Source organism: Polistes fuscatus, unplaced genomic scaffold, assembly GCF_010416935.1.
Source record: "Polistes fuscatus isolate 324 unplaced genomic scaffold, CU_Pfus_HIC Scaffold7, whole genome shotgun sequence".
Lineage (NCBI taxonomy): Eukaryota > Metazoa > Arthropoda > Insecta > Hymenoptera > Vespidae > Polistes > Polistes fuscatus.
Window position 1 is genome coordinate 1,361,590 of NW_025113151.1, and position 129,239 is coordinate 1,490,828.

The 129,239-nt window shown below is 29.2% G+C and overlaps 19 protein-coding genes, 1 long non-coding RNA gene and 2 other non-coding genes across 37 annotated transcripts in view; 11 read left to right on the forward strand and 11 right to left on the reverse strand.

Annotated features, from left to right (window-relative positions):
* Positions 1-3,237, reverse strand: part of LOC122524212 (probable cytochrome P450 301a1, mitochondrial) — a 3,838-nt gene extending 601 nt beyond the window's left edge. The window contains 8 exon segments of the mRNA XM_043646353.1: positions 95-264; positions 391-553; positions 663-864; positions 947-1,023; positions 1,138-1,228; positions 1,231-1,253; positions 2,194-2,546; positions 3,166-3,237. Of these exon segments, the coding sequence (XP_043502288.1) occupies positions 95-264; positions 391-553; positions 663-864; positions 947-1,023; positions 1,138-1,228; positions 1,231-1,253; positions 2,194-2,546; positions 3,166-3,237 (1,151 nt within the window).
* A 15,142-nt stretch (positions 3,238-18,379) lies between these two features.
* Positions 18,380-26,546, forward strand: LOC122524114 (serrate RNA effector molecule homolog). Its single transcript, XM_043646197.1, is given in 16 exon segments — positions 18,380-18,445; positions 18,924-19,072; positions 19,701-19,994; positions 20,249-20,443; positions 22,023-22,089; positions 22,187-22,446; positions 22,527-22,708; positions 22,789-22,923; positions 23,033-23,310; positions 23,391-23,531; positions 23,620-23,865; positions 23,951-24,121; positions 24,215-24,477; positions 24,610-24,885; positions 25,006-25,128; positions 26,346-26,546. Coding segments are annotated over 15 exon segments (2,832 nt in total). The 5' UTR covers positions 18,380-18,445; positions 18,924-18,950; the 3' UTR covers positions 26,425-26,546.
* A 680-nt stretch (positions 26,547-27,226) lies between these two features.
* On the reverse strand, positions 27,227-40,514 carry LOC122524007. Of its 3 annotated transcripts, XM_043646036.1 has the most exons (10): positions 39,984-40,513; positions 37,192-37,469; positions 33,194-34,243; positions 30,309-30,552; positions 29,384-29,828; positions 28,911-29,038; positions 28,483-28,602; positions 28,026-28,043; positions 27,638-27,785; positions 27,227-27,363 (listed from the first exon to the last, which is right to left on the reverse strand). In XM_043646036.1, the coding sequence occupies exons 3-10, from the start codon at positions 34,241-34,243 to the stop codon at positions 27,267-27,269; spliced, it is 2,250 nt and encodes a 749-aa protein (XP_043501971.1). In that variant the 5' UTR covers positions 37,192-37,469; positions 39,984-40,513; the 3' UTR covers positions 27,227-27,266. The 3 variants fall into 3 exon arrangements, with proteins under 3 accessions (XP_043501971.1, XP_043501970.1, XP_043501972.1); XM_043646035.1 differs by lacking the exon at positions 37,192-37,469; XM_043646037.1 differs by lacking the exons at positions 28,026-28,043; positions 37,192-37,469 and having other exon boundaries at positions 39,984-40,514.
* On the reverse strand, positions 32,360-32,521 carry LOC122524497. Its single transcript, XR_006305556.1, has one exon. It is a non-coding gene; the product is annotated as a U1 spliceosomal RNA (small nuclear RNA).
* On the reverse strand, positions 36,786-36,857 carry Trnaa-ugc. The gene has a single exon. It is a non-coding gene; the product is annotated as a tRNA-Ala (tRNA).
* A 421-nt stretch (positions 40,515-40,935) lies between the features above and the next one.
* LOC122524008 lies at positions 40,936-44,352 on the forward strand. Its single transcript, XM_043646038.1, has 6 exons — positions 40,936-41,034; positions 41,595-41,626; positions 41,714-41,830; positions 41,916-42,102; positions 42,187-42,563; positions 42,700-44,352. The coding sequence occupies exons 1-6, from the start codon at positions 40,945-40,947 to the stop codon at positions 43,130-43,132; spliced, it is 1,236 nt and encodes a 411-aa protein (XP_043501973.1). The 5' UTR covers positions 40,936-40,944; the 3' UTR covers positions 43,133-44,352.
* A 366-nt stretch (positions 44,353-44,718) lies between these two features.
* LOC122524029 (U6 snRNA-associated Sm-like protein LSm7) lies at positions 44,719-45,565 on the forward strand. Its single transcript, XM_043646066.1, has 3 exons — positions 44,719-44,850; positions 45,022-45,205; positions 45,313-45,565. The coding sequence occupies exons 1-3, from the start codon at positions 44,839-44,841 to the stop codon at positions 45,450-45,452; spliced, it is 336 nt and encodes a 111-aa protein (XP_043502001.1). The 5' UTR covers positions 44,719-44,838; the 3' UTR covers positions 45,453-45,565.
* A 13-nt stretch (positions 45,566-45,578) lies between these two features.
* LOC122524216 (chitin deacetylase 1) lies at positions 45,579-48,467 on the reverse strand. Its single transcript, XM_043646355.1, has 10 exons — positions 48,453-48,467; positions 48,147-48,366; positions 47,932-48,036; positions 47,524-47,667; positions 47,271-47,453; positions 47,059-47,197; positions 46,872-46,993; positions 46,557-46,786; positions 46,311-46,481; positions 45,579-46,226 (listed from the first exon to the last, which is right to left on the reverse strand). Exons 1-10 carry the CDS (start codon positions 48,465-48,467, stop codon positions 45,948-45,950), a joined length of 1,608 nt encoding a protein of 535 aa, XP_043502290.1. The 3' UTR covers positions 45,579-45,947.
* A 1,334-nt stretch (positions 48,468-49,801) lies between these two features.
* On the forward strand, positions 49,802-53,348 carry LOC122524027 (sarcoplasmic calcium-binding protein 1). Of its 2 annotated transcripts, none has more exons than XM_043646064.1 (5): positions 49,802-51,006; positions 52,134-52,300; positions 52,674-52,803; positions 52,910-53,013; positions 53,125-53,348. In XM_043646064.1, the coding sequence occupies exons 1-5, from the start codon at positions 50,955-50,957 to the stop codon at positions 53,251-53,253; spliced, it is 582 nt and encodes a 193-aa protein (XP_043501999.1). In that variant the 5' UTR covers positions 49,802-50,954; the 3' UTR covers positions 53,254-53,348. The 2 variants fall into 2 exon arrangements, with proteins under 2 accessions (XP_043501999.1, XP_043502000.1); XM_043646065.1 differs by having other exon boundaries at positions 49,804-50,894.
* A 3,105-nt stretch (positions 53,349-56,453) lies between these two features.
* Positions 56,454-67,376, reverse strand: LOC122524065 (NPC intracellular cholesterol transporter 1). 4 transcript variants are annotated; one of them, XM_043646129.1, is made up of 20 exons: positions 66,868-67,376; positions 64,985-65,339; positions 64,614-64,906; positions 64,323-64,515; positions 62,964-63,095; positions 62,162-62,281; positions 61,869-62,086; positions 61,451-61,752; positions 61,160-61,357; positions 60,886-61,084; positions 60,506-60,803; positions 60,293-60,420; positions 59,960-60,217; positions 59,706-59,869; positions 59,523-59,635; positions 58,845-59,434; positions 58,548-58,736; positions 58,372-58,459; positions 57,949-58,115; positions 56,616-56,724 (listed from the first exon to the last, which is right to left on the reverse strand). In XM_043646129.1, exons 1-19 carry the CDS (start codon positions 67,003-67,005, stop codon positions 57,949-57,951), a joined length of 4,143 nt encoding a protein of 1,380 aa, XP_043502064.1. In that variant the 5' UTR covers positions 67,006-67,376; the 3' UTR covers positions 56,616-56,724. The 4 variants fall into 4 exon arrangements, with proteins under 4 accessions (XP_043502063.1, XP_043502066.1, XP_043502064.1 ...); XM_043646130.1 differs by having other exon boundaries at positions 58,024-58,115; positions 66,868-67,375; XM_043646128.1 differs by lacking the exon at positions 57,949-58,115 and having other exon boundaries at positions 56,454-56,724; positions 66,868-67,360.
* A 1,196-nt stretch (positions 67,377-68,572) lies between these two features.
* On the forward strand, positions 68,573-69,887 carry LOC122524234 (nucleoside diphosphate-linked moiety X motif 8). Its single transcript, XM_043646373.1, has 2 exons — positions 68,573-68,790; positions 69,145-69,887. Exons 1-2 carry the CDS (start codon positions 68,737-68,739, stop codon positions 69,847-69,849), a joined length of 759 nt encoding a protein of 252 aa, XP_043502308.1. The 5' UTR covers positions 68,573-68,736; the 3' UTR covers positions 69,850-69,887.
* An 87-nt stretch (positions 69,888-69,974) lies between these two features.
* LOC122524235 lies at positions 69,975-72,638 on the forward strand. 4 transcript variants are annotated; one of them, XM_043646374.1, is made up of 5 exons: positions 69,975-70,485; positions 70,551-70,768; positions 71,245-71,420; positions 72,201-72,356; positions 72,443-72,638. In XM_043646374.1, the coding sequence occupies exons 1-5, from the start codon at positions 70,483-70,485 to the stop codon at positions 72,610-72,612; spliced, it is 723 nt and encodes a 240-aa protein (XP_043502309.1). In that variant the 5' UTR covers positions 69,975-70,482; the 3' UTR covers positions 72,613-72,638. The 4 variants fall into 4 exon arrangements, with proteins under 4 accessions (XP_043502309.1, XP_043502311.1, XP_043502313.1 ...); XM_043646376.1 differs by having other exon boundaries at positions 70,562-70,768; XM_043646378.1 differs by having other exon boundaries at positions 70,614-70,768.
* Positions 72,639-72,859: 221 nt separating this feature from the next.
* Positions 72,860-74,129, reverse strand: LOC122524236 (golgin subfamily A member 6-like protein 7). Its single transcript, XM_043646379.1, has 5 exons — positions 73,922-74,129; positions 73,583-73,838; positions 73,328-73,473; positions 73,096-73,202; positions 72,860-73,017 (listed from the first exon to the last, which is right to left on the reverse strand). Exons 1-5 carry the CDS (start codon positions 73,991-73,993, stop codon positions 72,870-72,872), a joined length of 729 nt encoding a protein of 242 aa, XP_043502314.1. The 5' UTR covers positions 73,994-74,129; the 3' UTR covers positions 72,860-72,869.
* A 63-nt stretch (positions 74,130-74,192) lies between these two features.
* LOC122524217 lies at positions 74,193-75,187 on the forward strand. The gene is made up of 3 exons (XM_043646356.1): positions 74,193-74,456; positions 74,544-74,708; positions 74,850-75,187. The coding sequence occupies exons 1-3, from the start codon at positions 74,369-74,371 to the stop codon at positions 75,185-75,187; spliced, it is 591 nt and encodes a 196-aa protein (XP_043502291.1). The 5' UTR covers positions 74,193-74,368.
* A 3,747-nt stretch (positions 75,188-78,934) lies between these two features.
* Positions 78,935-86,028, reverse strand: LOC122524115 (tumor protein p53-inducible nuclear protein 2). Of its 2 annotated transcripts, none has more exons than XM_043646198.1 (4): positions 85,840-86,028; positions 80,727-80,926; positions 79,603-79,994; positions 78,935-79,176 (listed from the first exon to the last, which is right to left on the reverse strand). In XM_043646198.1, exons 2-4 carry the CDS (start codon positions 80,887-80,889, stop codon positions 79,021-79,023), a joined length of 711 nt encoding a protein of 236 aa, XP_043502133.1. In that variant the 5' UTR covers positions 80,890-80,926; positions 85,840-86,028; the 3' UTR covers positions 78,935-79,020. The 2 variants fall into 2 exon arrangements, with proteins under 2 accessions (XP_043502133.1, XP_043502134.1); XM_043646199.1 differs by lacking the exon at positions 85,840-86,028 and adding an exon at positions 81,478-81,782.
* A 1,255-nt stretch (positions 86,029-87,283) lies between these two features.
* Positions 87,284-89,190, forward strand: LOC122523932. Of its 2 annotated transcripts, none has more exons than XR_006305412.1 (3): positions 87,284-87,977; positions 88,521-88,927; positions 89,014-89,190. It is a non-coding gene; the product is annotated as an uncharacterized LOC122523932 (long non-coding RNA). The 2 variants fall into 2 exon arrangements; XR_006305413.1 differs by having other exon boundaries at positions 87,285-87,977; positions 89,026-89,190.
* LOC122523931 (uncharacterized protein F13E9.13, mitochondrial) lies at positions 88,062-89,469 on the reverse strand. The gene is made up of 6 exons (XM_043645919.1): positions 89,386-89,469; positions 89,212-89,294; positions 89,000-89,140; positions 88,721-88,920; positions 88,505-88,632; positions 88,062-88,301 (listed from the first exon to the last, which is right to left on the reverse strand). Exons 1-6 carry the CDS (start codon positions 89,459-89,461, stop codon positions 88,093-88,095), a joined length of 837 nt encoding a protein of 278 aa, XP_043501854.1. The 5' UTR covers positions 89,462-89,469; the 3' UTR covers positions 88,062-88,092.
* A 182-nt stretch (positions 89,470-89,651) lies between these two features.
* LOC122523929 (uncharacterized aarF domain-containing protein kinase 5) lies at positions 89,652-92,329 on the forward strand. 4 transcript variants are annotated; one of them, XM_043645915.1, is made up of 12 exons: positions 89,652-89,738; positions 89,871-89,965; positions 90,031-90,045; positions 90,148-90,335; positions 90,418-90,543; positions 90,609-90,767; positions 90,845-90,976; positions 91,075-91,240; positions 91,335-91,505; positions 91,576-91,750; positions 91,829-91,996; positions 92,152-92,329. In XM_043645915.1, exons 2-12 carry the CDS (start codon positions 89,884-89,886, stop codon positions 92,264-92,266), a joined length of 1,497 nt encoding a protein of 498 aa, XP_043501850.1. In that variant the 5' UTR covers positions 89,652-89,738; positions 89,871-89,883; the 3' UTR covers positions 92,267-92,329. The 4 variants fall into 4 exon arrangements, with proteins under 4 accessions (XP_043501850.1, XP_043501846.1, XP_043501851.1 ...); XM_043645911.1 differs by having other exon boundaries at positions 90,031-90,335; XM_043645916.1 differs by lacking the exons at positions 89,871-89,965; positions 90,031-90,045 and having other exon boundaries at positions 89,654-89,738.
* A 664-nt stretch (positions 92,330-92,993) lies between these two features.
* LOC122523930 (eukaryotic translation initiation factor 2 subunit 2) lies at positions 92,994-95,989 on the reverse strand. Of its 2 annotated transcripts, XM_043645917.1 has the most exons (7): positions 95,799-95,989; positions 94,991-95,248; positions 94,737-94,893; positions 94,632-94,664; positions 94,237-94,427; positions 93,860-94,144; positions 92,994-93,750 (listed from the first exon to the last, which is right to left on the reverse strand). In XM_043645917.1, the coding sequence occupies exons 1-7, from the start codon at positions 95,814-95,816 to the stop codon at positions 93,706-93,708; spliced, it is 987 nt and encodes a 328-aa protein (XP_043501852.1). In that variant the 5' UTR covers positions 95,817-95,989; the 3' UTR covers positions 92,994-93,705. The 2 variants fall into 2 exon arrangements, with proteins under 2 accessions (XP_043501852.1, XP_043501853.1); XM_043645918.1 differs by lacking the exon at positions 94,632-94,664.
* A 425-nt stretch (positions 95,990-96,414) lies between these two features.
* On the forward strand, positions 96,415-106,003 carry LOC122523938 (phosphatidylinositol 4,5-bisphosphate 3-kinase catalytic subunit delta isoform). The gene is made up of 10 exons (XM_043645924.1): positions 96,415-97,176; positions 97,320-97,778; positions 100,473-100,907; positions 100,984-101,414; positions 101,533-101,826; positions 101,912-102,190; positions 102,265-102,534; positions 102,620-102,934; positions 103,008-103,470; positions 103,565-106,003. Exons 1-10 carry the CDS (start codon positions 97,033-97,035, stop codon positions 103,694-103,696), a joined length of 3,222 nt encoding a protein of 1,073 aa, XP_043501859.1. The 5' UTR covers positions 96,415-97,032; the 3' UTR covers positions 103,697-106,003.
* LOC122523939 (protein Spindly) lies at positions 97,897-100,215 on the reverse strand. The gene is made up of 6 exons (XM_043645925.1): positions 99,837-100,215; positions 99,421-99,715; positions 99,172-99,292; positions 98,794-99,085; positions 98,565-98,721; positions 97,897-98,492 (listed from the first exon to the last, which is right to left on the reverse strand). Exons 1-6 carry the CDS (start codon positions 100,103-100,105, stop codon positions 97,920-97,922), a joined length of 1,707 nt encoding a protein of 568 aa, XP_043501860.1. The 5' UTR covers positions 100,106-100,215; the 3' UTR covers positions 97,897-97,919.
* Positions 106,004-106,605: 602 nt separating the features above from the next.
* On the forward strand, positions 106,606-117,822 carry LOC122524218 (ABC transporter G family member 30-like). Its single transcript, XM_043646357.1, is given in 24 exon segments — positions 106,606-106,952; positions 108,779-109,013; positions 109,287-109,597; positions 109,731-109,929; positions 110,004-110,142; positions 110,216-110,549; positions 110,644-110,775; positions 111,014-111,242; positions 111,641-111,746; positions 111,960-112,131; positions 112,448-112,548; positions 114,410-114,507; positions 114,602-114,650; positions 114,919-114,968; positions 115,065-115,204; positions 115,346-115,516; positions 115,641-115,879; positions 115,956-116,126; positions 116,293-116,461; positions 116,533-116,760; positions 116,833-116,968; positions 117,047-117,152; positions 117,241-117,341; positions 117,445-117,822. Coding segments are annotated over 24 exon segments (3,897 nt in total). The 5' UTR covers positions 106,606-106,847; the 3' UTR covers positions 117,621-117,822.
* Positions 117,823-129,239: the final 11,417 nt, after the last annotated feature.

Here is a 129,239-nt window from a genome sequence, read left to right on the forward strand (position 1 = left end):
TAACTACGAATTGTCGGAAGATTATCGAATGTTTAATTAATATTCTGCATTAAATTTTATAACTTTTTCTTCATTGAATGGGTTGAAAAGTTACCTAAAAACTTCACGAATGAAAGCTTTAGTGTAAATAGCTTGATCGAGATGCGACACAGTAAGAGGAGTATTCGGATCGGGAAGAATTTGAAGTAATTCTTGATAAACTTTTTCTTGTTCTTCTTGTCTTGTCGCCAGTTGATATAATATCGAGCATACCGCCATTGATATCTAAAACAATGATTATCGTTTAAAGGTATTATTGTATTTATTCAATACAAATGATACCTTGTCATTTTTTTTTCTTTTTCTTTTGTCTACGCAATTGAATAAATATATTCCGTATTTATTTTTTACCGTATCAATGCCGACTAAAATTAAATCCAACGCAAGAATGTAAGCTAATTTAGGATTAGCATTTGTCGCTAAAATTCTTTCCACCACTGAAAGATCTTCCTCCTTCGTAGATTTTTTTTCCTTTAATCTCTCCATAGCAGCATCGATGTATTTCATGCATACTCTACAAATTAATTATTTTATTTCATAAAAAAAAATAAAAAAACAGACAATAAAAATGAATCTTGATACAATTTTGAATTTGAATTTATTGAAATTGAAATAAAACTTACTCGATAAAATAATTCATGTTACGAACATATCGTGTCCAAAGAGGAGTTGGTATGTATCTCCAGAAAGGAGCTTTTAATTCAAGAACTGCTACGTTTCTCAAAGCAAATTTGGCAGCATCGATAATTTTTTGTGGTTCTGAATCTGGTTCAAGCGATTCACCTAAACATCCTAATCGTACGTCCAAAGCCACTAATCCAATACCTTCATATATCAAAACAATTGTAATATATAATCAATCTCTCTGTTAATCTAATTAATTATAATAATAATAATACAATTTTACATTCAAGAGCCCATTTGTGTATTTCGTTATCAAAATCTCCCGGCAATTCTCCGTTTTCTTTTTGAATTTCTTCCATCCTGCGAAACGGAGAGAATTTTATTGAAATTATTTATTAAACTAGATTATCATATTATGTTTTCTTCGATGGGGGAACTTTTAATTTCTGATTTATTTAATTTAATCACAATTACCTTTTAATGAAATCACTCGTGACAGTTTCAATCGGTGTTATGTACTTCCTTACAATTTGTGGTTGTAAAACTGGTTTCTGTATACGCGTGCGAATTTTCTCCATGGTTCACCGTGTCTAGTTAAATATTGATTTATTATAACTAGCCACTTAAAGTGGCACTCAATGATGTTTAATGTTTCGATAATTTATCGGAGAGTTTGTTGATTTATTAAATAATCTTCCGTATTTTTTTCTTCTTCATTTTACTGTTTGAATTGCGTATAAAAATGCAGAGCAAAATATGCGAATAAATGTAATGCATAGACTAAATAAAAAAAAAAAAAAAAAAGACACGAAAAAAAAATGAAAATAATTTTAAAATAGCCTAAAAGGGAAAGTTTAAGGTTCGTCGCCAAAATTGAGATAAAATTTATAATAGACGAAGGTTTAATAATTTTACAAAATTTCAAGTAACTATTCGAAAAGGAACGTGAGTCATTAGAAAGTTCTAATCTCTGAAATATTTTGTCGACAATTTTTTGAATAAAAATTTCTTGAATCTCAACAATACTTTGAATAAAAGATTGAGAATAAAATATATAGATGATTTGTTTGATAAGATAAAAAATTCTTTTATTCTAACGAAAAAAAGTTTCTTTACGATTTAAACACCAATATTGAACAATGATCTAAGATCCTAATGACTTTAACGGACTACCCGAGGTAAACAAATCTAAAGAAATGATTTTTTTCGGATGAAAAGAGTCGCTAGATCTATTGTACGTGCTACCTTATTGTAAACGTTTTCTAAATAGCTTCAAATGATTCTGTCTAGACATTAGCAAACAGTAGAAGAAGATACAAATTTCGATAAAGAAAAAAATCAAATTTTATATTTTTTTCTTCGCTTTGTTTTTTTTTATTGCTTTTTCCGGGAGCACTGTTTTTACCACGGGTAGTTAGCTTCACCTTTGAACCCTCCTCCTTTGTCTAGGCTTGACGCCAACTAGGTATTTACTAGACGAACTCTTGAATATAATATATAAATTAATATAAAAGAGAAATTTTCACCTACACTCCGACAACACCGCCTATGTCTTCGAAGAAATCCTTACGAATAATACTTTTATAATGAACCAAACATGGCATCGATGGTCTGAAAGGAGTCGGCCCTTCCTGACGATAAACCTTTTCTATTTCGTCGGCGTCATAAACGAAAAGTAAATCAGGTCGACCAATTAAACCACTCAAACGAACGATTTTTCCATATTCCTCGTAAAACAATTGACTTATTTTAGCGGTGTCAGATATTTCATACTGGCCGATCAATGGCAACATTCTCCATGTGTTTCCTAATATCGGAATTGGTTTTGGTCCTGGGATTTCGTTATAAGGTTTTACATTAAATTCCACGTCTACGTTGGTGCACTAAAAAAAAAAGGAAATAATTCTTTCTTTTTTTTTTTACGCGCTTCTCCATACATTTCGTGCTGTTGTTGTTACTATGATGATTAATTATTATTCGAAAGACCGTACCGTTGTTTGGGTGTACATTTTTCGTGAAAGTATTTCTCGTATGCATCTCTCGTGCATCGAAATGCACGACCGCAAAAGCCGGCTGATTCTATCAACATAATTGTAAATTGCATTCATGTAAAAGGTTGATATGACCTCGTTTTTGTTATTAGAAAAACAATAAATAATTTTATAATTTGTGTTGGCTTATCAAATGATAGATAATTTTGTTGTTCAATGCATTTGATTGCTGTTTTCATGTTATATTACGTTATCGGAAATAATAATTTACGTTGAACACACTTGAAACTTTTTTTCAAACGTTTTATTATTTTTATAATATACTACGAAGAGTTAGAATGTTATTTGATCGGATAAAGTTGTTCGATGAAATTAGAATGATCTTTCTTTCTGTTACAATCGAGAATCTGTTAGATTCCGATCGGGGAAACTAAACTTTCTCTTCAAACCAATTTGAAACGTATGTATGTTCAACGATGTCGCTTCCTAACGATAAAATAAGGTTACTTACATGAGATACTCCAGTTAAAAGACTCGAAATATAATTACGACATATATTATCAATCAAATTAACAAAATCCATTACTTATGTTAAAAATAATATTTTAATCAATTTTATTGCAATGAAATATTCGAAAGAAGATAACAAAAAATAGACGTTAAATGAAGAAGGTGAGAATTTAGACTATTACGACGTCCTACTTTCAAGATTGGAATCATATTTGCTTTGCTGAACGTTCCATTCTTATTCCTACAGAACAAGCATAAACAATTAATGGCTGAGAACCTTTAGATACAAAAGATTCTTTTCCGTTATAAGAAAAACCTTGTAAGAATATCTCAAAAAATATTTTCGATTTTAAATTTTGGATTTCTATTTTGAATTTTTGAATCCTATACAAACTATGAATCACAAAAGCTATAAAAATGTGAGAGATACCTTCCGTATAAATGGATCTTCATAATGACCACGTTACTTTGCCTTTTCGGATACAAATGTTTACCTTTTTTTTTGTTCTGAAATAGAAAGTATAGCTCTTTTCTTTTTTTTTTTTGAAAATCGAATAACAGTTAAAATATTTTTCCTCTCGAAATAAAATTTGTCGATACGTTTATGTATGCATATACGTGTAGAAAGACACAGACAGACAGACAGACACACACGCGTACACGTGCAATAATTTTGTTCGAGTATTAATTTGGATGATACAAAATTCGAATGTTATTAATAATAATAATAATAATAATAATAATAATATATATTACAACAAACGACTGCACCATAAAATTTTAGTTTTATTTGTGCATTAATAAGACGGACTCACATATACACACATAAACACACGTAGAATAATGTAATAAAAAAATATTTGTAAGAAATAAAATAATAAAATATATTTCGAAGATGTACCGACACTAACTCGAGCGTAAATAATGTTTAAAACAATTGGATTGACTGAACACTGATAGAATGTCCACGCGAAATGAAGACCAGAATGCATACAACGGATATACCTCCCACTTTTAAATCTAATATCTCTTTCGTTTCTTCCCCCTCTACCTTTCTCTTTCCATAATTTGGATGTTGAAAACACGCAAGGTGAGTATATGAAAGCTAAATAAAATACCGATCTTCCTCGACTTCGTCACAATACCTTTTTTTACGATTCTATTTTTTAATCACTCGTTTTTATATTTTTTCTCTATTAAAAATTATTTCAACGATTTAACGCGAAATATGAAGATTACGAAATACGTGTTTAAATCGTTTAGAAAAAAAGAAAAATAATAAAAAGAATAATCGATTAAATTTTTTTTCATTCTTTCTCGTTTTTATAATTATTATATTTATAATTATTATATAATTTTATAATTATTATTATTATCATTTTGATAAATGAAAAAATACATTGAACGTTCAACCGTACGGTTTTAATTTTAAACGAATATACGGATGTTAAAAAAAAAACGCGGAATTTGTTCAAACTGGTTTGTTGTGTTTAATAGTATTTGTAATAAGTACAAATAGAGAAATTTTGAATTGTCTGGAATTTTATGATCCTTAATGACATCTTGGCGACAGGATAACCGGGCCGACAGTTCGTCGCGACAGTGCGTTGGCACATTGTTACAGTTTTGTTGACTTTTCTTTTTCTTTATATTGTATTCTTCGAAAGTTTTTTTTAATCTTCTATCTTTTTTTTCAATGTTACATATTTATTTGAATAGACAAACACTTTCTTTTTCTGAGAAATACGGAAGCAATATGAATAGTATTCTTTTGTATTCTTTTTCTCTTTTCTTATATTTTTCCCGCGTGAATCATTCTTTTTTTTTTTTGAAAAACACAAGTTTCTCGTTTCTTTTATCCCGATTCAAAATGCTATAGAAATTTCTCAAAAAATTAGATTCTATATAAAAACCCGTTGCAATAGCTAATATTTTATGTTATATTTTAAAAATACTTGTCAAACATTCTAAAAAATAGTTATAACAATTTATGAATGTAAACAATGAAGAAAATTATTTGTACGAATGTTGAAATTGTTTAAAATAGTTTGACACTAGTAAAACATTTTTTTCGACCGATTCTACGTATCGCAGAATGAAGCTACGTTTTTTGTTATATTTTAAAAATACTTGTCAAACATTCTAAAAAATAGTTATAACAATTTATGAATGTTAACAATGAAGAAAATTATCCATACGAATGTTGAAATTGTTTAAAATAGTTTGACACTAGTAAAACATTTTTTTGACCGATTCTACGTATCGCAGAATGAAGCTACGTTTTTGTTATATTTTAAAAATATTTGTCAAACATTCAAAAAAATAGTTATAAGAATTTATGAATGTTAACAATGATGAAAATTATTCGTACGAGTGTCGAAATTGTTTAAAATAGTTTTACACTAGTAAAACATTTTTTTTTACCGATTCTACGTATCGTAGAATGAAGCTACGTTTTTTGTTATATTTTAAAAATACTTGTGAAACATTTTAAAAAATGGTTGTAACAATTTACGAATGTTAACAATGAAGAAAATTATTTGTACGAGTGTCGAAATTGTTTAAAATAGATTGACACTAGTAAAATATTTTTTTCGACAGATTCTACGTATCGCAGAATAAAGCTACGTTTTTTGTTATATTTTAAAAATACTTGTGTAACATTCTAAAAAATGGTTGTAACAATTTACGAATGTTAACAATGAAGAAAATTATTTGTACGAGTGTCGAAATTGTTTAAAATAGTTTGACACTAGTAAAACATTTTTTTCGACAGATTCTACGTATCGTAGAATGAAGCTACGTTTTTTGTTATATTTTAAAAATACTTGTGTAACATTCTAAAAAATAGTTATAACAATTTATGAATGTTAACAATGAAGAAAATTATTTGTACGAATGTCGAAATTGTTTAAAATAGTTTGACACTAGTAAAACATTTTTTTCGACCGATTCTACGTATCACAGAATGAAGCTACGTTTTTTGTTACATTTTTAAAATACTTGTAAAACATTCTAAAAAATGGTTATAACAATTTATGAATGTTAACAATGAAGAAAATTATTTGTACGAGTGTCGGAATTGTTTAAAATAGTTTGACACTAGTAAAACATTTTTTTGACCGATTCTACGTATCGCAGAATGAAGCTACGTTTTTTGTTATATTTTAAAAATACTTGTGAAACATTCTAAAAAATGGTTATAACAATTTATGAATGTTAACAATGAAGAAAATTATTTGTACGAATGTTGAAATTGTTTAAAATAGTTTGACACTAGTAAAACATTTTTTCGACAGATTCTACGTATCGCAGAATGAAGCTACGTTTTTTGTTATATTTTAAAAATGCTTGTGAAACATTCTAAAAAATAGTTATAACAATTTATGAATGTTAACAATGAAGAAAATTATTCGTACGAGTGTCGAAATTGTTTAAAATAGTTTTACACTAGTAAAACATTTTTTGACCGATTCTACGTATCGCAGAATGAAGCTACGTTTTTTGTTATATTTTAAAAATACTTGTGAAACATTCTAAAAAATGGTTGTAACAATTTACGAATGTTAACAATGAAGAAAATTATTTGTACGAGTGTCGAAATTGTTTAAAATAGTTTGACACTAGTAAAATATTTTTCTCGACAGATTCTACGTATCGTAGAATGAAGCTACGTTTTTTGTTATATTTTAAAAATACTTGTGAAACATTCTAAAAAATGGTTGTAACAATTACGAATGTTAACAATGAAGAAAATTATTTGTACGAGTGTCGAAATTGTTTAAAATAGTTTGACACTAGTAAAACGTTTTTTTCGACCGATTCTACGTATCGCAGAATGAAGCTACGTTTTTTGTTATATTTTAAAAATACTTGTGAAACATTCTAAAAAATGGTTGTAACAATTTACGAATGTTAACAATGAAGAAAATTATTTGTACGAGTGTCGAAATTGTTTAAAATAGTTTGACACTAGTAAAATATTTTTTTCGACAGATTCTACGTATCGTAGAATGAAGCTACGTTTTTTGTTATATTTTAAAAATACTTGTGAAACATTCTAAAAAATGGTTGTAACAATTTACGAATGTTAACAATGAAGAAAATTATTTGTACGAATGTCAAAATTGTTTAAAATAGTTTGACACTAGTAAAACATTTTTTTGACCGATTCTACGTATCGCAGAATGAAGCTACGTTTTTTGTTATATTTTAAAAATACTTGTGAAACATTCTAAAAAATGGTTGTAACAATTTACGAATGTTAACAATGAAGAAAATTATTTGTACGAGTGTCGAAATTGTTTAAAATAGTTTGACACTAGTAAAAAATTTTTTTCGACAGATTCTACGTATCGCAGAATGAAGCTACGTTTTTTGTTATATTTTAAAAATACTTGTGAAACATTCTAAAAAATGGTTGTAACAATTTACGAATGTTAACAATGAAGAAAATTATTTGTACGAATGTCAAAATTGTTTATAATAGTTTGACACTAGTAAAACATTTTTTTCGACAGATTCTACGTATCGCAGAATAAAGTTACGAAAATTGTATGAATTAAAAATATACAAAAAGAATTGACAAATTTAAACAAAATCAACATATATATATGCACTTTATATATGTAAAGAAAATGAATATAAATGTGCCCATAATTATGAAAGTGGTCTAAGTCATATATTTCTTATTTTGAGATATTTAATAGATTACATTTGAACATTACATGAATTCTATATAATATTGAAATAAAAAACACTATATAACGGTTCATTTTTGACAATATCGTGAAAATAACATTGAATTAATTTAGTTTAAAATAATGTGATGTGAAATAACTAATAAACTTATTTTTTTTTAATTTTAATTTAGACCACTTTAATATAATTATGGGCGCACATATATTTATATATTATATATTATTATATTATTATATATATTATATTATATATTATATTTTTATATATATATATAAATAATGATTATTTTAATAAATTTTATATTATAGATGAGATGATGTCTGCGGTGGTAAGTGGTAAGGAAGGGATGGTATTGTTCGGAAGACACCCAATGAAAAACCTCAACCCATACAGTTTCATCCCTTCCCCATAAAGTTTTACGCCCACTGTATGTGGAAGGGATAAAACTACGGTATAAAAGCTGATGGAAAATGACGAGTTTATCCAAATCCAAAAAGTTTTTCAACAAGCATAGTTGAAGTATTCTCTAAGTATCTTTGCCGAAGTTTATTTTTCTGAGGTTTGTGAAGGTGTAAAATAGGATTCCTATAAAAGCAAAGGATCAACAAGGTTTTGATTTCTTGAAAGAAAAACCCTCGTAGGGTGTGAAAGTGACTTCTACCTAAGTGTCGTGAATAGCCGCGAATAAATATTTTATAAAACTTAAACCATGAAGTCTTACAAGAAGTGGTTCCAGAGGTCTGTTATGAAGAAGATACCGAAATCGGTGAGTGTCTATTTCTTTTTAATATCATGTTTTTTTTAATAATAATTCTATTAAGAACAACTGTTAAAGATATGTTATTCTTGTTTTTTTTTTTGTAATACAGTGCGATAACAGGATAAGCGAAGAAGATAAAACCGGGAACGAACCATTAAAAAGGAAACTGTCGTCTTTTTGGCCTTTTAATAGAAATTCATCGTCGAAGGACAACAAATTCGTAGAAGATATAAGGTCCATGAATAATCAAAATCTTCTGCGAAGTGAATATTCTCTCCTTGAAATTGATATTAGTAAGTTACTGGATTATTCTCTTATTTCCTAATCTCAATCTATTTCTAATTTTTTTTTCTAAACTAATATGAAGAAAATGATCTTTCCTTTATTCGCATATTTGATTTATATTTAATACGTATCAAAAGATCTAACAATTATTTTTTTTCTAATTTTTTCAGGAGCTGGTGTGTATACTAAATTTTGTGGTATACCAGAAGCAGATCTAGATTTAAGCGTTTTACCGAGACAGATTGGGGCGGAAAATTATTTACCGATCGATAATCAAATGTTAGAGGAAATTAATCCTTTGAATGAATCTCTAAATCTCTATAATGAACAATTGAACACTGTTAAAATTTTTAATCTCAGCCAAGCTAGTGGAAGTTCGGGTTCACATACGATTCTGACGGAAGCAAATTCACTATCTACAACTGCGGCATCTAGTATAATTTTTAATAATTTTAATACATTCACATCTATACATGCTAACAACAAGGTACCTAATGTTCCGAAAGAATCATCTATACAAAATCATGAACAAGGACAACAACACAAAGCAGAATTAAAAATGTTGCCGGAGGAAAATGAAGATGAAGAAAATATTTACGAGTCATCTAGTAATATTTCAGTTATGTCAGATCCTGATAGAGTGGGTAGGAAGATACGGAGGAGCTGGTATCGCACATATAACACCATTTTAAATATGATAAAAGACTATGAACCACAAAAATCTGTACCGTATGAACCTATATCTTCTGATTCTACAACATCATCTGTGAATACAGTGACATCAAGCCTGCTTTTTGCTAGCCAAGAAATAATATCGTCTACTAGACGTGAGGATGATGATAACACAAGTCTACAATCATTGGCTTGCGCGATGTTACCAAAAAATTCCACTAAGAAGGAAAAAACAAATTTGATCCCCAAGGCGACTTCTAAGAAACATTTGAATAAAACGTATATAGTGAAACCAAAGGAAAAAAACTCTGACAAACCATTTGTAGTTGCTGTGCTCAAGAAACAACATGATGGAAAAAAACCTAATCCGTCTAATGAAATGGAGTGGCTTCCTGATCACCGTCCTTCGATTTCTTCGAAAAAGATAGTCAAGAAATGAAATAGCGAGGTAGCCGATACATAGAATAATATCTATAGATAGTATCTAGTATAATAATGTTTCATTTTTGCAATATTTTAAATTTATTATAACCAAAGAATGTGCAACCGTGCTAATATTAATAATTTTTAATATTATTTATCAAAATTAACATTAACTTCTTTTCATTATATCTATCACTTTATTTTTAATTTAATCTGTTATCAGTTTAATTCATATACATAAATATATTCCAGATAAAAGTATTTATATATATTTATATATATTTAATACAAATATTAGCGAACAATTATTTTGTTACATGTAATTCTAGAGAAAAAGCAAGTGTATTAACTAGTCACTTAAAATTGTCAAAAGCTTATGTGTCTAATTATGTTCTGTATGCAATTTATATCATATATTTTATCTACAAAGAAAATATAAAAATAAATTTAAAAACTCCTAATCTTTTTAATGTTTATAAAAATTAAAATACCTGACACCTACATATCCACCCTCTATAAAAATAATTACTTCAAAAATACGTGTTATCAATGAACTAGCAAATTAATTGCCTGTTTGCGTAAACTTACGTTCATTAATAAAAAAATTGTCATAAAAATATTTAAATTTAAATATAATTAATAAAATTAAAAAGAACCTCATTTTCATTTGAGCTAGCAAATAATATTGAAATAAAAAGAAAACAACACACATAGATCAACGATCTATATATATGATCCATGGAAAAATTAAGGTTGATCTGAAACAGATAATTTCATAGATTAAATAAATGAATATCAAACATCTCAAAAATCTTTGGTACATTTCCTATAAATATTTTTAGTTATATTTTTATTTTTATGGAATTTTAAAAATAAATATATATTATATTTAGTGTTTATATATATTGTATACCTTCAGAAACGCATTTATAAAAATATATTAAAAAGCAGCCATTTAAGGCGCTCAAGATGAAGAAATCAAAAAGGTCTGATGTGTTAAATCCCACGATAATCACCTGTAACAAAAAGAAAACTATATTAATCATCTACACTTGAAATAACTATAACAAATTATTGACGAGCGAGCAAGTAATATAATAAAATATAAAATATGACTAGAGAACTATTCTCGAAAAGTTCGAACTTGTTGTTGAACCTTTGAAAATAGCTCAATAGTCTATGTAGTTGCCCTCTTCAGCCACAATTAAGTGGGGGCCTCTTCGGCAATAAGCCTCTTCTTTCTTCATTCCCTGAAAACTGCATTGGACATTTTCTACATGCGAGCAATAAAAGATCTTTCATACTACTTTTGCAAATTAACTCGTATTATTTTACGATTCTAATTCTCAATTATCAAAAAATTAATTTATATTCTCTGTTCATTAGTAAAGCTCGTGAAGTATCAATGAACTTAGAGTTCATTGACATATACACGAGAACAATTAAACGATTGTCCAAGCAGATAATTATCGATGACCTAATAACACGTCGCACTTTTAATGGCAAAAAATAAAATAGAATTGAAATAAATGATGCAATAAATGTCATGCATTTTCTTGCAATATTTTCATTTCATTCATTCGTTATATTGAATTATATCAAATATTTCTAATTGAGAAAATCGCGATTGTGCGAAGTGCTAGTTATAATACTTAAAACTAAGTATCAAATTCATCAAAGTATTTGCGAATTTGTTCGACTCTATCTCGTTCGAGATAGAATCGAAATAAAAATGAATCTTTCAAATCGATGCAAATCCCTTTGAATCATGATACATAATAAAGATTGCAGAAGAGTTACAAAATAAATTTACAAAACAAGCATAATAGAATGAAATGATATCATTTTGTAACAATTCTGTATAAACCAGGAGGCGGAATTTCCACTCCGGAGTGGAAGCGAACCTCGTGCCTTTCCTGGATCCTACCTACTTAAAATTAAAGTTTTCTCATTCGCTCAAAGAAGTATGTTACCTGCCTACCAATTACCCATATTTAAAAAGAGCAAATACACATACGTACCCACCCACTCACTCCACGATTCTCTCACATACCACCAGGTGCAAAAGCCTAAACTAGAGCATGCCCCGGGGCACCTCCGACACCCTAGTTCAAACGCGTGTTTTCTAAACTTATGGGAGTACGTACCAATGCTGTAATCGACTGCCAAGGCTAATGATTATTGCATAAAAAACTACAGCAAAAATACAAGTATACACTAGTATATATCTAGTAATATACGAGTATATAAAGTCTCCGCAAATAAATGCAGTAACTCTACTATGCAAAACGATTATCAAAAAAGAAAATTAGAAATGTTTAAATAAATATAAATAAAGAAAAACACACACCACGCGTATTTTTCATATCACACGTGATATGTAGAAGTAATGCTCTTAGTATTAAGATGTATTAATTAAAAAATATCGCGAAACGATGTACAATGCACACACCTAAACGCACACACAGGTGCAACGTACACCGTGCAATCACTAGCACAATGACAGCCGCCAATAGGGGGAAAAACTTAAAACTAAACCTATACTAACCGTTTCTCACCCATACGAGTAACACCTGGGCACACGCATAGATGAGAACGCAGAAAGTATAGGGAGGAGAAACGGGAGATTATATTAGAAGCTGAAAATCCTGATCTAAAAAAATGATTAAAGACACATAAATATAACACAAAATATAACAAATAAATACATTTTAATAAAAATTTATCTAAGCGGCTAAGGACTCTACAATTTATTGATAAATATTAAGTTTAATATCTTTTAATATATTTTAATATATTTAATATATTTAAAAACCTCGGACGACTCCTTTCATTAAGTTGGCTGTTCTAATAAAAGAGGGCTTTGAGCCACCACTTAACTGCTAGAATCTATCCGTCGCGAATAAGTTTGTTTTTCTTGCTCATTTATTTGTAATATCGAAGTATCGATATATCAAAAGTCGCGATTAGATAAACTAAATAAAAGCAATGCATGTAAGATATTATTACATGCTTTTCTGGACGAAATCGAGTAAATTAATGCTCGATTTCACCACTACTAACCACGAACAACACACGTAATAAAAAAGAAAGTGCATAATTAATTGCATTAATAATTAAATGAATTTAACCGGTGAGACAAGAAAACCTATCCTGAACTAATATAAAATATACAAACAATACAATACAATATACAATTTTCATGAGTAACTCCTAGAAAGGAATTACTCATGTGCTCGTCACTAATTTATTGAAATAATTACAACCAGTGACTCGTGCCGATTAGGACCTTCATCCTCGACATGATTGAGCACCGGAGGGACTTAAATTTTTTGACTCACTGCGTAAGAAGTTCTACGATGGCTCCAAACACTCCTACATCACAGCAAGTATTGTAATCTGCTGATCGAAGGTCCATCGAAGATCCATCAAAGATCCATCGAAGATCCATCCAAAATCCATCGAAGAATTCATTCCACATCCTTGAAAAGTAAGGAAATTGATCGTCTTGTCTGTAACATAAAATAGAATATAACGATAAGTTATCTGCAAATAATTCAAAATCATATAAATAAAATCGAATAAAATGTAAATAAAAATAGATACTTACAATGCATTTCAATGGGATGAAATTCAATTGCATCATGGCGATGCACCGCGTGAATCTAAAAACGCGGTATAAACGAAATAAGAAACTATAGATGAGTTTCTTATCGCGAAACCGAAATTTTATTATACGGCGAACAACACTGATTCTAATTCGCGTTTGATTTTAATTTGTTTTACGCCCGATCACTGATTCTACACAACTAATTCAAAGACTGCTTTGCACACAGTCAATGCAAGTAGAAAAATCTTCATTGATGCACTGGCTCTAATACGCGAACAGTCTGTGCGACTGTTTAAAAATAAAAATACAACTTTACTCGAACAAACTCTAATGCAATTACTGCCTTGGTCGCAGTTAATTTAATATATAAATTTCAAAAATAGTTCGCGAACGCGACGGAATTGAATTTAACGAACGAACGTGCTTCTAATCCGTGATTTTAATTTTATTTAAACGATACAACACTCCCGTATATTGCTTCGCGCACGATTGCAATGTACGAACACTTGCAACACTTCACAAAAACTTCCAAACTGCTATATTCCCATGATGATCTGAAACAGAAATAAAACAATATTATGAATCATTGTTGTAAAAAAATATTATTAAAATTATTGAGAAAGTGTTTAAAATAAAAATTGACTTACGTTTATTCTTCAGTGATGAATGCACGATGGGTCTCCTACCTTAGGATGACGATGGACAATGCACAAACACTGATTCTACAACTGTATTATATGCAATCAATTTAATTAAACGAATTAAAAATGAATTTAATTAACAAAACGCGAATACATTTAAATAAATATTGATTTTACACTGCACTATTTCCACAATGATCTGAAACAAAATAAAAACAAAATTATGAATATCATTGTTGTAAGAAAAAATTATTATAATTATTGAGAAAATGTTTAATGTTAAAATTGACTTACGTTTATTCTTCAGTGATGAATGCACGATGGGTATCCTACCCTTAGGATGACGATGAATAAAATAAAATAAAAGAAAAAGTCTGAAAAGCTGAAACATACTAAAAATTATATTACATACAATTAAATATTACAATATTTCCTGAAATCATTCCTGAAGACATTGCACACTTTCAAAGATATTTATCATAAAGAATCAATATAAATTCAAGTATAATCACTTGTATAATATTACATACAAAGTATGTAATGTTATTGAAAATATTAATTAAAAATTTTTTAAGTTATAATGTATAACTTGATAAAGAGTAACCTAAAAAATAAAACGTTTTTATATACTATTCTATCTAATAAAAAACTTATTAAAGTATTTAATGTTCGAATGTAGAAGTATTAAACGTTAGATAACGTTAGAAATAAAATCAATAAATAGTTTAATACGTCACGTTCGTTAGATCTTTACTCGTTGAAGGACGGAAGGGGAATGGAGATCTCTCTGCGTATATCTCGTAGAGGTATCGAATGCTCGGTGCTCGACTGTTTACATTTTCTTTTCGGCTGTCTTTCTTTTGTTTCACCTCGAGTATTTCCTACAAATATACATACACATTCATAGTAGCTTGTAGGTGAATGTTTTGTTTTCTTTCTCTCTCTCTCTCTCTCTCTCTCTCACTCTCTTTCTCAGTCTTTCTATACATTTCTATATGGCTTAAAAAAAGAATAACGCTTACCTCAATGAATATGAAGATAAAAAAAAGAGTAACACAACTGATAGACTGAGTATATGTATTCCTGCTGGACTCTCCTAATGCTCGGTACCTAAAAAAAGATTACATTAGTATATATAAAGAAAATCAAATACATAAGTGTATGTGTACGAGCTACCTATACATATGTATATATGCATGTGCGTGTGAATGTGATAAAAATCATATTTAACGATCTTTGAAGACATAATTAGGAAAAATAATTAATTAGAACATCATTAGAGATGGTAATAAGTATCGATATTGTGAAAAAAAAACTCGAAATTAGAAAATAATATTATTAAGTAACATTGGTTAGGTTTGGGGCGAAACCGACATATACCGATGATTATATTTTCACAGATACCTTTCGAACTTTTTAATATTTCGTTTGGAAAACACTCACGTATAAAAATCTTGCTTATAGCTATCGTTTGATATATAATAGAAAGGTGTAAAATACTTTTCAATTACCTGAAATTAACGGGACGATGTAGTATCCGTGCGATCTCCAGCACCGACGCCGCGGAAAAGAAAGAAGAATGATCAGCAAAGAGCCCTGATTGGCTGATAATTATTTCAGAAGTAAATGACCAATCAGAAATTCCTAATTACCATATAGAAATGTATTTCACGCAACAAGCTTGACCCGTCACACGTACGTAACTCTGCTTTCTTCATGACCACGCTAGTCAAGCTAGATATGATAATTTATTTATTAAATAAATAAAAAATTTATTCTATTTTACTATATTTAACGTACACGTATCTTGTTAATAAAAAAATAACGAAAAGAATAAAGACAATATGCACTATAAACCTTATTACACCGCACAGAAGAACATACATAATTTATTTATTACATTAATTAAATATCAATTTTATCAATTATAATTATCTAATTATTAATCCAATTAATAATTATTCTTATCTAATTTATTTTTCTATTAGGTGTATACGTTTCTTGTTAATATTTAAAAAAAAACGAGTAAAATAAAGACAATATACACTAAAAACTTTATCACATGGCAACGTTCTGATTTAAACATCCCTTCAATTTTTATGCAATTGTTTAAACTAATATACATTTGTTTTAACGTCCCTGTGCAATAATGACTTTGGATAATAAAATTTTTATCCAGAAAAATATCACATTAAAATTATTTTATATTCAAAATATGTTAATAAGTACATAATGTTTAAACCAGTACATATGTGTTTAAAACAATCTGAAATATAAAGAGATTGCATTAGAATATTAAAATAATTGTTAAATAATCGATAGGAATGTCTATTGTTGTCTAAAAGATCGGAATAAATGATCTATGTACCGTCTCCTTCGAAATCCACCGTTGAAATGAGACGTTGTCCTCTATGAAAGTACTTTTATTGAAAGTTGTTTATAAGACCTTCCAAACGTTACGCATGTGTATAAAGGGTGTCATACATCTAATACATAATCTTTAAGATTATAACGTTCTGGTTTAAGCATTTTATCATTTTTATGTAATTATTTTAATGCTCCTGCGCAGTGGTGACTTCGAGGGTAAAATTTAGCTGCAATACAAGAAAAGTGCATTAGTGCATTAAAATAATTGTTAATGTATACGTAATGTACACGTATATGGAAATGAAAAATGAGATTACATTTCTCTAAACAATTATACAACAATATATTCAAACAATTAATAAACCACATACTAATGGAAAATGTGAATTATTGAAGTTTACCATTACGATAGAAGAAAGCTGAGGTGTTTGCTCATTTAAATACCATAAAAATTGCCAGGATTCATTTTATAATCTTGTAAGTTCTTCTTTTATATATGTACTTGATACACAAAACAATAAGAAAGCCTAATAGATGATGTGCTTTTTCAAATCTTCAAATACTTGCAAATCTGAAAATCGTAAGATTGTATTAGTAAAGTATCAAGCAAACTGAACGAGTCTATATATGTATATGTATGATATTTGTATAAGATGTCACTCTCTTTTTCTCTTTCCCCTTCTCATACTTTTTATATTTCTCTTCTTTATGTTATAAAAAAAAAGAGATAAACTTACCACAACTGATATCAATATAAAAAAGTAAACACAATTATTATTTAGATAGAAAAGTAAACACAATTAGACTGACAATGAGTATGTGTATTCATGCTGTATTCTACCAAAGTTTGGAAACCTAAAAAAAGTATAAAGTAACATAGCATTGGTATAATATAAAGAAAATTAAATTTATAAGTGTTTTGTATACCCGTAGCACGTTCGTTGTTAATATTTAAAAAATAACGTGTAGAATAAAGACAATATACACTAAAAACTTTGTCACATTGCACAGAAAAACACAATCATATAGAAAAGAAACCACGTTGTAGATATTTTTAAAACAATTGACATAAAGCACTGTAACCATCCTAAAAGAATTAAAATAACAAGAATTTTTTCATATCAATACACAATATGGGAATTTATACTTTCATAGTTGGCATGAAAGATGTCAATTGTTTTGTTTCAATTTATTTTAATTCTTTAAGGATGGCTACAGTGCCTTATGTCAATTGTTTTAAAGATTTCTATAACGATGTTTCATTTCTATACGATTGTTTTTTCCTCTGACATGCGATGTCAAAAAAATTTTTACGTTTTTTTTTTTTTTTTTTACGAGTTATAAATTGATCTGCAAATGTTCATACAATTTTAGAGAAAGTTGTGGATCAGGCATTGTTAGCATTGCCGCGGGCGGGGAGGGGTTGGCTCCTCCGTACAGAAAATTTTATATTACATATACATATATATGTTAATATACTGTAATGTTACATATAAAGTTAATATAAAGTATTACTGACGTAGAGTAAAATAAATTAGAAGTTTACTATTACCGACGGTTGATGTCTTATAGGTAGAAAACTGCAATTACCGACTGTCGATATTTTTCAATATTTATCGTATGCATAAAAATTCACAAAACTTTCGTAATATAATTCAACGCATTTGAATAACGCGGTAATATTCTTAACTGTTACCGATCAAGTCAAAAAAAATATCGATTGAGAAACGAAATTATTTTTAATACTCCACGCTTCCTGTAAAGGGCGCTTTACAGACTTTTCCAGTTCTCCATGATGAATTTTTCTTGATCGTGTCTCGAGGTAGGTGAGTGTTGAAGTTATTTTTCATATTGTAATATATTAGGACATAAATTGTAAATATATTATTTTGTGTATTATACTAGTGATACTGTTTAAATAATATTATTAACATTTTACATAAATTGAATATAAATTGAAACTTAACTTTAATATTGTTGTTATTGATAAAGAAAGGTACTTCTGTGATTTTTGATTTATTATAAAAAGAAACGTATTTTGTCTTAACTATTTAATTTTACTTTAATCCTTTACTTGAATTTGTTATCAAAAATAAATAAGAAAAGCTAAAATATTTTTATTTCTATTAAATTTATTTTTCATTTATTCAAACACTTTGATTGTTCACCCTATTGGTTGCTACTTAACCTTTTTTAGATCTTTTTTAATTCTGAGAACTCTATCATTGTATGCAATATTTGCTTTAATTATAACTTTCGACATTTTCATTTTATTAATTAAAACAATTTTTATGTTATAGCAAGTGTTTCTAGATACTGAAGTAAAAATGGGAGACTCAGATGACGAATATGATAGAAAAAGGCGTGATAAGTTCAGAGGTGAAAGAACTGAATCATATTCTCGTGAAGGGCGTAGGGATGACCGAAGAAGAGATGATTGGGTTGATAGGTATATAAAAATATCTTCTTATTAAAATATAGAATGCTTAACATTTTAACCATTTGAGTCAGAAGCAACACGATAGCATTATTAAGATTTCTCATTGTAAAGTTCGACATTATTGAAATGCAATATGTAGTTGATACTTAGTCGCACCGCTTGCCATTTGTCTATACAATTTTTCTAAAGTTCCCCTGGAACTCGAATGGTTAATAAATATGATCATATATAATATACATCTGTAAATGAAAAACTAGAGAAAATCCTTATTTTTTTTTGTTCTTTGTATAACGTAACATGGACATTGCATTAATCATTTTCAGGAAAAATAATTTCAAGTCGAAGGTAATAAATATATAGAATTTGAGCTCTTTACGATATCAAACAATTCAATCAATATAATTACTCCTTTGTATTTTATAATTACCGATGCAGAAGTCCTTTATTCCTTATTTGCATATCCCTGTTCCTAATGTTGCTACCTTTCGTTGTTTTAATCTAAGGTGAGAACTTAAATCAAATGAAATAATACACGTAATACTGCGTTATTAGTTCCTTCGATAACATCGAATACAATTTTGTTAAACGTATTGAGAAATTCGAATTAAAGTAAATCTAAAATGTTGATTTATTATAGGGAATGGTCTAGTCGTCCTAGACAAAGACCTGATTACCGTGAATATCGTGGTGGTGGTGGTGGTGGTGGTAGTGGAGGTGGTGGACGTGATCGATACAGTCCACCACGATCTCAAGATATGGCACCACCTATTAAAAGAATGCGAGCTGATTGGGATGATAGACCGAGATATGCTCACGATTATTATGGAGGTGGTGGGAGTGCTAGTGGCGGTGGAAGTGCTTGGGGTCCAGATCATTATCCACCTCCTCACCATGGTAACCATCACTATGGGAATCATAGTAACAGTAGCAGGTTTGTTTATTTTTCTCCATTTGTTAAAAACATAGCATAAACATATTTATATTGCATAGAATATAGCAATTAATGTGAAACTTAAATTATATTGCATTCAATTTAAATAAGATACATAATAATAATAGTAATAATAATGCGAAAACGAAGTCGTTTAACTCCTAGACTTTTAGCTAAATTAAGGTAAAATGTGTTAAGGATATACAGGATAAGTGAAAATGAATGAATTTTAAATGAAAATTGTACTTTTGTAGTCGTGAGGTGGCTGGAAATTTCAGCAACTCGAATGTTGAAACTCAACCACCGATGATGTCATTCAAAGCATTTCTTGGAACACAAGAAGACACTATTACAGACGAAGAGGCTATTAAACGCTATAATGAGTACAAACTGGAATTCCGAAGGCAGCAGCTCAATGAATTCTTTGTAGCGCACAAGGATGAAGAATGGTACGTTGATATTATTATCCTACAATATGTTATATTACTCGTTATTACAAAAAGAAAAATATCATTTGTAAAGATTATTATTTCTTAGTTAGTAAAATTTAATTATATCATAGTAAAGGTCTGTATTAAAATGCGATGTATTCGTGAAACGCGTGATAGAAATATTTATCTCAAATTCAGCCAAAGTGGCTGTAACATATTACAAAATAGAATATATCATTATAAAAAGAAAATAATATGTACAGGAATTGTAGGATTTTATTTGACTCTATTTAAAATTTTATTTATTAGAAAAATACTAATCAGAAATTGTTTGAAGAATTTGAAACGATATTATACAAGGTGTCTGCGATTGTTTCAGCCAAACTGTGTCAGTGTATTATATGCGTGTAAATGAGAAAAAAGTCATAGAATATGTTGACACCGTTTAACTGGACAAATTTCAGATATCTTGTATATATATATATATATAAAGAAATAATAAAATTGATACTTAAAATGGGCAGAAAAGGTATATCTCTTTGTAAAGGATTTAGTTTAGAATGATAATGTATAATTTGCAGATGTAACGTGATAGATAATTTTCAAACAATATTACCAACTTTGTCTATCCCTACAGCATACACAGCCGCCATCCGCCTTATACCTTGGGCACAGGTCATCTCGCCCGTTTATTTTATTCGTACGAACATTTTTATCCATTTCGCGTATCGCGCATCGAAGAAGAATCTCGAGGTGTTGTTGTTATATTAGGTAGTTGGATAAATAACATTTGATGTGAGCTGGGCGCGCAAAGCCCTAAAACATTGCTCACGTAGGCCGCGTTCTAAACCCGCTTTATTCATTTTTACAATTATTCAATCTATGCTCTGTCATATGAAAATAGCCACTGTGTCAACGAGAATACTGAATGCAAGTAAAAATATATGACACTACAGGTGAGGCTTTATTCTGTAACTGAAACCAAAAAAAAAAAACACCAAAAAAAAACAAAAAAAAAAAATTATTCTTGATATGCAGTCATGTTGTATTTATAACTCATTCCAAATCATACATATTTTAGTTTATATTCAAATGGTAATTATTATTTTAGACCAAGACTGGAAACGAATAGAAAATGGTTTGAAGTGTTTTTATATTTAAAAATAATCTACTTTTTTTCATATACTTGATGATCTATTTCAAGTTATTTGTACTCTTATCAATTTTTAAATTAGAAACAGTAATATATGTAATGATGTATAAATGCTATTTTCTCTTTTGGGCTACAATCCTATGAACGTAAATTTACATATTTTATTTAAAATTAATTCTTATTATTAAATAATAATTATTTGTCAACATGATAGTAATATATAATCAAATTATTAACGCTATCGTGTGTATCTGTTAGAAGATATTCACTAAATCTAAGTTGTTATTGTTAGACGACTTGTTAAAAACATATCTACATCTTAATACTAAATGCCTTTCAACTTCAACAATTATATTAAACAATAAAAATCTATATAAATAAATAATGATATATTCAATATAAGATAATATATTAAAATGATAATTTCATTTGTTTATTCGATAGGTTCAAAATAAAATATCACCCGGAAGAATCGTTGAAGAGAAAAGAAGAGCAACTTGCAGCTCTTAAGGTATTAAATAAAAAATAACAGTCTCACACGTTGTTATAGTACAAGTTAATTATTTCGATTTTATACATAATTTTCTTTTTTCAATGATTTATTTTAGAAACGCGTTGAAGTATTTATAGATATGCTTCAAACAGGAGAAGTAGATAATGTTTCTGTAGATGCTGAACAAGCGGACGCATTGTTACGTCTTTTAGATGCAGTTGTAATTAAATTAGAAGGTGGTACGGAAGAGGACTTACAAATTTTAGATGTAAAACCGTCAAACATTATGATTCCTAAGGATACTGGAATTAAGGAGAAAATTGAAACTAAAATTAAATCTGCAACGGAACAACAACAGCAACAATCTGAAAAGAGGTATGAATTACTATTAATTTGATTTATAAAATTATATTAAATTATATGTTTCTTTACATTATAACTTTATTTTCTTTTAGTGAAAATGTTAAAAACGAAGAATCAGTAGTAGAAGAAAAATCAAGTAAAAATGGAGAGAATGCTGACACGGAGATGAAGGATGCAGAAGAAAATGAAAATGCTGTAAACGAGCCGGAGAAGATGGACGAAATTTCGGAAGAAACGAAAATTAAGGAAGAAAATTCTAAATCTGAAGAAACGAGTATGTCACCGTTATTGATATAATTTATTTTACATTTTTTTTGTTTTCATACTAATTGTCATTAATTTAATTAATCACAGATGATAAATTAGAAGAAACTAATACAAGAAAAAGAAAACGAACCAATAGCAACAGTAGTAGCAGTAGCAGTACTACCAGTAGCTCATCGGAAAGTGGGAGCAATAAGATGAATACTCTTAAAGCTGATACAACATGTAAATATTATTATATTATTTATTAATATTTAATTAAATTTAATATTAATATTATATATTATCATTTTTATAAATTGTCATTATTCAGCCACAAATGAAAAGATAGAAGAAACTAATGACAATGACAATGACAATGACAATGACAATGAAAATGACAATGACAATGACAATGACAATAATGAAGACATAGCAATAAAAGAAGAAAAGGAAGAAGCAAAACTGGACCAAGTAGACTCAACAGAAGTTAAAAAGCCTACAATTGAACCGGAAACTGTTATTGATCTAGCAAGTGAAGATAAAGAAAAGGAACCAAGAGCGCTTCATAAAACAAGTAGCATATTTCTTAGAAATTTAGCACCAACTATTACAAAAGCCGAAGTCGAAGCGGTAAAATATAGCATAAATATTATTTTTTTAATTATAAATCACTTCGATCGAATTACAACTGTAATTTAATATTTTCTTAGATGTGTAAACGTTTCCCTGGATTTTTACGAGTTGCAATAGCTGATCCGCAACCGGAAAGAAGATGGTTCCGACGTGGTTGGGTTTCGTTTGAAAGACAAGTTAATATCAAAGAAATTTGTTGGAGTTTGAATAATATACGAGTTAGTATAAAACACTATTTCTTCTTATTCCATTATTACATCACTGTAATGCATAAATTTATTATTATTATTATTTATTTTCCAATAGTTGAGAGATTGTGAATTAGGTGCAATAGTGAACAGAGATTTGTCGCGTCGTATTCGTACAGTTAATGGATTAACATCTCATAAACAAATAGTCAGACACGATATTAAACTTAGCGCTAAAATCGTGCATAATTTAGATAATCGTGTTGGATTATGGAAAGACGAAAAGAAAGAAGAAAATTCTAACAAACAAAACGATGATAATAAAGAAAATACGACAACGTCTCAAAGTGAAGTTGAACAAGCTGTAAGTTATCAAAGTGATTATTCCATTTTCTTTATCTTCTAATCATAAAACTATAAATAAAATTCAATTTAATATGTTTTTTTAGGCTTTTGGATTGTCCTCGAAAAATCCAGTATTGAAAAATATAACAGATTATTTGATAGAGGAAGCATCAGCAGAAGAAGAAGAATTGTTAGGCATGTCGGGTGACCAAGAAGAAGGTCAATTAGGAGGAGACGGAGATGGTCCAATAGAAAGAGATCCATCCTTGATTAAAGTAATTTTTAAACTATTTCAAAATGAATTATTACAAATCATAATAATTATTACAAATTCGATTGGATGAATTTATTAATTTCTTTATTTTTAGGTACTGGATAGATTAATATTGTATTTACGCGTAGTACATTCGGTTGATTACTACAATCATTGTGAATATCCGAATGAAGATGAAATGCCTAATAGGTGTGGAATAATGCACGTTAGGGGTTCTCCACCTACTGCTAAAATTACTAGTACTGAATTACAAGAGTATTGTCGTAATTTTGAAAGTAAAATGTCTGCTTTTCTACAACCTGCTGCTTCCCTCTCAACAGAAGAATTTGACAAGCTCGGTGCTAAAAATGCTGATGCGTATCCTTTTTATTATTTCGTTAGTAACGAAAGGGTTAATAAGAAACGACCCACGCAATTGAAATATTATATAATATTTTATAAATATATAAATTTATCTATCAATACTTTTCTTAACTAAATGATATACAGTGAGGTAGAAAAATTTGTGCAAGCAAACACGCAGGAATTGGCTAAAGACAAATGGTTGTGTCCTTTAAGCGGGAAGAAATTTAAAGGGCCTGATTTTATTCGCAAACACATATTCAACAAGCACGCTGAGAAAGTTAACGAAGTTATGACTGAAGCTGAATATTTTAATAATTATTTGAAAGATCCTAAACGACCACAGCTTCCAGAACATCCTGGTAATAAAGCACCACCTAGGGAAGGACCACGTGAAGGGTTTAACCCTTATGGTTGTAGCACGTAAATATCATTATAATTACGCTTTTATTCTGATAACTATAATTTAAGAAAATAATAAAACAATACATTTATTACTCTACGTGAATCTACAAAAAAAAATGTTTAATTATTCATCTTCAGATTTGGAAGTTACGGTGCCGGTTATGGAGGAGGAAGAGGAGGTTACGGATCCAGTTATGGTGGTGGATTTGGTGGAGGATTTGGTATGCCTCGTCCTGGTCGTGGTGGTTTTAACAGAGGACGGTAAGATAATTCATTTCATCTTATATAATTTCAAATCATTTTTCTTTCTATCATTCCCTGCTAACTGCACTTTTCTTCTCTCACTTTCAATATCTTCGCATGCCTGCGTTTGGTTTCAGTGTCACATATCTAATTTAAAACATATTTACACATACCTTCTTCTCAAATCTAATATGTTGTTAACATTTTACTACAAACGTAGAAAATATTCGATAAAATAATACATGAACCATTTAAATATATTTTATACAATATATATATATATTTATATATAAAATATACAATATAGTATATTCAGGGTAATAATTAAATTACAGTCATCGTAGTTAGATCTTTTTTTTTGAACAAAGTCAAAACAATGTTTACAGGGACGAAGAAGCCATATCGACGTCAAGAACTATTGTTAATTATAGTGACTTGGAACAGAAGAATGTGGACATTTTCTCTTGAATTTTTATTCGATTATTTTTATTTGAATTAGCGAAAAAAGAAAAATTTAGAAGTAAAATAGAATCGAATATAGCTAAACAGATATTTTTATTTTAGATAAAATGTAATTTAATTTAAAAAAGTAACAAAAGAAACACACAATGTGTTCACTGCTATTTGCTATCTATCTGTACCTTGTGTTACTAAATCTGCACATATATGTTTTTTTTATATATATAATTATGTGCCGATAATTGTGGTAAAAAAACAAACAAATTCTAAAAATTTATTTTATGATTTATTTCATAATATCAAAATAAATCATAAAATTCATATTTTCAATCTGTTGACTTTTAGTCCACTGTCATAATTGTCGATACATATTTATATTTATTCTAATTTAAAAACAATCAAACAAGATACATGCATCGAGATCCAAAAAATGCAAAAAAAAAAGCAAGAAAAAAAAAAAAAATGAACTATGTGCATACATATATTAAAATGATTTCTTTTTGTATAGTGATTAAAATAAATTAGTACAAGGATCTATCGATGCTGTAACTTATAAATTGTGTGAATAACTAAATAAAATCTTTTTGTTTACTAATTATTTGTGACTTTTTTTTTATTTTAAAACCCATTTCCGTTTGTTTCTCAAAAATACGATACAACAATATGTGTATACGTATAATAATTATCAACAAAATTATCTATGTCACACGGTATACAAAATTTGTATTGATGTATAAATTTGTGATGAACTTAACTAATAATACTCACTATTACAGTGGCGGTGGAGGAGATTTCCGACCTGTCATACATTATCGAGACCTTGATGCACCACGTGAACCAGACGAATTTTTATAAAATTCTTTCAAACATGGAACATCCGTAAACAACAATACGTGCATATTCTCTCAATATCTGTATATATATATATAGATATAAATATATAATAACAATTATATATAATATATAATAATATTATATCAAGCATAATAATTTAACAAAAGAAAAAAAAAGAAGAAAAAAAAGAACAAAAGAAAAAAAAGAAAAAAAATAATGACAAAAAAAAGCTTATATTTAAATATTTGGATATAATTATTTTGTCAAATATTTCGCATTTGAAAAAATAGAGAAAAGATGGAAAAAAAATGTCATATGCTTCAAATATTAATAATCTTACATATATGAATAAAACATTTGATCAATGTTTATTCCTTAGTTAATAGTAATATTAATAATGATAGTATTAAATATATAAAAAAAAAATTATAATTACATTATTATTATTATTATTATTATTATGTATATGTTATCTTTAAAAAATTATTAAAAAAAAAAAAGATTTAGATATATGAACTCCTTATTCTGGTTTTTTTTTTTGGCTGATAAATACAAATAACAAATATACCCAATTTTGTTTATGTAATAATGACAAATATCATTTAAGTAATATCTTATGTAAAAAAAAAAGAATAAAAAAAGAAAATTAAATTTACAAATAAACTTATTGTAAAGTACATAATATTATTCGTTTATTTTATAATAATATTCATTATCTGTTCATAATTGCTATACTATTTTTATACAAGACGTTTTTTTATATGTACATTACATACATATCCATTAATTTTATATCAAATACTGTTACGTATAGTCACATCAGTTTCTTTCTCATTGCAAATACTTTTATTTGTTTATAAATATTAGATAATATGATCTTTACAGTGCCTTTCGTCACTATTGTCACCGCAATCGTCCATTCCATTGCATTTTGCTCCCTTTGCAATGCATCTACTATTTCTGAAAAAAAAGAAAAGAACAAATATATAAATATATAAACTTGTGTTTAAAAACTGTGCTAGATAATTTGTTAACAAATACAACTTGTCCCTCAATTTTATATCGAAAATTTATTATAAATTAAATAAAAATGAAAACTGATTGTTTTTCAATCCATTTCCATTCGGACAACTTATATTTGAATTGTCTTTAATTTAGATGATATCATTTTCTGTATAAATCAAGAGACTTGACGTATATTGTTTAACGAATAAAAATTGGAAGGATAATTTACTGGCACGTGAATTCGTGCTTATTGCATCGACCCTCGCATCCATGTGGTTCGTCAGATCCATCGGTGCAATCAACCAAACCATCACAAAATCGAGCCCTTAATATACATTGACCGTTACTGCACGTAAATTCGCTATCCAATGGGCAAGCTAAGATAAATATATAATTGTTAATATTCTTATCACTGGGTTTAAAAAAAAAAGAAAAAAAACAATTATAATAAATAAATACATATCCAATTACTTTTACTTTTACTATTTAATTTTTTCTAAATCATTGTTAAAATATAGGATGATCATGCAGAAAAATCAATATTATATTAAAAGTGTTACAACAGATTACATGCGAAAGTTTTTTTTAGTGCATTCAAGATACCGATATGTACTCACACCGACCAAGATTATGACCTACGAAGAAGAAAACAAAAGATATATGGTGAAAAAATATATTTATACTATTTAAAAAAAAAAAAAGAAGAAGAAGAAAAAGATAGGAATACGTAATCCCTAGAAATGTATTATAAGAGCAATTAGATTTTAAATAGAACTAAATTACCTACCAAAAAAAGAAACTACGCAAGCTTTTTTTATTCTCTTACGTGTGCACATTATGCGACACTATAATATTAATTTGAAAATTCGATGAAATAGTAAAATATTATTTATAAATTGTCATCGTATTTTCAAATGATATTTTTGTAATAATAATCTACAAATATTTGTGCTAGCTGTTTCTCATACGTATATAAATTAATTATAAATAATAATAATAATAATAATATACTTCTCTCTCTCAAATATTTTTAAAGATAATTATTTAAACGAACGAACTAAATATGATACTTACCTAATGTGCAATTAATTTCATCGCTAGCATCCCAACAATCTATTCTACCATCGCACCTCCTTTCCAATGGAAGGCAAGAAGTATCATTGCCGCATTGAAAATGCGTCTCCGAATCGCAAACTAAAAATATTAATAGAAAAATAAATTAATTATTATTATTATTATTATTATATAAAAAACAATAATTGATAAGAATAAATATTGTAATATACGTTATTATAAAAATGAAATGGTAGAAAAATGAAAGATTGGAAACAGAAGCCTCGCAAAATGCACCAATATAAAACTAGGCAAGCCGATAATACAAATTTGTAGATCACAAGGAAACTAGGTTAATACGATCGAACGCGGGGATTTGTTTAAAAAAAAAAAAAGAAAAAAATCAAACGAATCAATCCTTTGAATTTTATTTTATATCCTCTTCTCACCGCAATTGTACTCGTCCGAATGATCGTAACAATTCATATGACCATCGCAACGTTTTTCCATGGGAATACAAAGTGTATTCAAACAAGTCCACTCGTCGTCCAAACAGTAATGCTCTATCTCAACGCATCTATAACAAAAATAATACAACAATATGAAAAGTTTAAAAAGAATAAAATACGTTTGTGATGGTAACAGATAGAAAATCTTTTCAATTTAACAAATTTAATATTCGTAATCGTACACTAAACACATTGTTTTCTAAATAATTAAATCAGTGTAAAATTTAATTGATAAATTATTTTATATATTTTTTCATATGTGAAATATCAGAGTACAAGTTTAAACAAAAAATTCGTTTATATAAATATGGTTTATACGAATTATTCTTAAAATAAATGAGGACCAGAATAGAAGATTTGGAATGAGTAAATTGTTGAAAAAAGAGAAAAAAAATGAATGTACGCGTGTATACCTAAAAGCATCGACGTCAAGACGATGACATCTCTGCTTGTTGATAAGACACAGACCAGCACATCCTGTTGGATCGTCAGGATCCAAGCCGATTCTACAAATAGGTACTTCTTCATCGACCAAGCCAACGCAGACCTCTCCACTTAAGCAGTCATCGCAATATCTCGTAGAATTAGTATTCGCATGATCAACGTTGGATGCTTCCGTTTCCGTTTTCGTGATCACCGAGGATGAAGTATCATCGGGGAACGATAAATCTACGTTTAAAAATACATCGGCCATTTGAACGGTACTCGTAGTTGTTCTCGTAGTCGACGAATCGATTTTATTCGACTCGTTTGAGAAAACTTGATTGAACGATTCATCGGACGTGACGTTTTGCAATGATGAATTTCCACCAGTCGATGATTTTAAATACAATTGAATAATCTGCAATTTTTGCGGTTCTGAAAATGAAATATAAAAGAAAAATCAATTAGAATGTTGGACAATATTATTAGAGTAAACCAAAAGTTTTTACGTTTCTTTTATTATTAATATTTCCAAAGTAAAGTTTCAATAAACGTACGAAGTTTTGGTTCACTTTAATATTGTTTCATAAAGAACAAATATATGCTAAAATTAAATAATTAACATTTCTACGATGTTTCTTTCGTTGACTGTACTTTTAACTTGATCGTAAAAGATTAAGATAGTAAAAAGAAGGAAACAAATAAGAGGAGAGGTAGTTAAAGGAAATGGTTCTGTTGACCCAGCGGTTAAATTCATCTAGTAGAAGCAATTGGTATGCTTCGTCGAATCAAAGCGTGGATTTAACATCTATTTTGCTTTGTTTTTTTTTTAATCCTCCCCTCGAAATTATAAAAGATGTCAATAACTCAAAATCATTGTTTGAGACGTGATCAACGAAATATAATCAAACTAACCGAAGACGATATAAAGTGCAGCAGCACCTACTCCAAGAAGTATCAATATAAGAACCAATAAGAAGATCAAAGATCTGTTACAACCAGATCCTTCTAATGGTCTTGCAAGATGCAAAGTCCATCCACGATGACTTTTTTGAAGTCTTGCTGGATCCGGTGGTGGTTCACCTCTGACACTTCTTCGCAAGTTGACTCGATTTTGTGAAGTAGGAGTTTGCATTCGTACTGGGAGGGAATAAGCCCTCTGAAACAAAAGAGACAATGGAATATAATACAATAAATAAATAAAATAAATAAATAAACAAACGCGAATGAAAATTGGACGATGATAATATAAGTACACTACTTATATTTCAAAGAAAATAAATATAAATCTGCATGAAATTGTATATAAAATTCTAGAAATGTATAAACGTTGTACCCCAATAAAATACAAATCTACACATTGCACCTTGAGCTCGGCCATCGATACTGCATTCTCTCCCTTACTACAAATTCATTAACACAATATTTTAATGCGTTCGGCTTATATATTTGATTCTTATTTTTGAAAAAAAATTATCTTTATTGATTATAAAGATCAATGTAATATTTCCAAATGTTGATTTTCACTTTGAACAACATCTCGTTTTAAACCGTAGGAAGAACGCGAGCCGATGGTTGGAGATTGCCGTCGATGAGCCGACGCGCTTTTCAACCGCCAGACACACAGCCCACACTTCTCTGTCTGGCTATAGATAGATATTTTCCACTTCCGCTCCACTCCGTTTAGTTTAGTTTAGTTTCCCTTTCGTTTCTTTGCAAAGAAGAGTGCAAAGAAGAGAAGGAGCCAGTTCTAAAGCGGCCACATCTTCTTCGGTCAAGAATCGACCGGACGACTGTCGCGTGTTACGTTTTACAGACTGAAACCGTGCAAGCACACGGCATTGACTTTATAGGATATTACCAATACATATCTCTACACATCTTATATACGTTTTTATTATTTTTACTTTTAACTTCATTTGTTTACCAATTCCTTCTGTTTTATTTTTTTTCTTTTTAACCAGACTGTATATTTTTCATTAAATTTTGTCGAATTTCATTCCTGCAATCGCGGTGTGATTTTATTTTCCAGGTGTCCTTAATTCCCCGAGAAAATAGGTTTCAGAGTTATAGCAATAAAATGGGCAAATAATTCATTTATCCAACGCTCGACAACCTTTCCAGAATATTTCCTATTGTGTACCCTATTAGTAAAGACTTGGCACGAGGACTACGCACGTGTGCAAAACTGATGTAACGCTATGAACCACTTTTGTGTGTTTGATGGCTAATGCACACTAAATGCAACCCTCGTAATACACGTGACGAAGAGAAGAGAGAAGCCACGAGACCCTTAAATCTCTTCGTTATTCATACTAATCCATCCTCAATAAACCTCGAACGAGAGGAGAGAAGTGGAAATAATCTTGATTAAATATAACACAAATATTCTAAAAATACTACCGTCAGTACTGTTCATTAATAATTCGAAAGAAGATGATTGAAAGGAATTTTATCCAAGCTTATTTTTACACTCTAACCATAATTTGTTATCGATATAATAACGAGTAACAGCGATTCGATTCATAAAAGACACAGAGTCAGTCTTTGTACGATGAATAGTAAAGAGTACAGAGGATCGCATTCAAAACCATCAATTAATCCTTCGGTTCATTAATCCAGTGAGACACTTTAAGAAATAAACACGAGGAGATTTAATTCATTGAGAAACAAAATAAATAAAATAGTAGTTACTATATTTTATTGAATGGTATAATATTCTTCCCTTCCCTTCTTCCTTTCGCTTTCTAGTAATTTTAGTTAATCTAACCTGAGATGCAATATTATATGCCCCCACCCCACTGCATACATTCATTCTAGGAATCAAAGTAGGAGAGGGGAGAATTAGAGAAAATACATTTACTTCTAACTTTCTAAATAAATCGGGAAATTATTCCATTTATCCTAGGAATATTTATTTGCTAGAGTGGAAGGAGGGAGAAGATTTTATTTTTGAATTGATTTATCCGGGACAGCGCGAACGCAGTCCCGACTACCAAAAATTATACGCCCGAGATATCCACATTAGGGATATTCGCAAGGGTCAGCCTAACCGAAGTGCAATGGAAAAGCCTCGCCCTGGAGGAACCGCCTTCATGATCACGGTAACCTCTGCGCCAGGTAAGTATGCTTTCCTCCGTGACAAGTTCCTACTTATACCAAACCGAATACATTTTGCTATCGAGAATAGTGCATCCACTATGCACCGCACTGCGGTAAACTGTCGAACTAACTTGTATCCTACACAGAAATGGTGCATTACTTTGGACCTATTCCATATTTTCAAGAGGCTTATTTTTAATTACTATGTCATCAACTGTCTACTTTTCTTATTATTTTTATTTCTACAGTTAAATTGCCTTCATTTGAAAATTTACTCTTACAACCTGGATCAATAATTATTCCTAAAAATACAATCATATATCTGGTGTCTCGTTTTAAATACTACGATCAAATATTTGTGATTTTATTTGATATTTTTTTAAGTAAACATTTATAATTAATGTTAATAGCTATCGAGGTGGGAATGTATAATATTTACTGCAGGTGTTTCATACAGGGCGCTGTTGTCATGATACGGAAGTCATAACAACATTTTTTTAATGGGAAGAGAATATCAATATGAATTCAACGAGCAACTACGGTGCAACTATTCAGCAATATTATGGTTGAAGCAACATTTGTTTATAAAACCAAATAGGTTTAAAACGAGACACCTAATAAAAATCATATAAATGAAATAAAGATTTTCTTTTAATATGAACTTTGAAATATATATAAAATGAACGTGTTTTATATACCTGAAAAGTTGATTCTTTGAGATCGGTGTAAAACACAGGAGCTTCCTTGGCATACCAATGATCTTGGGTGTAAATCGAATTTATTCTCATACTTGGTTGACTACTCTTCGATATAATGAGTGCCTTGTCTTCGTTGGTCTCAACCACGTGGGCGAGCTTAGTCTCAACGTCGTTTCTATCGTACTGCAGGTACTCGAGTGTTCTTGATGGTAAGTGCTCCTGCTGCTGCTGCTGCTGCTGCTGTTCATGATGATGATGATGATGATGATGATGATGATGATGTTGCTGCTGTAGTAGTTGTTGCTGTTGTTGAACCTTCTCGGAGATCGAAAATATCGTAATGGAAGAAGAATTTTGTCCTACAGACTCTTCAGATTCTTCTGTAGTCTTGCTCAACGAATGACAAAGCGGAAGAAACTTGTCATTCCGCTGTGAAAGAATTGTTTCCGTTTGTAGACACGAATTTGATAATTCTCTATTTATCCGATCGTTTATTATTTCTTGACTTTCAGAATTAACAAAGTTCCCTTTGTTTCTACAATGTTTGCAATCCTTTCTCCTGCGTCTTTCACTTGCTCTGATATAATCATCTTCTTGCAGCCTCGATAACGCACAATTTGTATTCCCATTATCCGAATTATCAGAACAATTTTTATCAAACGAATGGTCTTTTCTTTCTTTGCTACTTTTCCATCTCTTTTCCCAAATGGAATAACTCGTGGAAGGATTTGACGTTGCGGATGAAAGTCCTCGACGAAACGGCAACGTTAAATTTCGTTGGAAATAAATCGACTGAGAAGAATCCGATTGGATTCCTTCAATCGTATCGTTAAGAAAATTCGAAGTTCGAAATGAAGGAGCATTTTGTTCTATTCTAGAATGAGTTGACTCTTCCGAGAACCCGGAAGAAATTCTACAAAATTCTTCGTTACTTGGGCCGATGTCCTCGTAAACGTGAACGTCAGGATGTATTCCGGAATCCGTGTTAATGAGAGAACCATTGTTTCCGTTATTGCGATATTGTTCTCCTTCGAATCCTTGATTCTCCATCTGAAATGAATAACAATCGATTAGATCACTTTTTCTCTGATTAATCTCAACTAATTGAAATCAAATTCATTTTTCCATGAATACATTATACACGATATTTTCAATACGGTGCTCCAACAATAAGTTAAATAAGAAAAGATCGTATCAATCGATTAGATATAACTGAACGAGTTTGAAAACGTCCCGAGTTATCCGGATGATTTATTCATTAAATAATATTTTATGAAAGACATTCGATCAGAGTAAGAGACTGTTAGAAATTGTCTCAATATATTTCACAAGGGTAAAAGGCTTGTTGATTCCCGAGATAATTAATGATTTAGCGAGTATACGAGTTGGCCGTCGTCGGGTTTGCCAATTATTGTGTCCCCGATAAACGATTAGTTTTTCTTCTCTCTTTGCTAACTCCCATTCGAAATACCAATGTTCGCGTTCATCGAATGTGTGTGGGTATTGAAAAAGTCTGACTGTCCCACGATGATCTTTATCGTCGCTAAATGGATTAATATTGCATCAGGATGCATATCTACAATTTTCAATCCATCCAATTAGAATGAAATTCATTAGCTTCATCTTTCAAATGATATCGATTATATTCCGATCAAGGTAAAATTAATGACAATAGTAATGCATTTCACTTTTGCATTATACAAAAAAGAAAGAGAAATAGTTCAAACAAGAAGAAGAAGAAAAAGAAGTCCACCACGGATCAACTAAAAGCAAACGAGCCTGTTACTAATTTATAAGCGCGATTACTGCAATTATCGCGACTTGACTCTTCGATTGATCCCAACCAAGCATCTGACGTCATCGGTCCCCATAGATCATTTACAATCTTAGCCCTCAACCATAACTAAAATATCCTTCATAACGAAAACAAATTTTCTATCAATTGTCCAAATATTTATGGACACGATGACAGACATTTGTTATGCATATTTTTTTACAATTATACGATACAATAAAAGATTACCAACCGTGTTCATTAATTTCAATTAGAAATTGATATATAACGAAGATTTATAAATTCGATTAATTGAATATATTCACAAGGTATAAAAAACCTAACAGCATTCTTACAAAGGTATTTTTGGATGACGCATTGCACATTGGTAATAGTATTGCGTACTCAACTAGCATTTCAATGTGGTTAACCAAGAACTTGTATGCTGCATACTATCACAAAGTATTAACTATGTTTTAGTCATTGAATAAACCCTCCGTACCTTCCTTTTTTTCTTAACATCTCCTGTTACTGCAACGGATTGCAATTAACGATCTTCCGTTTGACTAAAGTAAGAAAAATGTTAGATGTTTTAACTAACACAGGGGAGAGGAGAAAAAAAAGGAATTCGATTCCTCAACGGAAGATACCAAACGGAATGTGAGAAGTCTTAGCCGTAGGCGCCAATAAGTTAACTGAACCGACTAATAGCTAATTTGTCCTCATACTTCTATGGTTGCCTTCTCTACTTACGCTTAAAATAAACTATACCTAAGTGTCTTCGTCACTCGTGTGCAATGAACGCACGTGTCTTATGAATAATAATAAAAAAAAAAAAAATATATATAAAATAACAAAATGATTTTATTATAAGCCAAATAAAATCCTAAATCATTATTTCAATTGTAGTTAATAAAAATGTAAAAGAAAGAAGAAATTAGTAGCCGTATAATTAGATTTAATGATTAATCTCAATCAAGACTAAACTCTGTCAATCTAAAACATTCTAAGGATAGTAATTAATTGATACGATAATCTCGTTATAAGTATATTAACGCATAGTGTCATAATAGGAACTTAATGTTAAACGAGAACTAACATATATAATATCTATCAGATTGATTTAATAAAGAAACCCAAAAAAAAAGAACGAAAAGTATCGTTCGAAGGAGAATAACAATAGTTTATTATTTAACAATAGGAATTCGTTTCGGTCCAACGTTTTCTATAATTGGTCAGTTGGTGATTAATTAAGGAACTATTTCGTGTATGCCAGTTTTCAATGAGAAACAGAACGATGTTATATTCGATGCATAGACTCGGCCACACGTGCGTTAAGTGTACTTTACGTACTTACTTACTTACATATATATATATATAGATGAATATACATAGAACCCTTGCTTAGCAAAGGCACATTGAACACACGATAAAGTCTAGAGGCTAACCCTATCCGATCGTTCCTCCCCTTGCACATTACTTTCCAGTACGTATGAGCAAACCCGGTTGTTATTCCGCAGCACGTGTCCTACCATATGCCGTTGCATCATCACTCCGTAAAAAGAAAGTTTTACAGGTACTTGACATAACTAAAATGCAACCCGTCGAAAGGAAAAAAAAACTTTTAAATAAAAACTAAACGTCAAACAATAAGAATTCTATGCAAAGAGAAATCACTAACATTTCCCTTATACTGCACCATCGTTCTGAGTAATAAATGTAGTAAAAATAATTTATATTATTAAAAAAAAAAAATCGAGAATAGCGCATACCAATGTTATAAGAAATTTGTTTGATATTTAAAAAGAAAAAAAAAATTGGAGATGCCGGGGATCGAACCCGGGGCCTTTCACATGCAAAGCGAACGCTCTACCACTGAGCTACATCCCCTGACGAAAGATCCTCTAACTATTTCAAATTTATACCACAGAACTCTTTCTATACTTTTTTAAATAATCATTATAAAATAAGATTCTAATATCAACCAAACAAAACTAACAATCTGATAACAATAAATAATTGATCCAAACGAAATAATCGATCCAATGTGAATAAATACAACGTCGACAATTTACGTTAACATATATTGTATTTATAAAACAATATATCTGACTAAAGCAATACCTAAAATATATAGATATTATTATTTTTGATGAATATATATACATATATACCAAAAAATGATGAACCCTAGCTAGGGTTGAGACAACAAAGGGTTACTTACGAACAAAAGAAGATAAAGCTTGAAAATTTCTTCCGATTCAACATTCGCCTTATTATAACGCTAATAAGTGCAGTATATTGCGTCGATTATCTACTAAGTATAGGGTCCACAAGCGAAGGGCTATCGCCATCAACCATTGAACGATGACTACACGTCACTGGCATGCACACAACCGTAAGTCATTCGGTCGGTTATAATAACCGAGCGTTCTTCTACGGATATCTTTCAAATAACCCTTCTCTCTTATATCTCTTTTATACTCTCTTATATGAATATACCTACAAAATAAAGTAAATAAATCATTAAATTTCGTATAACATTCTTTTACAGAATGCGGTACACCCTTTTCAAACGTACGGGAAGATAAAAAAGAAAATAAAAAGATAAAAACTGTTTGTCCTCGTGGTAGTTTCACGGTTGAAACATTGATAATGGGTATATTTTTTGTTTCTTTTTTCTGCATCGTACAAAATTTTTATTATACTTTTTAAAGGATGGGCTTACACAAGTTTACATTCGAGTAATAACAGGATCATTGTAAAGTCGTTCCCGACCAGTCGAACATATTATCTTAAATAGCATCTTACTTTCTTCTCCTAACGTTCCTATACCACTACTCATAAATATACTCCCTAGTTGTTTATCTTTTATTATATTGAACTTCATTTATATATATTTATAATCCAATAGAAAGAAAAATGTTATAAATAATGATAGATATTTTTCTATCGGAAAAGATATTAAAACCAGCATTAAATACGCGTTCAATGTGAACCCATCAGTAGTCTCTATTCGATTAACTTATATACGATCGATAGTATTAAAATGCATTTTAAATTTAAATCAATGTCTAATACAAAATTATAATTAAACAAAAATTGAATATTCAATATAATACTCAGCATAACGCATAATCTCGTCGAAATGGATATACTTAATATAAAACAAAATTAAGCTGATCGTATCGTTGCTTGGTCTCATAGAATTGCTGCATTCACAAAGGGTTAATTATTTCTTTTATTTAATATGTCCGACAAAAAAAGAAAAAGATATGCTAATTCTATAGAAATGTATCTCGGGATGTAGTCCATTATCAAAAAAAGAAAAAAAAGAAAAGGGAAGAAGAAGAAGAAGAAGAAGAAGAAGAATAAAGAATAAAGAAAAAGATAAAGAAAGTTTGGACAAATGTAGAAGAAAAATTCTTATGGTAATAACCAATATGTTTGACGAGAGAGTTATACCGTGCGACGTTCCAGTCGCGGTTGACGAAACACAAAAGAACTAACAAACGAGTGGGCCAGCTGACATTGTGAGAAGAGAGAGAAAAAGAGAGAAAAAATGAATAAAAGAGAGAGAGAGAGAGAGAGAGAGAGCGAAAAGCCCGAGTTACGTTCTGCTCGGACGCACTTTGAAACCGGAGGGTTACTCCCGCTTTTATTTTACACCTGGCAGCAATGCGTCTACCTTACTGTCCGCGACACCCACGCGATCCTATAAATGAAAATATGGTCATAAAAAAGAAATTCCCATTTCTTGTTTTACGAATTTAAACATATCTATGTGATAATTCGATGTTAATATGAAAACAAAACTTTACAAACCTGATACGTTATTATTAGATTAAAATAATACAAATTCATTAATTGAATCAATGTTATCATGATTTGTTGATAATTATATTATATTTTTGTAACCATCTTTTATAGGATTAATGTTAAATGTTTATTAGTTTTACTTTATTATCTCTCTCTCTATTTCTCTTTTTTCTATTTAGAGTTAATGGTTCGATCGAGTTAAATGGTTTCTCATGATCCAATGAGTTACCTAATTTGATTAAAGTCTTGGATCAAGGATAACGCAATTTTCGCTGGAACAGTGGAATATATTGTAAAAACATTTTGGAATTAATCTACCGTATTATTTTGTTGTTGTTACATATCTAAATGAATCGTTTTTAAATGGCTATATTATTTGTTAGCAAAGGAAGTTTATTCCATTGTCGATTACATGTTGTACTAAAAACACAATCATAAAAGACTATTATCTTACGGATGTACGCTGACGAATTAAAGGAAAACAGCGATGAGGAAGAAATCTTCTAGGAATATATAAACGTATAAACATACACGTGTTCGTTGATAATAAAGTATGTAAGGAAAAAAAAATAAGGAAAATACTAGTTTGTATAAATAAAAAAATAAGCGGAAATGAGAGAAAGGGAAAAAGATAGACAGCTTGAACTAAAGCCGCAGAACGAGCCGGGTATTATCGATAGAATAAAATAAAACGGGTCATATGCGAGTTTGTTTCTATATACTCTATGACAACTAAAGCACTATACTCTAATATGTCGATAAATATTTTTTTCATACTATCATACACCTTGGAAAGAAAAAAAACTAATGTATAATAGATTAAAACCTCTGATCTAAATCTTCAATTTCGCTTATGAAGATTTAGTTGTTAAAAAAAAAAAAAAAAAAATTACGCCTTTATAAATATGTATAAATATTATTAATTTTTTATAACATTAATATTTATCATATTATATTATTTAAATAACATAACTAAAAGTCACATACGGTATTTTCTTTTGTAATTTAATTAATTATATATAAAACATATATAACAGTATATTTTATAAACCTTTGCTATAACAAATCATTATTACTTAAATAATATGAGTGATAAATATTTAAAAAAAATAAAATTAAAAATGATCAATGATCACATTATCAACTATATATATTCCCTTTAACAATACAATAGAAAAATATTCAAATTCAACCAACCTTTGTATTAATTTTTACAAAACTCTCATCTTTTTCGAAATTGATACCATCTTCTTGTTGCACCAAAGAAAATCATGACGTTATTAGAATTCAATGCTTCTTCTTGGTAAGTCCGTAAAGAAATCCAATGATCGTTCACGTTAAATATCTTCATAATATCATTTCATTAGTATTCACACGAAATACTTTAGATTTCGTAAGCGCGCCCTTTTTTCGTACCGCGACACATGTCCTTGTTTTTTCTCTCTCTCTCTCTTTCTTTCTTTCTTTCTCTCACTCTTTATCTCTTTCTCACGTGCAACTCGACACACGTATTATATAACATAAACTTACTTACTTACTTTAAGTTTACTCACGCACTCACGCCGCGTTACTGCGAGCTGCGCGAACGATTACGATGTCTGACGACTTCACCGAAGTCTATCCGTCCGTAACAGAGCACAGCAACCAATCAAATACGCTCAATCCAATGACGAAGATAGCGTGGGAGATCCAATTACTAAGCAACTGACCAATCAGCGTGTCTAGCGCACCGCGCTAATTTTAAATACATTCGCGTCCTTCTTTTTGCTTTTCTTTTTTGAATACTTAATGATCTTTCCAAATATACGTTCAAAGAACGATAATGTATTGTTTTGTCAATTGTTTTAACTAATTTCTGCTCGTGCAACATCATATCTGAAATAAGTAATATTGTTATTGTATTTTTAAGGATTTTCTTTTTTTTAATTCATTGTTTAATTTTTTAAATCAATTAACAAGCTTCATTATTTTATTTAAATAGTAAAGTGTGTGTGTGTGTTTGTAGAAGTGTAAAATATCGTATACATTAATTATTGGAATATATTCCGCAATTATATAATATATATATATATCTGTAATGAAAAGGATAGTGATATATATACATATATACATATATACACAGTGTACAGGAATACATTGAAACGCGACGGCGTGCAGTATGTGTGTTAGAATTATGGTGCAAGTTGCAGGCCGCGTGTTTGGTGTGGTTGTGCCGAGCGTACTCCTGACACTACTGTTCGTTGATCAAGTAAGAACAGCGCAGTGTTCCATAATGATGCAGCCAAAACATATAACTCTGTTACATGATATAGATTTGTAGGAACTTAGTGCATATCCTCTCTCACCCACGACGTCTCCTCTCGTTATCGTATTCCCTTCGACTTGACGTCGATCAATACGTCGGTTTCACGCACAGTTCTGCTAGACAATGAACTCTTACTCGATGTACTTTTCATTCATACGTAAGTTATCTTTATTACGTTCTAAGCGAACGATACCTTCCTTCATTGTCTTCATTCTCTCTTCATTCTATCTTCGCTTGATTCATATAAAAGGAACATCTAAAGAGTTTAAATACCAAAATTCTCGAGATTGTTTATTCCTTCAAATCTTCATCGCAACGAACGGGGCTGAACGTAACGATCAAATTCATTTGCTGTTAACGTGTTTTATATCGATTTAATAATATTCTCTGTTAGATTATATTAGATTGTAGTAATGAATTAGATTATAATTTATTTTTATATTTAAATCCAAGAAATATTCTCTTTTAGAAAAATCAATAATTTCTTTATTTTATCTTTCAAGGCCTCTTCTAAACTATGCGATGGGGGGCATGTGTAAGTTGTAATGTGAAATATAATATGTTTGCATGATTGATTTAAATATCTAAAATTTCGTAAAAAGTAATATATTATTTTTTTTAGTTGCTCTCCTCCCAAATATTGCTGCTCTTTCGGCTGTTGTTACGGAGTATTTCCGCAAGTGCACTCTCATTTGTCAGGAATGATTAATTTCCTGATTTGGACTTATTGGTACTTATGGTTAGTAATAAATATTTTTATCTTATATCTTGAAAAATGTAGACAAATTCACTTTTCAATATTATTTCCATATTGTCTCCTTCAGGGCAGCAGTACTTTCAGGTTTAGCTGTAGCAGCTATTTTTGGCTGCTGGCTATGGAAACGACGACGCTCTGCTATTATAGAAGACTGTGGTTCTTCCGACAGAGCATCTACGGGTCCTTGGTTTCCACCACCGCATTATAGTCGTTGCAGTTCTTTTGTGCAAGCGTTACCACCTCCTTACAATGAAGTATGTTAATTTTTTGTTTTTCTTAATATACAATTATTTCTTTAATATCATTAGACTTACTAATATTTTTTAATCATCGCTTAGGTTACCGCAAAGCCAGATTTGTATCCACTAGTTATCGGATATGATGAGAGTAATGGGAAGGGAACATCAGGATTCGTAATGCGGTATTTTAGATCATTATCCCATGCGAGCACATTGGATTCCTTGAGTTCAAGTTTTATGTGCAATGTTGTGAATGAAGCTAACACCATTATTCCACCACCGTACTCCTGTAACAACAGTGCAGATGAATTGTCAGCGGTTGAATGCGGAAGAGAAGAAAATGGAGATGTTGTATCAGTTGTTTCGTTGGCTAATCATAGAACAACATCAGACATATCGAGTTTAGCAGCTCAATCGCCGTGTTCACCGCCAAGGGCTACCAGTCCTACAATAGAGGTAATTATAATTGAATATTTGTTATAATGTTAAACCTTATTAAATATGAAATAAATTGTATATTGGATGTTTGCAGCTACGTGAGTGCTAGACAAAATTCAACAACTACCACAATTACCTAGCGGCCATAGCACACTTTTGCCTTCTCAAAATCAGCCTCAACAAAATTCAACAACTACCACAATTACCTAGCGGCCATAGCACACTTTTGCCTTCTCAAAATCAGCCTCAACTTCTTCATACAAATGTAAATGGTACTGTACAACAACGGCCTTTAAGTCCAAACGATGTTGGATCATATAAAACAAGAAGAATGCGTGGAAAAATGTATATGCCATTAGGACTGCCAAATTCAAGAAATAAAACTAAGCGGTGGCTATCACGATCAGCGCCTACAACACCATCCGGTACAATACCAATGTCCTTTTTACCAGGACAAAGTAGACGGCCATCTGAAACGGATAATAACAATCAACAAGTAGTTCCTTTGCTATCGGAGCAGGATGAAACAGAAAATAATAATGGCGAACAATTAACCGGTGGTATTCCACTGCTTTCTGAACAAGAAGAGAACCGTCAAGCTACATGACGATATGTTTGATTAATCTGAAACAAAAAAGATGAAAGAAAGAAAGAAGAGGAAAAGATATTCATAATTAACGTTCAATCATCCACGCCCTAAAAACACATTTAATTACATATTTTTCGATGTGGCTGGAATGAAAAAAAAAAAAAGATAAGAAAAGAAAAAGAAAAAGGAAAAATAAAATAACGTTGTTATATAATGTTATGCAGGAAATTATTTTAGTACTCGTAACATTAATCTATTATAGGCTTCATTAACAGGATATTATCTCTCTACATCATACCAGAGCAAATAATAGTTATGCAATTTTATCATTGCCGACAGATGTATTTAAAGAAATTCTCTTTTTTTTCTCAACAAACCGCTCCTCATATAGCAAAGTTATACGATTTCAGAACTATGCAATCTAATGTATATGTCTCATAATGGGTAGATTTTTGAAATAGTCAATATATTTACTAAGTAAAAAACCTTTTTTTGCCAATAGACAATCGATACATCGAAACTTGTTTTTTAATAAGGGAAAAAAAAAACAAGAAAAAACAAGGAAGTTAAGATATAAGATAAAAATTTGTTTCCAGGCTTAAAATTCCTTGGCGATGCTTGTAATATTGTTTAGTTGTAGCAATACAATAATAATGTCCATCCATGCAGCCAGCCAGAGAAAATAATTAATGATTCAGGACAATATAATAATTAAGGTTAAAGAACTAGCAGGTAGAAGAAGAAGAAAAAGAAGAAAGCTGTGAATAATTATCATATTCAAAAAGTCAACGTACAATGTTAATTCCGTCAGCGATAGAGAGTGAAATTACTCTTAATACTATCAGCGACTACTAGCAAGCACAAGGTCATATAATGTACAGATTGTACACTTTTATTTAAAATAATGTCTAATGTATGCAAAGAACGAAAGAACGAAAGAAAGAAAGAAAGAAAGAAAGGAAGGAAGAAAAAGAAAAAAAAAAGAAATCAGAGTGATTGACAAAACACTGAAGAGTAGAAAAGTGTTTTTTCCATATTGTGCCATGTGCAAATTGAAAATGTTATCATAGATTGTAATGAACATTCGTTAAAAAGCAATTATTATAAAGTACTCAGATCTATCCCAACAAAAACAACAATACACACTTTTATCATATTGCATCATTCACATACACATCATGTATTAACATGTATTTTTTTATAATGTCAAATATGAATAAATCCAAGCTTTTACGAAATTGTTTTCATTATATTAAATATACACTAATTCATATAGATATTATATTGATAGCATAAGCAACAATCATTTGAAAATAAATTTAAATTATCTCTCTCAATGTTCTTAGAAAAAAATAAAATATTTTATTTAAATATATTGGAGGTAAGAATTAAATTAAATACTTAAACTTTTAAACGATGCATTATTTTATCTAAAACAATTCACTACCTTGAAACGCAGACGATATTTATTTAATTACCAATAATTAAAATATAATATAATAAAATTACCTGCCCTGTACGATTTGTTACCGCCATGAAATGAATTCTAAAATAATTTGAAATTTCGATGTCATTAATCGAAAATTCGATAGATTTCTATTTCGATAATCGAATTTGCGATTAACCAATCAAAGAGCTTTTAGCATGTCGCTGTCACTCGGTTGATTCTAGGCGGTAAAGAATTAATTTCTACGTATTAACGTTTATTATAATTTATCGCAAAAATGTCTCTCTCGGTTAGTATTTAATAATATATAATTATTAATAAATTTATATGATAGAATTATCTTTATTTGTAATGTATTTTTACTATCTTCTTTTAGACTACTAAACAAGTAAAATAATAAGATAACATAACCTTCTATTATCTGATATTTTCAATATATATATATTTTTTTTATTTTTAGCAACAAAACGCTCATGGGGATCATAAGGAAAAGAAAAGGAAAGAAAGTATTCTTGATTTGTCAAAATATTTAGAAAAAAATATCAGAGTCAAATTTGCCGGGGGTAGAGAAGCTGCAGGTATTTTAAAAGGTTATGATCCACTTCTGAATTTAGTACTTGATAATACTACTGAATATCTTAGGGGTGAGTACATTATTATTAATTATTCAATTATGTTCAATATTTCTTCCTAATTTAATTAGTACTTTTAACGACTTAGGAAATAATATGTTTGTTAATTCATTTAACAGATCCTGATGATCCTTACAAATTAAACCAAGATACACGTATGTTGGGATTAACAGTCTGCAGAGGAACTTCAGTCGTACTCATTTGTCCTGTCGATGGTATGGAATCAATACAAAATCCATTTATACAACAGGAAGGTTGAATGTGATTAGTTAATAATAATTTAAATATAAATCAATTTATATAATTTCCTAAAGATATGTTCTACTATTGAAACTACAATTACATTTAATATAGATTTGGTAAGAAAAGAAATACTCTTTATTCCTTCCTTTATTGTCTATATAAAATTATTTTATGCAAAAAATATAAAAATAATAACAATTCTTCTTATTAGAGTATATCATTCGTAGTTTCCCTTTTAAATAAATAACAGTCTTATGTTTATATTAAATCTAGTTTAGCAAAATTATATTCAACGAAAACTTTCCAAAATATGTCAAACGATACGATATGTATTATTATAATATACAGGATGTCTGAGATTTTTCCGAACAATCGGTGTCATAACTTTCGAATGAAGCTTATGAATAAACTTTTTCAATGGTTTATGATTATATAACATTTTTTTTTTATTTTCGTACGCTAACACCGTTTACCTGGAAAGACCTCAAACATCCCGTATACTCGAATACGTCTAATCTTGTCCAAATTCATTTCTTAACCATGGATATTCTTTTGGACATTCAAAACATGTATATAAATCTCTGTAAGACTTCAATATTTTACTAGGAAGCGAACAAGTCGTAGGTACATCGCATGCAATTTCAAATTTTTCAAATTGACGCTCATTGCATTGCCATGACTCAAATTTGTGAAGTTGATCTAGAGGTGTCGGAGAACGCATCCATTTTATAACTTGGTGACTCGTTACGAAATACACATCGGGTAGTCGAAGTACATCTTCCAAAAATTTCTAAATATGTATATAATAATATTGATAAGGATATATTGTAATTAACATCTGAAAACATGTTATTAAACTTGAGAAATATCTTACATTAAATGCATGATAATATGTTGAAGTTTGGAACCACGACGTATGAAAATGAAGACCCATAGGAGCACGATTGCTAAGATAATGTCTTTTGAAATTAAACATTAACATTTCGTAAACTTCATTAAGTGATAAATTAGATGGACAGGAATTCATTGTTGCGCAAGTGTATTCCTAAAGCAATGTGTATAAATATAAATTTGGAATTAGCGAAAATTAAACATTGTTCTATTTATGAAGATTACTTACACCTGCTACAAATTGGTTTAATGGAAGTTCCCATATACCAGGATAAACACGCGTGGGACAAATCTGATCCGATTGTGCGCACGTGTGCGGTATTTTGTAATCGAGAGTATAAGGCCATAATGGCGTATCTAAAAATGGTACAATTATGGATGAATCGTATACGAATCCGAATTCTAACATCATTAAAAATTGACGGTTCCATCCCACTTGTAAAAAAGGTGCTCGTAATCCTGAAATAAATTCCAAATATGTCAATGGGAATTTAACTTTCACTTTCTATGTATAGAAATACATAAAAAATATATAAGTACAGACCTTTAATATCCTCTATCCTTACAGCAGCATATTTGTTAATAATATTTGCTACACCAACCATTTCATCAAACCAATCTTCGACTGTTGCATTTCGCGACCACCATTCTTCTGGTCCACGATGACTAAAAAATATCAAATCTAATAACAAAATCTAACAAATATTATTTTTCCACAACAACCTACGTACGTAATGGAATGTACTGCAATTTCATGACCTTTATTCCACAAATATTGTACATCTCTGTAATTAGTAAATTGATGACTAACATAAAATGTTCCACGAATGGAACAACCATTCGGGTTCCTTTTATCGTTCGAAAATATCTCTGGGGAAATGATTAATTATAAATAAGTTATAAATATTAAAACATAATTAAACGCGCGTGTAATCAAACTTACTTGCAAAGAGATCAAAATTCTCAGCATTGATAGCATCACTGAATGTAATTGTAATCATTTGTGGAATAACGGAAGTTGATAAATTTCCTGGCACGCGTGTACCATCTTTTGAGCACCAACAATCTGGTAATTGACATTTGGTTTCATTGCATGCAGGAGCAGCTCTTGGATCATTTCGCATATCTGTTTAAAATCAATATAATTAATGTTATGCAATTTTGATTTATTTATAATCATAATTATTTAAACTCACCGCACCAACTTTCGTCAGATCCGTCAGGACAATCGATACTTCCGTCACAAAAGTACAAAGCCGGAATACACGTCCCATCACCGCAAGCTAAACTTTTCTCATCGCATTTGCCATTTTCTAGCAATGGTTTTGGCGATTGCGGCTCTGTAAAATACTTTTTAAATTTCAATAAATATATTCGATAAAAATGTTTACATTAAAATTATATACGATATTATTTAAAAAATAAAATTAAAAAGAAAATGAATCGAGTACACAGTGATATGCAGCAAACGACAGCAACTTTCTCGTAAACGGGATTATAAATATCGTTGATTAATAGTCCATAACGATAAACGATCAAGAACACGATTTTAATAGAAAGTTATGTTAATATTTTCTAAATAATTAAAATGTATAATTAATTACCTATTGTTACATCGCAATTATCAACGTTCACTTTGTAATCGCATATTTGTCTCGTCACATCAAAAAGTAATCCCTGAGAGCATTTGAATTCGAACACTTCGTTGTCTGCAAATAAATTTCATTAAAAATTAATATATAAACACAATATTGTTAATTATAGAATATATATATAAAGAAAAAAAAAACAAAACAAAAATTCTATTCAATGAAATTACCTAAACACAAATAATATTTCGCACATTCGGAGGGTGACCAAACGTTGTAAGCAGGTGTGTTAGGATTTCGATAAAACTTGTTGTCATCGATGCAAGGTGCATTTCTTATTTTTTCCGTTGCCTTTACCGCGATAGCTGAAAAATAAAATAAAATAAAATATATATATATATATATAATATATATATCACAAGTCACACAGAGAAATTCGCACAAATGTAACTAACTTTCACTCGATGTATAAAAACATAAATAACATTTTTCCTTCAATTAGATTTCGAAAATTCGTTTAACATCAAAACTACGACCCTTAAATCAAACATTGTACATAATTAAAACGTTACAAAAATTAATAACAAACATGTTTAAATTTAATTGATCGTTCTGATTGATATTTTAATAGTTGTAATGTTAAAAGAATACGCAACTTTGATCTCTGTTTATTGAATTGATCACTCTGGTAGTGGGTTAACGTGTCAATGGACTTTTGCCCGCGGCAAGGAACGCACCAGGCATCGTAGATCTTTCTTCGATCGTCAATTTTAGATCGTAGAAGAACTACCTTTAGATTTATAGTTACCACTCTGTTCTAATTAGTTTTATTTTATTATCTTAATAGATCTCTTCTTCCGTGGCAAGAGAATTTATGCGGAAATCACTTTCCAAATGATGCAATTCATTCTTTATATGTTAATTATTACACAAATTGTTAATTAATGTATCATAGTATATAAGAAATGGTTTGTATGATAAAAATCAATGAGAATAAATATCGAAAGATGATCGGTAGATATAAAAATCGGATTAATTAGATCGATTTAAAAAAGTCTTCTTCTTTTTTCTTTTTTTTTTTTTAATCGGTCAATGACACGACACCAATACGAAAGTATATCTGTGTGTATTTAACTCACCGGAAAAGCAAAGGAGACTAACGATAAACGAATGAAACCACGATCTCATGCCGATCATCACTCGACTTACAACGATCTTCCTACGAGAGCTCGCACTTTCGAACTAACACCTCTCACTACGGTGATGCCTTATATGACGATTATTCTGTGCCTTACTTACTTACACTGAAATAATATTCTTTTTATATGTGTGTTATATTTCTTTTTTTATATTTATTATATCGTGACAACAACAACAACAAAAGGTTCTCGACTGTTTACGAATTTTTAAAATATATTCTTTTTATTTAAAAAAATATTCAAGTATATATTTGAATTTTGAAATTTGTCTTTTAAATCAGCGATAATCTATAATAAAAAATTGTGAAATAAATTTAAATCGACACAGGGAATTTATACATGTGAATTTATTATGTAATATTAAATATAGTTTGCTATTGACATTTGTATTTCTTTTTTTTTTGGAAGATTGATTGAATGATCGAATATATTAAAAGACAGAAATAATGACATAATGATGAATTTTGATTAATAGTTATTGGCTTAGGATAGTTCCTTTAATTAAGTCAGATAAACATAAAGTAAAATGCATTGGTAAATATTATGAAAGCTATTTGAATTTTCCTATTTTCTATTTCTATTTAAACGCCGGAAATCTCTGTATCTGTTCTAAGAGCCAACTGAAGATGATGCAACCACGCAAAATTGGTATTTTACAATAAACGTTTTCATCATCTGACTCTACACCTGACTCTTTTGTTTATCGTTTTCGAATAATACAGAGAATGAATAGATTAAATATCAAGCTCTCGAAGATAAATTTAGCGTCAATAATAATACTTAAAAAAATTGTTCAATGAAAATAAATCAAATTCCATAAAAATGAACGAGATCTATCATGACCCACAAAATAAAAATGAAAATCTGAGAAATTAGTTGAATGTAAGTTAAAGAAGAAGAAGAAGAAGAAGAAAAAAATATATAGTTTATGTGTTATATAAAAAGAAATCTGGGTAAATCGGCAAAGAAAACAAAGTTAAACTACGCGACTGTTGTTTCGAATGCTCTCTGTTGAAATTAGAAACAATCAGAAATGAGCTAGACGTAATATTTATTATTTTAGGTTTTGCCTCTCTCGGTGACACCAAATTTGAAATTGCCAAAATATTAAATCGAGTCGTGGAAGAATTTAGAAGAAATCAATTGTAATTTAACGATCAAACCTTTAGGATATATCTAGGAATAATGTAGAAAGAATAGTAATATAATTTCAGTGACAACAGTATCTTTACCACCTGGTTGACTTTTCTGTCATTCCCCACTTGATCTCGTAACAAGTGTAACACCAAAACCACCACCACAACCACCACCACCACCACAACCACCACCACCGCTAATAATGTTCTTCCCTCGAGAAGAAGAGAAATCTAAAGTTAGAATCAACAGTGCTAGACAGTCGACTCGAGTTCAGTGCAAAGAGCACCCATCCTCTCTTTTCTCGAGACCGACTTTCTCCCGTTGAAGAAGAATTTTCTGTTTTTCTTTTACGTACTTCCACACTTTTTTCTGTCTTTTAAGTGAAGACACGAGTGGTCATCGTGAAAGATTTCTTCTAAGAAGAACAGAGTTACCAGAGAAACCGAAGACAACCGAAGATAATAAAATAAGAAAGAAGAAGAGGAAGAAGAAGAATTTTCAAAATATCAGAAAAACCCTTTTTTACCCCTACTTCAAAATTACAAACAAAAATATAAAAGGGGAAGCAGGAGATATTTGTTAACAAATAGAAGAAGAAGTGTTTGGAAAGAGTACTTCAGTATTTGAGTACTCACATCTTAAGTAATCTTCTCGGATTAAACTAGTTTTTTTTTTTTTTTTTTTTTCTTAATAAGGAGAAGGATGGCTTACAGCTGGGACAATCGCGTTAGTTTTATTGTGAAATTTCTGTATGGTTAGTACACGCCGCTGTTGCCCTTTTCGGAGAGCAGGAGCATGCGTGTGAATAAAGAACCAAAATTTCAGATTATAATATTTGTGCTTGTAACCACGTGGATATCACGTACAGTTAGCTTTTGCAAGTTTTCGAAATTTTTCATTATTTCTAATTTTTATATAGAATTTGTTTGCTTAATTTATATAAAATCATTCATCATATGATATAATTTGTTAACTTGCGTTCTTTAAATTATGTTAGACTAACATTTAAATTTCTATTGTATATGATACACACACAAAAAAAAACAATTTGGTATGGTTTTCTATATCATTTGCATAATACAATATAAAATATAATATATTTATATTAATTATTTAATAAAAATTCGAGTATTTTACTTTTTATTTTGTATTATACTAACATCGTTAAATAATAATATTTCCAATCAAATTTGGAAGCTGCTATCTTTGACATTTTTGTTTTTCTTTTTTTGTGATCGTATTTTAATGTATAAAATTAAAAAAAGAAAAAGAAAAGAAAGAAATGAAATGAAATGAAACGAAAGTGTACCAAGGCGTCGTATCAATGTCCGCATTTCGTTCATGCCAAATCTAAATCGGTGCTTAACTTTATTTTATGACATAATCGTGAAACCTAGTCCTCGTTATCTTAGTCGAACATGTTCTATTTTTTGTTTGTTTATTAAAGAATGATTAACTTGCAAACGAGATATATTATAGTCGAATAAGTTTTCTTTTATATTTTTTTTGTATTTTTCGAATGATTTATTTGTCGGGGCATTAATTTTTTTGCGTCATTTTTATAGATCTATAAATGATCCATAGTTGTAAAAATGAAAAACACGCGACGTCTTGTTACGACTTTTGCTTTTGCCAAAATGTACAAATTTTGACTAATTGCCAATGAAATTGGCAAAAATCTTTCTTTACAACGAATTGGCACGATTTGATTGATTTTTCGACTAACTTGTGTGGTATGGCATAATGTATAATATTAATTATTAAAATATTTTATACATACTTTAATTTTTTAACTTTGACAAATTTTTTACATTCAAATAATGCAGAGTATTCGATGTTTAATTGATTTATAAATAACAACTAACAATTCTATATGTTTAGATATCGATAATAATGGAATACTTGAAAAACACGATTTTGAGTGTATAGCATTGAAAATGACTCTGATCGAAGGAAAAGGAGAATTTAATTACAACAGATATCAAGAAAATCTTCACGTAATGCTCTCACTTTGGGAAGAAATTGCAGAATTAGCTGATTTCAACAAGGTGAGAAAAAACATCGATATGATTTTTTTTTTTATATTACACAGTTTTGTTTCGCGTTAGATAAAAAATACATTTGTTATGGTTCAATGAAAAAAAAAAAAAATATATATATATATATAGTTGGGTTGAAAAGTTTTGAGCCTAGCACGAGGGTGGGTTGAAAAGTTTTGAGCCTAACACACTAAAAAGGTAAAATAATACGAACGAACGTCCCATATAGGAGTTGTTAGCAACGAACCCCATATAGGGGGTCGCATAAACGAACGATCGACCCATATAAGGGTTGTAGGAACGGACGACCCATATAGGGGTCGTATAACATACGATTATAACATATTTTTGTTTGTAATATTTTAATTTTTTTTTTTTTTAGGACGATATAGTAACAATCGAAGAATTTAAAGAAGCTGTACAAAGGAGTTGCGTTGGTAGAGATTACAGAGATTTTCCACAAGCTATGAAAATGTTTATAGACAGTCATTTCAAGATAGTTGATTTAAATGGTACACGGTTTATCTACGTTAAAACTCTACGTCAAATATATCTTATCTATTTTTAAGACATAACATATTCGTGAAAGTTTAAAACGATGTTATATATTTCTTTCAGACGATGGTGTCATTGCTGCCGACGAATTTCGTTACAATTGCGTTACGAGAATAGCCGTTGACAACGTTGACATACTCGACGAGGCGTATCAAAATCTTCTCAACGTGAGTTTATCCCCTATAATTTTTGTTCAAATATTTATAAATAAAATTAATAAATGTTATTCTATAATATAAAAACACAAAAAAAATCACAAAAGGTTGTTATTGATACAGGACGACGATAGAAGACGCGGTGGTTTAACTTTGTCACGATATCAAGAATTATACGCACAATTTTTGGGTAATCCTGACGAAAATTGTCCCGCTGTACATCTATTTGGTCCTTTACACGAATTATGTTAACGAATTCTTGTTGAATAAGTTCAAAATGAATTATTTTGTCCTCTCTCTCTCTCTCTCTCTCTTCGTTTATAAAAGACAAACTGGTGTACAAGGTATTTAATAATTTTAATTTTAATTTTAATCGTTGCTTTATCACTTTAAGAAATACTTTTAAGTAAATATATGTATATGTTATATCTATTTAAAAAAAGAAAGTGTATATGCGTTTGAATTAAGGTGTAAAGAGAGAAAAAAAAACAAAAAAAAAAAAAAGAAAAAACAAGAAAAGAAATAGAAATAATTACAACATCTCTGATACAAAAACAGGAGAGAATTTATTCTTTTAAAACAGGCGTGTCAACAAGAGACAATTCTCTCTCCGTTTATTAGCTTTGGTACCCTTAACACACTTTTCATTACGACGGATTTTTTGTTTCCATTAGATGCCCTATCCAACCCCCTTTTTTATTTATTTATATTTTTTGTTTATTAATTTCACGTTATGTATTTGCAGTAATTGTTGATCTCAAAACCATTAATGATATGCAGTCTGTTTAAAAAGGATATATACATTGTTTTATAAGCGAATCCAAATACTATTACTTGTATTTTTTTTCCGTTTTTCTTTTTCCTCTTCTAATTTTTTTCTTCTCGTAGATTATCAGCCGACAAACATTTATAATTGGATTTGCAATAATATCTTTCTCACACATCGATTGTTGTTTAAATACTTTACATAGAATATTGAAATTTACGCATCTAGCAAGATAGTCAACAAGATTTACAAATTTCAAAGACAGTTAATAATATACAGCCGTTGAATTCTTTTCAAGAACCCATTCCGAAAAGTTCCAAAACTTTTCTGTACGTAATATTTATAATATATACCTTTATTTTATTTTATTTTATTTTATATTATATTATATCTCCTAGCAATAGTTTTATTTATTTTTATTTTTCTTCCTTTAAACGGTATCAACTAACAATTTTCATTCTATTGAGTTTTTAACAAATAAGTCTCTCTTTCTTTTTATTTTTACTGTTCTTTTTCATTTTTGTTTGTTGTTGTCGTTGTTAGTATAAAAGTTAAATTTTCGTATAAAATTTATATACTTAACTTGTTGTGAAAAAACGTTTACAAATTTTTTTAAAAGAAAAAAGCATCATCGCAAATACCGCGTAATATATACTCGTGCAAGATTTGGATTAATTATTAAAACTCGGACTATGTTTATCATCATTTACAACCAAACAATACTGTAATAAGTCAGCTTTCTACGTTTATCGCAAATAAGCAATATCGATAAAGTGAATAATTAAATTTACTTGCTAAAGAAAAACTATTAATTATAATAATAATAATAATAATAATAATAATAATAATAATAATCTTAAATATTAATACCAACGATCACATTAATGAAAAATAGTTCACATTACATATTATTATTATCATCAATGAAAGCTATTATTATATAGAAGTTTTTAAGAATATCGGATATACTGTTCACAGTAAACAAGATAAACATTGAATAGAAAAAAAATGAAATAATAATAATAATAACAATAATAATATAATTATTTAAAATGAAAAAAAACATATAAATTATATAAACTTAGTCATGGTATTTCTCTTCTTTTCTAACGATTCATTATATTTTTTGTTCTACCTAAATTAGGTAAGAACTATATTTAATCGTTTATACTGATATTTATTAGAAATATTAATAACTTGATTACTCTTAACATTATATCCGATATATAAAATAATACCTTTACAAATGAAAAATATTACTACCGTTCGTTTAAATTAATAATTTTTTTCAGTTTGCAAAAGAATTAAATATGTGAGACAGATAATTTTCATGCTTAATCATACGGATAGAATTAATTTATTTTAATACAATCGAATAAGAATATATCTAATTGTAAGTATCGAATACTTTCATGTTCCTTTTCTCTTTTTTTTTAAAAGAACATATTTCAGTTATTTCTCTTTTATTTATTCGGAAATCGCATTGTATTATTAATTAGATGTATCATATTTTTCTCTTTTTCTAATTTCAATTACGGACGGCAACATTTATTTGGACAAAATATAATGTGAACATCATCGATGTTACACACAATTGTTTTCTCCATATTATTTAACACATATAATTCAGATATTAACGTAATATATATTAAATACGAATTAATTGTATGTATGTATGTATGTATGTATGTATGTATGTAAATATATTTTGAATATAATATAATTGTATGTCAGCAACAATTATTTGTAAATTTAATTAATCAATTAATCAGAAAAAAACAATTTTCTTCTCGGTACACACTCTTATAAGATATAAATAATATTAGTATCAAGATAAACGATCTGCCTCACAAATTGATAAGAAATGCAAGTGACTAATAAACTACAATAACGAAAAAAATAATACAAATGCATGTAAATCGCGCGTGTTTATGTGTGTGCCCTTTGAAAACGAAGACACAACACTTACCACTCCTAGGATATATTCCATTTCTAAATGGAATACTTTTTAGAAAAAATTAATTTAGTTTTATTAAATTTACTTTCCTTTGCTAACTGAATAATCGTGTCAGTATCAATTAATTTAATTTATCCTAATAGGAATTTCATCCACAAGTTCTTTTTGTCAATAAAACTAAAGAATTCATATAAAAAAAAAATTTTGCAGACAATAAATAATGTAAAGAACAAAAAAAAAAAAATAAAATATATATTTATATATATATATCCTAAACGCGTTTATCTGAATTTTAATTTTCTTATTTTCTTGTTTCTTTTCTTTCCTTCTTTTTTCTGTTTTTAGGAATACAAAAAAATGCCAATAATTAATTGCAATAAATCATCAAATTTCGACGCTACGAATTATCACTGTCGATGTATTTTTAGTTCACGTTGTTTACATTTGCCACATTTGCATAAAACAAAATAAAACTTGCACGGTAAAAGCTAATATGTAAATTAAATAAAAATAAAAAAAAAAAAATATACATTTATATATATATATAAATCTATACATTTACGTATGTAAATCTAATTTAAATATGAGACATAAGCTAATACATCTCATTCTTTGTTTTAAGAAAGAATAATATCATTTTCTAAATATGAAAATTAATTATTCTTGTTGCCACAATTTGTTAATTATATTATTTGTTATTTTGTTTGTTTTTCTTTCATCAGTCTCTAGACATATAAAAATTGCATTAATTTTTATTGAACAACGATGATTCTTTTTTTTCTTTTCTCTTTTTTCTTTTTTCATGAATGCTAAAACGTCACATGATGATGATTTATCGCATCTATGTCGTTTACACTGGCGTAGGAAGTGGTTGGTTGTTGACAGATATCGTTTTGGAGAAGAGGAGATTTGACGTTGCGACGCGTCTGATTCCTAAAATTATGTTTAGACCTGTTGGCGCAGTGTTGGATTCTCCAGGCCCCTCGGCGTGACATCACGCCTAAAATGATAATATTAAATATTGGTGAACGATTAAATAACAACAACGACTACAACGACGAAAACGATAAAACAAAAAAAACTATAATAATAAGCGTATATTACACTGTGAACACATATAAATATATATATATCTAAAATTAATATAAACACAAAAAACACAAAAATAATAACGATTAAAAATATATCAAATTACCCAACAAAATACCAGCCTATTATTAATAAGAAAAAATATTTTTTCTTAATATTTTATTTAGGATTTTTCTTTTGTTTTTTTTTTTAAATTCTCTGCTAACAAATCACAAGAGCTTTACCAATTGAATCTAAACCGTAAATATTTTTATGTTTAAACATGTAACATTAATAAAGAAACATAATTTCAATGCATATCAATAATTGAAAGAACATATACAACATCCCATCCCACACTCATCGAAGTGAAAATAATTCTAAATTGACTAAATAAGGATAGTTACGGGTACAAGATGTTGTGATGCTTTTAAAACTACTCATTGAATTTTATCAGAAAATCTAATATTTTGCGAAGCAAAACATTGATTTTTCGACATACATGTATAAATAATTACAATTGGAATTGTCTGTATATTGCAGTTGTAATTATTTCCTAAATAAAAAAATAGAGAATTGTTATTTGTAATAACATGAGAAAGGCGACTATATACAGCATCTATGATCAATTAAAAAGACGAAATTCGTTTAACCAATAATCCACTGTAACTCACAAAGATACTAAATGAAATATATAAATAAGAAATAATACAATTCTCGATTTGATTATTCCCTATTTCTGTTCTGAATAAAAAGCCCGTTACCCCTACTAAAAAAAAATATATCTATAAGAATTAAAAATTAATAATTAAATACGAGAGTAGAAGCTAAGAAGAGAAAAAATGAGAAATCAAATCTTGTCGAAAAATAATAATAAAAAAGAAAAAAAAAGAAAATAGTGCTGTGTTAGTATGAAAGATAGAGGAGAAAAAAGTTTGATAATGTTATAGATAACAACCACAAATACCTTTTAAATACGAGCAATATAAAATATATATATATATACATACGTATATATATATACAGTGCGTAAGCCAATCATAATTAGTGATAATTATAGTAATCCATCATCCTATGCTCTTTACTTCTATTTAGAAATAATATTATTTTAAATGATGGTACAAACTTTAGAGAAAAATGTTCATCTCCTACACACCTATCTCTCAAAATCAATCACTCTGAAGGTAGGTGTAGTTGTGGTGGGTGTGGGAGGAGAATTGGGTTTGCTTACACGATGATTTAAAGAAGTCTCTTGCACACTGTCCAAATTTCCTCGTATTGCTCTCTTGTGATTGGCCAGCTTCTCTTTGTTCATGGGTGAGCCTAAAATGACCAGGAGCTATGATGCTAGCTCATCTTTTCTTTATTTTATATTTTATCTTATGTACTTTCAATGTACATTTATGTTGTTATTAAGAAAAAAGATATTAAATAATAAATTATGGAATAAAAGAGTGATACTTATTTTCTTTGGAATAATCGACTCGAACTAAGCTGTTAAACTATACACTGTTATCCTTGTTTATATTAAAATTAAATCTAATTTTTCATATAATTATTTATATTATTATTGTCTTACCAATATAACTAAGTAACACCGGTAAGAATATTAAACCATGCGCAGCACCAAACAGGACTATTCCCAGGTACATTCTAAAGTAAAACACCTGTAAATATATTTTTTTTAATTATAACTAATGATACACCATATTTAATTTATATCTGTTACGTATAATAATATGTTTGATGAAATACCTGGAATATTTGACTCTTAGCAAAGCCAAGAACTATAATACCACCAAATTTGGTAAGCGTTATACCACTAAATATGGAACTTCCCATATTTGTTAAAGCATCTGCCACTCTATCAATTCGAGTTGTTTTAACAGATACGGAAAATGAATGGACTAAGTGACTACAAAATTCTACAGCTATTCCTACAGCCTGAAAAATGATAAACATTTTATTATTATTAAATTCATATATATATATACTTAATTATCTCCTATAAACATTTTCTATTTAATTTTAATATTTATAAAATACTCTTACCATCACAAGATTTACTAGAGATACAGCATTTAATGTAATATGCCACCAATACATTAATCCTCCGATATTAACTACAATCATAGTGATTGTTATCAAAACGACCAAAGAAGAGAAAATATCCAAACCCATAAGTAAAAATGTGACAACAAAAATGGCTAATAAAGAAATCCCAAGACTTTTTAGCGTATCCGGCCACATAGTTAAATACTGCTCGTAAAAAACATAGAAGATACTGTAGGGAAAAACTTCTACAGTTTTGTTTTCTCCCATAGACGCAAGATGTTCGTTAATCATATTCGTTATATTAGCTGAAACCAATCTAGCTGCTCTCATCGATTCGTAATAATCCGCAGATGATTTCAAAATTGTATGATAAGCCATGAAATACGATGCTCCCACTGTAGATAAACCGGTATTTGGATCAGTAATGTAATTAACACCGTGACCATAAGCAGCGTGACCACCCTTGGCACACGATTCGTCTGGATTATCTTCTAAGAAAAATGATATATATCTTTGGAAATCCATTGGTACTGGTCTACCATATGCATTATTAGTTATGTTGCATGTAGTACAATGGCTGGACAAATCTGAAATTTGTTATATTAATTAGAAGATACGTTTTATTTAAAAACTATAAATGGAGTAACATAAAAATATATAAAATTATTTCTTTACCAGTATGCGGACAGAATGAATTATTTTTATTGAAATATTTGCAACAACCATTTAACTGAGACCAATCTATGTAATCGTCTAACCAAGATGAAGCAGGTTTTGCTATGTATGTTCTGTAAAAATAAAAATTTAATTTAATTTATTTATCTTGTTTATATTTAAATTTCGAATGTAATGCATTACCTGTTAGATAGTTTAGATGCAGTAAATATTTGAGTAGATATCGAATCGCTATTACAATATTGACCACCGCAAATTAAATTCTGATGTCGTGTATCGGAGTAGTTCAAACCACCTTTTACAACAAAATACATTGGTAGGCCGATAGACAAATAATTGTTTAAGAACTGTTGAAAAATAAACAAGATTATTTAAAAATGAATTATATATATATAATCATTTAACTTCTTAATTAAATAATATAATATTTGACATACTTTAAAGTATTTCAGTACAAAACTATCCTCAGGCATAGAAAGTTCTTGATCTAGGCCAATTTCGATATGTGGTACGACTGCGATGCTAGTACAAAGCCAACCAAAGAAAATCAACATTACAGATGTGCGTACCCATTTTTTTAACAATAAAGGAACATATGCAACTTTAAATATTTTATATAAAATTCCATCTACAACTTCTTCGCCTGTGTCTTTCTTTGAACCACGAATGAAGCAGCATACGTCGAGTCTGTTGTTCTAAGATAAGAAAAATATTTAATGCAATCATAATCCTTAATAATTTCAAAAGTATAATATAAGATAAATGTATACCATTTGTCTAACTGTATCCAAAGCTAATAAGCTAACAAAACACGTGACTTGTAGAATAAAATCTACCAACAATGCCATACCAGCATAAAGAGCGAAAGCTTTAACAGCAGGCATATCAGATAATCCACCTGAAAATAAAATGATACATTGTTGTTTATCATATGCATTGTTGTTTTTTAAATACTATAAATAAGATAAGTAAATAAAACATACCAAGGAAAAAACAACAGCTTTCAGAAACACTTGTAAGTAACATACTCGGCCCAATTTGACCAAGTATACGACCAATATGTTCTGGAACTGTTTCGTTCGGTCTTCGGCTTTCTCTTTGATGTGTTTGTACCATAATAAAGATATTATCGACTCCGACAGCTAGTACAAGGAATGGGATTACTTCGATTATGATAAGCGTTGCCGGAACACCCACAAATCCAAATAAACCGACAGAACAAATAACGGATGCTAAAACTATTATAACACCACCAAGACCAAGTGTAATTTTCGAATCGATCTGAAACAAATCAATGTTTCAAATGTAACATTGTATTTTATTTAAAATATTTGAAATTATTTACATCGTATGTAACGCTTACCAAAAGTCGGCTACAAGTTCTAATTTGACCAAGAGAAATTGCAATATATGCAAACATAATAATATAAGATACAAGAATAGTTAATATATCTGATTGAGATTCACGGTTTAATTCGTCTTCGATTGATCTTTCCGAAGTAAATGCTATGTCCATAAAATTTGGTAACTTTGCCGACGCATTTTTCATAAGTTCGATGAAGCTACGATAAATGATTTTAAATATAATCAATTATTGCTCGTGTTTATTTAATAACCAAATTATTTCATAATATTACCTTTTCTCCCATTCTAAAGCTGGTAGCAATTTTGTTTTGTTATGATAATTGTTAACAAGAACAGTAAGAATAATAGCTGTGGCTTTTTCATACGACGCATTGTGTAAGTCTTGTCCAGGTGAAAGGAAACCACCAACAGCGATAGCAGGATCAACTGGTCCTCCAAATTGTGCAAGACATTCAGGATTGTATGGGTTTCTAAAAATACGTTATTGTAAGTTTGACAAATTTACTTGTATATAAATTATTTTCTTTCTAAAGATCATTATTTCAAGCAGATTTATAACTTACTGCGAACACATCACAAAATGATCCAAATAATTGACAGTATAATTGTCTTCAAGAGTCGTAGTATTAAACTTCTCTAAATCGTTTTGCCAATAGCCCCAAATACTTTGAATGGCGCATTCTTCTACCGTTGGTTTACCAGTGAAAGCATTTCTTAAAGGTGCAAAACATATGTCGCTTAAAGTATGATTACTAGGAGTTACAATTTTCTTTATTTTTTCTTGCAAAGTAAAGACGTAGTTAAGAACATCTTTGTTAAATACTGGTCCAAATGTTATTGGCCCATTAGATGTATTATGTACGATCTGAAAATTGTAAGATATTCAAATACTCATGAATATGGCATGCAACTCAACATGTTAAATTATAGAACAAGAAGTTAACTTATATCATTTTATGTAATATCTTAATTCTTACTTACATTAGGCAAACCCACAGTACTTATAATAATTTGTTCCGTTCTATAAAATGGTTCAAAGTGTTCATCAAAATATGCTCTTTCAACGCGTGAGCGTGAATGTGGCGACGCCCACAATTCAACTGGATCTGTAGTAACATTCATGTACTTTATTCCATGTCCCAAACTGACGATAAAAATAAATCCCAAAGAAATGATTAACCACGGACGTGATGCACAAACTAAAATAAAAAATATACTTATATTAGTTGTAATGTGATAATCTCATGTAAAATTATAAATCAAGTTTATTTTACCTGTTCCCCACCAACAGAAAAATTCTTGTAATAATTTGTCGGTGCCTGCACCTAATCTTTCAATAAAAGTAGATTGACTGTCTTCAAAACCGTTAGGTAATTCATCAGCTGATATAACACCTGTAAAAAGAACATAAATTGAAATGGTCGCATAAAGCAATTTTTAGAAAGAAGACCAAATTTATATGCATTTAAAATGACAATAACATGTTAAGCATAAACAAAAGCAATATATTATAAATCGTATTTAGAACATCTTTTTAATGTTATCGTTCATTTAGCTATAAGAATATATAAAAGATAATATGACAAAAAATAATCTTAAAATGTTCTAAGTATGAATTATACGAATTATATATAAATAATTAAAAACAGAAATAACAAATAACGTAGATTTAATTTTTTATTACATAAAAAATAATATATATATAAAAATGATTTTAAAAAGAAGAAATAAAAAAGAAAAAAAATGTACATGTTTATTCAAGCGTTATTATTATTATTAACGAAATAAATGACATTACTAGCTGAAACATAAATTATCTTAGATAATCGTAACATTTGGTTTGATTTTTCGGTAATTAAAAAATACTTATCTTATCAGAGCATCAGCTTAATAGATAAATTATTCGCATTAGAGTTAATTACAATTTATGAAGGGAAAAAATAAATCAAGGAAATTACAGACACACACACTAAGCACGAAAAGCAAAAACAAAAAAAGAACACAAATAAATTTGGCGAAAGAATAAAAGAAGCGTATTATTAAGTCAGAAAGAGATTTAGAATTAAGAAAACCTACTGGAACGTTTAGATTGTAGTGGACTGTCTTCCTGATCAGCTGCAAGAGCAATACGAGCCCCATCTCCTGGGTGGTGTAAACCAGCTGCCAGGCGCCTACCAACCTGTCTTCCTACTTCCTCCCCTCGTGCAACTATATATACGCACACACCATACATACACGACCAATCAGAAAGTATTTTCTTTCTAAATTACTTTCATATATTTTTTGTATGTAATATAACATATATATATTAATACATTCACACTTGTCTCATGTGAAAAATTGTATTATTATTTTTAAATACAAAATTCAAGAAAACGATATGAACCATTTATTTTGAAATCGGCATAAGTTGCATTGTTTTTAAATTAAAATATATAAAGTCATGTATTTTAACGCATGTACAAATAATCGTGTCATTCATTGTTTAGTACGTACGTCAGTATATGCAATAACGTGCTTTTTAGTTGACATTCTTAAGATGTTTTATGTAATACAAAGCAACTTCTTGAGAATCTCTTAATGTAATCGTTTCATTCCAAAGATAAATGTAAATATTATTGTTATAAAAATTACGAAATATCAAATTAAAAACGTGCAATTCTCTTTGTGCATATCCCTGTCTTTTAATATTCTTCTAAACATTTCCTAGCTATTTCTGCCAATCTCAAATGTAAATCGGCTTTAATTATTGTTGAAAAGATGACGTATGCTACTTTTAAAATAAACGGCTCATATATATATATATATATACTGCATACCATTTCACACACAGTATTATAGAAAACAAATCCTAATATTACTCTAATTACACTATTAATATTTTGATATTACCTTCAAATAAACCTAACATAAAATTATTAGAAACATTAAATATATTTGTTATATAAAATATTTTATATAACTTCATAGAAAAAAATAAAAAATAATATGTTAAACCACAACCAAAAATAAAGAGTTATTATATAGATTATAAAACAACAGTAAAACACTCCATAATAACCAGAAAATAACCAATAGTATTAATTTAAGAAGTTTCCTTCATAGGACAATGATAAAGATTTGTCTATTACAGTCCTAGATGAGTAAATAGAATTTAGTAATAGTTAAATTAAATTAGTCACTAGAAAATCAAACGAATTAATGTGTAAGTGTATATTAAATCAAATCAAAGCAAAAAAAATATATATATATATTATAACAAAATATATATATATTATAACAAAATATGGCATAAAAAGAAACTTAAAATGCATAGCATTTCATGTTCACACTATGTGTAGATTAAAATCAAACTTTGCAATAGTTTTTTCTTTCGATTTTTGCTTGCTTTAATATTTGTTAAAATATTATAATAAATTTGTTTTCGCTTCTTACCAATCTTTTGTCGATTACTGAAACAGATTTCCAATAGGATGAAAATAGCCGATCCACAAATGAATATTATTATCATAGTAACTTCATATCCATCGTAACCAAAAAGACTGAATGGTCCTGGAGGTTGAGGAAGTGGCTTTGGAACTGGACAACTATCTTCGCAATCGACGCAACTACATGCTGGAGTTTTGGCCTAATAAACAAATACACAAAGTTAAATAAAATAATATTAGAAGATATTTTAATGAATAAACTTAATATGATTTATACTACAACAAATATTTAACTTACATTCAATGGTTTGCTACAAGGGGTGACTTTTGGATCCATTGGTTTGAATGGACCAATAGGATTATCCGTATTGATGTATGTAATTTGAAAAGGAACATAAAGGTTATTTGCAGCATCGCCCATATTATGGAACCACTTCTGTGGAGAACATCGACTCGAACCCCATTCCCCGCACATGATATCTAAAGCAAGTTGACCCGTGCTCGGAACTGATACTTTGTTACAAGATTTATAAGTTCCATCTAGATACTTGTTAGATATATATACATCTATTTGATTTACATATTCGACACCTGGAAATTGCACAAAATAATAGATGTTACAAAAAAACTGAATTTGTTTTCAAATAAATAAAGAAAAAATATAATTACCCTTATCATCTTTCAATACTTCTGTGACATTTATAAAACTGCTTTGATGAGGGCTACAAGTAAATTCACAGAAATGTTTAGATAGATTATCTAAGCAGCTAGGACAACGTTTCAAAAAGTTTGCTGCCAGTTTAACATTTTGCTTTAATGTTTCTAATTGTTTAATATCGCAACAAGTATTAGTTGGTTTGTTTAGATCTGTTATTAAATGTGGACATTGTTCTGCAAGTAATTTTTGTCCTTCTTCGTCTAATGGTAGAGCAGGACCAGTATAATGGCAGTTCTTGATATGTGTAGATACATCTTTGTAACATTCCCCATGCCAGATACAATGATCGGTATCTGCGCTGTTTACCTGTTTATTAATATAAAATGATATTAAAAATCATTATAAAATATATTCTTATAATAATAAAAACTATGACATTAAATGTGTTATTTCTATTGAAAAATGAACGATAATCCTCTGCAATAACTCAGACACTATATATTAAAAAAATTAAATTATTAATAGAGAGAGAAAGGTCGTAAGTACAGCTAATAATATAATCCAAAGTTCTTCAATTACTTCAAGAGTTATTATAGCGATCATCAATTGAGAATGTCTCACGAGTAAAGTATCTTTCATATTAAACCTTTGGCCAATGATCTCTCACAGGTCGAGGTCAGAACAATACAAGTAACAAAATATAAGATGTTAATATTAATTTAATTTCTTATTAATAAAATAATATTTTTGCGCACATCGTGTTATATTAATTATAAATTTATATTACATCAGAAAGAACTAAAAGAAAAAAAAAAAAAGAGATAGAACAATATTTAAATTAAACTATCATTTTATGTCATCATTTTCTTTGTGCGCATAAAAAAAAATTAAAAAGAATATAAGGAATATTTGAAATTGCATGTTATAAAAAGAAATAATAAAATATTAATGTAAGTCGACTAGATAAAGAACATTCCTTTCTCATTAGTGTCATTTTTACTGGGATATCATTTCTAATTACATATTATCAATACTTAGTCATCATCGGTGTACTATTAAAGAATTCATTTGTAGCAGATATTATCAATCCTATATTAGAATAAATAATTAAAGAACATTGAAACGTAATAAAGGAGAAAAGGATGCAATGTATTTTCTACCAACTGTAAACAATTTTCGGGAAGAAAACATATCGCGTCAGAGTTTATTCTGGACGACGACGGAGGAACGTTAAAATCTGCCCATTTCGCAATTCATTTTCTTAGACTCATTTTGTTTACTTTGCATAGTCGAAAGATTAAATTCTCCTAATGAAAATGATTGCGTATGCATATTAACACCTAAGTATTAAAAAAAGAAAAAAACGAAAAGAAACATAACGAAGAAAAATTATAATAAGTAGATAATTAAAAATAACTTTCTTTTTTCTTATATATGAATTAATAAATGGATGTAATCATAATGGAGCAATAACGAAGTTGGATTTATTCGATTGTATTTAATAGGCCACATTAAGCTTTGACCTCGGTTTAATAAAAGTTCCGACGCCTTGCTAGACGTTCCTCTTTTTATTCTTCTTATTCTTCTTAAAGGGGACAAGAAGAAGAAGACATGGCATAATTAAATCGAATAAAAGGCTCCTCTTCGCTAACGATCGAAAGTTGTCGATAGGCTTTCTTGGACATCGACTGAGATGACGTCACACTATACGCACACTAGCCGACGAGAACTCTGATTGGGTGTGGTATATACATCGTATACAATACATAAAATGGGTTATCTCACACATATATACATACACATGTAGGCTTCATGCATATATATATATATATATATATTTATATATTTGGTTCGGCCTTAAACGCGACATGAAATAATATTTAAAATTACTTACAACGCACGCAATCCAGGACAAGGATATCAGAATAAAAAAGGTTGATCCAAGTGACATCGTTGAAGACGCCGAAGGCCTGCCTGTCAAACGCCAACTGTGACCTCGAACTTTTTCACAAGAAGTCCGATACATGGTCATAATTTTACTTTCTTTTACCAAATTTGTTGATTGTTGTTGTTAGTGGCCCCCCAAAAAAAACAACTTCACGTTACGCGTCCTTACGCGATGTTTTTCACCCCTTCTTCTTCGTCCTCTTCCGTCGACACTACAAATTCTCACGATGTCATACGCGTTGCCATAAGTTTATAACTTATTATTATTTCCACACCGCACGACCGTTTTTCCTCGACTGATACACTCGCGATGATCTCTCCTCTCGAAATTCTCTTTCGATATTACTACTACTCCAATATTTAACTTGTCATGCCAGTCGAGATTCTTCAATTGAAATATTACTCCCTACTCATTTCTATGACGCATGAAGTCTGTTTCAGACGAGCTCGGTCAGCTTTGCGCAACTTCGGTTTACTTCGGTTGATACTCATCAGCCATTGGTTGTTACTCAAATGGAAATATACGCGCGATTTTTTTGTGAATTTGAAAGTCAAATTATGTTCGATCTGATTATACGACAATCTCTGACTTTAAATTTATGATAATTCTTGATCAAAACAATCCAAATAATTCTGAAAACATCAAAGATTAATATAATGCTTGATATTTTTAATATTATTAGCGTAATTGTAAAAATTCTTAGATTATATATACGCGTATTAAGAAATCAAATTTAAATATATTATTAAACCTTATGTAAGTAAATTTGTTTCATCTTTCCCATTAATAATCTAATGATTATTAATTATATGACTACTTATTGCTCAATATTTAAGATTATATAACCTAATAATACGTTATTTCTTAAATATCTCTAGAAGTTTTTATATCTCGGCAATAATGAATATGCAAATTTTTTCTGTTTTATCTGTCTCTGGAACAAAAAATGTATGATTCTATTAACCAATTAAAATTATATAAACCACTTTTTGCAAATCCAATAAAATAGTTCAATAACAAATAATTATTATGCTCTCCCCAAGATATCACAAAGTAAAAAGATGCAATTCAAGATCCATTGCTAATAGAATAATCTTTAATTCAAAAGACTATTTATAAGAATCAAGAGGGAGATTTAACAAAAGAACGAATTTTATTTTCTTTTATTTTATTTTCATGTACCTATACCTATACAAAAGAGTTGACCTGAGTCTTTTTTGTTCTTATAATTGGTGATATCCAGCAGCACCAACTTCAAAACATTAAAAAATTCTTTAATTTCCTAATTATTTATGATAAAGACCCTCCCAAGAAACCCAAAATTTTTTAATTTTATCAATGACGTTAACTTGGATAAATTAGCAATTTGTATAGATAAAATACATAAGCAGAGATCAAGTATAAAACTTGATATTTTAACTTTGTGATATCAGTTGCTATCTACTTTTATCAGTTGCTACACTAACCATGTTAAATCATTGCATTTTTTAGTAATAGTTGAAAAGTTTACAAGTTATTAAACGTCTTGAAATAAAAAAAAAATGTAACACGTGAGATTTTTTTCTATAAATACAATAAATTCTAATAATTAGTGTAAAAAGACTAGTTTTTTTTATATATTTTTTTAGGTTTAGTAACTAGATTAATTTTTAGTAATTTAAGTTGGCTATCACTAAATCATATCGATTGAGCTGTCATCTAGCGACCAATAGAAAAACTTAAAAAGTAAGGAAGATTAATGTGATATGACAACATCCAAAAATTCATCGAACAATTAATTTAATCTTTTAATCCTTTTAACTTATAAGAAAAATTATGGCAACTGTTAAGTTACGAACCTTATCGAGAAATCTACGGTTATCAATTCTGGTGAGTATTTTATTTCTAACGAAAAATAATATATTTATCACGTGTCATTCTGATGAAATGACTTCATCGATAGTACATATAATAGCGTTGCACTCGACTTTTTTTATAGAAACATTCAGATATCTTCGATGATAAAAATGAAATCTGCTCGGTTGGTAATGTTCTTCCTTATCGACATTTTCGATTTATGTAAAAAAAATCTTTTTATTTTTTTAAATTCAAAAGACATAAAAAAATAGAATATTTCGTGTATTATAGCAATTAAACACAAATTGAATTATTCTATAAATATAAAACTAGCATTTAATTATTATATAATTAAAAAAAAAAATGTTTCCTTTTTTTATGATTAAGTCCGCAAATTTTCAACGGAGTCTAAATACAATTGACGAGATGAAACTGAAGCCTGAACAGGTGCTATCTGAACAAAATAGAAAATCAAGCATCGAGAAATTTAAAAAATTTAAACTAAACGTAAAATACAAAGATAGCACAAATCAAGCGGCGGTGCTAGTACCAATTTGCATTCATAAAGGGGAACTCGGTCTTCTTTACACCTTGAGATCATCAAAATTGAATTCAAATCGAGGACAAGTATCTTTCCCGGGTGGAATGTACGATAAAACTGACCGTGACCTAGAAGAGACCGCGTTAAGAGAAACTTGGGAAGAGTTAAAAATACCGAAAGAAAAGATCGACGTATGGGCATGTTGCAATTTGTTTCCAGCTAAAAATCTAACAGTAATGCCAGTATTGGGCTACGTGGGTGAAGTTGATCCGGAAAACTTAGAAATAAATCCAGACGAGGTCGAGGAGGCCTTCGTCATATACCTGAAAGATCTTTGCAATCCATCTTTATGTCGTTTTACGCACTTTCGCAATTTCTCGATGTTGCCTACTTATCTCGGTGGCAAACATCGTGTTTGGGGTCTCACTGGTGCTATCACTCATGTAGTTTTATCCTCCTTGCTACCTGGAATTTACAGACATGAAGTTATCGATTTAAGAAATATGATCTCATCTAAATTAAAAACAAAGAATAAAAATAGTGTAAAGTAATTATTATAATTTTAAATCAATATTTATAGAAACGAATATAATTATTTGGAAGGAAATTGTCTTTTTTTACCTGATGTTTTAGAAAAATATATGCTATTTATATATTTTGAAGTTACTTCATTATTTGTTAATATGATTTGATTTTTTTAAATATATTCGAAGGTTCATATACATTTATATATGTTTCTTTCGAAGTTTGCGTTTAATTGTGAATTTTCATTATTAAGCAACTTCTTGTTTATCGATTTCAAAAATCATAATAACTACCTTTGTATGTATGTATGTATGTATTTATGAAATTTGTAAGAAACACATTAATATCTAAATACCTGTTCATATATACACGCAAGAAGCGAGGTGAATATATTACAGGTGTGAAAGGAGTTTCACTCGGAGTCTACGTGTGAATGTATATTTAATGGGATAGAAAAAGAAATAAGGATCAGTTGAAGTAGGGGAAAACAGAAAGACAGAAAGAGAGAGAGAGAGAGAGAGAGAGAGAGAAAGAGACAGTAAGTTATGGGGAAAAGAAGAGAGGTAAATAATGGTTTGGTGAGCTCGATATTCCATCACGAAAGACAGTCGCAAAATCGCATGCGCAGTAATCACAACATGCACCAATTTTGAAATTCAATGGTAAGAATAAAGTGAACAATAATATTCATAAAAAAGTAAAAATAAAAAAGGAACAAGTTGATAAGAATTCGCAAAGGATTGAAATGCCGGTGGAATCTTCGATATACTGGAACTCGTTCGATTCTCAGAGGACTACTTCCGGTGGAAGTTCGAACAATAGTGATCGTCATTACGTTGATCCATGGGATTTAGAAAATTATGCTTATCTTAGACGATATAGTATTAATGTTCCAACGCAGCGTTATCAACAGGAACGACAAACTTCTTATCAATCTGAATATTGGTAAGAAATGAATATCTGTAATGTATAATTTATTTCTAAGTTAATTTGAATATCAAATAAACAATTCATTTAAAAAAGAAAAATAAAAGAAAATGAAAATAGTAGCCAAATATGAACGGAATTTAAAAGAGTGTTAATTAATAATATGACAAATAATAAATATTACGAGAAGCGTAAATATCGCGCTCGTGTATATAATTTTGCGTAAAAAAAGACATAAACGCGTTATTTCGTGAGAAATGAAGATCTTCACGCGTCGTTAGTAACAGGGTCACGGAAAAGCTAAACATTTTGTTCGAATGGAAAATCAGATCGAGTATGAACAATATTTCTTTTTCTTAACAGATTATTATTACCAATTAATTTTGTAACTTTTCATCTAATTGAAAAAATGTCTATACTTCGCACGTAAATTGCAGTACTTGCTGCATAGTAATGAGAACCGAAATAATATAGTTTCTGTCGTGTGAAAATAGGTATAGCCAATCATTAAGAGAAGCACAGTATAGTATACCAAGTTTAACACAGAAGTTCTACAATGACTCGTCCTGCAGAATGGAGAACAATGCCTACCATTATCATCGTCATCCCATCTATGAAGATGAAGTTACAAATTGTGTTCCTTCTTATTCCCTTTACACACCTATTTCTGGTAAATTATTTCCTGGTTTCTTTTTTCTTGTAATTTAATCAAATCTGAACAAAAAAACCAATTTCAATATAAGAATAATTTTAGAATATTCAATAATTCAATACAAGAAAAATAATAGAAATAAATTCATTGCAATTGATAATATTACTTGAAAATAATTATATTTGAAGATTTCAATTATTTAAAAAATAAAAATAAAGTTACACGAAGATAAGAATATTTTTTTCTCTAATAATTATCTTCATGTAATTGGATTAGAATGATATTAATAATTAATACATCCCGATAATCAAGGAGAAATCCATAAATGACTATGATACATAACTCGATTTAAATGCACCTCTGATGCACTCATGCGTTTACGTGTGCACGCATACCATGTATGTCATACAAGAGTATCATGTTGGAAGAAGCTTAGAATATATATACATTGAAAGCAAACGAATTTCTCTATTTTGCACTTGTAATCAAATTTCCCTTGTTCTCTAATAAACCCCGCCTCAAGTTATTGTTCGAAGTTTTTCTACAATATCTAATCAAGCAAAAGTTTAATGAACTCGAGCGGAACAAATTATTAACCAATACAAACAATACTTTATTGTTTCCTTTAACTTTCCAACGTTTATACTCTTGTTTTACACACACATATATACACGCATACCTACATAATCACTTTTCTCTTTTTTATATAATCTGATTATGAGTTATAATAATACTAATAAAAATTGTAATATCGATCCATTGGTGCATAAGATTCACAATATTTTTGTTATTTTTCAGCTCTAGCATCTTGCGAAATGATGGAAAATTATTCGATATCGGATTATGATTATAGATCCTTAGATGAAAGCTCGCAAACACGCGCAAATACAAATTCGAGATATACACAAAATTATTCTCGTCAGTATACGCCGAACGACAGCGTACGACACTTAGGTATAATTTATTATTATAATTTATAGTTTTCTTGTGTTATAAATTTTTTTTTTATTGTAAATGTATATAATTGTTACCTTTAACAGAGAAATTGCAGTATAACGTGGAAGAATATTATGCAGGAATGTCTCCGGTGGAAGATAATTATATGACACATATGATAACACCATTAAATCTTGATTTGAATACATATGGGCACCTTAAAATTGATTACACGAACAGTTGGAACTCTCTAAAAAGAAAAATTAGTAAATGAGTAAATAATAATTAATCTTTTATGTATTAAATACTTAACAATTAATTAATATTTATAATTATGTTTTTTTAACATGTTTAATAATTTTTTAAATGTTTCTTTTAAACTTTTCTTTTTATATATAGAATTTACGTACGTAAGAAATAAACATAAAAAATTTAACTATAATGTTAATAGATTTTAATATAATAATTAAAAATAATCTATAAATATTTTAATGTATAAAAAAATGTAATTTATACGCGTAATTATTAATATTATATATCAACTATCGCCTCTTTATCTTCGCAATAAAGTTTTTTTTTCCTTGTAGTTTTTTCCAAAGTATATTTGTCCATATTATCTTCATTTTCAAAATCATTTGTAATTATTTTAGACGCTTTCGATACGTTCAATCCAGGCCACCTTAAAATAAAGTTTAATTTAAGTTTTTATATGAAGTTTTATCCTTTGTTTTATTACATATATAAAAAATGTATTTGCCTGAAAGATGGTTTGTCTTTTTTTTTAATTTTTTTAATTTTAATTAGTGTTGATTGTTGGCTCGAAGTATCGTCCATCGCTGGATGCCTTGCTTTTTTATTTTGGTGCTGTGTGCATTTAATATTTTATATAAAACAATTAAATATATATCAGAATAAATAAATAAATAAATAAATAAATAATATATTACAATTATTTTTTTTTTTTTAATTTTATTATAAAAATCGAATACCTGTTGTCTCGATTCCAACAATGTTTTATATTTTTGTATCTCTTCTACGTACTTCCTTTCGAGTTGAAAGATTTCTTCTTTGTGTCTTTCCTCTTGCAATGCCAAATTAGATTTCAATACTTCTAGTTCATCCTGCAATTTACAAACTAAATAAACTCATTTACTAATTCTATAAATTACTACGAGTAATGATGAACTATTTTTATAGTAAAAGAAATCTTATAAAAAAAAAAAATAAATAAATGAAATGCATACTTTGTTCATCTTCAACATTACGATCAACGTAAATGAATCTAAGATGATTGCATTCCTCTCGGGATTCAAACAACGCTTTTTTCAATTCCTCATTTTCTTTTCGTACTTCTTCGATAGATTTTTTACGTTGTTCTTCTAATAATGTAAATGTTTTAGTCATTTTTTTCATTTCTTCTTCCATTTTGAAAGACTTAACTTTCTCGTATTGCAACAATTCATCCTGAATGTTACTAAACGTTTTTAACGATAAATAAACCTATAATAATAATGATTTAATCATTAACGTATTATTCATGAAATGTTATAAAAATCAATATAATTATTATTAATTTAACTTACGTTTTTTAATTGAGTAAAATTATCTAATAACGATTGTAAATCCGGACGTAAAGTTGTTCGGCAGGTAGCCATATTGGTAAAGATTCAAGTTTTGAATTGGCGCGATTGACGTACGATTAGCGAACGTGGCGTCATCAAGTGGCGATTCCTGGTACCATATTTAAAAAATAGCGGGGAAATTACACATTTAAATTTTTCTTTTCTACAAATAAAATACCCCAACTTTAAAACAATATTTAATATAATAATTTTGAATGAAATATGCATGGGTATGTTTCTATTTTTAAATAATTTGTTTAAAAACTATATCGAAACCAATATACTCGTAGATACACGAATTCATATTTGTTATTATATAAAAAGAAAACAAATGAAATTTTTATAAACATCGATATTGTTTAATCATTTTTTATATGATTGCTAAATAAAATAATAATAAATTAAATAATGAACTGCAGGCAACGTGCTGGAAATGAGATCGATGAATCGATTTTCGAAGAAATATGTGAAATTATATTCGACTTAATACCTCAAGGTATTTATGACTTTTTGATTGATTTAAAAAACATAATATTTATAAATTAACCTAATCATAATTATATTTTTATATGTATTATTATAGCACCGCAATTGAAACAGCTCTTTTTAAATTGGAGTGAATTAAACGACAGAGAAAGAACACGATTGGATGTGAAAAGTTTGTTATGGTGTTGTCCAAAAAGAAGAAATCTTTACAAATCATTACGCGAAGCCATGATCCGTTGGGAAAATATACAGGAGACTGAAGGTTATTATTTAGATTTAATTAATTAATTAATTAATCGTATTTTATAACGAGAAAGTAATGTCCTTATTTTGTTTTTTTCTTTCTTATTTTTAAAAGTATAGATCAAACCAAACAAAATTATAAATTGTTCTACGTAAACAGGTGCTCCAGGATGCGAACCAAGTACGATACCGTCGCGTTATTCTCATTTGGAAGAGGAACTCGGAAATCTGGTTTTTAATATGGAAATTTGTTTGTTGAAAAGATCTGAAAATATGTATGACCGTGTTGTTGATAAACGAACAACTACTAACAGTAGTCCTCCTTCGAGTAATATTAATTGTAAGAGAAATAGTTTCACGCTATTATCAAATTGCAAAGATTATTGTCGTGTTATCACCAATCAGAAAACTAGCTCTTTACGTTCAGTACATAGCTGGTGTTGTTCCGTCGACAGTAAAAGCTCCGAGGATGAGCTAAGTGGTTATTTGACAAATTGATATTCAGCAATAATCCTATACACTTTGTTGTCTCTATCGTGTTTTTTTTTTGTTAAGAATAAACAATACATCTTGCATTGAACGAACTCTCTTTTTCGATGAGAAAAAGAGACGACGTTAATGACATAAAATATTTTATTATATTACTTATAGGTTCAAGGTGCACGAACGTACAATTAGATAATATAATTAATCGATTAATCACTATAGCGCAAGTCATATATAATAGAATCGAAGGAATTTTTCATTTGTAATACGTATAATATTGTTTTCAAATTATTTAGAACACTTTAGACATCCGAACTTTCTTTTTTTTTTTCTAAGTTCCTTCGATAATTAAAATTTTGTTAATTGATTTGTTTTTAAAAGTAATCATTGCCGTCCCATTAGGACAATACTCAATACTTCATCGTAGCTAATTAAAACTTTTCAGGAACACAATATTTTTTTTTTCTTTTCTTTCTTTTGTTAACTTTTTTTTTGTATTATTGTTCTTATTGTTTCTTTGACAATTTGCAATATCTACGTTTTCTCTTTCCCGGTAATTTTGTGCAAATCGGCGTCGACACCATCGTGGAACGTAATAATCATTTAATAATAATATTCGCACAAGAATCATCATCATATTCACACGTTTTTTTTCAAAACACATAACATTCTTCTTCGAAGGAAACATCATTTGACTAAGTTTTCGATAAAATATGACTTCATACCTAATATATGTATTTAAAACTTGAAATTGTCATAATTACGGCTTGCTTCCGCTCGTAGTAGTTCACAATTCGCAAAAAGAATTGAACAAATGTTTATTTTTTAATAATACCATTATACTACACACACCACCTATTGTGTTTTTTGTATTATATCTTGCTCGTCGAGATATATCGCATCGATGCATCATAGATTATTATTATTATTATTATTATTATTATTATTATTATTATTATTATTATTATAACTAGCGAATGCAGATTTTTGTTTATTTAAAACCGCAAAATTGAATGCGCTATAACGCGCACCGCTATCGGGCTTGCTTGCTTTCTTTTTTTATTCTTCTTCTTCTTTTTTTTATTTTTCATTCTAATGATGCGTTCATTGTATATATAAATGTGCGTTCATTGTCACATGAGATGCAAACAACGACATAACGTAATAATTTAATAATATTCGGCCGTTGTCGATTCATTCCCAGGTAGAATTTCTCTGTTTAATTCGTTTAATAATTATACTAAAAAGTTTACACAATACTTTACTCTACGCAAAGTCGTGTTTTTTCTGTTTATTATTATTATTATTATTATTATTACTATTATTATTATTGTTATTGTTGTTATTATTATTATTATATTATTATGCGTGCGCGTACATTATCTATGCACTCTCACATTTGTGATACATTTTCTAAATTTTTTGATACTTAATTATTTATTTATTTATTTTTTTTTCTTTTAAAGTATCGATCGGATCTTCATTAATGGATGTTACACAATTTCAATTTGCATTCTAATTGCCGTACATTACTACTTATTGTTTAAAACTTTTTGTATTCCCGAAGAAAAAAAAGTTACACAAAAATTCTCTATGTACAAAAACACACACACGTATACGTGCGTACATACATATAATGTTTCAATCAGAAATGTAAAACAATATGTGTATATATATATATGTTTCCTGTTATTTTTTTTTTTTACATGTATTATACAAATCTAATACGTGCAAAGTGTCGCGAATGCATTTCACTCATGTAGAGCAGCAAGAGTGTGTATTTTAAATATCGAATACATATTTTTCTTGTTACTCCCAGGATTTCTTTTTGCCTAGTTTTATTATTTGCATAACGTCCATCAATGAAAACCTAATTCAATCTACCTGAACATATGCAATCATTCGTACACTTGTTTTTTCTTTTTTTTTTTTAATTTTAACAAAGATTGTGTTCCAGATACTCTATTATCGTTTACCGTAATTTTGTTTCTTTTACGGTACATTTTTATTTGTTAATTAACCAGTAACCGTTTGACGGTGACAAAAATTAAACAAAAAACAAAATTAATTTCTTTTGTTTATATAACTTTTGCTAATACGTATCTTTTTTATTTATTTATTTATTTATTTATTTAATCATTTTTATTTTATTTTTTTCCACGGAAGACCCGCAAATAACAGTTTCTATTCCCTGCAGATTAAAACAGGGACTCGGTTATAATCCACAAGAAGAAGTGTGGTCCCGAAATATTTTTCTTGACCTGTTTATTATTTTCTTTATTTGTTTTGTGGCATCGTTACGTGCATCGATCACAATTTTTTTCTTTCTCGAGTAAGACTCAAGCTGTATAAGATTCACACGGTGAATACGCCCAAAGTACTTGTGATTTGAGAATGTTTAGCTTTTTTCTTTTTCTTTTTAAATATCGAGGTTACGAACATCCGCTTTGTGCAACGATACTCATTATTATTATTATTTATTATTATTATTATTATTATTATAATTATTATTATTTTTACTAGTATTATTATTATTATTATTATTATTATAATTAATATTAATATTAATTGTATCGTTTTATATACGTTTTTAAATAGAACACCTCTGTTTGCGACTCTTGGAGGGTGTATTTGAGAGACGTGTAGGGGATGTGAGTTGCTTTATTAATACCCCCTTATGAAAAACATGATTTAAAACGATACGAGTTTAGTAGTAAAAAAATTTGTCGCAATACCACTCGTTTCGTACGCGGTAACTTTGTGTTTTTCTATTTATCTTCTTATTCATTTTATTTTTATTTAATTTCATCACATAAGAGGCGCTCCGACACTCGATAAAGAAATAGTTGCATTTTCAAAGCACAAATGTATTTTTTTTTTCTGTCTTTCAACGAAGTTACAAACCCCTGTCTGTTCGAGCACGCAATTTATAGGCTAACTGTAGACAGGAGTATTTTATCAGAGAGTATCAGGACTTGAAAACGCGTCAGTAAAGAACGTTTCTTCTTTTCCTTATCTTTTCTTCTTTTTATATCAGTAGAGTTTGACTACGCGCGTTTTTTTTTCGAATAATAGTAATTATTATTATTATTATTATTATTATTTTAAGGAGCTCTGTTATCCTTTTTTATCGCATGTATTTACAACAATCGCAAAGCAAAGAAATCATATTATTACATATATATATATATATTGTATATATATTGTATATATACGTGTATTCATTTGCACTAATTGAAAATTATCTATTATATGCATATACTCATAATAAAATAATAGATTTTCAAAAACAGGACTAAAGCATGAGACGACACTATCTAAACCCCAAGTCAATCATCAAATGAATACAAGCGACTGGAGAAATAATTCTTACAATTAATCATAATTCACACACCTACATAATCATCATCATCATCATAATCATCATCTGCATCATCTATTGCATTTTCAAAAACATATCTCATACGTCCATACATTTCCACGACGTGTCCGCACGACAAAAAATTCTGAACTATCCCATCTTGTTTCTGTCATTACATTTTTGTTTCCTTTCTTTTTTTTTATATTTATATATATATTTGCCTTGAATAATTAATTGATTAAATTAAATTAAACTTTACTTTTTTTGAACTTAAATTGCACAATTTAAATTATATGATATTTTGAAAAAAGTCAAATTACTTTTAATCCTTTTTTATCTTTGTTTTTTTTTTTCTTTTTTGGTTCTTTCTTTCTTTCTTGCGTTCTAGCTTTATTTTCTTTTTTTTGTTTTGTTGTGGATTTTTATTTACTTCTTCTTGATAAAGAACAAAATTTTAAGTACACCTTAGCCTGAGATCGAATGACTAGCATTTTCGGTTGTTATTTGCGCCACTATTTTGAAGACGTAAACGGTCTTGACGACGTGGCCGTTTCCCCTTTACACTGAACACTTCCCTTAATTTGTTACTCCTCTCCAATCGACCTCTCTTCAGTACTTGAGTCGATCTTTTCTCAAGAACCTATATATGGGAAATAGAGAAATCAAAGATTAGTCATCGTTAAGAAGAAAAGGAAAAGAAAAGAAAAGAAAAGAAAAGAAAAGAAAAGAAAAGAAAAGAAAAGAAAAAAAGAATGAAAGAACAAAAGAGTAGGTCAGCATAACGGTTGGCCTCATTTTCTATCAAGTTCTAACAATTTATAAGCAAAATTGTATTAACTTTTACATTAAAGTATTATTCCTCTTCCTTCCTTCCTCCATTTTATTGTAATAAAAATCATAAATTATCTCTCTAGTATATACTTCAAAATAATAATAATAAAATAAAATAAAAATATGTTTGTTTAGGTAAATACGTTATTTATGATCGAGTATTGGTAGAGAAAGAGAAAGAGAGAGAATAGTTCTTGTTAACATAAACAATCGTAGTATGATGGTAAATAAGCACCTTTTGAGCGGAACGAAGCTGAACGACTCGGACTTTGTCGCTATTAGTCCGGTTATTGGTAGGTCTACCGTCATGGATGGCCGGTCTGGATAATGTATCGTCATCCTCGCTCCTTCTTAAACTACGTTCTAAGGAAACGGTGGATAAATCTGAGGTACGAGCAGGTGGAGTAAGTTCCTCTTCTTCGAGGTCTCGTTCCTCCGTAGCATCTGGCGTTGGTGGTGGAGTATCAGGAGCGATAGGAGACGCTGTAGCTCGATAAACAGACATACTTGGGTGCTCGATCAGCAGGTCCTCGAGCGGTGAGGTTTCTACGTTTACGGGTCCTGCCCGTGTAAAACATGCGGGTGGTGTTACATACCACGATTCCTCCAGCGCCGTTGCGCCCTCAACTGTAAAAATTACATTACAATTAACATTTATTTTCATTCTTGTCGTTATAATTAATAGTTTTATTTGTTATTTGTTATTTGTGCACACTGCAACTCCAATTCTGTTGTATCCTTAAACTACGAAACGCGTATTGCGATTATAATTTATATTTTTATTGTTATACACTGTATTTGTGGAATGAATTTTATTGGCTTACATTTAAATGTATTATTTTACTTTTCAATTATATATCGTATTTCATTTCATCATTGATTTTGTTATTAAAATTCAATATTACATTGACTATTATCGTCGCCATTCAATTGTTAAATATTCCTATATAACTTTGATTTAAAATACTGGTTATTCGAACGGTTCGATTATAAACTCTGTTGATAAGTTTAGTATTAAGTATTGTCTAAATGATCCAATATTACTCATCTTTCGATTATTCCTTATCAATTTAGTCGAATAAATGTCGTTCAACTCTCTATAGTTTCGAATTGCGATCAATGGTATAATTCATTTCCAAGTGAGACAGTTTTAATCGCTATGATAAGATATTTCTATAAGTGATTTTCGTCTGGTGTTCATATTTGACCTTCTAATATTTAAGATATTCTAATATAATATAATATCTATATCTTAATTTTATATATACATATATATATATATTTTTGTATTTTTTGTCGATAGGAAATATAAACAACATTTAAAAGAAATGTAATTAATTAAAAAACAAGAGAGCTTACTAGTGCGGTCGATGAGGATCCAATCTTCGCCCTCGACCTCCACCTGGCTGAGTCTTGCTATTACAGGGATATGATCTAAACTTTCACTATTGGAAGCATTGCGCGAATTTTGTGTTGCGGAGATGTTACCTCCTAGTAAATAATTTGCCAAGCTACTTAGCATGCTGTCTATTGTTTTTCTTCCTTTTCCTTTTTAATATCTGCAAGAAAAAAAGAAATATTAAATTATAAACAATTATAAAATTGTCTTAAATACTTTCCTTATATATATATTTTAAAAAACTAAAATATAATATTTATAAATATTAAAACGTAGTTATTTAATTTATAAGAAAATAAATTGTAACCGTGCGCCAACAATCTAACGTTATATCTTTTTGCTCATAAAAATAAAGGAAATGAAAGTTCTACAAAAAAATATTATTAGTCATCGTTTGATTTTTGAAATCGACTAATGATCCTTCCGATAAATAGGTCGGCTTAGTTTATCGCATGAGTAAATAGACATGTATATTACACGAAACGCGTAATTACACCAGCACTAACAAGAAAGCCGAACACTACCATATACGTATTCATGGTCAAGCAATCGTATAGTTATTGTTAAGTTACGCCATGTATAAAAAGTGTAATCTACGAAGGAGGCCGACAGGTACATCGTAATTAAAAATTCGAAGAATGCATTCACGTAATTGATTAAACGCATACATGTAAATACAAATACTAATATAAATTGTTAACATGTACGTACACTTTTTTTGTCTTGTGAAATTTCACGAACGTTACACACAGATCACCTGTTTACAATAAAATTAAGAAACGCGAGCGTTTTGGCAGTCGATTGATGTAATATATTTTTTTTACATATCATAACGTACATAAATTAAAAATGATATATACCGAGTAATATTGCGTCGCAACAACGAAACTATCTATACGAGTAACCACGTCAGCTTCGTGTTTCGTACTAATGCGATCTTCGTTCTAGAGCTCGATAAGAAAGAAGCGTCGGATCACTATCGATGATGCAATTTGCGTTCCGCTTTTCATCTACCATTAAAAGACTACTAGGTGGGATTGAAAGATGGTAATAAAAATCAACAGTATACACACGAATACACAAAGCTCATCGTTATTCATAATTCGCAATATGTATTTTAAAAAGAATTTATACACTTAATATAAGCAAAACGAAATCAATTTCTATTATTTTAGTTGATTTAATACGAATTATCGGATTAATAAATTCAATTATTAATTCTCTTTTTGTATGAGCTTTGCTGTGCGAGCGAGTGACTTCGTTATCTCGTTCAAATGAAAAATTGGTATCCTCAAAATCGATACGTACAATATCGCAGAAAAGAATTTTATACGCGTAGGAAAAAAATAAAATTATATAAAATTAAATTATGTCATCTCTAATCGTGTATCCTAAAAATACGAACGGTAAAGCCTTAACTTAAGTTATTTTTGATACGACCTTCAAAATCACTCTTGCCAACTATTTTTTTTATTTTATAATACTCAGGATAAAATGCGTGAGCTTTATTTTTTATAATTTGCATTGATAAATTATATGAGAGGAATATTATTTTGAAATACGACGAATGAAAATAAATGAATGAATGAAACGAATCAAGAATTTGCTGGTCAGCGTTGAAATATCCATTTTTTATTGAAAATTATGTTGAAATAATGTACTTGATTTATTTTTCATAAAATATAGGAAGTTTTACATAATTCTATTCTCGAAAAATAAAATTCAAAGTGTAAGTTTGTTGGAATATTTTCAAAAAAAAAAGAACAAGCGTTGAAATACTTGTAAATTAAAAAATTTATGTTAAATAAATTTATTAAATGTATTTATATATAATAAAATAAACAAGAATAAAATATATTATCATGACAGAATAAAATTTCAAAATGTAAATTTGTAAGAGAACATTTTTAAAACCGAACAAGATTTGAAATATATATATATAAATTTATAATTACATTAAATTAATTAATAAAATTTAATTGATAAAGTATAGAAAATGATATCTCTTCCAAAGATAGAATAGAAAGCTTAAACCTATGAAGATTTTCGAAAAAGAACACAATCGTATTCTGGCCAGCGTTGAAATATTCGTTATAAAAATAGAAGCATTAGCTCACGTAGTGTTCGCGAATCGGCGATATTGCACAATGGATTGTATGCCGTGTTGGCAAGAATGATTTCAACTTCGTCAGAGAAAAATAAAAATACACATAAGAGGGTGTCAACGGCCTGCTTCTGTCTTCGTAATCGCTAAGGAACATGTTTTCCCCGAGGGTCGTGGTGTGGTCTCTGCCTATGCCTTTCACATATCTGCTACCTTGCCATTGCCCTTGCACTAATGACAATAATGACACCACGAGGTCCAACAGTCAACGATCTAAATCTCTAACTAAAACAACCTGACTTCACCGTTATTTCTATTGCATCCAATGAAATTGTGAAATAACTTTTCTCTTCCTATCTTTAACATTGCGAAATATCACGCTGTTACTTTTTTATTTTTATTATAGATCAATCTGATACGAATCTTTTCGAGATAATACACTTCTTTTTTTTTTTCTTTTCAATCTGAAATATAAATAAATAATTATGACTTTTTTTCTTGTTACATTTTAATTTCGAAAATAAAATTTTTTGTTTGAGATAAAATGATTATAGCTTTATTATTGATTAATATAATACCATTATGATTTGTTTTCTTCAATATATACAAATTTCTTATCAATCTGAAATATAAATAAATAAATATAAGAGATATTTTTTTTTAGGTTAACATTTTGAACATAATAATTTTTCATTCAAATTAATAGTTTCATTACTGATAAACGTAGTATCTATAGCATTGTTACTGATTAATGTAGTATCTACAGTGTTGTTATTGATTAACGTAGTATTAATCTCTTCAAAGTGTAACACATATTTCTTTTTATTACAAATCTGAAATACAAATAAATAATTATAACATCTTTTTAATAAATCACATAGAATTATTTAAAATAAAATTTTTTTATAATTTGATAACCCCCATAAACAGAAAAATATCTCTGATACAATTCTACGAATAATTACGAACAACCTCCCGTAAATTATACGTATTATCACTATGATAAAACTCCGTAATCTAATGTATAACATTTTATACAAAATAAGAAAAAAAAAGAAAAGCAAAATATAACAAACAACGTATTTATCTATCATCATTTCCTCAGCAACGGCGGCGACCATTATTAAAACATTTCATTACAATTTAATCGCTTCATGATTGTAACCAAATCCAATTAACAACCAATTAAAGATTTCAATAGTACAAACTATTAAGGTTAAAGTCTAGTAATTTCCTTTTCTTACCAAACCATTCAACCAAACAATCCATAATTTATAGATTTGACTTTAGAAAAAAAAAAAAGAATTAAAATTAGAACTCTCTAATGACATGTATAGATTAACCGTTAAAGGACCGATAGGAGAAACATAATCCCCCTCTCCCCTCCGTTCTTCCTCCACATCATCCTCCTCTTCTTCCTTCTCCTCCCTCCTCCTCTTCACCAATGACACCCTCTTACCTGTTCCTGTACTTGGTTGCTACGCGCTGTAGCCGACGAAATATACGACAAACAAAGACTCCTTCAAATGGTCGCCCCTCTCGACACACACACACACACACACACACACATACACAGAGATTCTAGCCCTTCTTAGAATTCTTTCTCTCTTTTCCTTCCTTCCTTTCTTTCTTTCTTTCTCTACTTTCTAATAATTATTTTCTAACGCTTATATTTTATAATAAATCAAAAACTAAACTATACGTCTTTTTACGCATTCAACATTAAAAATATTTGAATAACACTACGAAACATCTAGCAACAATTTTATAAAACAATAATAATAATAATAATACTAATGAACTGAATATATCATCGATAATTGGTTAGATATTAGCGATAATGAAAATAAAATCGAAACACGGGTGTATGATAATCGATGCAACTTCATATCGATCCGGGAAATTTAAACAAATGACCTTGAGTAAAGCCGCGAAATTTAAATTGAAAAAAATGAAAAATGTGATTGAATTTGTGTTTCTTTGAAATAGGTCGTCAATTAAACTAATGTCTTTTATTCGATTTTCTTTTTTTAGATCGGTTAATCACGAATTATCAGGTATGATCTATACCTCGAAAGAATGGATGAATCGTTTTATAAAACGACCTTGATCTCGAATTTATTTCTTATAAACGTACTTTGTATACCGTTGAGTAGTTTTCCTCGACGCAATAGAATTTCTCTCGGAAAGATGGTAAAACTATGATACGATGATCCCAACTCGATTATGTGTACAAGTGAACACGTATGTATACTATGTGTATATAAATGGAGCACTAATACTACAAACGTCTCTCTCTATTTCCTTTCTTCACTCTTTACTTTGAATGTGTGTACGAATGTATGTGTGTATGTACGCACGAGCGCGCGCGCGCGCGCAAGTATTTATGTATTGAGTACGTGTAGTATGTTGTGATAGATCGTTGAAAACTCGAATCTCAGTAATGTTCAGTTCATCTCACACAAATACTTGAATTTTCCATGTTCATCCCTTTCTATTTGCTGCTGTCTATATGCTGTCTATTTTGCTATGTGTGTGTGTGTTCTTTCTATCTTACCCCTCCCTTCCTCCTCCTCCTCTTTTTCTTCCTCCTCCTCCTCCTCCTCCTCCTCCTCTTCGTTCCTATGTCTATTAAATATATAAACGATATACGAGACAAAGATGAGTTTCGTTCATCATCACGTTTGACAGCTCATTTCTTCCGCAATAATTGACTGAAGTATCTCCCATGTATATACGTGTGTATTATAACACATATAAATAATGATCTTACGTAAGATTATTTATGAAAAAAAAAAAAGAGTGAATGAGAATGAGAGTGAGAGTATGAGATAGTATTTAAACGTAAGTGACACACGTAAGGAATAAACAAGACACGAAGAAATGTAAAAAGAAGAAGAAGATGGAGAGAATGAATAAGAATACGAAAAGCAATAGAAAGAGAGAAGTAAACGGAGTAGGTAACTCGCCTGAACAATGTTGCGTTTGAGGAACCGTGGTAGCAACTGCCCGCAGTAACAGTCGTCAGCTGATTTCGACTGGCTGGCTGGATTGCTGGCTGGGTAAACGATAAGCTGATTGGTCGAGCGTCGAATAGAAGGGAGGATGGATGGTAGACGAGAAGGGAGAGATAGTAGAAGGAGCGGCATGGTGGGGGAGGATCATTTCAAAGCAGTCACAGGGACGTATCACGTTGGGGCGACTATAGGTCATCATCCCAGATGTCAATACTCCTCCACTTTTTCACATTTACATTTTCATTTCTTATTTCTCTTATACATATATATATATATATATATATACATATATATATTTATATATGTGAATACGTGTATATGCTATATTTTATCGTTAAATATGTATAAAAAGATATGCAATTTTAACGTCATTTTATTGTTTTAATAGAATGTATGTATATAATGTTTGTCTATATGTTTATTATTATTTAGTCTTATTATTATTAGTATTATTAATAAAATAGTGTTAGGAAGATATATGTCTGTAGACGGGGGGTTAGTTCTGATCGATCGTACGCCATCAAAGAATTCCATTCATCTGTCTATTAGCTAGGAGTCTATGAATCATGGTGATTTTCTTTTATATATACTTAAAAGGTTATAAAAATATTCTTTTGTTTTCTCGTTAATTTTTTAATGGTATCTAAAGAAAAAACAAAAGAAATATGTGTTGTTCGTTAAACGGTTGCAATCTTTTAACGATGATGACCTTTGTCACGCGTATATATTCATACATATACACACAAGTTGTGTTATACCATTCGCTCAATTTAGAACGTCAAAAGGTCGTCATAATATCGGTAAAAAGCAAGTATACACTTGCACAAGAAGTATCGTAAGAATTATATGAAACTCCTTTGTCCTATCTTCGTAACAGTAAAGACTTATTTACAATCTCATAAAAATAGAACGAACACGAGCGTTTTTGTGCAACGTTAATTGCGAAAATCATTTCGAATTTGGCATCGAGACTCGGAATATTTCCATTGCGTTTCTTCTCAATAAATGTCACGCGATTATTTTCATTCTAATTCATTTTTGTAAAAAACTATTATATGATCGGGGTGAGTGGGGGATCTTCGATTTGCTTGTTACGGGACTGAGTACAAACGAGTAGGTGGAGGGGGAACGCTCAGCTGGGCGAACAGCTGCTGGACGCTTCTTAACGACAGGAACCAATGCAGCTCCCTGAAGAAGAATTATTTATCTTTTCAATTTCATACAACACTGTCATTAAATGCAAATTTCAAATTAATGACGTAACACGTGTAACACCTTATCGGAATTATGAGAACTCCTAATTTCAAAGATTAACTTATTAATCGATTATTTATTAACAATTAATTCAACATAAACAATGATTTATTCCTCCATTTAGATTTCAGTTGATAGATATAATGTGTAAGTTGATGATGCCACTGCATATGATACCTATCGTAAGACAGTGGTTCTCAAACCTTTATCGATTTGTATCGATCGATAATAATAAATTAAATAAACAAAATTTAATATTATTATTATCCCTAATTTATTATAATCAATATCAATCATTTCTCGTCGAATATCACTTAACTTCTTATCAATATCCAGTCAAAAAGACGACGTTTTCATTAAATCAATGCAGTTACGTTCCTAACCTTATTGCTATTAATCATTACAATCTATATATGTATATACTCATATATTAAATGATATATAAAATAATTATTTAAAAAAAAACAAACGATATGACACGTGTTTACAAGTGTTTACAGAATCTGTTGATAGAACGCCACTGATTAAACACGAAAGAACGATAGTTCACGAGACTGCGCTGTTTGTCACGTCGATAGTTATTTCAGAGGTAGGAGGGTGGAAAAGAGGGAAAAAGGAAGGAGGGAAGGGTTTATTACCTCGCTATCAACGACAAACTTTTGTCTACTTTGTCTGTAAACATATCGTCTCGAATTTAACGATTATTTTATATTTATTCGTGTGCAATAATCTACTCTTCAAAAAATAATATTCTATAAGTGCATTAGAAAATGTAAATGAATATAGAAATGATTTTTTTTATCTCTTCCTACCATTTGAAAATTGGGAAAAAACGTGTAATGTATTTAAAATGTTAATTTTGTTTCTAGAATTTAAAAAAGATAAGAAAACGTTTTACATTCTTGTTATGTTAATATTATTTGTATAAAAATTGTAGAGTAGGAGTTTTAGTTAATATAAATGAAGACGATTCTGTTGTATTTTTTCTAATTTTGTCATAAAGTCATGGACTTTGTTTTTAGAAACCGCATTCTCCCAGTTTCCATTTACTTTAAAACTAGTTCCAACAATTACTGCGTCTGAAGATTTATAGTGATCTATGTTTTCGATAGATACTCCTGATCCAATAAGAACCGGTCCTTTAGCAACCTTTTTAACTTCTGTGTAGCATTAATTTTTTGTTTGTTCGTTTGTATATATTTAATATAATCCCACATTAATCCTTTGCACTTGAGAGCTCTGAATAGGAGTCGTTTTTATACTTTGCAAAGTCGTTTTTATATCATACAAAATAACTGATATTACGAGTAAAAAGAAAACCTTCGAGTGCAAAGGGTTAATTTAAAAAATAGAAAATAATTACCATTCAATTCTTGTAGATCTACTGGATCCCCCGTTGCTGAGCCTGTTAATATAACACCATCAGCTAAAAAGAATTCTGCAGCTTTGACTGTTTCTGCTATATTGATATCTGATGTTATCGCATGTGAACTGCATGGTTGAACAAAAAATATACAATACACAAATATAATAAAATAACAAAACAATTAAATTAAACAATTTATACTTCAATCTGTACCTATGTTTCTTTTTGATATCCGCAAAGATGAGTATATTCTCTGCGTCAATATGTTTTCTATAACGAAGAAGATTTCCTGAACAACCATCTATAAAACCTTCATCTGCAATATGCGAAAAGATATAACCTTCGCTTCTAATGAAATTGAAATCGGCTGCTTTGGCAACAGCTAATGCTTCTTTATTACAACCTGCTAAAATCTGAACGGTCAATAAAACAATAAACATTATAATATATATATATAAGTAATTCTATACAATAAATTATTCTAATTCTTACTTGTATACCACAAGCTATGCTTTCAGGTATCACTTTCCTAATTTCAACGCAAACTTTTGTCATCATCGCTGTTGTTTCTGATGATATATCTTTAGATTTAACATATGGTACGTCGTGCATATTTTCTACAATAATACCATCCTAAATGTAACACAATAGTAATAAATAATCAAGCATAAAAAAGGACATAACTTTGTTGTTTTATTATTTACCACTTGACAGTCTTTATAAATCATCGCCTCTCTCAATGTATTTTTTATTATTTCTTTCATACTTCCATTGTATTTAGGAGTACCTACAAAATAAATTTTAATTATATATTTGTCATTCCAATTTCTCCATTTTATAGAAAATATTAAATAATAAAAAAGAAATCATATACACACCAGGTAATGCACCAACATGTATCATTCCTATAACAGAACATGCACTTTTCGGAAATAATTTACGAAATCTTAACATATTTTTATCTAACAATAAATTTACAATCTTCAATTTACGAGTTAAATATTTGAAATATAAAATATGTACACAGTAAGAATCAATTGTATAAAAATAATATATATAGTTATAATCTTATCGATACATCCTATACACGTGATCTCAGTGCTCAATAGTATATATGCGCATATATATATTATATTTATTACATATATACAACAAGAAATACATTATTAGCATATAGTTTCTTTAACTACGTCACTTGTTGTTTTTTAAATGAATTCATAGAAATAAAGAGGTATAATAAATAATAAATGCTTAACATATTAAATCACGTAACCTTACTTTAGTCTACAATGACACTTGTCATATTTTTATAAAAAGATTTGAATTAAATTTTGTACACACATATTGATTCTTTTATTTATAGATTTTTATAAAAGATGTTACGTCACAGATTATTAAATATTACTAAACAAGCAAGCCATGCATCAAAGAGAAAAGTTATTAAATATACTAGCACAGGCATGTATGAAATAAATAAGCAATTGTTTATGAAACTGATAATAATATTACTGTTATTTGTTTAGGATTATTACTACTAGGTACTAGCTATATGTTAACTAATCCAAACAAAGAAAAATCATTTCAATTTAAAACTGCAAGTATAGCTAGATTTGGACGATCACTTATGATAGGATTAACAGTATCCGCAGATTACTGGATAGCACCATTAATGGGTCACACAGAATCTGAAATTCATCAGCGAGCAGCAGATCGTATTGTACAAGGGTGTTTAAGAAACGGAGGAATATATATTAAACTTGGACAAGGCTTAGGGGCTGTTAATCATATCCTGCCTAAAGAGTATGTTAATTCTTTAGAAATTTTACAGGTATCTGTAATACGTAGTAAATTTTATCCAATGATCGTTGTAAGATCGACTCTAAATATTTGTTATCGTTTCTATTACTAAGGATAAATGTTTGATACGTGGTGAAAATGAATTACGAGAAATATTTATGCAAGAATTTGGAAAAGAACCTATGAAGGTATTTAAGAAGATCGACGAACAACCTATCGCAGCTGCTAGTTTAGCACAGGTATATAAATGAAGACAATTATTTTTAAACGAATGCATATGTTCAATATGATAACAAATATTTAGGTTTACAAAGCAGAAACTATGGACGGTAAACTTGTAGCTGTTAAAGTACAATACATTGATCTCAGAGACAGATTTTATTCCGACATGAGAACATTAAATTATTTACTTAAAATTATTACAATTATGCATTCGAAATTCAATTTACATTGGGTAATAGATGTAAGTAAATATGATGTACACAAATAATCTCTGTTTTTTAATATTATTTTTATCAATCATTTTAAAATTTATTTTAGGAACTTTTTGAAACGTTAGCACAAGAATTAGATTTCGAAATGGAAGGGAAAAATTCTGAGAGATGTGCCAAAGATCTTAAAAAACATGATTATGTACATATACCTAAAGTTTATTGGGATCTCAGTACGAAGGTTTAGAATTTTATTATTAAAATGAGACTTTTTTTTTTTTTTAATATTTTCATATCCTCAATTTAAATTGTTTTGTCTCTGTGTTATTTTTATTCTAGAGAATTCTTACAACTGAATGGATCGATGGTATTAAAATAAACAATGTTAAAGAATTAAAGAGCAAAGGACTAAACTTACGCGACATAGATACTAAATTAATTACTTTAATGGCAGAACAAATTTTTCATACAGGATTCGTTCACGGTGATCCTCATCCTGGCAATAGTAATTTTTGAAAATTTTTTATCCCTTTTAAAAATATCAATAGATTTGAATATATAAAATAGATTCTTGTAACAAAATAATTTGTCATCTATAGTTTTTGTTAGGAAGGGACATGATGATAAAGCACAAATAGTTCTGTTGGATCATGGATTATACGAGTATTTACCAGAAAAAACAAGAATTACTTTATGCAATTTTTGGGAATCTATGATATTAAAAAATAATCATGCTTTGAATGTCTATGGTAAAGAATTGAATGTCGAGGGTACGTATAATGTTATTAAAATCTTTTTGGATGTTCCAGTGCATTATAAATAAATACAATATTTTTGTAGATCCCATTCTTTTAGCTGAAATGTTAACTCAGGCGCCGTATTCGTTATCTCCATTTTTAATAGCTGAGAAAGGAAAGAAAGCGGAAGAACATATGATTAAACAAGCCCAAGAACATTTTGATAAGATTGCAGCAACGTTAAGAACGATGCCTAAAACTATGATGTTAATTATTAGGTAATTACTGTACATTGTTTCGTTAAAACGAAGAATCGAAACGCGGATTAAAATAATTGTATATTTCTGTTATTTCAGAAATTTAAATACTATTCGTGCTATTGTACAAGATCATGGGAATATAATAGATCGTTATAGAATAATGGCAAAAATTGCTGTACGTGGAAGATACAAAGTTACAAATTTATCGATTAAAAAATACATCAAAGGAACGATATACAAAGTAAAATTTGAGACATATTTATGGTAAGTTAGTTTTCTAAGATTAACCCCTCGTGCTATGACTTAACATATAGTGTTTGGGTCGTAAAGAATATCACGAGTCTCACATGTTGTTATAGCATACAAGGGGTTAATAATTATTATTAGTATTATTTAGATTTATTAATCATTTTTTACAGGCTATACAGTTTCATTCAATGGTTACTTAAAACTTATTTAAATGTTTTGTGGTTAATGGGATACGACACTAAACAAGTTGTCCAACTTGTAGCAACACAATCTTTCGTTATTTAATTAATTAATCGAATAAAAGCTTAATCTTTGATTTTTATAGAAAAAAAATACATGATAAAATTAATTACGATAAGTATACATTCTGTAAATATTATTTTATGTAAAATAATATATCATTATATTGTATATTACGAACGGTTCGTTCGGATTAAACCATCGAATTAAAAAAAATTAAGATTCAATTAATATAATCCAATACTACGATGAAATTCTTTTATATATGAAATGTGAAGAAAAAAAAATAAAAAAATATAGATATAATATTTTTGTAATATAAGCTAGTTTTAATAATTACTTGTTATACACTTGCATTTATTGTTACTAAAAAATAATAATGCACCTCTCCATTTATATATAACTTATTAAGTAAAACTTATAATGGTGTAAACGTGAGCAAATTTTTACTAATCATAACAATATTATTTTCTTACTTGTATTTATAATTTCTTTTTGTTTTTGTATTTTATTACAAATTATAACGAAGCTTCTTTTTTCTATATTATTTTCTTTCATTATTGTAAATAATTAATTTGTGACCATAAAGAATGTAACAAAATCCTTCCAAATAAATTTTATTACCTAGTAAATACATTATTTTGAATAAATTATTATCTAGAAAATGACTTCTTCTTCATCGGTAAGATTTGAAAGAAGCTTGACATATTCATTATGCATTACTCGTACGTATGATCAACTATCGTTTAAAAAAAATGAAACAAGAATAAAATTCTTCCTTATTTTCATTCTCTTGTATTTTGTATACATATGAAACACTGGTGGCATTCAATCTAATATCATTAATTTTGTCTTTCGTGAAATAATATGAAAAATTGTTAGATTTTTTCTTTTCTTTTTTCCTTTTTTTAAACTGCATTATTAACAATCAGTACTATATATACTATTTTATGCCCAAATAGAGTTTGTTGTTCTTTAAAAGATATTGTATTTAAGATGGTGATAGTGAGACGGATAAATAATGCGCTAACTAAGCTACGCATTTTGGTAAAGTGATTTTGAATATATGTTTTTCTTTTTTTTTTTGATAATTCAACATAAACTTTAAAAAAATTTTTTTTAACAGCACAACGCGTATTACTCATCTGCATAATCCAACAGGAAAATTAAATGTGTCAGAATAAAATAGATAATTTTCCAGGTATTACCACTTATATACATTCAGTTATTTTTTGTTTTTTTTTTTCTTTTTAATATGATAATATAAAGTCGAATTAATAAAGATGAATATTTAGAGATGTTGTTGGTGCATGTTAAGTAATACTTTCAGTTTAGCTTTATGTACTGATATAATAATAATAATAATAATAATAATAATAATAATAATAAATTAAAGGAGTATGATCTTTTGATATATAAGCAAGCTGAAATAGATTTTTAAAAAAGAATTTATGATATTTCCGTGGAAAATAAAGATTAATTGTTTAGGCAGTTTTTGCTCGAATAGCAGCACGTTTCCCTGTGACAGCCTAGAATAGTATAAAATACGACATATTATAGTTAAGAGTATAACGTGACAATATACCTATTTTTTTGAAATCTCATGTCAAACATATGCAAATAAAAAATGTATCTTACTTGAAATCCAGATTTTATACTGGCTACGGAGCACCTAGATCCACAAGTTTCACATTGTAAGAAAAATAGTCTAGTATCTTTCTGAAGGATGGTGTCAGGTGAGCGACACGTGTGACAGGTAACATATTCCTTAATATATCTCCTAAGGACATTCTCTATTTGTTTTTGCTGGAAACGTCCTTTGATAATAAGTTGGCTGTTACCATCTACAGAGCCGCTAGTACCCAATTCAGCCAGTAAGAAATCAAGCAAATGTTTAGCTTGTCTATGCAATGTTTTACAAATCTATCCGAAACAAAGTTTTTTAAAAGTATTAAAAAAAGTACTGATAATTAAAATATTACATGCTAAATAATACATATATAACTGCATTTTACCTCTGTAAAATTAGCAAAGGATGTTTTTTTTGTACCTATGCGTACAACCTGCGGAGGACGCATAACAAACTTCTGCTTCTTACCGGCCACCATATCAGGATTCTTTTCTCGCATAATATTAAACACTCGTACAAGTAATTCATCATACGTATAATCTCTATCCGATCCGATCCACAAACTTGGCACCTCCACTAAAGAGTAAACATTAGGTCTTAGAAATTAATTTCACAAATAGAAAAAATTTGATTAATACATTAAGCGTCAAGTCTAAAACAGGTCTGTAGAAACCTGCATGACATTTAATATGATAAAAAATTAGGATTGATAAATGCTAAATATTTGTATTGGATTACATGACTCTTATATAGATAGGATCCCATTTTTGGTATTCTTACCGTACTCTGCACTTTGCTCAGATTCAGTGCAGCATGTTAACAAATAATAAATATGATAAACCAACTGAAACTTTAACAGATCGTTCTATGCCAGATTATATTTACCATTTTCCTTATCTTCAATATCCTTGCGTTCTTCTTCCGCCACTAATTCGTCTAAATCCTTCTTCCTCTTCTTCTTCTTTTTTGTTTTAGAAAAGTCCATGTCTAAATCTAAATCATCGTCCACGGCTGTTTCTTCAACCGGTGGCTCCATAACATCCTTTAAATATAAAATCATTTATTAAACATTATAACGTTCAAATAAAATTAACATTTGGTATGCGTAGGTAGGGTTTTATTTTTTAAATGACATTTACTTCTTTTTTAGTGTCTGGCAAAGCAGCATCCAAGTCGTTCAAATTAAACGCCTTTTTCTTTTTTTTCTTTTTTTTTCCAAAATTTTCTAAATCCAACGTTTCGTCATCCTCAGCCATTAGAGGCTCAGGCTCTTGGTTTTCCTTATTGCCTGTAATTTCATTTGCATCACCCGTACTACCAGCTTCATTAAATTCTCCATCGATGTCAAACATGCCCTTCTTCTTCTTCTTCTTCTTCTTCAAGCTGGGATCAAAGATCTATGACAGAAACATCATTGTTAATCTTAAATTATTTTACTCCACCATTTATTACAATAATAGTGAAACTAAATCAATATGTTACTAATGAGAAAAATTTGATTGTGTAATTTGATTTTGAAATTAGGATAATTTTAACATCTGGACATTTAATAAAATTACAATAAATTAAATGCTTTATTAATTAATAAGAAATTTTCAAATTAAATCATGTTATTTAAATGTAAAGATATTAGTGAAATTAAATGTGGATTTTATTTATCACACATCATCAAATTCTAAACTCGTGGCATAACATTTTCTTATGATGGCGAAATGTCCACATGCTTTTGAGGTTGGGTTTCTCTGAATTAGCACGAGTTTTAATTTTAATGACGTTAACCTCAATAAAATTGTTTGAAATGTTTTAAAGTATCGCTATTATTCGAATAATAATATCTAATATTAATAAAAATGTCTATAAAATGTATTAATACAATTTATGATTTCATTCTTCTTCATTCATGATGAAATATGTTATTTAAAGATAGTTTGATGATATATGACTTACCGAATCTTCTTCTGTCATTTTACACGTCGAATTAAACTGCTGAAAAGAAAACTAAAATATTTGATAGTTTATAATAACTTTAACTAGATTATTTTATGAATATCTCACAACACTTTGATCGAAACTCATCCACCCAACGTATTCAAGACTTCTTCCAGAATGTTGCATCAGAAATTCGACTTTTGAACCTGTGGGCGTATTTTTATTGTTGCGACCATTTTACACTCGCATAATGGCGAGATTCTAATAACATTTATTTTTCTATTATCTAAATGTATTTTTCTAATCAATTAAATATATTTTACATTTCGATAAAAAAAACCAAAATTTTAAAATAATTTTGATTAATTAATAAAATTTCAATTATGACGTTTCGTAACAATGAATGCTATGATCGATTTATTTGTCAGATTTATACTTACATTGTTCGATTATTGATCTTATAATTACTTATATACCATTTATTTATAATTTATTACAATTTATTAATGAATTATCTATGACATAAAATTAGACCAATCAACGAGAAGTATCTTACCATAAACGATTTCCATGAAATGTATCCATGTATCTATCTATGGTCTATTTGATTACATGTAAATATAACCTAAGTTTTACCCTTCTGTCGTTAAATTATCTGTAAATTGTGCTTGCTTTGGCTCGCTCGCTCAACGCAACAAATAATGGATGACTTGTGTTGTTATTTGCAAGGAAGATTATTGCATGTAGACGAATATAAATAGTAAATTATTGATTAAACCAAATTCCTTAAGTTTATATCAAAGCAAAGGATGAAATATTTAGTTATTTAATTAGTTCTAATCACGAAGACGTAACATTGTTTTGGATCTCGAATAGAAAAAGTGACAGTGTGTTGTGTGGTGTGTGTACTTTTTCAACACCATAGGTTGTATATTTTGTTTCTATAGAAGAGTGTTATAAATTAATTCATTAATTACTGATCAATATGTGATTGACGTCAAAAGAAAGAGAAAAAAGAAAAAAAGAAAAATAAATAAATATTAAATGATCATTAGAAAATATCGTTTAGATTTCCTCCATTAAAATGGGGGGAGATAATTTACTTGACATAGAGCTCATGAAATTATGTAAACCAGATAGGGGATGTATTTGATAACTGGCAATTTAAAATCCAACATTGTTGTTGTTATTGTGCCTGAATAATATATATAGCCTTGTTCTATGTGCCTAATGCACTAATACATTTTTCATCATGGTAAATAAGCCAAACACGTACAGTTACGATTTTTGGGCAATAACACCGACAGAAGTCGTTGAGCTAACATGCCTAATGCCCAATGGTGTGTTAGTCCCACTCGATACAAATCGTAATGCTATATTGGCTGAAATTAAAGAAGTAAGTATTTTTCTCCTTCTATAGTTCTTTGATTTCATTCATTATAGTAATTGATTCATTTAAGTAGAAAAATGGTATAAGATTTCAAAGATATTTTCTTAACAGAGTCTACGTTAACGATTAAAAAATTATGTATATTTAAGGATCTTTGGGACGAGGCTAGCAAGTATCCCCTTCATGGAATATTAAAAGATGCGCAATCATATGTATTTTCATACATTAACACTAACGCAGAAGCAGAAGAACTGAGAGATGAATCAAGACGTCTTTGTGATATTAAACCATTTTGTTCTGTATTAAAAGTTATTGAACGGGAGGGTATAAAAAATGATAGGAATTTAGACGCCCAAATAGGTCATATTATTGGAAAAGGATTACATGAATTCGCTGCCTTAAAAAATTCAGAAGTCAATGACTTCAGATGGAAGATGCGAGTGTTGGGTGATGAAGTTGCTCGTGCTAGACAAAAGAAATCGTCTATGGAGAAAGTACAATATCAGTATCCGTTAAGGTTAGCTCCAACTCCTGAGATACCTAAAAATATTGAATGTCGACTGAAGGATGGAAATCTTGTTCTCGTTACGAAATTCAGGAATTCAGAGGTATGCAATAATTTTTATATTATAAAAATAAGCATTAAAAAGTACAAAGCTATAAAAAAGATTAGTTTTACATATTTTTTGAAAGTAGAACTTTTCATTCGCTATATCACTGCAATTATTTTTAGTCTTTCATTATTATTATTATTTAGACGATTTAGATGAAGAAATATACATAGTCTGATATGGTTTACGAGTTTTCTTTTTATCTTCACTTAGTTTCTTTTTTAACGTCGAATCGTTGTCAGATACATTTTTGGTATCTTTGGTAAATTGTACGTTTTTCTTAGATTTTTGTGTTTCTTCGATTAAATTTAAATTAGTTGTTTCATTATGAGTTGTTTTATTAGGACCTAATATTGCATCATTCTCCGTTGTTTTGCATTGTCCTATGTTTGCATTCCCTTCCAATTTTGTATTTAGAAATTTGTTGCTGCCACTGTCAAGATGATTTTGATCAGCATTTGAATTACATTTGATATCTAGATTATCAGTTTTTGTTTGTAACACATTTATAGATTTTGGATTATTCATTGACGATGTATCTTTGAATGACATTAATTCAGATCCATTAATTTCCATATTTTTCATTTCTTGTTTATCGAGAATATCTTTATAATTAATTTTATGCTGTTCTATCGATTCAAAAATTGATTTACAATCCGAAGAATATGTGTTTTCCAATTCCAACTGACTTTGAATAGCCGATAATTGTGTCTGCAAAGTTTAACGTTAGAGTTAATTATACATGTATAAAAATAGTTTTATGTTTAATTAAAAAATATTTACTTCCATGTACATCGCTCTACACCGCCAATATTGCATTTGTTTGGTAATTTTATTTTTCATTTCAATTTGAAACAACATATCGACAGAATCTCGTTCAATTTTTTGATTCAATTCTTGGATTTGCTTTTTTTTTTCCGCCAGTAACTTTTCCAGGTAGCTGAAGTATTACATATAATATTTTTTTATACAAATGCACAACATTTTATTTTGTAAACAAAAATATGCTTACCTAAACGAATCATCATTTGTTTCTTTTTCAACTTCTTGAATTTCTGATAATCTTTTTTCTAAATCACGAATTCTATTTTTATATCTATTTATTAATTCGTTATCATCTGAAAATGTATTCATACACTCGTCCCATTTTTTCAATAATGATGCTTTTTCTATTTTAAAAGAGTTAATTTCTTTACATTTTGTTTCATATGCTCGCTTTAGATCATCATATTTTTTTTTTATTGCAGTCGCTTTATTTAATGTCAGCAGATACCGATCTTCGACTTCAGCAAACAAAGAATTACCTGGAATAGAATTACAATGATTATTTTATCTTCTTCGATATTTCTTCCTTTTTTCCTCATGTGTGATAATTAATTCAAAAGATTACCTTTGCATGTTTCACTAGCAGGAACAATTTTCAATGTTTCTAATTCTGAGCGACAAATAGCTAATTCTTCACGAACAGTTTCTAGTCCTTCAATTTTTTCTCTCAAATTATGTTTGGTTTCCTATATAATAAAATATAGTTCCTTGAATTAATTTTTTCATTACGGTCTAAACAAAAATCTCAACAAGAGGCTTTAGCGTATTTAATTTTAGATGCATAATTTTTTTTCTACAAAAATAATATTCGTACTTGTAAAATTTCTTGATGTTCAACAAGTTGATTTTTAAGATCTTTAGCATAATCTTCAGTATCCTCTCTTTTTTGTTTTTCATCTTCTAAATTATATAATAGTTCTTGGATCTGTTCTCTCAACGGTTGTAACTTGTCTTCGATATCGTCGGTTTTAAATGATTTATCTTGCTGCTGTTTTACTTTAAGTTGGTGCAATGATTCATGTAATTCCTTATTTTCTTTTTCTTTCTTATTCAATACTAATCCTAAATCGGCAAGTTGATTTTCATACACTTCTTCATTTTCTCGGTTTCTAAATATTAGAAAAAAAATTAAAGATAAAAGAGTAAATCAAAACACATACATAACATTATTATAAACATTTTAATATAATAATTAATTTATATATATTATAATTGCATATGTTTATTTACTTTTCTTGAATTTTATGTATTTTTTCTTGTGCTTTCTCTTTTTCCTTTAATAGCAATTGTTCCAATGATTCATTAGCTTCTTGGAGTTCCCTTTGCATAGCCTCAGTATGGATAAGTTTTAATTGCAATTCGTGTAACTCTTGACGATAATTTTCATTTTGTTGTTGTAATTTACGACAATCTGATGCATTTCCATCCAAAGTCTCGCTTAAATATTCACTTTTTGAGTTTATAAAAGCACTCTCATCAGACGAAATCATGTCAGACATTTTGAGGTTATGTTTATGTTTTTCTCAATGCCAGCGTTTGGCGGGAAACAATGGAAGATATTTGAATTTGTAATGCACTTTAGATGCACTACGTTAATATTTAATTGAAGAGTTTATTTTATCAACAATAACATAAATAATACATATATATATAAAATTAAATGAGAGGTACAACTATTTGTTAATGAATATAAAATATAATAAAAGCATAATTATTGTATTTAATTATAATATATATAAATTAATAGTTTATATGTGTGGTAGATTGAAAAGTTTTTAGCTTAACATAGAAACAAATGTTTTTTATATATAAATTATGTTTTTTAATATATTGTATATATATTAACAAAAATTTATTATTTTTTAGACATCTTTCACGTTTCAAATTCCGCATTCTATTACGCCGTACGAGCTATTGGTACTTATTTTAAATAAGAGAGCGAACACAATGATGTTAAGAGGGGAACATCCAAATGACTTTATACTTAAAGTTTGTGGTCAAGAAGAATATTTGATTGGAGAATATCCTCTTATACAGTTTAATTATATTCAAGATTGTTTAGCAAAAGACATTACTCCGACGCTTATTACTCTCAATGTAGATAGTGTATCGTTAGATCAGGATAATGGTCCTGAGAATCCAGACGTCGATGCACTGCAACGCACAAGACCTTCCTTTTCTACGCTTACACTTCGCAAGAAAGGCAAACATATTTCTGCTTGGAAGATAGATGATCAATTTACGTTCACTGTAAATGGTATTTCTCGACTCAACTGTGATGCTGCCCATCGGACAGTAGAGGTATTACAAAAATCGTAATTAATTAATTAAATTAACTAGTAGTATTATTTAATTTGTTCAAATATTGTATATGTAGATTGGGTTGCAAGCTGGCCTTTTCCATGGCGGGAAGTCATTGTGCGAGAGTCAGAAAACCAAAGAAACTATAGTAAGCTCTGATGGTAGTTGCGAATGGGAAGAACCTCTTAGATTTGATATTAAAGTTAAGGATATACCTCGAATGGCACGTTTATGTTTTGTCTTGTATGAAATTAGTAAAACTTCAAAAGGCCTAAAGAGTAGAAGACTGGTTAAGGATTCTAAGCAGGAATTCTTTATAAATCCTTTGTGTTGGGCTAACACAACTATATATGACTTTAAGTCTCAATTAAAGACTGGAGCAATGACATTATATACATGGACATATGCAGAGGATATGCAGAGCGATGATTTACTTCATCCTTTAGGAACAGTAGTATCAAATCCACATATTGATAGAGCAGCAGCACTTATGCTGACCTTTCCTAAGTATGTTTATGCTGACCTTTCTTTTTCTTCTTCTTCTTTCAAACTACGTTTATAATATAAATCTTTAATATTTGTTGAAATATTTGAAAAGATAAAAAAAAATCAATTTTTATTACAGTTATGGAAAGGAAAAGTCTGTACTCTATCCTACTCCAGAAAAAATGGTTGAATATGCTAGAAAATTACGTGAATCCGGTAGCGAAAAAGTAATGCAAGAAGAACCAAATCAAGAAAATGATATTAATAAGTTTCAGCAATTAGAACAATTAAGATCTTTGGCGGATAGAGATCCCCTACATGAACTTCACGAACAGGAGAAAAAAATAATGTGGGCATTAAGACATCACTGTCTTCATGAAATTCCAACAGTTTTGGCTAAATTATTGCAGTGCGTTGAATGGAATGATCACAGGTAACGTTAATTATTTAATATCAATTTTATGTACTTTAATGGTCAAAGATTATATAAAATTTTATTGTTGTCGTTATTTTTTCAGAGAAGTAGCAGAAGCTACAGCATTAGTACAACAATGGCCAGTGTTGCCAGTAGAAAAAGCATTAGAATTATTGGATTATGCGTATGCCGATCAAAATGTTAGGAGTTTTGCTGTACGTTGTCTTTTTGATGTCAGCGATGAGGATTTGAGTTTGTACCTTTTACAATTGGTTCAAGCATTGAAACATGAAAATTATTTATCGTGCGATTTAACTGAATTTCTATTAGGACGTGCTCTTAATAACCAAAGGATAGGACATTATTTGTTTTGGCATCTTCGGTTTGTTAATATTTTATTGCTGCTTGTATACGCTTGTGTAAAAATAAAAATTAATTAAACATTTTATATTTCAGGTCAGAAATGCAAGTTGGTTCAGTTTCCGTTCGTTTTGGTCTCATACTTGAAGCTTACTGCAGAGGTAGTCAACAACATATGCGAGCACTTTTTAAACAAATGGAGTGCTTGGATAAGTTAAGATGTGCTTCTGAACAAGTTAAAATGAAAAAAGATCGTAAAGTGGCACTACAAACCTTTCAAGAATATATTCAAGAACCTCATTCTCAAGAAGCATTATCCAATGTTCTCAATCCATTAGATCCAAGCTTTAGGTGGAAACATTTAAAGTAAGCTTTGTAAAAATTAATATTTTGTTAAACTGTATTGTATGAATTATTTTCTTTTAACATTTTCTTTTCTTTCTATTTTTAGAATAGAAAAGTGTCGAGTTATGGATAGCAAAATGCGACCATTGTGGCTTGTATTTGAGAATGCGGATCCGTTTGGCGAAGACATTTATTTAATACTTAAACACGGCGACGATTTGAGACAAGACATGCTTACGCTTCAAATGTTAAGAATCATGGATAAACTATGGAAAAGAGAAGGTTTAGATTTACGTATGAATCCGTACGGTTGTATATCTACAGAAAATAGAGTCGGAATGATCGAAGTAGTTTTAAATGCCGAGACTATTGCTAATATACAAAAGGAGAAAGGAACATTTTCTGCTACCGCCGCTTTTAGGTACATTTTATTGCAGATATGAACCTATTGCAATATATTTAATTTTTTATACTATCATCGAATAATTTTTTAGGAGAGGTTCATTGTTAGCTTGGTTGAAAGATTATAATCATACGGAAGCAGCTTTAAATAAAGCCATAGAAGAATTTACATTAAGTTGCGCTGGATATTGCGTAGCAACATACGTTCTTGGAATTGCTGATAGGCATTCTGATAACATTATGGTTAAAAAGACTGGTCAATTATTTCACGTTGATTTTGGTCACATACTTGGACACTTTAAAGAGAAATTTGGATTTAGACGTGAACGCGTACCGTTCGTCTTAACAAACGACTTTGTTCATGTAATTAATAAAGGACAAACTAAAAAAGGTCAAGCGGTTGAATTTCAACGATTTCAAAGTCATTGCGAACAAGCTTTTTTAATTTTGAGACAGCACGGTGGTTTAATTCTTTCCTTATTTGCGATGATGATATCTACTGGACTTCCTGAACTTTCTTCAGAAAAAGATCTCAATTACTTAAGGGATACTTTGGTATTTAATTTATATTTTTATAATTAAGAAAAGAAATATTGAAATTTTTGTTAAATTAAATTAGTAATCTTTCTTTGTTTTTTTTTAATTGCAGGTATTAGAAATGTCTGAAATTGAAGCTCAAAAACATTTTAGAAGTAAATTTGACGAAGCGCTTTGCAACTCATGGAAAACTTCGCTTAATTGGGCTTCGCATAATATGGCTAAAAATAATAAAACGATATGAAGAATTACATTAGAAAAGGAACGATATTATTTCAATGTGTTTGACGATAGTTAGAACGCAAAGTAAAAATGCTACGGATCGCAGCAGCATATGGCAGTGTAAAGTTATTATCGGAGAAAAAAGAAAGAAAGAAAGAAAGAAAGAAAGAAAGAAAAAAAAACAAAAACACTTTTTTAAAAGGTGGTAAAAATCAGTGAAAGTATGCCGGTTTTGAAAAAAAGAAACGATTGTCGTCAAAGTCAATGTACTAAGAAGTTGTGAATGAGACAGTATTTACTACTACTACTACACGCAATGAATACGTATAATGACATGTATAATGTTTTCAAATCGAAACTGTTACAATGTGTGAATTCGCAGTCTATGGAATGAGGAAAAACAATGCAATTTAGGCGAATGCACTATTACGCTCTCAGTCGTCATCAATGAACGCGATAACCTATTAAAAAAAATGCAAAAACAAAAAAAAAGAAAGGAAAAGAAAAGACAAAAAAATACCTAATAGTAAGAAATAATACAACACACCGTGGCATATATTTTCAGAGGCTGATGTATGATACATATCATTTCTTAACATAGACAGCCTATTCATAAGTTTAACAATAAAATTATCTTTCATTTGAACAAATATATTGCTTTGAATTTTGTATTAAAAAAAAAAAGAAAAAGAAAAAGAAAAAAATAATTTCATTAAAAAATTGCTAATAAACTGGTTGGTAGAAAAGAATTTAAAAAATCACACTACACTACACGCAGCGCCTTTACTATGGTGGTACATGCATAGAAATTTGACTAGATGATTACTACTGTTTAAAAAATTCAATTCTATTACGCATAAAGGCAATAAGTACATTCAAGTATATAAAAAAAAAAACTTAAGGATTCTTACACATAAAGGACGATAAAATAGAACAAAATAAAGAAGAAAAAAAGCTATTGTATTTTTATTACTTAGTAGTTGACAGTAGTACAGAAGTTAATAATAATATTAATAATAATAATAATAATAATAATAATAAAAAAATAATAATAATAATGATAATATTTTATCTTATTATTTATAAAAAAAAAAAAAAAAGAAAAATCACTTTCTGAGAATTATTTCTTAATGAACGTAATATAAATTGTGCTATGCAATAGTCAGTGATAGTGTGATAATTCAAAGCAATATTTATTATTCATACACAAATTATGTTTTAAAATATAAATTAAATTTATAAGCGGATTATTATACCACCACAATCAACATCATCACCATCATTACCAGCACCATCGTCATTAACACTACTACCATCATCCACCAGGGTTATTTCTGCCGCTCTAGGTCGACGTGGCGACCGTCTCAGGTGCCAAAAAGAAAAAAAATAATAAAAGTGCCGAGAGGACCATTATTTTTTGTTTTGTTTTCCTTTATGTTAGCATAATTTTATACGTCTTTTTGTTTTTTTAATGCAGGCGTGCATAAGGAACATGTCTATTTTTTTTTGCGTTGCCTAAATGTAAGTTATTCATATTTTTTTTCCTTTTCCCTCATCCACCCCTAAGTAAGTTCGTGATAAACAATTGTTGTTGTCGTTGTTGAACATACACTGACTTTTTGGAAGATTATTGCAAATGTCAGCAATTTCCTTTCTTTTTTTTTTTCTTTTTTTTTTTTTATTGAATAGTCTAATCGAATGTATTTATTTCTTTATACAGGGATGCATTAAATTAAGCTTAAGTAAAACATATTCTTTAAGAGACACATTATTACGAATAATGTATAATAATAAGCAATGATTACCAATGCTTTTCCTACCACCGAATGTTGGGAATTCTAATGATGGCCCTTTTGAAAGAAAACAAACAAAAAAAGAAACAATATATGTGGACTGAACATTAATTATGTTTTTATATCAAACGATCTAGAATCTCCGATCGAACGTTTGCTTACGGTTACTGTCATCTCGTAATCGTGGAATATCTCAATCCGAGATATTCATGACAATCATAATTAAATACATTTGTTGTTGCCATTACGAACAATGCGAACTTAAAAACTGCAACTGCAGCTGCAACTGTAATTGCAATTAAAACTTAAAAGAAAGAAAGAAGAGAAGGAGAGAATGAAAGAAAGTAAAGAAAAAGTTGGATTAACCAAATGAAGAATTATGTTGATAAAAGATAAAAATAAAAGGAAAACGTTTTTGTTTTTATATTTAAAAGCCGTTGATGTTAAAAAATCGGTTGTTTGAAAATGATGTAAATGATAAATAAACATTGATCGAACGTCGACAAAATTGCGATGATCGCTATTGAAATAGAAAATTGTTTTTTTTTTTTTTTTATTAATAATTTATTATATTTATAATAATTATAATGTTATTTTCAAAATTTTATCCTATTGATATTTAGTAATTTTATAGTATAGTAGTAGTAGTAGTAATAGTAGTAGTAGTAGTAGTAGTAGTAGTAGTAGTAGTGTAGTAGTAGTAGTGGTAGTGGTAAATATTATTGCGCGTTCGTAACTATCTTATATAAGATTAACAAGGACAGAGGCGTTGCAATATACTTCTACTTATACTTATAAACACATCAGGCTCGTATTCGTACTCGTTCTTTTTAAAATAAGTGAATGCGTGCGCGCGTGAACAGTGTCGTCGTGAGGGGGATTGAGAGGGTATATCACTCCTTCCTTCTTTGAATGTTCAAAGAGGGACACCTGGGTTTTCCATCTTCTTCAGTGGCACTCGAGAGCTGATGACAGCTGCGCGTCTCATTCATAGGTTTCTGAAAACCACAAACTTAACGAAAGTCCATTTGTTTTTGATTAATTGTTCTAATACCGCAAAAAATAATTAATGATCCAAGATCGTTGTGTTTTTTCTTTGATTATAGAAAAAAGAAGTCTTTTTTTTTTCTTTTTTTTTTCTTTATATATATTATTTATTTATAGGGAAGATTTATTACCTATGCAATGTTCGATGTTAAACAAAATTCGGATTTCTTTTGAATCGAATAATTAATTAATCAGATGAAATTCTATTATCTTCGGTGATTAATTCGGACGATCGTGGAAATGTCGTTTATTAAAATCGTTTGATTACTTAGTGGCGTCGTTTATATTTGAACAGAAATAGATTTTAGCAAAGTTTTTGATCCCTGGTGCAGTATGACAGCATCCGAGGAGACTGAACCATTGATACCAGCAACGAAGGCTTCTACTTCTAGTAGCAATAAGCAACAACAAAGAGTCTCCTATCATTCGGTTTTGTTCGTAAGTATAATTTAAAAGAATAAAAAACATTCTTGTTAATTATTGATAAAAAAGAGAATAAAAAGAAAAAAAAAGAAATTAAAATTAAATAAAGGAAAAAGAGAAAAATAAATAAAAAAATATATATTGCAATTAAATTATATTTTCATTTTTTGCAGTTAAATTAAATTGTTTCCATCGATCGAAGAAACAATGTATCTTAACGTATGTTATATACGTAAATATATTTTTATCTAGAAGAAGGATTAACTGTACTAGCATATCGTTTTTCTAACTCTTATACTGATTTCTGTCTGGGTTTGTTTTCTTCGGTTGTTTGCTATGAAGATATTACTTACTATTTACCTTTTTAATGTATCATTTGACGCATTATCTCGACTTAATTAGACGTATACTATTTTTTTTATGAATTAGAACGTTGTACGAGCGTGTATAAATTTTCAAGATAAACTAGTTAATTCAATTTCACAATGTAATTCTATACGGTAACTACTGTATGCGTAAGGTTTCTCCTCTTTTATTGATTACCATCGATCACATAGCATATATCACACAATCCTAATTCATTTTGTAAATATCTTTAATTTTATTTTCAAACAAATTTTATTATTACTCTAATTATACGGGATACTTTAAAATAATTAAACACGTATTTTCGTTATTAATGATTATCGTTTACAAATTTGTTGCATTGTATTATCAAAAATTTGACAGTATTTTTGTTTCAAGATAATATGAAAATAAATGGACGATATTATCGCTCGTTTAAAAGTTCGTTGAAGTCATTAATAATTGTCGAAATTATTGTGATAAATATTGAACAAATCGTTTAATTTCGAGGGTAAATCTTGACCTGTAGATATTTACACAATTTTATTTAATTTTTTTTTATCTTGGGATATATAAGATTTTAAATAAATCTTGAATTAAACAAATATGTAATAAAACATTTTTACATGCTCGTTCTACACTTAATTTGATAATCTTTGTAACCCTTCGAAAATACGAATTCATTTAATCATACAACGTTATCCTTTATGTTTTAATAATGACTGGCCATTTTTATCATTAAACTAACACCATTTTTATGATATTCCCTTATAGTCATTTTATCGCGTAGATAAAATTTATGAATAGTTATTTTTGAAACAGCCTGTATATTCCATATAAAAAGTAACAAAAGAATTATGTGCAATTATGTTTCAGAAAAAGTCGATTTTGTTTAACCGTTGAGAATTGGAATTTTTCAAGACGCATTACGTTCTGCATAGGTTTTCACGTAACAGACTAGTTTAATTACATAAATGGGAGTTATGTGTGCATATTAACATATTAGCAATCTATCGCAATATATCAATGGCAAGAGATTTTTATTATATTTATATTCTTTTTTTTTTAATAAAAATAATATTCGAACAAATAAACTATTTATCGTTATACTAACAGTGATCGATTATATTTTTAAAAATATCTCACACATTTTAGCATGATTTTTATTTCTATGCATGTCATACCTTTCTCGTGCTAATGTCTTTGAATAATCAAGTATATAAGAAATATAAGTAAGTATACACATGTAACACTTATCAAACGATTTATGGAATTGATTAACGAATCAAGAAACACTTTTCAACACGTATTAATATATTCTTCAATAAATAGTCGAATTATTACATTCAATTTTATACTCAAACAAAATTAACACAATTATTTGTACGGAGTTTGTTGTACATTTTAAACAAAGTTTCATATAATTCCAAAGTGTATTGTTAAAACGAACTGTACTATCATTGTTCATATGTAAATATTGTTTTTTTTTTTTATAGGATAACAATGGACAACTCACGCCGGAGAATGAATGTCCAGAAACGATTATACGCATGGAACCTATTTTTCATTCATCATTAAAAACATCACAAATATATAATACTCCTAACGACAAAATAACATACACGTGGAGTGACGTAAATGTTTACGTTACCGCGAAAAAGGATAAAATATGGGACAGGGCACTTTTTAAAAGTAAAAAGCCTGTTGAACAAAAACACATACTGAAAGATGGTACGAATTCAAAATATAATTATCTATATTAAATTAAATTGATTTATATATTATTTTAATCCTTTCGTTACGACATAGTTTGATAGGAAGTATCGTTCCATATAAATTCGCTATCGTCTCATGGTACTGGCTATGAACTTATGGGACAACCTAATATTTGCATCGCTAGTAACGAAAGGATTAACATGACTTCAAATTTATACATATATTTAAAATAACAATCTAATCGTTCGATTTGTAATTTATTTTTTGCAATTATGGATAAATACATAGTATCTGGAGTGGCCTATCCTGGTGAATTGTTAGTAATCATGGGGTCATCGGGAGCAGGAAAAACAACCTTGTTAAATGCGTTAACATTTCGATCCGGTCCAGGTGTCATAGTTTCAGGATTAATGGCAGCCAATGGTAAAAAAGTATCATCCCAAATTTTAACGTCAAGGACAGCTTATGTACAACAGGACGATCTTTTTATCGGTACATTGACTGTTAAAGAACATTTGCTATTTCAAGCGATGGTTCGAATGGATAAACACATATCCACTGAACAAAGGAAGAAACGAGTGAACGAGGTTATTAACGAGGTAATTAATCAGGGAAATGAATTTTTCTTTTTATGCTAATAAAATATACGTAGATTTGCGTGATAATCAAACGTATAAATCATTAGATCGTTATCTATTTTACTTAATGAAATATTTTCTATCGCTACTGCAGCTTGCTCTAACCAAGTGTAGAAATACGATCATTGGCGTACCAGGTCGTATAAAAGGGCTTTCAGGTGGTGAAATGAAAAGATTATCTTTTGCATCGGAAGTTCTTACAGATCCACCTTTGATGTTTTGCGACGAACCAACTTCCGGGTTAGATTCTTTTATGGCGCATCAAGTTATATCTGTTTTAAAAACGTTGACGGGTAAATTTAATATTCAATTGTATCCTCATTTGACAAATAAAGAACAATTAATATTTATTCAATATTATTTCTAGCACGTGGAAAAACTATTATCACGACGTTACATCAACCATCCTCGGAATTGTTTACCCTATTCGATAGAATTCTCTTAATGGCTGAAGGAAGAGTCGCTTTCATGGGTACAACTACGCAAGTTTGTGACTTTTTCAAAACGTAAGTTCAATTATTTATCAAATTGATCAACTTTCGAACGTAATTACAACGTCTACAACGAATTATGTTACAGATTGGGAGCTGCCTGTCCTAGCAATTACAATCCAGCTGATTATTTCATTCAAGTACTTGCTGTAGTACCCGGTAGAGAAGATTCATGCAAACATTCGATTAACACAGTTTGCGATACGTTTCAAAAAAGCGAATATGGAATGAAAATAGCATTAGAAGCTGAAACGGTGAACGGGGAATTCGAACATTCCTTAAAAGAGGAATTATATTCGAATAATACTAAATCACCTTACAAGGCTTCCTGGTGTGAACAATTTCGTGCTGTATTGTGGAGATCTTGGATAGCAGTGATCAAAGAACCAATTCTCATCAAAGTCCGCCTTTTGCAGACTATTGTACGGTTATTTATCGATATTATTTATGAATGATAATAGTAATCATAATAATTAAAAAAGAAAATAAATTTATGTTTGTTTGTTTTATGTTTAGCTAGTTTCTTTGTTAATCGGCATCATTTATTTTCATCAACGGTTGGATCAAGACGGTGTAATGAATATCAACGGTGCACTTTTCATATTTCTGACCAACATGACTTTCCAAAACGTTTTTGCTGTGATTAGCGTAAGGAGATTTAATTTTTATTCGTAAAGTTAAAAATTATTTACTTTGTATCGGTTTTATATTTTTTATATATCGATGACCTCTACATTGATAGCATAAGATATCGAATAACGGTATATCGTATATCAAAGAGAATGATGCATGAGCGACCGTGAACGCAACTTTGTTGCAATGATAGAGGAGCTAATATTTTTCTTTTCTTTTTTATTCTCTTTCGTAATAATAATTTTCTTTGCAGGTATTTTGTGCGGAACTGCCGATATTTTTAAGAGAACATCGGAATGGGATGTACCGCACGGACGTTTATTTCATTTGCAAAACTTTAGCAGAAACACCGATTTTCATAGCTGTACCTTTGATATTTACCATAATCGTTTACCCGATGATTGGTTTATATCCCAGCGTGGATCATTTTTTTATAACCGTAGCCATCGTCACTCTCGTAGCGAACGTTTCTACTTCATTCGGTAAGCGAACATTAAATGAACGTTTCAGTAATTAAATAAATAAGAGAGAATGTATAGTTGAATTTCTATTGCAACCTTGCATATCGTCGGCTAATTCAATCCGTTAAGAAATAAGATAAAAATATTGAAACGTAAGTAGAGTACCACCTTGTGTTTCGATCATTTTCATAGTCATAATATATATTTTAAATCCTTGTAACTAACTATATAATATGTTTTATAGAAACATGATCATATATTTATTTAAGTATTAATTTTCTACAATGTAATAATTACTTATACAAACATAATGAAAAATATTATTACGCGTATCGTGCATTATTTTATGCATTATTATATATTTTTATGCATTTTTAATATAAATAATAATTTAAATTGTAATTAATATATATTTTTAGGATATCTCATTTCGTGTATTAGCACCAATGTTTCTATGGCACTATCGATAGGACCTCCGGTGATAATACCTTTTCTATTGTTTGGTGGATTTTTCTTAAATGCAGGGTAAATAAATCAAATAAATAAAACATGAAATAAATATTCATAAAATGAAATATACAAATTGGAATTATTTTGAATTATTGCATTGTAATATTCGTCTTGTTTATCTTTTTTTTATTCGCTTGAAAAAATATAAGGAAAAAAAAAAGATAGGACAAATAAATGTTACGATTCCTCGGTATTCATATATTTATCTATTGTAATTTATTTTGTTAGATCCGTGCCACCATATTTTGAGTGGTTCTCATATTTGTCATGGTTTCGATATGGAAACGAGGCTCTTCTTATTAATCAATGGGCAAATGTAGATACAATAGAATGTACCAGGAGTAATTCAACCTGTCCAAAGAGCGGACGTATGGTTCTTCAGATTTTTAATTTCAAACAGGTGTGAATACATTTTTTTGTGATATCAATTATTTATCAACAATATACCGTAATCGGTTTTTTACAAAAAGCTAGATATTTTTGTTTATAATCAATATGTTGACTCAATCAATCTCAGTTTAACCAGGTTAAATGAACAAAATGTTTGTTAGATAATAATAAAATAATAAAATAATATTTACGAAGAAAAATATTGTTTAACGTCGAATATAAAATTTTAATTGCATAATAAAAAACCGATCACGGTAAGTTTGACTTTAAGAGTTCTATCGATTAGAAATGCATTTAAAAGATTGTTAATAATAATTCTGTTTTAGGAAAACTTTTGGATGGATATCATTTGTCTATTCTGTCTTATCATAGCGTTTCGTTTTCTAGCGTTTCTCGCATTATTATCGAAGACAAGACGTCCTAGATAAAAGAAAATTATAAATAATAGTAATAAAAAAAAAGAAGAAAAAAAGAAGAATAATTTTTCATCACTGCCTCAATCTACCAATGGATTAATTAGATCATATTCTTTATATTATATTTTGGAAGTTTTAAGTTATAATAAAAAAAAAAAACAAATCAACAACAAAAAATTCCTTGAATACTTTCTCCGATATTGTCTTTATACGTACTTTATGTAAAAAAAAAATATATAAGAAAATAAAATGTAATTTTTATATATAATACAATCGTTTGTGATATAAATTGAATTAAAAATATTGACAGAGATATATTAGAAATATATTAGAAGGAATGAATAATAAATATTAATTAGACGTTTTTTCGATGCTTATCAAAATAATCATTTTTATCGATTCTGACATATAATCACCACAAGGTATGGGCGTGCGTGATGCATTGATCTATGTGTTATTAAAAAAAAGGTATACGCGATCCGCAACAATCCACCGTCATTTCCCGTACAGACGTCTACTACTATCCTTTGATATGTTACAGTATCGTTGCAAACCGGTTACAATATACACCGTGTGACCACAATAAAAAAAAAACCAATAAAAAAAAGGAAGAACTTCTGTTCTTCTTTTTTCTTTTTTTTTTTTTTAAATATTTGTACTTTACTTAACACATCTAAAACGAAATTAACGTTATTCGAGATCGCTATTTTTCATTTACTTTTTAACATCATTATGAATGATCTTTTTTTATTATTTCAATATCTTGAAGAATATTGAAACTAAGAAACGAGAAATATACGATTGTTACCATTAATGAGATAAACGATGAAAAAAGAAATATGATTAGTAATTTCAATAAGTTATTGAATTACAATATATAATCTATCCCAAATACTTATACACTTACGTGGCATATACAGTAAGTGTAAGGTTTCGGTTTTCAATTACCATAATCTGAGTCTCAGACGTCTTACACTTTACGAAGGGATATATAGTTGTTTTTTTTTCTTTTTTTTTTTTCAATCGAAGTGAAAGTCTATTGTTTCTTCTATGCTCTTACATATTTGTATTTATGAGCCAAGTAAAAAAAAAAGGGAAAGAAGAAGAAGAAGAAGAAATGAAAAAAAGAAAAAAAAATAATGTTTAAAATTTTACATGGAGATAATTTTATATGAGATATAAAAAAGGCAAGAAAAAAAAAATATATATATATATATATATATAAATAAAAAGAATACAATTACATTTGGTTTTATCAAAGTCGTCTCAAATTCATAAGACTATCCGCAAATATGATCGAGGGGTTAGCGAAGCATTTCAAGACTCTGGTGTAGTCAGTTCAGTACTCCACACTGTGCTGACACGTTACTTTCCTCTCTGATAGCTCTTGAATTTTTCTAAGGTTTCAAAAGAAAAAAAAAAAAAAAAAAAAAACAAGAAAGTTCAGAATACATATTTCGATAATTGAGATTAAAAAAAAAAAGAAAAAATAATGTTTTCGCACGGATTCTTCGATTAATAATAATTTAAATTTGTGCGCGTTTGTGCGTGGGTGAGATAATTTTGTTACATGCATGACAATGTTGTGTTTAAATGTTTGAGTTTAATTATCATCATATAAATATCCTTACACGACATTTATATTGTACAGATAAGGGATCTAAAAATTATTCGAAAATATTTAATAATTTTAAGAAGTTAAATAAAAATAAGAAATAATAATAATAATAAGATAATAATAATAATCATAATAAGATAATAATAAATAAATAATAATAATAAGAATAAAAATAAAAAAAATAAAATATTGAAGAATTATTTGAAATTTGTGGTAATCATGAATGATCAATTGATAAAAAAATCAACGAATAGTAAAGATTCATCTAGGGCTACACTTTTCTGGCGTGAACTTTCTGTTTATGCAATGGATCGTGATCGAAAAAGTATATGTAAACAACTAATAAATAATGGTAAAAATATATATATATATATATATATCTTTTTTTAAATATATATTCTAAACTATAGTTTTTTTTTTTTATAACGTTGAAATTTTGTTTTTAGTTCGAGGGGTGATCAAGCCTGGAAATTTAACAGCGATATTAGGAAGCAGGTAAAATATTTCCAATAGCTTTAAAATATCGAACAATTGATGTTTGCGAAATATTGAGTTCAGTAAAAGTAAAAGTGCTCGAATTTCAAAATGATCAATTAATTAATTTAAGCTAATAAGTAAATATGAAAGAGCTTTTCAAAAGCTACAAAAGAATATATATGTAACATTTGGTTTATCCTAAAATTAATCAGTGATATTTATAATTGTGGAAAAAATAATTAGATATTAGTAGTATTTTTTAAAATATATCTTTTTTTTTATTTAGCGGATCCGGTAAAACATCATTAATGACGGCATTGGCACTTCGTACAGGACGTAAGTATAATAAAATTTGTATACAAAAATTCTGAATATATTTAATAAATATCTTGAAAGATCAAGCGTAACGGAGACGATTTTTATTTTTTCCAGCTGGTATCGTGGTGCACGGTGATATTCGTGTGAACGGTGTTCCAGTTGGATCATCTTATATGAAACACCACAGTGGGTTTATGCATCAGGAAGATATATTTATTGGAACTATGACCGTTTTGGAACATCTCTGGTTTATGGTTCATATATATATTTAATTAATATTTATCTACAGTATAAATTAGAAGATTTTTAGCGTTAAAAAAAAAAAAACATCGACGCGCGAATTCGTACATATTTTTAAAGATATTTTTTAAATATTTTCTTTTTTTTTCTTTAAGGCTCGAATGAAATTGGACAGAAGAACGCGAACTCGCGATATTCGTGGAAAAATAGATCATTTGTTGCGCGACGTAGGTTTGACCTGCAGAAGTAATATTCGCATTGGCGACAAAGACGATAAAAAGATTTTATCAGGTGGAGAAAAGAAGAGGCTCGCTTTTGCAACGGAAGTACGGTATATCTTTCTTTATCTATTACATTAATTTATAAAATATTCTAGCATCTAATTTTCGAAATTTCTACACCGATTGTAAGTTAATTTATTTTGTCTTTTTTTTTTCTTTTTTTTTTTAGTTACTCACGGATCCAAAGATATTATTTTTAGACGAACCAACGACGGGTCAAGACGCTAATTCTGCTAGCGTTTTGATATCGGAATTAAGAAAATTTGCAGCAAGAGGTCGGACAGTTTTATGTACCATACATCAACCGAGTTCAGCGATCTTTGATTGTTTTCATCGAATTATACTGGTTGCTGATGGAAGAATCGCGTTTGCTGGTACCAGTGAACAAGCTATCCGTTTTTTTGCAAGGTATTTTTTTTTTATACGAATTAATTTGTATGCTCAAATTGTTAGTATTTTATTGATTCTGTTTGGTTGTTCGTAGTCAAGGTTACGAGTGTCCTGAAGCTTACAATCCTGCTGATTTTCTTGTGGCAACTCTTGCAATAGCTCCTGGAGATGAGGACAATAGCAAAAGAACAGCGCAAAGAATTTGTGATGCTTTTTTAACAAGTGAGGCATGCGAGGAAATGGATGTTAACATACAATTGGAATTGCATATAGCTAAGACCTATGATGTGAGAAACTTTACATAATATATTTCTTTCATTGTAATTTCCAGTTGCAACATCTCATTCATCTTGTTTTTTTTCTTTATTTTTTTGCAGTGGAGAAATGACGTTATACGCCCAAACGATTTGTAAGTATTTATTCTCATTGAGAAATATATTATTCACGATTGATATCTTTAATTAGTATGATTTATATTGAAATTTTATTTAAAGCAAACAATTGCAATGTTGGTTGAAACTATTTTGGATGGTCCATCGTGGTTTCATGCAAGTTATTAGAGATCCATCATTACAGCTGATTAGAATGTTACAAAAATTGGTAAATCGACAAATTATTTTATATCGATAATAAATATTAAAATAATTAGCATATTATTGTTTGATATGTAGTGTGTTGCAACGATGGCTGGACTTTGTTTTGTGGGTGCAGTAAATCTAGATCAACTTGGAATACAAGCAACACAGGGTGTTATTTTTATAATAGTTTCTGAAAATGCATTTTTTCCAATGTACTCGACCCTATCTTTGATACCGCAAGAACTACCATTGTTTCTTAGAGAATATCGTGCTGGAATGTATTCTGTTTTTCTTTATTACTTAGCTCGAATATTATCTTTGGTAAATTAAATTCTCTATACAATTGATAAGTAAATTTATTAATATGAAAGATAAATTAAATATTCGATTCAGATCCCTGGGCTAATACTGGAACCTATATTATTTATAACAATAGTTTACTGGCTTTCTGGATTGCGTGCAGCAACGGATGCTGTGATTTTATCTATGATGGTTATTATGTTCACAATGAATGTATCGACTGCTTGTGGTATGTTATTACATTAATGCAACATATATATTACATGTAATGTATTAACCTGGCAATGTAAAAAAATACATTGTTTAGGGTGTTTCTTTTCTGTGGCATTTGATTCTGTACCATTAGCGATGGCATATTTGGTGCCATTTGATTACATTCTCATGATCAGTATGGGTCCTTTTATTAAATTAAGGTAATAACAGTTTCTACAAGAAAGAAATTAATTCAATTGAATATAATTTTTATAATAATTAACATTTTAATGAAACATTCAATTAAAGTACATTGCCAATTTATCTGCATTGGGTAAGATACATTTCATGGCTGTTGCATTCAACGGAGGCTCTTTCTATTATTCAATGGAGTGGCGTACACAACATATGTAAGATATATAAACCCACACACATATACATATATATTATTTATATAAATCATTTATAAAATCTTATGATATTTAAAAATTATTAAACACTATTTATTTTTAGCATGTGAAATTGTTAATGAAGATTTACCTTGCATGACCGAAGGATCAGAAGTATTAGAATATTACGATTTTGATGAAAACAATTTTTGGATAAATATAATATCGATGACTATAATTTATATAATATTTCATATCTTCGGTTACGCATTCCTTCTAAGAAGATGCAGATCGAATTGATTTAATTATGTGTACATAAACATATTATTGTGCCAATATTGTAATGATATAAAATATCAAAGCAAACATTAATCTATATTTATAATGTTTATAATAACAATTACAAATAGTAAAATAGTCATAATCTGCACAAATCGTTTTATACGACTAATAAAGAAAAACAAATAAAAATTGAGATTAATAATACAAAAAATAAATAAATACACCGAAGAAAAAGAAAAATCGTCTTTTTTATATAAACATGTGTGTGCCTTCAGAAATGCATTTAAACATATATTTTAAAAAGGAGTCATTTAAGGCGTTCAAATAGAAGAAAATCTGAGAGGTTTGTTGTTAAATCCCACGATGATCACCTGTAACAAGAAGAAAACTATATTAGTCATACAGTCAAGTTATATAATAGCCTGACATATAAATCGTCCAATTCGCAGATGCACTTTTCTCTCAATTGAATTCTCTATTTATTTTAATCAAATCTCTATTTACCGTTGTAATGAAATTCAATTTAAACGCGTGATTTTATATTTAAAAATATAATGAATTAAGAAATAGAAAAAGTACAAATATTATTAAGAAGTTACTAATAAAAATAATATCTATTAATTATTATAAAAAATATACTTTTAAACTACGTTATATAAAAAAGAAAAATTGCAAATTTAATAAAATACGATTGCAGTGAAAAATTTTAAAGACCAAACAAGAAAAGAAAAATTACTGTAATATTTACCGAACGTTATTTATGCTCGAAAATTTAATAATACGAAAATTTTCAAATTTTAACTCGAACTAACTAAACACGTATGCATCTTTTAGACGATATAGACACGAATTTGGTGTCCCAAGGAGATGGAATGGTCCATCATCTCCAATTAAAACTACAAATTAATGACGAGCAAGAATGTAATATAATAAAATATAAAAAATGACTAAAGAGCTATTTTCGAAAAGTTCGAACTTGCTGTTGAATTTTTGAAAATAACTCAATAGCCTCAATAGTAGTTGCCCTCTTCAGCCACATTTAAGTGGGGGCCTCTTCGGCATAATGCCTCTTCTTTCTTCATGCCCTAAACGCTGCTGTGAGGCTTTTTCTAAGTGCATTTTATAATACATTTGCTGAACAATCGCAGCTTAAAGAAATTCACAAATCGTACAATTACATTTACTCGAATGCCTCTACAGATATTTGATCTAATCGATGAACCTATTATTAACACTTTGCATTTAAAATATTAAATAATATCAAACAAAAGCAGAAACTTTGTCACACATCTTATGGTCTTACTTTTTTACTCGACCACTTTTATCTTTATTCTACTTTGTATTTACTATACATATATAACAAATGAAGTATTTTCAGTAGGAATTACTAAAGAGCAAAGCGTTAATATACTTAATATTAAGTAAGTATCCAACGTATTCAGCTATCTTCACTTATTCGAAAAAAAATTAATTTTTAAGAAAACGCAAAGACTTTTGAATCGTTCGATACTGATTTATATCTCGCGGTACAGAGTATCAGCAATATGGAAAAAATACAAGAAATATTTAAATGAGATAAATGAATATAAAGATTGCTGAAACTTTGTATAATATTCGGAGAAGAAATTTTCCACTCCTGAGCGGAAATTACAATCGCGCGACTTCTCCGGTCTCTACCTACTTACAAATTAAATAAACATTCACACCTAAGTATGCTACCTGCCTGTATATTGGCAATATTCAAAAAGAGCAAACATACATACATACCCACCCACTCACTCCACGATTCTCTCACATACCACCAGGGTGCAAAAGCCTAAACTAGAGAGCATGCCCCGGGGCACCTCCGACACCCTAGTTCAAACGCGTGTTTTCTAAACTTATGGGAGTACGTACCAATGCTGTAATCGTCTGTCAAGGCTAGTGATTATTGCAAAAATGACTAATGCAAAAATACAAGTATACACTAGTATATATTGCATACTAGTTATATACGAGTATATCATAGTTTCCACAAATAAATGCGGTAACTCTACTATTTAAAACGATTTTATTACAAAAAAAAAAGTAGAAAAATTTAATATAAATATAAAAATACAAACATATTCGTATTTTTCATATCATAAACGACTTTACAAGTAGTATTTCGAGTATTGAATAATGCATTAATTAAAAACTATCGCGAAACGATGTACAAAACACTTTACCTAATACGCACACACAGGTGTAAAGTACATCGTGCAATCACTAGCACAATGACAGCCGCCAATAGGGGAAAAACTTAAAACTAAACCTATACTAACCGTTTCTCACCCATACGAGTAGCACCTGGGCACACGTATAGATGAGAACGCAGAAAGTATAGGGGGGAGAAACGGGAGATTAGTATATTAGAAGCTGAAAATCCTGATCTAAAAAACATAATTAACATACATATATATGAACACATCAAAACATTTTATTTTATAACATATATCAAAACATTTTATTTCATTTAAGCGGGCTAAGACTCTACAAGTCATTTGGATTTGACTTTTTGATTATGCAAAAATTGTTAAATTTAATTTTTTAATATTTAAGAATTTTAAAAGAGAAAAATAAATATATATAAACAACCTCGGACGACTCCTTTCATTAAGTTGGCTGTTCTAATAAAAGAACTGGGCTTTGAGCCACCACTTAACTGCTAGAATCTATCCGTCGCGAATAAGTTTGTTTTCTTGCTTATTTATTTGTAATATCGAAGTATCGATATATTAAAATTAATCGCGATTAGATAAACTAAGTACGAAGCAATGCATGTAAGACAGTTATTGCATGCTTCTCTGGACGAAAACGAGTAAATAAATGCTCGATTTCACCACTACTAACCACGAACAAAACACGTAATGAAAAAGAAAGTGCATTAATTAATTGCATTATTAATTAAATGAATTTAACCGGTGAGACAAGAAAACCTATCCTGAACTAGTATAAAATATACAATACAATATACAATACAATATACAATTTTCATGAGTAACTCCTAGAAAGGAATTACTCATGTGCTCGTCACTAATTTATTGGAATAATTACAACCAGTAACTCGTGCCGATTAGGACCTTTCATCCTCGACATGATTGAGCACCGGAGGGACTTTAAATTTTAACTCACGGCATAAGAAGTTCTACGATGGCTCCAAAACACTCCTACTTCGCAGCAAGTATTGTAGAATGCGAATATCGAAGATCCATCGAAGATCCATCGAAGATCCATCGAAGATCCATCGAAGAATTCATTCAACATCTTTGAAAAAGAGAATCCATGCTCATATCTGTAAAATAAAATAGAACAAAACGATAAATTATCTGCAATACAATCCAAAATCGTATAAAAAAGAAATCGTATAAAATATAAATAAAAATAGATACTTACAATGCATTCCAATGGGATGAAACTCAATTGCACCATGGCGATGCACCTCGCGTGAATCTAATAACAAGTTATTAACGAAAATAAGAAACTATAGATGAGTTTCTTATCGCGAAACCGAAATTTTATTATACGGCGAACAACACTGATTCTAATTCGCGTTTGATTTTAATTTATTATGCGCCCGGTCACTGATTCTACAACTGCTTCCAAAGACTGCTTTGCACACAATCAATGCAAGTAAAAAAATCTTCAGTGATGCACTGATTCTAATACGCGAACAGTCTGTGCGACTGTTTAAAGATAAAAATACAACTTTACTCGAACAAACTCTAATGCAATTACTGCATTGGTCGCAGTTAATTTAATATATACATTTCAAAAATTGTTCGCGAACGCGACGGAATTGAAATTAACGAACGAACGTGATTCTAATCCGTGATTTTAATTATATTTAGACGATGCAACACTCCCGTATATTGCTTCGCGCACGATAGCAATGCACGAACACTTGCAACACTTCACAAACACAATTCACAAACACTTCCAACACTGATATATTCCTATGATGATCTGAAACAGAAATAAAAACAAAATTATAAATATCATTGTTGTAAGTAAAAAAATTATTATAATTATTGAGAAAGTGTTTAAAATAAAAATTGACTTACGTTTATTCTTCATTGATGAATGCACGATGGGTATCCTACCCTTAAGATGACGATGAGCACATGTTTAAACCGAATAAAAGAAACTTACGGAGTTTCTTTACCCGAAAAAACGAAACTTTTACATACGGCGTACAACACTGACTTTACTTTCCGATTCTTTTTTATTTTATTTTTACGATGCAAACACTCGAGTACCTCATTGCCTATGCGCTCGATTGCAATGATGTTCTGAAACAGAAAAAGAAAAAGAACAATTAATGTCATCGTCGTAATAAAAAACCATTGAAGTTATTATAGAAAGTTTTGATAGAAAAATATACTTACTTTTAGTCTTCATTGATGACTGCAGGATGGGTATCCTACCCTTAGGATGACGATGAATAAAATAAAATAAAATAAAAAATCTGTAAAGCTGAAACATACTAAAAAGGTTATAGAACAATATCCTGTCAATCATTTCTGAAGGCCATACACATTAAAAGATATTTTATCATAAACAATCAATGTTAAATATATAAAGAAAATGTAATAATCTATTAGAATTGACATAATTAAAAGTAAAAGTTAACAAAGATTTGAGAAATGTACCAAAGTACGCTTTAATTCTTTTGATAATGCTTGCTTTGTATTATAAAATATCAATTGCCTTTATCTCACTACTTGTATAAAATTACATATAAAGTATGTAATATCAGTAAAGTTGTTAATAAAAATCGATAACGTTATATATATAATAGTTTAATACGTCACGTTCGTTAGATCTTAATACGTTGAAGGACCGATCAGGAATGAGCACGTTACTCTTTGCCTTGCGTCTGTCGTTCGACCGTTTTCGATTGTTATCGTTATGTTTCGATTGTCTTTCTTCTCTTTTCACCTCGAGAAATTCCTGGTATATACACAAACATTCGTTATTGCCTGTAGATAGAATATTTTGTTTTCTTATTCTCTCTCTCTCTCTCACTTCGTTCTATCTCTTTGTATACATTTCTGTATGGTTTCAAAAAAAGAATAACGCTTACCTCGATGAATATGAAGATAAAAAGAGTAAACATAATTGTTAGACTGAGTATTCCTGCTGGACTCTCCTAATGCTCGGTACCTAAAAAAGGAAAAAAAAAGATCACATTAGTACAACATAAAGAAAATCAAATATATGAGTGTATGTATACGAGCTACCTATACTTATGCATATATGCCTGTATGTGTGTGTATGTGACAGGAATCGAATTTAATACGAAATACGATCTTTGAATACATAATTATGAAAAATAATTAATTAGAGCATCATTAGAGATGATAGTAAGTATCGATACCGTGGAAAATAGGTGGAAATTAGAAAAATATATTATTTAGTAACATTGGTGAGATTTGACGCGACGCCGAGAAATATCGATAATTACATTTTCACATATATCTTTCAAACTTATTAATATTTCGTTTTGAAAACACTCACGTATGAAAATCGTACTTGTAGCTATCGTTTGATATATAATAGAAGGCTGTACGTTAGAAAATATTTTTTAATTACCTGAGATTAACGGGACAACATAGTATCCGTGCGATCTCCAGCACCGACGCCGCGAAAAGAAAGAAGGAAACTTAGCAAAGAGCCCTAATTGGCTGATAATTATTTCGACAAATTGGCTGATTGGCAAATAATTATTCACACGTAAAGTGACCAATTAGAAATTCCCAATAACCATATATATATGTAGCTCGGCTTTCTTTATGACCACGCTAGTCAAGCTTGATATGATAATTTATTTATTAAATAAATAAAAAATTTATTCTATTTTTCTATTTAAGGTACACGTATCTTGTTAATATTTAAAAAATAACGAAAAGAATAAAGACAATATATACCAAAAACTTTGTCACACCGCACAGAAAAACACAATCGTATAGAAAAGAAACCTCATTGTAGATATTTTTAAAACAATTGACATAAAGCACTGTAACCATCCTTAAAGAATTAAATTAACAAGAATCTTTCCATATCGATACAGAGTGTGGGAATTTATACTTTCATAGTTGGTATAAGAGATGTCAATTGTTTTCTTTCAATTTATTTTAATTCTTTAAGGATGGCTATATTGCCGTATGTCAATTGTTTTAAAAGTATCTGTAAAGAGGTTTCTTTTCTATATGATTGTGTCTTTTTGTGCGATGTGATATAGTATTTAGTGTATGTTGTCTTTATTCTCTTCGTTATTTGTTAACATACTAATATTATATTTGTTTATATTATACCAATGCAATGTTACTTTTTACTTTTTTTTAAGTTTCCAAACATTGGAAGAATCCAGCATAATTACATATACCTAATCTTATAATTAAATTTACATTTTCTATTACATATCTTCTTCATATTCCTTGTGGTAAGTTTATGTCTTTTTTTATAACATAAAGAAGAGTAATATAAAAAGTATGAATAGAGGAAAAAGAAATAGAAAAATAAAGAAAGAGAAAGTTACATCTTATACACATATCGTACATATACATATATAGACTCTTTCAGTTTGCTTGATACTTTACTAATACAATCTTATGATTTGCAGATTTGCAAGTATTTGAAGATTTGGAATTGCACAGCATCAATTAGAATTTTTCTCATCGTTTTATGTATCAAGTACACACATAAAAGAAGAACTTGGAAGATCTTAAAATGAATCCAGGCAATATTTTTTGTTATTTAAACAACCAAAAACTTAACCTTTCTTCTATCATAATGGTAAGCTTTAATAATCCAAATTTTCCATTAGTATGTGGTTTATTAATTGTTTGAATATATTGGTTGTATAATTGTTTAGAGAAATGTAATCTCATTTTTCATTTCCATATACGTGTACATTACGTATACGTTAACAATTATTTTAATGCACTAATGCACTTTTCTTATATTGCAGCTAAATTTTACCCGCGAAGTCATCATTGCGCAGGAGCATTAAAATAATTACATAAAAATGATAAAAATGCTTAAACCAGAACGTTATAATCTTAAAGATTATGTATTAGATGTATGACACCCTTTATATACATGCGCAACGTTTGGAAGGTCTTATAAACAACATTTAATAAAAGAAATTTCATAGAGGACAATGACTCAATTAAACGGTGAATTTCAAAGGGGAAGGTACATAGATCATATATTCCGAACTTTTGAACAACAATAGACGATTCTATCGATTAATTAATAATTATTTTAATATTTTAATGAATTCTTATTATAATTAAGTTTGTTTAAACGCATATATATTTATTTAAATATTACCTAACTTTTGACGTACTTTGAATATTAATTAATTTCGATTTTATGTTTTATTAGATGAAAATTTTACCCCTTCCCTCCGAAGTCAACACTGCGCAGGAACATTAAAACAAATAAACCTTTGGTTAAAAAATTATATAAAAATAATAGAAATGCTAAAATCAGAGCGTTATAATATTAAATTTTATTGATTAATTTTATTGACTTTCTTTTATACACATGCGCAATTTTCGGAAAGTCACATAAACAACTTTCACCAAAAAAACTTTAACAGAAGATAATTACTCAGATCAACGGTGAATTTCGAGGAGGAGGGATCACAGAACATATTCTCCGAGTTTTTAAGCAACAATAGACATTTTTATCGATTAATTAACAATTATTTTAATATTCTAATATACTCTCATTATATTTAAGATTGTTTAAACGCATATACATTTATTTAAACATTACATACTTTTTAAAGTACTTTGAATATTAATTAATATCGATTTTATGTTTTATTAGATGAAAATTTTATCCCACCTCCTTGAAGTCATCACTGCGCAAGAACGTAACAACAAATGTATATTAGTTTAAACAATTATACAAAAAATAAAAGAATATTAAAATGAGAGCGTTATAATATTAAATTTTATTGATTAAGTAGATTATTTTCTTTTATACACATGCGCAATTTTCGGAAAGTCACATAAACAACTTTCACCAAAAAAACTTTAACAGAGGATAATTACTCAGATCAACGGTGGATTTCGAGGAGGAGGGATAACAGAACATATACTCCGAGCTTTTAGACAACAATAGACGCTTGCATCGATTAATTAACAATTATTTTAATATTTTAATGAATTCTTATTATAATTAAGATTGTTTAAACGCATATATATTTATTTAAACATTACCTAACTTTTGACATACTTTGAATATTAATTAATTTCTATTTTATGTTATAATAGATGAAAATTTTACCCCTCCCCTCCGAAGTCATCACTGCGCAAGAACATTACAACAAATGTACATTTGTTTAAACAATTACATAAAAATTGAAATAATGTTAAAATCAGAACTTTATATAATTTTTATTTCTATTTATTACAATTAATTTTCTCGTTACATACATAAGAAACTTTCGGAAATCCATGTATATAACATTCATTAAAAAAAAACTTTTTTATATGACAATGTTTCAGTCTTACAGTAGATTTCGAAGAGGAAGGTTCATCAAAAGGTACATCTTTATTTTTAGATTACAATATACATTTCTATCGTTTAATTAACAATTATTTAAGGTGTATTGAACAAAGTATTGTTGTCTACTAATACATAATGTATGTATATGTTTAAGCAATTATATTATTTTAAATATTACATACTCTCCTATTGACTTATTTTGAATATAGAAAATAATTTTAATATGAATTTTTTTTATGATTTTAGATGACTGTGTCTTCAGCTTGATTGCGTTCTTGGATTGTAACATAATTATAAACTATACCAATTACTTAAATTGTTTTTCAATCATTGTTACATAAAATTTAATATCAAACGTTTAATAAAATTTTTTTATTTTTTTAGAAACAATTCAATGGGTAGCGGGTGGATTTCTTCTTCGCAAAGGGCGCCATTTGTTAAGAAGGAATTTACTTCAGGGATGCGACCCTGCCCACGCGAGCCTTGATTCTATCTTTCCTCCAAGGATAGAATCATGTCCTTCTCTTAGCTTTTTAAAGTGAAACGCCCTATTATTTTTTTTTATTTTTTTTTATTTTACTTTGCTTTTTTTAACTCGCGATTTTGCAAGCATAGATGTGCACGTAGCATAGGAACTGAAACTGCATTAGAAGGGATGTCTACCACCGCTATTAGTAAGACGGGCCCAGGGATTAAGTTCTTCAAGCCTGCAGTAAATATAGTACCGGTAGGCAAACTGTACGTGCAGCGTAAGTTCCTCGTAATATAGATTAGAGTCAGTGGATTAGTCCAACCGGTGGGATACCACTTAAAAAAAAAACGTAAAAAGTTTCACTTTAAAAAGCATACTTTTCAACTTCTTCCCTATCCCTTTGCTTTTTTGTTGCAGGTTACATAGGAGGAGGACCACACCAGGACAGCAAGAGGACCACACCAGGACAGCACGAGGAATTAGTTATAATAAAGATAGTGTAAGATAATTATTAGTATAATTAAATGTATAATTTAATTTATTAATTACATGTATTTTTAATCTTCTCTTTATACGCGTGTGACATTTATATTTAATGTATTTTATTTGTTCACAGATTCCATGTTACTTCGATTCCATTCATATTATACTCCTCTTTTATCATTTTTTTATTTGGTTTTCCATTTTTCTCTTCATTATCGATAGTAATTGTAAAGATTTTCCGAATAAAACTCTTAGGGTGGGGCCTAAGAGTGGGGCTCATTAAAAATCATTCACGGGGTGATCATTTTCATTTCATTTTCTTTGGTTTCAATTTAATTCGGATGGGGACATCTTCAGGATGCACATCCCGGGTCTTCAGAAGCGGTTACCTCCTCGTGGTTAGACCTGGGCAATGGTATTTTACTTTCAGTATAATGTTTAACATATTTTATATGTTATACATTCCATTGCAAGTAAAATCCAGCTAAAGACCGCTTACCATAAACATTGTAATGATAATTAGTTTCTTTCATTTTCCTAATTAATATCATATTACAATTCATTACATTGTTTTCCCTTTAATACTACCTTCATATTATATCCCACATTAAAATACTCGATTTATTTTATAGGAACACTAATCTTGTGCATTCTTTCAGACGTTTTTGACGTGCAGTGCGGTCGGTAAAGCACGTCTCGGTCGCGTTCGCGTTTGCGATAAAAAACTATTTTATAGTTTTTTATTTTCGTTACCGTCCAGCCATCGTCATCCTAAGGGTAGGAGACCCATCGGGCATTCATCACTGAAGATTAAAAGTAAGTATAATTTTTCTATGAAACATTTTCTATGATAAATTTTCAATAGTTTTCGATTACGACGAAGATATTAATCGTTCTTTTTCATTTTCTGTTTCAGAACATCATTGCAATCGAGCGCGTAGGCAATGAGGTACTCGAGTGTTTGCATCGTTAAACAAAAATCGGAAATTTTTCGGGTAAAGAAACTCCGAAAGTTTCTTTTATTCGGTTTATACGTGTGCCATCGTCATCCTAAGGGTAGGAGACCCATCAGGCATTCATCACTGAAGATAAAAGGTAAATTAATTTTTCTATTAAATATATTTCATTAATAATTACTTATAATTTTTAAACTATAACAATGATTCTAATCGTTTTGTTCTTTTCTCTCTTTTCAGAAGGCTAAGTGTTAGTGTTAGTGTTTGATATTTGAACTGCGTGCAATGCAGTTGTAAAATTAGAATCAGTGTCGTGGTCGCGATAAGAAACACGTAAGTTTCTGATTTTCGTTGGAATCGTCTACGGCATCGTCATCTTAAGGGTAGGAGACCCATCGGGCATTCATCAATCAAGATAGAAGGTAAATTCATTTTTCTATTAAACATTTTTTATATAATTACTTGTAATTTTTAAATGGTAACAATGATACTAATAGTTTTCTTATTTTCTCTTTTACAGAAAGGTAAGCAAGTGTTGGTGCTTGATTTTTAACTGCGCGCAATGCAGTTGAAAAAAATTAGAGTCAGTGTTTGTGCGAATAATTAAAAAATACAATTTTATCGCGAAGTAGAGTCAGTGCATTCGGTCATCGTCACCCTAAGGGTAGGAGACCCATCGTGCATTCATCAATGAAGATTAGAAGTAAGTATATTTTTCTATGAAACATTTTCTATGATAAATTTTCAATAGTTTTTGATTACGACGACGATATTAATCGTTCTTTTTCATTTTCTGTTTCAGAACATCATTGCAATTCGTGCGCGAAGCAATGTAACGGGAGTGTTTGATCGTTTTAATATAATTAAAATCACGGATTAGAAGCACGATCGTTCGTTAATAAAAATTCGGTCGCGTTTCGCGTTCGTGTTCGCGTTCGCGTTCGCGTTATTTTTGAGATTTATATATTAAATTAACTGCGAGCAATGCAGTTAATTGCATTAGAGTTTGTTCGTATAAAATTATAGTTTTTTAATTTTAAAACAGTCGTACAGACTGTTCGCGAAGTAGAGTCAGTGAAGTGCATCAGTGAAGTGACCGCGTATCGGGAGTGAAATTTTTGTGTTTGCATTGACTGCGTGCAATGCAGTCTTTGAATTAGATTGTAGAATCAGTGTTTGTAC

What these genes read in the sequence shown, in the direction of transcription:
- LOC122524007 (XM_043646035.1), bottom strand. Translation starts at nt 34,243, where the DNA reads ATGGAGAATCAAGGATTCGAAGGAGAACAATATCGCAATAACGGAAAC. An exon ending in TCAAAGAATCAACTTTTCAG is followed by an intron (nt 30,553 to 33,193) that starts GTATATAAAACA and finishes CTTTTGTTTCAG; the next exon opens with AGGGCTTATTCCCTCCCAGT. An exon ending in TGCACTTTATATCGTCTTCG is followed by an intron (nt 29,829 to 30,308) that starts GTTAGTTTGATT and finishes TTTCATTTTCAG; the next exon opens with AACCGCAAAAATTGCAGATT.
- LOC122524008 (XM_043646038.1), top strand. Translation starts at nt 40,945, where the DNA reads ATGTGTGTTAGAATTATGGTGCAAGTTGCAGGCCGCGTGTTTGGTGTG. An exon ending in CACTACTGTTCGTTGATCAA is followed by an intron (nt 41,035 to 41,594) that starts GTAAGAACAGCG and finishes TTATCTTTCAAG; the next exon opens with GCCTCTTCTAAACTATGCGA. An exon ending in TACCACCTCCTTACAATGAA is followed by an intron (nt 42,103 to 42,186) that starts GTATGTTAATTT and finishes ATCATCGCTTAG; the next exon opens with GTTACCGCAAAGCCAGATTT.
- LOC122524029 (XM_043646066.1), top strand. An exon ending in TACTACTGAATATCTTAGGG is followed by an intron (nt 45,206 to 45,312) that starts GTGAGTACATTA and finishes TTCATTTAACAG; the next exon opens with ATCCTGATGATCCTTACAAA.
- LOC122524216 (XM_043646355.1), bottom strand. An exon ending in ATCTGACGAAAGTTGGTGCG is followed by an intron (nt 47,454 to 47,523) that starts GTGAGTTTAAAT and finishes GATTTTAAACAG; the next exon opens with ATATGCGAAATGATCCAAGA. An exon ending in TAAACCAATTTGTAGCAGGT is followed by an intron (nt 46,482 to 46,556) that starts GTAAGTAATCTT and finishes ACATTGCTTTAG; the next exon opens with GAATACACTTGCGCAACAAT.
- LOC122524027 (XM_043646064.1), top strand. Translation starts at nt 50,955, where the DNA reads ATGGCTTACAGCTGGGACAATCGCGTTAGTTTTATTGTGAAATTTCTG. An exon ending in AATTAGCTGATTTCAACAAG is followed by an intron (nt 52,301 to 52,673) that starts GTGAGAAAAAAC and finishes TTTTTTTTTTAG; the next exon opens with GACGATATAGTAACAATCGA. An exon ending in CGTATCAAAATCTTCTCAAC is followed by an intron (nt 53,014 to 53,124) that starts GTGAGTTTATCC and finishes TTATTGATACAG; the next exon opens with GACGACGATAGAAGACGCGG.
- LOC122524065 (XM_043646128.1), bottom strand. Translation starts at nt 67,005, where the DNA reads ATGACCATGTATCGGACTTCTTGTGAAAAAGTTCGAGGTCACAGTTGG. An exon ending in CATTTTGTGATGTGTTCGCA is followed by an intron (nt 61,358 to 61,450) that starts GTAAGTTATAAA and finishes ACGTATTTTTAG; the next exon opens with AAACCCATACAATCCTGAAT. An exon ending in GCATCTAAACTATCTAACAG is followed by an intron (nt 59,636 to 59,705) that starts GTAATGCATTAC and finishes TTATTTTTACAG; the next exon opens with AACATACATAGCAAAACCTG.
- LOC122524234 (XM_043646373.1), top strand. Translation starts at nt 68,737, where the DNA reads ATGGCAACTGTTAAGTTACGAACCTTATCGAGAAATCTACGGTTATCA. An exon ending in ATCTACGGTTATCAATTCTG is followed by an intron (nt 68,791 to 69,144) that starts GTGAGTATTTTA and finishes TTTATGATTAAG; the next exon opens with TCCGCAAATTTTCAACGGAG.
- LOC122524235 (XM_043646374.1), top strand. An exon ending in TCTTATCAATCTGAATATTG is followed by an intron (nt 70,769 to 71,244) that starts GTAAGAAATGAA and finishes GTGTGAAAATAG; the next exon opens with GTATAGCCAATCATTAAGAG. An exon ending in CGACAGCGTACGACACTTAG is followed by an intron (nt 72,357 to 72,442) that starts GTATAATTTATT and finishes TACCTTTAACAG; the next exon opens with AGAAATTGCAGTATAACGTG.
- LOC122524236 (XM_043646379.1), bottom strand. Translation starts at nt 73,993, where the DNA reads ATGGCTACCTGCCGAACAACTTTACGTCCGGATTTACAATCGTTATTA. An exon ending in ATTTTACTCAATTAAAAAAC is followed by an intron (nt 73,839 to 73,921) that starts GTAAGTTAAATT and finishes TTATTATTATAG; the next exon opens with GTTTATTTATCGTTAAAAAC. An exon ending in AAAGACAAACCATCTTTCAG is followed by an intron (nt 73,018 to 73,095) that starts GCAAATACATTT and finishes CTTTATTTTAAG; the next exon opens with GTGGCCTGGATTGAACGTAT.
- LOC122524217 (XM_043646356.1), top strand. Translation starts at nt 74,369, where the DNA reads ATGAACTGCAGGCAACGTGCTGGAAATGAGATCGATGAATCGATTTTC. An exon ending in ATTCGACTTAATACCTCAAG is followed by an intron (nt 74,457 to 74,543) that starts GTATTTATGACT and finishes GTATTATTATAG; the next exon opens with CACCGCAATTGAAACAGCTC. An exon ending in AAATATACAGGAGACTGAAG is followed by an intron (nt 74,709 to 74,849) that starts GTTATTATTTAG and finishes CTACGTAAACAG; the next exon opens with GTGCTCCAGGATGCGAACCA.
- LOC122524115 (XM_043646198.1), bottom strand. Translation starts at nt 80,889, where the DNA reads ATGCTAAGTAGCTTGGCAAATTATTTACTAGGAGGTAACATCTCCGCA. An exon ending in GATCCTCATCGACCGCACTA is followed by an intron (nt 79,995 to 80,726) that starts GTAAGCTCTCTT and finishes TAATTTTTACAG; the next exon opens with TTGAGGGCGCAACGGCGCTG. An exon ending in AGCTTCGTTCCGCTCAAAAG is followed by an intron (nt 79,177 to 79,602) that starts GTGCTTATTTAC and finishes TCCCATATATAG; the next exon opens with GTTCTTGAGAAAAGATCGAC.
- LOC122523931 (XM_043645919.1), bottom strand. Translation starts at nt 89,461, where the DNA reads ATGTTAAGATTTCGTAAATTATTTCCGAAAAGTGCATGTTCTGTTATA. An exon ending in TTTATAAAGACTGTCAAGTG is followed by an intron (nt 89,141 to 89,211) that starts GTAAATAATAAA and finishes TGTTACATTTAG; the next exon opens with GATGGTATTATTGTAGAAAA. An exon ending in GCATAGCTTGTGGTATACAA is followed by an intron (nt 88,921 to 88,999) that starts GTAAGAATTAGA and finishes TTGACCGTTCAG; the next exon opens with ATTTTAGCAGGTTGTAATAA.
- LOC122523929 (XM_043645911.1), top strand. Translation starts at nt 89,884, where the DNA reads ATGTTACGTCACAGATTATTAAATATTACTAAACAAGCAAGCCATGCA. An exon ending in ATTCTTTAGAAATTTTACAG is followed by an intron (nt 90,336 to 90,417) that starts GTATCTGTAATA and finishes TCTATTACTAAG; the next exon opens with GATAAATGTTTGATACGTGG. An exon ending in ATTTACATTGGGTAATAGAT is followed by an intron (nt 90,768 to 90,844) that starts GTAAGTAAATAT and finishes AATTTATTTTAG; the next exon opens with GAACTTTTTGAAACGTTAGC.
- LOC122523930 (XM_043645917.1), bottom strand. An exon ending in TGCCAGACACTAAAAAAGAA is followed by an intron (nt 94,894 to 94,990) that starts GTAAATGTCATT and finishes TTATATTTAAAG; the next exon opens with GATGTTATGGAGCCACCGGT. An exon ending in GTATAAAATCTGGATTTCAA is followed by an intron (nt 93,751 to 93,859) that starts GTAAGATACATT and finishes ATACTATTCTAG; the next exon opens with GCTGTCACAGGGAAACGTGC.
- LOC122523938 (XM_043645924.1), top strand. Translation starts at nt 97,033, where the DNA reads ATGGTAAATAAGCCAAACACGTACAGTTACGATTTTTGGGCAATAACA. An exon ending in CGAAATTCAGGAATTCAGAG is followed by an intron (nt 97,779 to 100,472) that starts GTATGCAATAAT and finishes ATTATTTTTTAG; the next exon opens with ACATCTTTCACGTTTCAAAT. An exon ending in ATTACTTAAGGGATACTTTG is followed by an intron (nt 103,471 to 103,564) that starts GTATTTAATTTA and finishes TTTTAATTGCAG; the next exon opens with GTATTAGAAATGTCTGAAAT.
- LOC122523939 (XM_043645925.1), bottom strand. Translation starts at nt 100,105, where the DNA reads ATGTCTGACATGATTTCGTCTGATGAGAGTGCTTTTATAAACTCAAAA. An exon ending in AACATCAAGAAATTTTACAA is followed by an intron (nt 99,293 to 99,420) that starts GTACGAATATTA and finishes TTTATTATATAG; the next exon opens with GAAACCAAACATAATTTGAG. An exon ending in GTAGAGCGATGTACATGGAA is followed by an intron (nt 98,493 to 98,564) that starts GTAAATATTTTT and finishes TAAACTTTGCAG; the next exon opens with ACACAATTATCGGCTATTCA.